At 45.6% G+C, this 119,131-nt stretch overlaps 9 protein-coding genes across 16 annotated transcripts; 7 read left to right on the forward strand and 2 right to left on the reverse strand.

Annotated features, from left to right (window-relative positions):
• Positions 1 to 6,159: 6,159 nt before the first annotated feature.
• Positions 6,160 to 12,005, forward strand: STING1 (stimulator of interferon response cGAMP interactor 1). 3 transcript variants are annotated; one of them, XM_043465341.1, is made up of 8 exons: positions 6,160 to 6,253; positions 6,569 to 6,725; positions 7,270 to 7,496; positions 7,572 to 7,755; positions 8,002 to 8,110; positions 9,338 to 9,576; positions 10,374 to 10,560; positions 11,145 to 12,005. In XM_043465341.1, the coding sequence occupies exons 3-8, from the start codon at positions 7,270 to 7,272 to the stop codon at positions 11,333 to 11,335; spliced, it is 1,137 nt and encodes a 378-aa protein (XP_043321276.1). In that variant the 5' UTR covers positions 6,160 to 6,253; positions 6,569 to 6,725; the 3' UTR covers positions 11,336 to 12,005. The 3 variants fall into 3 exon arrangements, with proteins under 3 accessions (XP_043321276.1, XP_043321275.1, XP_043321277.1); XM_043465340.1 differs by lacking the exon at positions 6,160 to 6,253 and having other exon boundaries at positions 6,268 to 6,725; XM_043465342.1 differs by lacking the exon at positions 6,160 to 6,253 and having other exon boundaries at positions 6,271 to 6,725; positions 7,306 to 7,496.
• A 3,222-nt stretch (positions 12,006 to 15,227) lies between these two features.
• On the reverse strand, positions 15,228 to 17,358 carry SMIM33 (small integral membrane protein 33). The gene is made up of 2 exons (XM_043465353.1): positions 17,096 to 17,358; positions 15,228 to 15,714 (listed from the first exon to the last, which is right to left on the reverse strand). The coding sequence occupies exons 1-2, from the start codon at positions 17,102 to 17,104 to the stop codon at positions 15,325 to 15,327; spliced, it is 399 nt and encodes a 132-aa protein (XP_043321288.1). The 5' UTR covers positions 17,105 to 17,358; the 3' UTR covers positions 15,228 to 15,324.
• A 1,384-nt stretch (positions 17,359 to 18,742) lies between these two features.
• On the forward strand, positions 18,743 to 26,756 carry ECSCR (endothelial cell surface expressed chemotaxis and apoptosis regulator). Of its 2 annotated transcripts, XM_043465351.1 has the most exons (10): positions 18,744 to 18,897; positions 22,464 to 22,514; positions 22,673 to 22,726; positions 23,163 to 23,288; positions 23,704 to 23,751; positions 24,393 to 24,506; positions 24,905 to 25,003; positions 25,221 to 25,257; positions 26,164 to 26,260; positions 26,417 to 26,756. In XM_043465351.1, the coding sequence occupies exons 1-10, from the start codon at positions 18,837 to 18,839 to the stop codon at positions 26,423 to 26,425; spliced, it is 696 nt and encodes a 231-aa protein (XP_043321286.1). In that variant the 5' UTR covers positions 18,744 to 18,836; the 3' UTR covers positions 26,426 to 26,756. The 2 variants fall into 2 exon arrangements, with proteins under 2 accessions (XP_043321287.1, XP_043321286.1); XM_043465352.1 differs by lacking the exon at positions 23,704 to 23,751 and having other exon boundaries at positions 18,743 to 18,897.
• Positions 26,757 to 34,893: 8,137 nt separating this feature from the next.
• Positions 34,894 to 62,848, forward strand: DNAJC18 (DnaJ heat shock protein family (Hsp40) member C18). The gene is made up of 8 exons (XM_043465354.1): positions 34,894 to 35,032; positions 36,677 to 36,863; positions 46,523 to 46,668; positions 49,539 to 49,724; positions 50,576 to 50,685; positions 51,693 to 51,802; positions 54,432 to 54,604; positions 59,527 to 62,848. The coding sequence occupies exons 1-8, from the start codon at positions 34,993 to 34,995 to the stop codon at positions 59,649 to 59,651; spliced, it is 1,077 nt and encodes a 358-aa protein (XP_043321289.1). The 5' UTR covers positions 34,894 to 34,992; the 3' UTR covers positions 59,652 to 62,848.
• Positions 62,849 to 67,277: 4,429 nt separating this feature from the next.
• Positions 67,278 to 72,434, forward strand: SPATA24 (spermatogenesis associated 24). 4 transcript variants are annotated; one of them, XM_043465359.1, is made up of 6 exons: positions 67,278 to 67,436; positions 68,475 to 68,540; positions 68,769 to 68,899; positions 68,985 to 69,055; positions 71,698 to 71,800; positions 71,893 to 72,434. In XM_043465359.1, exons 1-6 carry the CDS (start codon positions 67,320 to 67,322, stop codon positions 72,035 to 72,037), a joined length of 633 nt encoding a protein of 210 aa, XP_043321294.1. In that variant the 5' UTR covers positions 67,278 to 67,319; the 3' UTR covers positions 72,038 to 72,434. The 4 variants fall into 4 exon arrangements, with proteins under 4 accessions (XP_043321294.1, XP_043321292.1, XP_043321295.1 ...); XM_043465360.1 differs by having other exon boundaries at positions 67,279 to 67,436; positions 71,908 to 72,434; XM_043465357.1 differs by lacking the exon at positions 71,698 to 71,800.
• Positions 72,435 to 72,681: 247 nt separating this feature from the next.
• Positions 72,682 to 78,923, forward strand: PROB1 (proline rich basic protein 1). Its single transcript, XM_043465356.1, has one exon. The coding sequence runs from the start codon at positions 73,910 to 73,912 to the stop codon at positions 76,964 to 76,966; it is 3,057 nt and encodes a 1,018-aa protein (XP_043321291.1). The 5' UTR covers positions 72,682 to 73,909; the 3' UTR covers positions 76,967 to 78,923.
• A 142-nt stretch (positions 78,924 to 79,065) lies between these two features.
• Positions 79,066 to 81,601, forward strand: MZB1 (marginal zone B and B1 cell specific protein). The gene is made up of 4 exons (XM_043465361.1): positions 79,066 to 79,759; positions 80,572 to 80,696; positions 81,048 to 81,158; positions 81,257 to 81,601. Exons 1-4 carry the CDS (start codon positions 79,583 to 79,585, stop codon positions 81,411 to 81,413), a joined length of 570 nt encoding a protein of 189 aa, XP_043321296.1. The 5' UTR covers positions 79,066 to 79,582; the 3' UTR covers positions 81,414 to 81,601.
• Positions 81,602 to 82,768: 1,167 nt separating this feature from the next.
• SLC23A1 (solute carrier family 23 member 1) lies at positions 82,769 to 91,773 on the forward strand. 2 transcript variants are annotated; one of them, XM_043465362.1, is made up of 15 exons: positions 82,769 to 82,962; positions 84,026 to 84,087; positions 84,715 to 84,849; positions 85,329 to 85,486; positions 86,114 to 86,301; positions 86,436 to 86,503; positions 87,044 to 87,225; positions 87,357 to 87,477; positions 87,728 to 87,884; positions 88,203 to 88,350; positions 88,894 to 88,999; positions 89,254 to 89,383; positions 89,482 to 89,625; positions 90,016 to 90,111; positions 91,513 to 91,773. In XM_043465362.1, the coding sequence occupies exons 1-15, from the start codon at positions 82,881 to 82,883 to the stop codon at positions 91,752 to 91,754; spliced, it is 2,019 nt and encodes a 672-aa protein (XP_043321297.1). In that variant the 5' UTR covers positions 82,769 to 82,880; the 3' UTR covers positions 91,755 to 91,773. The 2 variants fall into 2 exon arrangements, with proteins under 2 accessions (XP_043321297.1, XP_043321298.1); XM_043465363.1 differs by having other exon boundaries at positions 82,771 to 82,962; positions 86,213 to 86,301.
• Positions 91,774 to 93,593: 1,820 nt separating this feature from the next.
• Positions 93,594 to 112,716, reverse strand: PAIP2 (poly(A) binding protein interacting protein 2). Its single transcript, XM_043465365.1, has 4 exons — positions 112,560 to 112,716; positions 97,901 to 98,064; positions 96,695 to 96,874; positions 93,594 to 94,526 (listed from the first exon to the last, which is right to left on the reverse strand). Exons 2-4 carry the CDS (start codon positions 98,036 to 98,038, stop codon positions 94,470 to 94,472), a joined length of 375 nt encoding a protein of 124 aa, XP_043321300.1. The 5' UTR covers positions 98,039 to 98,064; positions 112,560 to 112,716; the 3' UTR covers positions 93,594 to 94,469.
• Positions 112,717 to 119,131: the final 6,415 nt, after the last annotated feature.

Below are 119,131 nucleotides of genomic sequence, written 5' to 3' on the forward strand. Positions count from 1 at the left end.
AACAATCTTTCAGTGGTACAGTGGACAAAAATCCACTTGCCAATGCAGGAGACACAGGTTCATTCCCTGGCCCAGGAAGATTCTACATGCTGCAGAGCAACTAAGCCTATATGCCACAACTACTGAGGCTGAGGGCCCTAGAGCCTGTGCTCCACAGCAAGAGAAGCCACCACAACAAGAAGCCCATGCACTGCAACCAAGAGTAACCCTCGCTGTGAACAACTAAAGAAAGCCTGTGCACAGCAACAAAGACCCAGTGCAGCCAAATAAATAAACAAAATTATGAGATTGTTGGATGGCCTCACTGACTCGATGGACATGAGTTTGAGCAAGCTCCAGGAGTTGGTGATGAACAGGGAAGCCTGGCATGCTGCAGTCCATGGGGTTGCAAAGAGTTGGACACGACTGAGTGACTGAACTGAACTGACTGATAAAAAGGAATAAGAATAAATTTAAAAAATAAAATGATTAAAGAGGCAAATTTTGTGTTATACACATTTACCACAATTTTAAAAGTCCAAAGTAGAGTAAAATACTAAATAAGTGCAAAACTTCTACTGTATACAATATAAAATATTGCTAAAAGGAATTTTAAAAGACCTGAATAAACGGGAAGATATCTCATGTTCAAGGGCTTGATAATGTTAACATGATGATATTATCCAAACTGATCTATAGAATCAACACAATACCTGTCAAAATCCCAGATGACTTCCTTGCAGAAATTGACAAGTTGAACCCAAAATTTGTATGGGAAATTAAGCAACCCAAATAGCCAAAACAATCTTGAAAAGGAAGAGCAAAGTTGGAGAACTCACATTTTCTAATTTCAAAGCTTACTACAAGCTACAGTAACCAAGATGGTGTGGACTAGGATAACAATGGATACATAGATCAATGGAAAAGAATTGAGAATTCATAAATAGAATTCACATTTAGAGTCAGTTGATTTTTGACAACTGACCAAACAATTTGTGCCAATGGAGAAAGGCTAGTTTTTGACTAGCCTTTTCAATGGAGAAAGGCTAGTTTTTGACAAATGGTGCTGGGACAACTGGGTATCTATATGAAGAAGAACATGAATCTCTAACTCACATCACATATAAAAAGATTCAAAATGGACCAGAGGTATAAATGTAAAAGCCAAAATCATTAAACTCTTAGAAGAAAACATATATACAAACCACTGTGACCTTGATTAAGGCAATAGCTTCTTAGATATAGCATCAAAAGGACAAGCAACAAACTAAAAGCTAAATTAGGTTTTATAAAAATTAATAACATTCATGTTTCAAAGGATAACATGAGGAAAGTGAGAAAACAACTTAAAGAATAGGAGAAAAATTTTGCAAAGCATTTATCTGATAAAGGACTTGTATCTAGAATATACAAAAAAACCTCCTATGATTATCACAATAACAAATTATTAAATAATAGTAAAAAGACAAATACCCAACTAAAAATGGACAAAAAAATATGAGTAGGCTTTTCTCAAAAAAGATATGCAATAGCAATAAACACATAAAAAGATGTTCAACATCATTTACTATCAGGAAAATGCAAATCAAAACCACAATAAGATACCATGTCATATCAATGAAATGAGAATGGCTATAATCAAAAAGACAGATAAGTGAGTCATAGAGTATCTTGCTTTGATTTATGTCATAAAGTGGTCAGCCTATGTTTTCCTCTAAGAGTTTTATAGTTTCTGGACTTACATTTAGGTCTTCAATCCATTTTGAGTTTATCTTTGTGTATGGTGTTAGTAAGTGTTCTAATTTCATTTTGTTACATGTAGCTGTCCAGTTTTCCCAGAACCACTTATTGAAGAGACTTTCTTGGCCCCATTGTATATTCTTGCCTCCTTTGTCAAAAATAAGGTACCCATAGGTGCATGGTTTATTTCTTGGATTTCTATCTTGTTCCATTGGCCTATAGTTCTGTTTTTGTGCCAATACCATTCTGTCTTGATGACTGTAGCTTTGTAGTATAATCTGAAATCAGGAAGTTGATTCCTCCAGCTCCATTCTTCTTTCTCAAGACTGCTTTGGCTATTCAGGGTCTTTGGTGTTTCCATATGAATTGTGAAAATTTTTGTTCTAGTTCTGTGGAAAATGCCATTGGTAATTTGATAGGGATCACATTGAATCTGTAGATTGCATTTGGTAGTATGGTCATTTTCACAATATTGATTCTTCCTACCCAGGAACGTGGAATATCTCTCCATCCATTTATGTCATCTTTGATTTCTTTCATCAGTGTCTTATATTTCTGTACACAGTTCTTTTGTCTCCTTAAGTAGGTTTATTTCTAGATACTTTATTCTGTTTGTTGCAGTGGTGAATGGGATTGATTCCTTGATTTCTCTTTCTGATTTTTCATTGTTAGTATATAGGAATGCAAGTGATTTCTGTGTATTGATTTTGTATCCTGCAACTTTGGTAAATTCACTGATTAGCTCTAGTAATTTTCTGATAGTATCTTTAGGATTTTCTCTGTTTAGTATCATGTCATCTGCAAACAGTGAGAGCTCTACCACCTCACTCAGCCCTGCACATCAGAGGAAAAAAACAAACTCAGCACAAATATCACCCTATACAAAGCTTACACAAATCATTGGACCAAACTTTGGAGGGCAGAAACCAAAAGGAAGAAAGAATTCAACCTTGAAGCCTACAAGGTTTCTTTTCAGGTAATGAAAATGTTCTAAATTTAATTGTGGTGATGTGACTATATTATGAACTGTGCATTAAATAGGTAAGTTGTATGGTATGTGAATATCTCAATTAGGCTGTTACCCAAAACTAACAAAAAACAACTGCAGATTTCCCCACCCTCATGAATACCACCTTCCAGGAAGATGTAGGGCCTTACATAAATAAAAGGTTATTTATCCTCTGAAGATACAGTAGCTCAATCAGCTGTGCTTCCCCAACCCCAGTCAGGCATCATCCAGCCCCTTTTTCTATCACATTTACTAGGATATTGTCTTGTCCAAGAAATACCATGACACACTAGACAGCTGCATGATGGGGCAATAAAGTTACAACAAAGAGGTGGCTGGGGTCAGACTCAGAGCCACCCACAGGTGAGACGTCAAGTCTCTGTGTCTGCTTGAGCCCAGGATAGAGGCCAAGATGAGAGGGGCTGACAACTCGAAGAATGTGATTCTCAGTGGTTATGATGATGACGGTGATGGTGATGGTGATTGGAGTTAGCTATCACTGAGAACTTACAAATCAGGCCTACAGACACATTATTTCTTTTCATTCTCACGACAATTTTATGAGGAAAAGGAAAGTATTACTACCCCCACTTAGCTATGAGGAAGCTAAACTTCAAAGAAGTTAAATAACTGGGCCAAAGGGAGGGAAGTTAGATTCAAGTTGCAGACTGCCAAGCTGACAGGCTGCTGCCCTCTGGTTAGTTTCTGAGGGCCAACACTCTGTTCCACAGCCTGCTTGCTCCTGGGGCCTCTCCTTCACTTACTGGTAGTTGCTTCTTGCCTCCAGACACCCCGGAAGTGCTGGTCTGAGATGGTTTTCATTTCTATTTCCAACCCAGTTACAGCTTCCATGTGTCTTCTACAACTTGGACCTAACTTCCCTTTGTGGTCCTCAGCTTCCTCTTTGGATGCCAGATGGCTATCTAGAAGAGCTTTGAGGTCTTTGCCCATCAGCACAGGTGATGAGGATAATCCCATCCATGCAGCTGTTGAAAGTCCCCATGCCCTGAGGCCCTGGCCACAACCCACAAGGTTCCAAACAATTCTCCAGCAACCTTTCTTCCAGCACTGATGTTGTTATGGATTGAACTGTGTCCCCCAAAAGAGATACTGAAGTCCTAACTCCCTCTACCTGTGAATGTGACCTTATTTGGAGGCAATGTCTTTGTAGTTGCAATTGAGTTAAGATGAGGTGATTAGGGTGGGCCCTAATCCAATGGACAACACTGGTGTCCTTATAAGAAGAGGGAGTGCCATGTGAAGACAGGGACACACAGAGAGTCTGTCATCCTGTGATGATGGAGGCAGAGGCTCAAGTGCTACAGCTGCAAACCAAGGAACACCTGGGGCTGCCAGAAAGTGGAAGAGGCAAGGAAATGTCCTTCTCTAACACCAGCATACTCCAAACAACTAATACGTGTTCAATGTCAGGAAAAGAAACCTTAAAAACATGATGAGCTAAAAGGGAAAAGCATACCAAAAATCACCCATAGTCCTGCTACACGGAGTAATCATTGTTAGCATTTTTCCTGTCATGTAGCCTTCCAGACCTTTTCTCGTGCAACGTGTATTTCTAACAATGCAATTATACTATTTTGTACTCTGCTTTTTTTCCAGTAAGAAGCAATATGCTAAAGATATTTAAGAGTCAACATACAAAATTACATCTTCATATTTAGTGGCTACCTAACATTCTAAGATAAATCACAATTTAATCAGTCCCCTATTGTTGGACATTTAGTTTTTAGTTTTTCTCTGGTATAAACAACACTTGCACAAACATCTGAAAATGGGCATCTTTGTGCCTTTGTCTGATTATTTCTTTTTTTAAAAAAAATTATTAATTTTTGGCTGTGCTGGATCTTCATTGCCACTCAGGCTTTTCTCTAGTTGTGGCACACGGGCCCAATTGTTCCATGGCATGTGAGATCTTCTCGACCCAGGGATCGAACCCATGTCTCTTGCATTAGCAGGCAGATTCTTTTCCACTGAGCCACCAGGGAAGCCCTGATTATTTCTTAATGAAGGATTCCCAGAAGTGAATTGCTAGGTCTATGATTCTGTGTCTTTTAAGGCTTCTGATGCATGGTACCAATCTGGCCTATAAACAGAGAATCTTCCTCTAGGAGAAGGGGGCAGAGATGAAGAACAGGTTCAGCAGAAATGATGACCGTTGTGGAGCAGTGGAACTGACAGAAATGGTACCACCCAGGGGAGGTGGTGCTAACTGCTGGGCAGGATCAGTATCAGTATCAGTTCAGTTGCTCAGTCGTGTCTGACTCTTTGCGACCCCATGAACCGCAGCATGCCAGGCCTCCCTGTCCATCACCAACTCCTGGAGTTTACCCAAACTCATGTCCATTGAGTCGGTGATGCCATCTAACCATCTCATCCTCTATCGTCCCCTTCTCCTCCTGCCTTCAATATTTCCCAACATCTGGGAAGGCAGGGCAGGATAGTAAAGGCCAAAGGTTGCTTGGCACAGGGGGACTTTGGGACAACTGTGGATTTGCCCACTCTGGAAGGACTCTGCTCAGACGTTTTCTTTGACAACCTTGACTTTCTTTGGTTTTGAAGCACCGGAGCCTTTGTCCACCACAGAGGGCCCCCTGTGAGCTTTTGTGAGCTTTTGTAGGGGAGAGAAAGTGCAGGGAATTCTCTCCATTCTTGGAAAATTATTTTTAAAAATGAGAGTTTTCTGGGAGCCTCCTTGCTCCCAAGAGGCCAGTGGCATCTATGGACGTGGTGTGTCTTCTTGTGTCTGGTTGGGATGTGGGGAAGGGTCCAGGCAAGTACCCTCTGGCCTGGGCATATATGGACCGCTTCTGCTCTGTGGCTTCTGTCCCAATCCCACTCCTGAGCCTGCCACCTTCTCGAATCTGATCAGCTTACTGGTATGCCAGAAAATGGCTAGAAACACTCTCCACCCTCTGGCAAAGTGCAAGCATGAAATTTGATCCTGGTCCTTCCACCCCTTTCTGGGGAATCAAGGCACAGAACGAGCTGGGTTTTGAAGTCACCCACCTGATTCATGTCCCCACTCCCTCCTTTACTAGCAGGGGGACAGTGGCAAGTTAATTCACCTCACTGAAGCTCAGATTGTCCATGAGAATAGCATTATACCTTCCTGATAGGGTGGCTGAGTGGACTAAGTGAAACAATATATGTAACCCTTGGCATAATGTCTGGAGCACAGTAAGCACTTAATTATTATTATTATTATTATCATTATTACTATCATTATCCACGGACTGCCTTTTTGGCTGGAAGCACCAGGTTCTCTCTGGGAAGTCACAGGTGTTGCTATAATACTTCCTATGGAGAGCCGAAACCCCACACTTCAGGAGCCCTTTGGCTCTCACTCAGTTTTTTACTAGAAGGCTATTGTTACAGGAAATAACTCTTCATTTTCCCCGCCTCTAGTCTGATGTCAGAGTCTTCAGAAAAAGAGGATCTGCATCTGCAAGTCAGAATAAAACCACCAGGCAGGGCAGCATGGTGCAGTGTGTATGCTTGGCTGGGCGTGTGAGTCTCGCGAGGGTGTTGGTAGAGTGTGTTTGACTGGAGAGGGGGGTGCTTGAGGGACAGTTAGTGTTCAGGGTTGTGGCTGTGAGGAGTGTGAGAGGGTTTCTGAACACCCTTGGTTTGAGGGGTGGATGATGGAACGGGGGCCTTCTCAAGCTTTCTCCCCCACCCCAAGGCAGGCGTGGCTGACCAGGATGCCGTGGGAGGGAGGAAATAACCTCCTCTGCGAGCACAGTGAGGCTGTGGTCTGGTGAGATGCCAGCATTGGAGTGCTGTGGAGGAAGCTTCAGTTGTTTTTAACCTTTCATTTTTCAGGCTCTACCCTGAGAGGCCACCCTTGGTTGCTGGGAGCCCTGGTGCTGGGCCTTCTCTCCCTGTCGACTTCCAGAAACAACCTGCAGTCTGAGAGGTAGAAGATCAGAAGCCGGCCAGCCAGAGCTCTAAGACTGAGGACCCTGCAGAGGCAGCAGAGGTGGGTGCCTCCACCCTCTGAACTGTGGTTTACAGCTTTGCTGCCTAAGGTCCTCCCTGGGGTGGACTGTGGGGAAAGGGAAGCCTTGGTCCTCTGATGAGTGGTACCTCACAGAATACTTTCAGGTCTGGGTCTGGGGTAATAGCTGTCTTCTTTCTTCACCACATCTGTGGTCTCACTGGGGTTGGGTGAGGTGTGTATGTGTTGTTGTTCATTTACTAAGTCATGTCCGACTCTTTGCATCCCCATGGACTACGGCACACCGGGCTTCCTTGTCCTTCACTATCTGCCAGAGTTTGCTTCAACTCATATGTGCATGCATTTCTTTCTCCACCTACTCTGTTAGCAACAAATCTTTTTTGGGTTGGAGCTCTGGGATGCTGTATGCCCAACCTGTTCCCTAGAGGTGTCTCCAGGAGCATCTTCTGGGTATGGCTGGGCACCAGGGAACTGGAGAGCTGGGGGACGTGCCCACTCAGGGCCTCAGTCCTGGAACTGTAGGAGAGTGAGGGGAGCACAACCATGGATTTCTTGGTACCCACAGATGCCTCACTCCAGCCTGCATCCATCCATCCCACAGCCCAGGGGTCACAGGACCCAAAAGGCAGCCTTGGTCCTGCTAAGTGCCTGTCTGGTGGCCCTTTGGGGCCTGGGGGAGCCACCAGACCACACTCTCAAGTGGTTGGTGCTCCACCTGGCCTCCCAGGAGATGGGACTGCTAATCAAGGGGATCTGCAGTCTGGCCGAGGAGCTGCACCACGTCCACTCCAGGTGACTCCCTGAAGTACCTCCTGCCCCTCTCTGGCCGAGCTGGGCTGGGGTCTGGAACTTGTGTGTCACCTGCAGGTACCACGGCAGCTATTGGAGGGCTGTGCGGGCCTGCCTGTGCTCCTCCATGCGCTGCGGGGCCCTGCTGCTGCTGTCCTGCTATTTCTACTGCTCCCTCCCAAACATGGCTGGCCTGCCCTTCACTTGGATGCTTGCTCTCCTGGGCCTCTCACAGGCACTTAACATCCTCCTGGGCCTCCAGGTATCACACACAGGGAGGTGGAGGGTCTGGTCGGGTGGAGGTGTGGCTATTGTGACCTGCGCTGAGCTCAGTACTGGGAGTGGGATCAGTTTAGAAGCTGATCCTTGGACTAGAGCCTAAAATGGTCTGGGTTCAGCAATGGCAGAGAAGGGAGCCAGTTGGCAGGAGGTTGGGAAATTTTATTGGGGGAGGAGCGCTCTCGTTATCCTTCATAGAGGCCCTCTAGCCCCACCCTGCTGTCCACAGGGCCTGGCCCCAGCAGAGGTCTCTGCAATCTGTGAAAAAAGGAACTTCAACGTGGCTCATGGGCTGGCCTGGTCATATTATATTGGATACCTGCGGCTGATCCTGCCAGGTGGGCCGTCCTCTATGCCCCCATTTCTAGATCTGTAAGACACGCAACCTTGTTTCCAGAAGTCACTATACTTTTCAAAGCATTTTCTTTTTTTTTTCCCCAAGAGTTCTCAATTGCTATTTATTTTTCCAAAGCTTATTTATTTATTGCTGTTGGGAGTACAATTGCTTTACAGTGTTGTGTTAGTGTTTGCTGTATGATGAAGTGAATCAGCTATGTGTACACATATATCCCGTCCCTCTTGGACCTCCCTCCCACGCCACCCTCATTCTACCTGTCGAGGTCATCACAGAACACAGAGTTGAGCTTCCTTCAAAGCATTTTCAGTCTAACAAACCATATTATTCCAAAAGTGATCTTATAGGCTTGAAGGCTGTTACTATTATGCCTGGTTTGCAGGAAGAAATTTGGGGCTTAGATCCATTAAATGACTTGTCCCAAGTCACCCATGAATTTTTTCAATAAATATTTGCTACAAGCTGTATGCCCTTCATTTACAGTTTCTCTTTTAACTCACATCCCTTGGAGAAGGGAAAGGCCACCCACTCCAGTATTCTGGCCTAGAGAATTCCATGGACTCTATAGTCCATGGGGTCGCAAAGAATAGGATACGACTGAGCGACCTTCACTTTCACTTCTGTGAGGACAGGATAATCATCACCCCTGTTTTAGAGTTAAGAACATCACTATTCTGAGAGATAAAGTGACTTGTCCAAAGTCACACACCTTAGCTATAGGAGGAAGCAGAGTTCGAACACAGGCCTGTCCAGAGCCTGGACCCTTGACTACCCCACTGGAAACTTACAAATCGCATCTCATTCTTCTGACTTGCTGGCCAGGACTGTGGTTCTCCTCCATCTCATGGCTGCCTTTGCTAGACAGTAGGGCTTCGGCTAGAGGCCTGGCTCAGTGCACCTGGAGTTGCTGGGTATGGCAACTACCAGGGCTCTGCCTGCCTCTCAGAGCCCTGAAAGCTGTAGTGGGAAGGAATGAGGCTAACAGAAATCTGGACAAAGGTCAAATGAGGGGGAGAAAGGGGTGGTGGGAGTAGGTGAAGCATTATTGCCTAATGCTCTGCCTCTCCTGGCCCCCCAGGCAATGCCTGTGGGCTGGCCCCCCAGGGCTCTTGCACCCACACAGTGAGGGCAACAATGGCCTGCATCTCTGTCCTGAGTTGGTTGGGAGACAGAGTTGGTGGAAATGACTTCTTGGACCTCTCCACCCTAGGGTTCCGGGCCCGGATCCAAATTTACAATCAGTTCCACAACAACACGCTACAGGGCGCAGGAAGCCACCGGCTGCACATCCTCTTCCCGTTGGACTGTGGGGTGCCTGACGACCTGAGCGTGGCTGACCCCAACATTCGCTTCCTACACGAGCTGCCCCAGCAGAGTGCTGACCGTGCCGGCATCAAGGGCCGGGTTTACACCAACAGCATCTATGAGCTTCTGGAAAATGGGCAGCGGGTGCGTGTGCAGGAAAGCAGGTGGCACTGGGAAGGGGTCAGGCCTAGAGACTCAGAACTCCGAGCCCTGGCCAAGCCGTGATAAAAATTCACTGCCCTTCTCTGTGCCTCAGTTTCTCTGATCGGTCCCAGGGCTGGGCAAAATTAGGTTCTGAGTGATAATGATTAAGTAACATTTATTTATTTATGACTGTATTGTGAGGCTTGCGAGATATTAGTTCTCTGACCAAGGATTGAACCCTGGCATGGAGTCCTCACCATGGGCCACCATGAAATTCCTAGTAACATTTATTGAGCACTTATTGCAAGCCAGATGCTCTTCCAGGTGCTTTGTCTGACCACCTCATTGAATCCTCACCACCACTCTGTGGTGTAGGGACTGTTATGACCCCTGTTTTGTAGAAGAGGACACTGAGACTCAGAGAACCAGGGCAGAAGTGGACAATTTCACCCTGAGTGTACCATGCTCTGGAACATAAAGCTGCCCAGATGAAGGTCGAGAGACTGTCTGAAGGATTTCATGTAGGCTGTGGGGAATCCAAGCAGAGTTGAACCCAGAGTCCAGTCCCCGGACTTGAATTCCAGCTGGAGTAGTTGATAGCCTAGATGAAGGATCTGGGAAGGGTAAATTTAATGCAGTCCCTGGCCGTGATTTTAGGAGTGGGGTTCACAGGCAAAGGTCATCAACCCCATCAGGTGGCCACCTCCCAGACTCCACCCCTACAGATTGAGCAGTGGGGTCCAGAGTCTGCCTGCCTGGCCCCTGGCTGAGTCTGGTCTTCCTTTTACCTCCTCCAGGCAGGCGTCTGTGTCCTGGAATATGCCACCCCCTTGCAGACCCTGTTTGCCATGTCACAGGATGGCCGAGCTGGCTTTAGCCGGGAGGATCGGCTGGAACAGGCCAAACTCTTCTGCCGGACACTTGAAGACATCCTGGCAAATGCCCCTGAGTCTCAGAACAACTGCCGCCTCATTGTCTATGAGGGTAAGGGGGTGACAAGCTGAAGGACAGAAAGGGTTGGGGACCTCAAGGGCCTCCCAGGTGCTCGGCAGGAAATAGGACAGTCCTCAGCCTTCCTGAGTGGTCAGGGCATTCAAGACCTGCCTCTTTCTCCCCTGGAGAAGGTCCTATCTCCCCACCATGGGACACCCGATGGCTTTCTGAGGTCTTTGGCTATGGGTCCTGGGTGGAGCATGAAGGGGTGGCTCCAGCGGCCTCTTACCAGAGGCCTCTAGAGTACCAGAGAAAGCAGATAGCCCCCGGCCACCAGCCAAGACACCAGGACTGCAGCCTCAGCAGTGTCACTCCCTTACTCTGTGACCTTAGGCAGGTCTCTGTCCCTTTCATCTCTAATGTATCATCTCTAAAAGCAGGAGGGTAGAATCCTCTTGTCTCTAAAACCACTGCTAGCTCTAGGATTTCGTGAAACTCTAGTCCCAGTGGCTAGGGGTGGGGAGGAGGTGGGAGAGGGAGGGTTGGAGGAGCCCCCCAGCAAGTCCTCTGGGTGTGCTGGAGTGGGAATGTGTGAGGCCTTCACCACCCCCTACACATTGCCCTCCTCATTCCAGAACCTGCAGAGGGAAGCAGCTTCTCCTTGTCACAGGAAATTCTCCAGCACCTTCGGCAGGAGGAAAGGGAGGTTACCATGGGCAGCATGGAAACCTCAGTGATGCCCGGTTCCTCTGTCCTGTCCCAAGAGCCTGAGCTCCTCATCAGTGGCATGGAAAAGCCTCTCCCGCTCCGCTCGGATGTCTTCTGAGGCCCCAGTCACCTCTCCTGAGCCCCCAGCCAACCCTGAGACTCTGAGAGGATGTCTTTCTTCAGCAGCTGGAGGCCTAGCAGAACCATTTCCTCCCTCTCAGAGAAGGTCCTTGGACTTGACATTTCAAGATGAATCCTGTAACCTTGGGCAAGTTGTTTCACCTCTCTGAGCCTCAGTGTCCTCATCTATGAAATGGGATTATAATCATTGCCCTATCTACCTCACAGGGTAGTTATGAGTAGTATGGTTGTATGGTTTTTCTGCAAACTCTAAATGCCAGGTCAGGGGCTTCCCTGGTGGCCCAGTGGTTAAGAATCCGTCTGCCAATGTCGGGGATGTGAGTTCGATCCCTGGTGTGGAAAGATTCCACATGCCTCAGAGCAGCTAAGCCTGTACTCCACAACTACTGAGCCCGTGCTCCAGAGCCCATGAGCCACAACTATTGAGCACATGTGCCACAACTATTGAGGGCCATGCCTAGAGCCTGTGCTCTGCAATAAGAGAAGCCACCGCAATGAGAAGCCCATGCGCTGCAGCTAAGAATAGCCCCTGTTCACTGCAACCAGACAAAGCCCACATGCAGCAACAAAGACCCAGCACAACCAAAATAATAATAAATAAATGAAAAAAATCCTTAAAAAATAAATGTAAACTTATTATAAGGTAATATTTACTTATTATAAATAAGGTAAACTTAAGGGATCTTCCAGGTGTCCTCCATTGGATGCTCAGACCTACCCTCCACCTCTCCTCTGTCCTAGGATGGCATCAACAGGCACCCTTGCCCTCTGACTTCTGGTCACATTCAGGTGATGGGAAGCCACAGTGAGAGAAGGGAGAGGAGGGGGGTGAGGCTGGGATATTTATTCCCCCACGTCCCTCCCAGGAGTTTCAAGGTCACTGTGGGCTCTCTTCATCTCTAGACCTATAGTACCCTTTCAGTAACCATGTCTATCTCCAGGTTTCATTAACTTCCTCCTCCCCATCCCTCTTCAGGCCTGACCATGGTACTGGCATCTCACTGATGCTCACCTGGAATGCTCCCTTTCACTTGTAGTTTCCTTATACCTGCCCTTTCTAAATAGTCCCCTTTAATTTTTATTAAAAATTTTTAAATTACAGATTAAAAAAAAAATGTTTTGGCCGCATCACATGGCATGTGGGATTTTAGTTCACTAACCCAGGATTGAACCTGAGCACCATGCAGTGGAAGAACAGAGTCTTAACCACTGAACTAACAGGGAAGTCCTTAAGTAGTCCCCTCTTTAAACACTCTTCAGGTTATTTATTTGAGTATGCCATCTTTTTCTGGCCAGACTCTGATACAGGCAGTTGCCCTTTAGTATCAACAATGTCCGAATCTGCTTGCACACAGTTCCTCACACGCCTCCTCATACTAGTTCAGGGCCGTGGGGTAGTGGCCATCATTACAATGTAGGCTGAGGGCATAGAGCTGGGAAGCAACCCACTTCGCCTGCCCGTTCAATGCCCTGTCTCCAGTGGGTGGCTTGGGGGACAGAGAGGAGCCTGAGCCAGCACAGAGATGCCGTAAGGAGTAAACACAGCTGTGTCCTGGGCAAAGGGACTACTCAAAGAAGCAGGGGCCACTGAATAAATGTCCCCGGATGAGACTGCCCTGAACAAGGGGGAGGAGAGTTTGTGTGAGGTGATGGGATATACTCTGGAGACCTTGGACAACACAGCTGGCTGCTCACCTGCCACACTTCATGCCATCATTGTTAGAACTGATCCACTGCGGCAACCACTGTGGGGGCAAAGTTGCCCCCATCTGGGAGACCAGACAGCCTATTTCTGCCAGTTCCATCCATTCCACCCAAGACTTATTCCCTCTCTCCCATCTTTGTTTTTATCACAAATGCTCAGTATGAATTTCTGAGTATAGCATTACTATGGAGAAAAACTCCACACAGACACACATTTGTCAGAAGCAACCCACTGCCCCCAAGGATGACAGAGCCAAGGGAGTGAAGGGGAAACAGTCCCCTCCCCTCCCCCATTGTACTAGCCATTCTGCCCCTGAGGATCCCCCAACATCACATCAGTCACTCCAACACCTAAAAATCAGCCCAACAAGATCTTTACCTACCCATCCAGCCCCCAACATGGTTCTCAGACTGTGAAGCCTGCCAGTCCCAGGTTCAAGTCCTGACTCTACCACTTAGTACCTGGATTGTGCTGGAGTCTTGATATCCCCAAGTGTAAATGGAGATAACAATGGCTCCTCCTCCTCCTCAGGCTGTATGAGGAGTAAACATTATAATATCTGTAGGTCCACAGATGAGCCTGGAGCCCAGCACACAATGGGCCCACAAGAAGGAGCAACTATTAACATTATAGCTGCCTCTTACCAATTCCAGTGGAGGCCAGTCCTCTGCACACATTAGTCTCTATTCCTCTTCATCTGTTATTTCTCAGTCCTTGATTGTGCTGGGGTATCTCCGAGGGCAGTCCCCAAGGTTGACTTGTTGCACTCAGGTGTTCCCCAGAGTAAAGCACCCAGAAGTCCCTCCACAAATGTCTGTCTGCATGTTCTTGACTGCACAAGTCAGGTGAAGTTCAAGGGTGTCCAAGGAGCCACGGAGAGGCTCAGCTCTGCCTTCCCTGCCTCCTGCATCTTCCCAACCTCCATGTCCCTCCCTCTGTAGGAACCTCCACTCCTTCCTTTCCCCAGACAACCTCCTCAGAGCTCCTTTTCATTGCCAGCTGGAAGGTTCTGGATCTGGGAAATGTCCTGCGGTAAATTCTAGGCTGATTCCAACAGGCCAATGCACACAGAAAGTGGGAGGTAATGAAAGACCCCCAATATCCCCTACTCCATCCTGGGAAAGTAAGATAGAGTCTTGCCCCAAGATGGTGGAGGTGATTCAAAAACAATTTGGGAATCTATAAGTGGGCTTCCTAGGTGGCATCAGCAGTAAAGAATCTGCCTGCCAATGCAGGAGACGTAATAGGTGCAGGTTCGATCTCTGGGTCAGGAAGATATCCTAGAGGAGGGCTTGGCAACCCACTCTAGTATTCTTGCCTGGACAATCCCAGGGACAGAGGAGCCTGGAGGGCTATAGTCCATTGGGTTGCAAAGAGTTGAACATGACTGAAGCGACTTAGCACGCACACATGCAAGCAGTGCTTAGGGCTTTTAGGGCCTTTGGAAGTTGGCAAGGCCGGGGACCTGACAGCCAAAGGGATGTCGCTCAGTTAGTGAAGGGCAGTAGGCCTGCCTTCCTTTCCTGAGTCCCAGAGAAGGCAGACCCCTAGGTTCTTTGACTTGGCTCTCTCTGGTTGACCTCACAGGACCTGGGGGCCATGGGGACAGGGCCTCCACCAGGAACCTCTGACATCCTTATACAAGGGTGGAGTGGATGGTGGAATCTTCCCATCTGAACTCACTTTGACACCAAAAGGGGAGATAAGGAGTAGAGGAGGGAGTAGGAACTCAGAGGAGGAGGTTCAGGGGTCTGGTGCTTCCTGAAGAGGAGAGGGTAGGTTTGTTAGGGTGGCTTTGGGCACTGGGAACACTCCCAGCAGCGTGTTTCTGAGCAGGGCTCTCAAGTTTCTTCTATTATTTTGGTCCTCACAGGGCTTCTTCTACAAATACTCTGTTGAGAGGGCAGCTCCAGTGAGTCCAGGCGTGCCCTTCTGAAGCTCCGAGGTCCAGGCCCCAGTTTGCTTTTGCCCTACTTCTCTGTCCGGGCTTCCCAGGTGGCTCAGTGTGTAAAGAACCCCCCTGCAATCCAGGAGACACAGGCAGACTCGAGTTCATTCCCCAGGTTGGGAAGATCCCCTGGTGGAGGGCACGGCAACCCACTCCAGTATTCTTGCCTGGAGAATCCCATGGACAAACGAGCCTAGTGGGTGATAATCCATAGGGTTGCAAAGAGTCAGACACAACTGAAGCAACTTAGCATGCACTACTCTGTCCAGTTTCTTGTTCTGATACAGCTGAGGCCAACTTTCCAGTCTCCCTCCTATAGAAACGTGACTTCATCGATGCTGAACCTGGACCCATCTGGCACAGGGTAGGAGTGAGGGCCGGGAGGTTCCTGATGGGCGTCTTCGTGACTGTCCTGATGGTCCAGCATGCGCCAGCGGATGAGGTGGATGCCGCCCTCCGGCTTTGGGGATGGTGGCTCTGTGGCGAGAGTGGCATGGCCTTTGTGCAGCTTTGGCCCAAAGTGGACCACCACCACGATACAGACTGCCAGCAAGACAAAGACAGCAACGATGATGGTGAGCAGAGGCAGCCCGACCCCTGGACGAGATTCCCAGGCCCCGCCCAGCAACTCTGGAAGCTGCTTCTGGGGCTCCTGCCCTGCTGAGCCATTGACAGTTGGAGAAAGCCACGGATGGTGGTCAGCCTGGGAGGGAAGCGGTAGAGGGAGAGGGTGACATGGGCATGTACACACAGAGAAAGACCAAGATAGAGACAGACACCTAAAGGGAACTGAGAGAGAGACAAACAGACAGAGACAGAGAGACAGTAAAGACATGGAGAAATAGAAAGAGATGGCAGAGACATAAAAACATAGAGATAAACACATAGCAATAGACGGAATGAAAGAAAGAGACAAGGGGGATACAGAGAAAACGAGAAAGATACAAGCAGAGAGAGAGAGAGAGAAAGAAGTGAAGGTAAATACAGAGAGACAGAAACAGAGGGGACAAAACAGATCAGGACACAAAGTCATTCAGAAAGGGACAAAGAGAGGGGCTTTATTACAGCCTAGCATATAAAGTTTATCCTTCCTTCCCCCACCAAGTCCTCTCCCACTGATCTCTCTTCCCAGGTCTCCAGCAAAATTCCTAAATATGTCTAACGTCTTGGGTCAGGAGTCCTAGCACATTTTGGACTGCTCTCCCATGTCTTGGCCAAGGGTCAGTGAGCAACTGTTCCTTACAGTCCAAAAGGGAGTCATTGTGTCCAGCTTCTTAGGTTCCCACTGCTCCCCACCCACATGGTAGGAAGAGGGCTGGTACTCCAGGGGAGGGAGAGAGGAAGAAGAGGCATGAACCCCAGAGGCTTGGGGGAGGTAAGAGCTATACTTCATCCCACAATATTCACCTCTGTATCAGGTTGTAAGGGGCACTATAGAGTAGAGAATGCTCACCGGGGATTCCTGGTTCTGTCCAAGATGGACTAAGGAGACCCCCTGCCATCCTCTATCTCTTTCAAGGTCCCAGCATTCTTCTGCCTAAAGCTGGGGGTCATGATCCCTACCTCTATCTCTACCCTGCTAAGTATTGGGTGGTGATGGGGTTTACTATCAAGGTAGCAAATCTCCAAATCATAGGCCCCAGAGCTGGCAAGGTTATCAGGCTCAAGAAGCTCTCCCCCTGGTCTTCCCTTCCCCAGCTGGACCATGAGGAGCAGCCCTTGTGGTGGAGACCCTCCCTTAACTCTAAGCCTCAGCCTGGGCATCCCCATGGGTAGGCAACTGGGGTCCAGGGAGGGCTGGCCAGGACAAACCCACTCCCTTTAGTTCCTGAGTCACAGTGTCCACCCCACCCATCCCCAGCACCTGTCCTTTGGCATCTTTAAAGCTTAATACCTACTTCCCCTCCCCTGCTTGAAAGTTTTGCGCTCTCTAGGGCCCAGGCCACAGAGCTCCCAGGGTAGGGGGTGGGGAAGCAGTTCCGGATGTACAAGGGGAAAGGGAAGCATAGGCTGGTGCAAGACTTGGGGCCCTTGATTGGGGGAGTCTCACCAGCCTGGCAGAAGGGGGTGAGCTGAGAATCTACCTGATGCATTGTCCGGCTGTGCAAGGCTCTCTTGGGACTGGCGGCCAGCTGGGCAAAGGAGAGCCTGTTGCCTCAGCTGGGTCCCTACCCGGAGCTGCCACGTCTATGGGGCTTACAGGGTACACACCCTCTACGCACACACCCTCACCGCTCTCTCCCGCGCTTTCACTTCCTTGAACATCTGGACTACCCTGGGCCCAGCCCTCAACTCTAACAGTGCTTTGATCTTACTCCTAGGCACCTCCTTTCACGTCCCCTGCCACCTTCAGGAGCTCGAATCTGCCTGCTCATCCCTCCTCCACCTCCCTCCTCCACCGGATCCCAAACACTTGCCCTAACCCCGCCCCCGCCCCCCACCTTGCTGGCTTTACATCTCAACTGATTCCCTAAAGTCATTATCCTTTGATTTTTTTTTTTTAAAGCAATTTCTCAAGCACACTGAAAAGTGCAGACTATGATATACTAAGTCTCTCTGGTCCAGCCACCAGTTCTGTTCATCTCAATAGTCTGTCACATTTATTTCAAAGAATTTTAAGAACTAAAACATTACAAATAGAAGCTTCACTCCCTACCTTTCCCCTCCTTCTCACCCTAGGGATAATCATCTTATTGAATTTGATATTTATCGGTCCCATGCAAGGCATTCTCCTCTCTTTGTGCTTTTTCTTCATTGGTTTTTACAAGTATGAATTCTGTTATGTCTGTTTGCATTTGTCTATAACTTCGTTTGTGAATGTGTGTGCCTTAATGCTTCTGAGTTACAAAAAGTGCCGACTAATCTCGCCTCTCTCTGGAAACAGTTTATAAAGGATAACTTTTGGTTCCCAATTAACTCCATAGGACCAGCCATCCCTCACTGTTCCTCACTCATGTTCCTCACTGTGCAGCCACCACCCTTTATTCTAGTCTGGAGACCAGGAGACCGCCTAGGAACTCCTCTCACCCTGTGATCTGATCCCAGAAGGTAAGCCTCCTGATTCCTTGTTTCTCAGCCCAGCTGCTACACATGCTGATGTTTAGGGACCCCACTCAACCTCCAAGCTCACTTAAGCTGCTGGTCACCGGGTTTTTCACTTAACCTGCAGAGTGAGTGTGACTGGCTGGCTGGATGCTAAGGACGGGGTGCTGCTGGAGAACAGAGAACAACTGACCCAACCTGAGGGGAGGGCTGAGGGAGGGATGCTTAGAATGTGGTCCTCAGTTTTTCTCTGCAGAATAACAAGAATATTGTAATGCCTCCCTGAAAGATGTGAGGAGTCCCAGCTGGATCTGGAGCCCTGAGGAGGGAGTGGCGTGTAGAAGATTCAGGGTCCACAGAGGGTGGGCTGCCAGTGGGCCGAGCTTTAGGGCTCAGTAAGACAGAGTGATACTCCAAGAAAGCCTCCGGGTGGTGTGTGGAGGGACAGATGGACCCCTGCAGAGGGGAAGAAAGGGGGTGTGGGGCCAGGTCGCCATCACTGGCTTTTGTGCCCAGGTCCTGGTGGAGACCACGTGGCCCTAGCCAAGGCCATGAGGAGCCTGGGCGCAGGCGCTGCTGTTTCAGCCTTACATCCTCAGCTGGGCTGCCTGACGGAGCAGGGCCCCTGGAGCCAGTCCCAATCTGTTTCCTTCTATTCTTTGACAGGAAGCTCCTGGAGAGCCGGCCCCCACCCCCCACCCCGCCCTCGCAGTCCCTCTCTCTTCTCCACTATGGACAGAGCTTCCACTCAGAGGCTGCTTGCCTGTCGCAGACCCAGCTGACATGGGGAGCATCGGAGAAACACAGCTGCGCTGGGCCATCCTGAGCTTCCTCCTACTCCAAGGTAAGAGGCACCCACCACTGTCCTTCAGCAGTTCCTCTCCAGTGGCCGGCAGTTCTGGGTGCCTGTCCCTCCTTTGGGACACACACAGCACGCAGGCTCTCCATCCAGGGCTTCACTTTCCCAGAGGGAAATTCCAGCACCTTGTTATGAAGGGGATCACTTGGCTAGGGAGCTGGTCATTCCCAGGCAGCAGTAAAATAGAGATATTCTTAGACGCTTTTGGTGGGAAACTTTCCAGGGAGAACTGGGCCCCCCAGAGAGGCTGGCCCCCTGAAATGTGGGAAGTGACTGTCTTGGTATGAGGTTCAAGCTGGAAAGCTCCCTCCAGGCTGTCCTAGCACAAAATGGTCTGTACCTCGGGCTTCACAGGTGATCTTTTTTCTTCTTTCATATGAGAAATAACAACCTTGGATCTCCAATTGTTGACTTTACGGTCAAATCACAGCAATGAGGACTCAGGTTAGCTACAAAGAACTATTTGCCCAAGAAGCTGTACACATTTCATCTAGAGGGGCAGATGAAATCATCCTCAAAAGAAATGACTTGGGAACAACATATCTCAGGGCTCTGGTAGCTTATGACTTATGAGGTAGCTCATAAGGGGTCTTCTAATTAGGGAGCAGTTGCTCGGAATCATGAAAAATCCAGGAGATTCTGACTCACAGGGCAGAAACTTCCCTTTGGTCATGCCTTCCCCACCCCCACTCCACCTTCCACAAGCCCTCCGCTGAGGATTTAGGAGCTTGTGCTCAAAGCAGCAGAAGGAAGTTCCAGAGTATTTGGACAGGGAGGGGAGGGAGGATGGTTTTTCCTTGGTGGTGGGTGAGAGGGCCTGAGTATTCCAACTGTCTGTCTCCTGGAGAGGTCAGACATGTCTCTGAAAGCCCAAAGACTGAGTGCAAAACTCCGATCATCCCAATCCTATTCCCCTCCACCCCACCGACCCCCTCCCAGGTGGACAAAGTCACTCACTTGACCTGAGGCTTGGGGACTAGGTGGTTATAGAAACTGCAGAAATGGCACAGGAGGAAATTAAAAAGTGAAACTCATGAGGGACATTTTCACAAACCTAGGCTTCTCCCAGCTTCCCTACCTGCCATCCTGCCCCAGGCAGCCACCAGGGCTGGGAATGTCCTTAGTTTTTCTACCTGAACCATGAGCACCTTTGAGTATCCTGACCGCTCCTCCCAGGACCTCAGAGCGCTCACTGTTGTCTTCTTTGTTGGATTGGAGAATCTTTCGAGGATATTCAGGCTCACAGAGAGACTTGACTATGGAGACACAGATTCAGGGCAGACTTGAAACTTAGAGGATTTAAGAGAAGGGGCAAACGTTAAACTGTCCAGAATTTTTTGAGCATGAGCTGTCAGGCACTGAGTTAAGTGCTTTGTGTGCATTTTCTTATCCTCACAACCACTTGTGGGCTACTAAAATCACTTGCATTTTAAAGAAGAGAAAACTGAGGCCCAGGTCAGACAGTAAGTGACAGAATCAGAGCTTGAACCCAAGACCGTCAGTCTAAAAAATCCATGATTTTAGCTACTTAACTATGCTGCTGAGGAACATAGTATGATGGTGGTGAAGAGGGGAAGTAGAGAAGGGAATGAAACAGGTAGGGATAAGAGAGAGGACACAAGAAAATAAGAAATCCCTGTGGTCAGTGTTCTTCCAGTTCTGCATGCCCAGTGGTCTGAGGCACCTCAGCCTGTAGGAACACAAGCTCCCCAAGTCCCTCCTCTCCTCACTGAGGAATCCACTGTTGACACAGTGTTCCAGTTGGGGGGAGGGGAGACGGGAGACAAAGAGAGAGCAGGTTACTACCTGTTGGAGCTTGTGACTTTGAGACTCCTTCTAACTAGTTTTGATTCTAGAAAAGAGCAAGAAGGCAGTAAACTGTGCCTTCTGACTAAAAACCAAAGTTATAACCTTCTAGAACTAAGATGGTACCTTAGATATGCTTTATCAATAACTGATAGATTGATCTATCTGATAGATGTCTATCGATAACTGATAGACATGCCTCAGATTGAAAGTGTTCGCCCAGGGTCATCTCCAGCTGGGAAGAGTTCTCTCTAGGCTGGGGCACCTAGAAGCTTTAGCACCCCGCTTGACACCCCCACCCAAGGAGGGAATGGGTCTATGAGAGATGGTGACCCGGAAAAACACTGCCCAGGCTTTGGGCAAGCTTGGGCTTGGAGACAATTAATTCCTCTCCATCTGAGTGATAGCCTTACAGAGAAATGCAGTGGTTAAAGAAAATAAACAGACCAGCAGGCTGCCCCAGGCTGGGCGGGCCCCTGGCCCTTAGCCGCCTCTGCTCACCCGGGCCCTGGGGCTTCCAGGCCTGGTGCTTCCCTGTTGATGAGGGGCCGAGGGAGCATGAGGCCAGGCCAGTGGCTGCAGTCCCTGCCCAGCCAGTGGAGGACGGGAACCCAGCTGGGCGGCTCCACTTCCCCATGATGTTTTCCTTTCACATTGTTCATAGGTTTCAGGAATGATTTCATTGTGGAAAATGAGCAAACACAACCTGACCTCTCAGGTCCCACACACAAAGGGGACACATGTATGGGCACACCAGCACACACGACCTCTGCGTGGAGGCCCACAGGCATACACATGTACGTACACAACAGGGAACGAGGGCTTGTGACCGGGGCCTCCTGATAATTGCCTCCTCCCTGGGTTTGGCTAACAGTGACCATTTCCAAAGTAGTCTCTACCTGTTAGAGTACACTGGTTGCTCGTTCAAGAATTTCCCTGCCTCCAGTATGTACCTCAGAACTTGCTTCCTGTGTAGGCCCCCACCTCCAGCCGGAGGGACAGACAGACAGCCCAGACACCAAGCCCAGCCCCTAACTCCATCTTATTCACCACATCTTTTCATCCCCTTCCCTTGGGGCAAGGCCAGGAGGAAAGCATTCACAGAAAAGGAATGGCTCTGCAGCACTGTAGTGAGAGCTACAGTGAGAGACCGGAGCTCTGGGTCTCTGTCTAGACGTGGTCTGTCACTGGCCCTCTGTCCTCGGACGTATTGCTCATTTGAAACAACCTTCCCCTGTCCTCGTGTCAGGTTTCTATGTAACCCATGTGGGGTTGAAGAGACCGGAAAGGACTTTGGGACACTGAACCGTGAAGTGGTGGTGACAGGGCGACTGAGTCACAGAGGAAGCCAGCGCCACGGGCTGGAGTCACATCCTCTTGCCCTCTGCCAGGGTGTCTGCCTTCTAGCACAGGGGCCTGGAAGCCAAAAGGGCTGGGTTCTTCTCCATGGTGCACACTGGGCAGAAAGCTCGCCAAGCTAATCTATGTATTCTCCTTTCTCTTGCCGGCCGCAGCTTCCAGCTCACAGGACCTACTCCATCATTCAGGTCTGGGTGCTTAGGAAGGAAGAGCTCCAGGCCTGTTTTGCAGGAATCTCTCACGTGCCTTGCGAGTGGAGAGAGATGGATGATTGGGTGGTGGGTGGGGTAGGGAGAAAAGTCTAGAAAACACCAGCTTAGTGAAGAAGAGAGGGAGACAGAGCAGTCAGAGGCAGTGGACCCTCAGTCTCAGATGATCTGTTTCAGGAGCCTTCAGCAGTCAAAGTTCAACCACACAGCCAACTTCCCCTGAAACAAGTGAGTGTGGCTGCTGAATGGCCAAGCCCTGCCCCTTGCCCAGCCCTCTCCCCAGCCCTTTAGACCTGCTTGGAACCCAAGGGGTCTTGGGTGGGCTAGGGAGTGTGGGCATCACCAAACCTGCCCAGCCTCCAACTGCTCTCCGCCTATATTTGCAGGTTCTTCCACAGAGGCCAACAGCTTAAGCCCTCTGTCCGACACCTGGACCACAGGTACCCCACTGCTCAGGTTATAGATGCCATCCAGAGAGGGTCCAACAATGAGGCAGACACAGAGTCTGCTCTAAAGGACAATACAGAGTAGTAGGGGACCAGACAAGTAAATAGGACCTCACATTGACCGTTAGGAGGTGGGGAAGGGCCATGATGGGCATAAGCCAAAGGTGCTATGGGAACCCAGGCAACATCAACCACTTCAGATGTAGGGCCAGACATCCCAGACTGAGTGATCTCCGAAGCTGAGGCCCAAAAAGTAATCAGTCAGATGGAGGCTGTGGGGTGGAGGGCGGTAGGGCATACCGCAGGCAGAGGGCACTGCAAAGGCAAAGGCCCAGAGGACCTGAAGGCAGGTTTGGGACTAAAGAGCCTCCCTGGTCACATGCTGGCTGAGGCTCTAAGGAGGCCACACACGCTTCCTAACCTGCAGCAGCATCAGAGATGCCCTCACAGATCTCCACAGAAGCCGTGACTCTGAGTTCAAGCACCGTAGCTGGTCACTTGCCGTCCTCTCCGGGACTGACTTGGTCCCAGTCACAGAAACACACGTCAGGACTCAGTGAGTACCCGGGGCCAGGGGTGGAAAAACACTGGGTCATCTCTGACTGGGTTCCTTCTTCCTCGTTCAGGAGGCCCAGGGTCCTGCCCCAGAGTGAGGGTTCACACCAGGATCCACACCAGTGGTACCCTGCTTTGGGAGACAAATAGAGCGGCCTAGGGATGAGGGTGGAGAGAATGGAGCTAGGAATGGGTCACAGTGAAGGTAAAAGGAGCCTGGACTCAGCATTGACAAAGGCATAGATGGGATAATTGGGGGGGAGGGGGTAAGAAAATGCAAAATGATGGAAAGGAAGGCATAAAAGGTTGGGAAATGGCTACATGCTTCTCAGGGCAGGTTGAGCTTCACCCGGCAGTATGGGAGGAAACCAGGAGTGGGTGGGTACCTTCCATCTGGGCCCTGTTTTATGGTGCAGGCACTGATGTTCCGAGCAGTGGCAGGAGCAGCAACAGCATGAGCGTAGGTATGTCCTGTCTGTGCTCACAGAGCAGAGCGCCCTGACCCTTTCTCTTGTCCCAGCCCTCTGCTCTTCGACTTTTTTTATACTTCCCACCTTATTTGGTAGGGCGGGGGGTGAAGATAAGGAACTGAAATCGTGGAATTGCAATCAGGCCTGCAGTAAATGTGTTGAAGCTGGGCAGAGATGGGCAACCGTACTGCATTGTAAGAGCATCAGAAACTTGTGTCCATTAACTGGCAGCCTGACTTGTTAGGTCAGTGCCTGGGGACAAACATCCAGTGCCCTTCCTTCCTCCCAGTTCAACATTTGGCAAAACACAGATGGCTCCCCATGTTTTGTTTTAGGAGCCCAGTCTGGCTCCCTATCTCTGCAGCCCTCCTCTGGGCCCCATGGGCGTGGTGGGAAAAGCATAATGAGGGGAAGCATCCTGAACTTTCTGAAGTCCTAGGAACTAGGAACATGAGCAACCAGCAGTGCTCTTCCCGTGATCCCATGTCTCCCAGTTCTGAAGGGTGGGAGGGTGTCTTTTGTGGGAGTTCTCTCCTCAGTCCTCTGCCTGGGGGAAGTGGGAGGGGGCTGGCTTTCTCATGTAGGCTGAGTCACTCCCTCCACTGATACCCCCATCCCTCCCTACTCCTTTCTAGACACCTCTAGCAATGTTATTTCCACATCACCCAACATGAGTTTTAGGATGACAGCAGACTCCACTGTCCCACCCAGCCCTACGTCAGAGACGGTGCTCACTGTGGCTGCATTTGGTGAGAGGGAGAAGGTGGGGAGTGGTGGGGGGAGGCTCATGCCTGAACTGACTTGAACGCTGGGTCTGGGAACACAAATTCAAATCTAGCCCATTTATTTCAGGAGGGTTGGCTGATGAGGAAGATGCTGGTGGGGATGGAGCCTCCACTGGCCCTCCACTCAGCTCTTTTGGACTCTGCTAGACTCCGTGCTCTTAAGAGAGGATGGGGTGGGCTGTGGAGATCACTTTGGCCAGGTATACAGGCTGAGAGCGCATTCATTTGGGAGTGAAGGGGAATTCACTTTGCTCCCAGAATCTGTATAAACAGCACTCAGCTGGGAAGGGAATTTGGACTCCTGTTGGCCTCTTTTGTCCCTTCCTCTGTCTTTCCTTCACCCCATTCTTTTCCCTGTTCAGGTGTCATCAGCTTCATTGCCATCCTAGTGGTTGTGGTGATCGTCCTGGTCAGTGTGGTCAGTCTAAGGTTTAAGTGTCAGAAGAACAAGGAGTCTGAAGGTACATGCCGTGACTCTCAGGGCCCCCTTTGCCTCTCTTTGATGAGGGACCCACAACCAGACTCTAGGCCTGACACCCAGCTCAGAATTGAGGGAAGGAATAGCACACAGGGGAAATGGGAAATGGGGGGAGGTCCACTTAGGTGGGCTTTGAAGGGCCAATTGGGCTTCTGAGTTACAGCCTGTGGCCTCCAACCTGTGCCTTTGGGTTTTTACAGATCCTCAGAAACCTGGGAGTTCAGGGCTCTCCGAAAGGTAAGACTGTTAGAAGTACAAGGAAAGAATCATCTACTGACCTCTTACTCCTCCACTCCAAGAGGGAACCAATGCTTCCTGCCTTTTAAACACACACACACACATACACACACACACACACACACACACACACACACACAGAATCCTGACAGTCTCACTGAGGCCAGGGCTGGGGGTGGACAGGATAGGGGTGGAACTGAAAAGAAACAGTCAGATGAGAGGAGATGGACTTTACCCCCAAGGAATCCTTTACCCACAAGGCTAAGTCTTTATTAACCTCTTCATGAAAAGCGAAGGAACTCAGATTCTAATATACTCCTTAAACAGAGGGTACGTATTTAAGGAACCACTTTCTGAACACCTTGTATGTGCCAAGCACTATAATATCTCTAATCCTCAGAGTTCTTCAAGGCAGATTTTTCTGCATTTTAATATTAAAAAAATTAAGACTTAGGAGAAGTTGTGGCACTAGAGGTGAAGAACCTGCCTACCAATCAATGCAGGAGACATGAGAGACGTGGGTTTGATCCCTGAGTCGGGAAGATCCCCTGGAGGAGAAAATGGCAACCCACTCCAGCATTTTTGCCTGGAGAATCCCATGGACAGAGGAGCCTAGTGGGCTACACTCCACAGGGTCACAAAGAGTCAGATACGACTGAAGCAACTTAGCACGCAGGAGAGGTTTTAACTTGGTCCAGGTCACACAAGTAGTAGGTAATAAAACTAAGATTTAAACACAAGTCTTTTGGGCTTCAAAGCACATACTCGTTTGATGACAATCTACCACCAAAATAAAGGCTTCTCAAAACAAAGGTCTAAGTTTCAACACCCTGCCTCAACAATTCCTTGACCCCCAATGCCCTGCAGCTCCTTCCTTCTAAAACCCATGTTCCCTTCCTTCCCCAGCGGTTCCACAGCCAATGGAGAGAAAGAGAGCATCACTCTTATCTCGATGAAGAACATCAACATGAATAACAGCAAAGGATGCCCCTCAGCAGAGAAGGTGCATTTTTTTCCTGGTTCCTTCCTTCTCCTTCCTCCTCCTTTCAGGCGCTATTTCCTTAACCAGAAAGGAGATACTCTCGAAGGCCCAGACTCTTCTTTCTCTACCCCACCATGGCTAATAACTTCACCCATCCTCATTATATTTATTTTGCAGGTTCTTTAAAAGCAACCTTGGGTCCCAATGGATCTGATGATGATGCAACTGCCCTGTGACTGTAAGGAAGAAGGTGATGGCATCAGTAGAGGCAATGAACCAGATATAAATTATTGTTTCCCATTTACTCCCAGATTGAAAGGACACTAGCATCCCTCCAGATCTGAGAGGGAGCTGCCAGTATGAAAGACTCTTTCCCATGTGGACAGTCAGCCTAGAAACACAGCCTGCTCCTCCCTGCCATTTCAAAGTCAGAGGAAGGAGGAGTCTACAGAGCCAGAGCAAGGAAAATGACGAAGTGAACTGATCCTTTTTCCTTGGCATTAAAGTTATTTTCTGACCTGCAGTCTAATTTCTTTTAAGGTCTATGCTCCCATGAGTATTTCTTAGAGTGTTTTAGCAGTTCTGGGGCCTCCTTTTGGAGGTAAGGCACGTGTACAAGTTTCTACCCCTGTGGAGAGCTCTCTGAGAAGCTTGGGAGGTGGAGAGAACGTTTTATCAGATCTGCCTTGTTTCACTTGATTTATTAAGCAGTGATGAGGACTAACCACTCCAACAGAAGGGAGAGAAAAGGAGCTATAGTGACCAGCTGTCACCAGTTGGTCTGCAGAGTGAGAACACGAGAGGTACAATGCATTTTGATTCAGACACTCCGGTGACAAGAGCTGAATGATAAAAAGGCAAATGTCCTCTGCCTGCCCCAGGTAGACGTGATTTACTTTCATCCTACTGGTGGAAATAGCACTGGGAAGGATAGATCTATGACTTCATCAACCTAAATCTACCCCCTGTGCCCCACAGAGCTATGATTTCTGTGTCTGAGAAACAGAATGAAGGTTCACAAATACTGTAAAGTCGTTTAAAGAGAATGAGAAAAAGAATCATCTCTATTCTTAATAATCTCTACCATGACACTGGTTTGGAAGTGAATCTTGGTTGGGGAGAGTCAATGGAAGAGTCATCTGGGTATGTCTCCATGGAGCGCCATAAGCATCTGGTTGATGGCAGTTTAGAACACAAGAAAATACAAATTAGCCATTCTGAAGCAACCATATGCTATTTTCTTCTGGATTTAGACTCTGTGAAGTAACAGGAGAAAGAAAACTTAGAACAGAAAGTTTCACTCTGCTTGTCTCAATGAAACTATTAAAGTGGTCTGAAGAAACCTACTGGATTCTAAAATCCTCTAGGGCAGGGCCTGTAACCTGCTCATGTCTATAGCTTCTATGTGGTACATCATGCCCAGTACATCAGAGGTCATGAAAACTGGCTTGTGAGTGCAGAGAATCTAGTCAAAAGGCTGGGCTCTGCCACCGACTTGCAGCTTGATTTGGGTGAAACCATCCCCATCTCTGAAACTATTTTCTTACGTTTAAAGTGAAGTGGGTAGACTACTTGGCCTTCCTTATCTTTTTTGGTTCTTATATTCTACATTTGGTAAACTCAAGCTGTAACAGAAAATGAACACAATATTTTGAGCAGAGATCCTTCTGGGTGGGAGCCAGGGACAAGTATTGGGTGACTCTGGGACTTAGATTTTCCTATGTGTTAGTGTGCATCAGTGTGGAAGAATGATCCCGGCCTAGCCTTGTCTATCTCATAGGCTACTTGGTAGGTAAAATGGAATAGTAAATGTGGAGACACTTGGAACTGCAGCAGATAATGTGGAGTACCACTACCTAGGTCCCACTTCAGGATCAAGACCTTTGATCTTAAACTGCTGGGAGTGTTGGCTACTGAGGGCTCATAGCTGACTTATGACCAGTCGATGGGGGTGGAGGTAAGGGTGAAGACTTGCACTCCTTATATCAATTTCTCCCTCTGCTTAATCCTGCTTCCCTTATAACTCACAGCTTAATGTTAGGAACACTCACCAATAAACCTTCAGCATGCAAATCTCAGAGACTCTATTTCCTGGACTATCCAACATGTGACAGCAATTCTATGGCATTTAAAAAATAATTGATATATTTTATTTAAGCCACAATGCAAAAAACACATGACTTCCTAGCCAGTTCCAGTACAAAAATCCATTCACTGGGATAGAACTCTCCAGGTGACCTAACAATGTCTAGAAGTACTGGATTCTTTTTTATTTTTTTTTAGTACTGGATTCTTTTTGAATTATTATTGTTACTCTGACTGCTGGGGGGACTTAGTTCAGTTTCTTATCATGCTGGACTAATTAGGTTAAGGACGTGGTTTCATTCTAGGTAACTCAGTTGACATCTTCATTATAAGGCCACAAACTTCCCCTTGATTCTGGACAATATTATGCAAATATGAGCTGTTAGTCCTAAGGAATTTATATGTGGGAGAGATGGGGTGAACTGGTATCAACAAGAGACTGAAAGCCTTTACCCTGAAATTGACATTGAAATACCACATTAGCCAAGTTGACTTTCCTGTTGTCAAATAAATACCCTTTGGGAAGAGGTTAAGGATGAATTCACTTCATGCTGAATTCTGCTCTCTAGCAAGCTATATTAGAGAGGTTTCTGCTGGAGAATCCTACTATTTATGTAAATACAGAACCCTACCTCTGACAGGAAATCCAAGTATAGCCTTTCCGTGCAGCTTCTCTGAGCCCATATTTCTTCCTTGATGTCTAGACAACAGGATGGTGGTCATTTACTGGACGGCTTCCTCCCTATTCTAACATAGGACTCCAGGACTCCAAAGCAGGAACAGGTGGCAGGGGTGGGCTGGTTGCTGTGTGTCCTTCCCTTGCTTCTCGCTTCATCCAATGGGAGGTCAATTGACAAGTCATCTCAGAAGCACAGGCTCCATCAAACAGAGGGATGATTTATTCAGTATCTTTCTTCCAGGACTGGATGGGGCAGCACCCCAATCATATAGGGCACACAGCAAACCTCAGTGTCACCCACAAAAATTCACTACAGTTCAACAAATTTTTCTAAAAGTAGAGAAACTGATAGAAAATCTGAGGCTGATTCTAGGTGAAGTGGTTTAGCAGATGAAGAGTTACTGCAGGCCTCCCAGCCTAGGTCTTGAACACAATTTCCCAAAGCCAGGCTAGTACTACTCAATTCTATTGAATTTGCTAGGAAACATTGTGGCTCTGCTCAGAAGTTTCCCCCTTGATTTGTCAATGTCCTTTCTCATCTCTTTGAACTTCTTTCTGCACCTACCTCCCTTTCTTTGAGAACTGCCAAGTTCTTGTCCCTTATTTCCTTCCCAGGTGCTCTCACTCTTCCTGCTGATTACTTTTGCCAGCACCTCCATCCTGAGCCCTTTAAGCCCACAGTTTCCTCTTTTACCAAATAGAGATTGAATTTGACAGTGGGAATTATTTTTGTTGTGTGGTTGGCGTGCTTAAGCAAAAACTGGCACAGAAGTGTTCTAAATGTTGAGGATTTGGAGTTCTAAGTTAGTCCTGGTGATATAGTCACAGAAAAATTCACCCAGAAGTGTTAATTGAGGTGTAAATGAGTTGAAGGATATATTTGCATGGTAATATCTGAGAAAGTTGCAATGCTAAATCATTTTTTACTGATCTAGAAGTCACTGAGCCATCTAGAAGTGGAGGAAGTGAGGTTTCAGAGGACAATGGGAAAGGTCACTGAAGTACCAGACATTTCCAAGAGGCCTCAGCTTCCCAAATCTTGCCCAGCATTCTTGAACCTGGACCCTATTCCTAGTTCAGTTCAATTCAGCTCAGTCGCTCAGTTGTGTCCGACTCTTTGTGACCCCATTGACTGCAGCACACCAGGTCTCCCTATCCATCACCAACTCCCGGAGCTTACTCAAACTCATGTCCATCAAGTCTGTGATGCCATCCAACCATCTCATCTTCTGTCTTCCCCTTCTCCTTATGCCTTCAATCTTTCCCAGCATCTAGGTCTTTTCCAATGAGTCAGTTCTTCACATCAAGTGGCCAAAGTATTGGAGCTTCAGCTTCAGCATCAGCCTTTCCAATGAATATTCAGGACTGATTTCCTTTAGGATTGACTGGTTGGATCTCCTTGCAGTCCAAGGGACTCTCAAGAGTCTTCTCCAACACCACAGTTAAAAAGCATCAATTCAGCACTCAGCTTTCTTTATAGTCCAACTCTCACATCCATACATGACTACTGGAAAAACCATAGCTTTGACTAGACGAACCTTTGCTGGCAAAGTAATGTCTCTGCTTTTTAATACGCTGTCTAGGTTGGTCATAGCTTTTCTTCCAAGGAGCAAGTATCTTTTAATTTCATGGCTGCAGTCACCATCTGGAGTGATTTTGGAGCCTCCAAAAATAAAGTCTCTCACCGTTTCCATTGTTCCCCCATCTATTTGCCATGAAGTGATGGGACCAGATGCCATGATCTTAGTTTTCTGAATGTTGAGTTTTAAGCCAACTTTTTCGCTCTCCTCTTTCACTTTCATCAAGAGGCTCTTTGCTTCTTCTTTGCTTTCTGCCATAAGGGTGGTGTCATATTCCTCCCAGAAATCTTGATTCCAGCTTGTGTTTCATACAGCCCAGCATTTCACATGATGTACTCTACATATAAGTTAAATAAGCAGGCTGACAATATATAGCCTTGACATACTCCTTACCCGATCTGGAACCAGTCTGTTGTTCCATGTCCAGTTCTAACTGTTGCTTCCTGACCTGCATACAGATTTCTCAAGAGGCAGGTCAGGTGGTCTGGTATTCCCATCTCTTGAAGAATTTTCCACAGTTTGTTGTGATCCACACAGTCAAAGGCTTTGGCATAGTCAATAAAGCAGAAGTAGATGTTTTTCTGGAACTCTCTTGCTTTTTCAATGATCCAATGGATGTTGGCAACCTTTTTTTCTTTGCTTTTTATTTTTTTATTTATTTTTCATTTATTTTTATTAGTTGGAGGCTAATTACTTTACAATATTGTAGTGGTTTTTGCCATACACTGACATGAATCAGCCATGGATTTACATGTGTTCCCCATCCCGATCCTCCCTCCCGCCTCCCTCCCCATCCGATCCCTCTGGGTCTTCCCAGTGCGCCAGCCCTGAGCACTTGTGGATGTTGGCAATTTGATCTCTGGTTCCTCTACCTTTTCTAAAACCAGATTGAACATCTGGAAGTTCACGGTTCACATACTGTTGAAGCCTGGCTTGGAGAATTTTGAGCATTACTTTGCTAGTGTGTGAAATGAGTGCAATTGTGTGGTAGTTTGAGCATCCTTTGGCATTGCCATTCTTTGGGATTGGAATGAAAAATGACCTTTTCCAGTCCTGGGGCCACTGCTGAGTTTTCCAAATTTGCTGGCATATTAAGTGCAGCACTTTCACAGCATCATCTTTTAGGATTTTAAATAATTCAGCTGGAATTCCATCACCTCCACTAGCTTATAGTGATGCTTCCTAAGGCCCACTTGACTTCGCATTCCAGGATGTCTGGCTCTAGGTGAGTGATCACACCATCGTGATTATCTGGGTCCTGAAGATCTTTTTTGTACAGTTCTTTTGTGTATTCTTGCCGCCTCTTCTTAATATCTTTTGCTTCTATTAGGTCCATACCATTTCTGTCCTTTATTATGCCCATCTTTGCATGAAATGTTCCCTTGGTATCTCTAATTTTCTTGAAGAGATCTCTAGTCTTTTCCATTCTATTATTTTCCTTTATTTCTTTGCATTGATCACTGAGGAAGGCTTTCTTATTTCTCCTTGATATTCTTTGGAACTCTGCATTAAAATGAGTATATCTTTCCTTTTCCCCTTTGCTTTTAGTTTCTCTTCTTTTCTCAGCTATTTGTAAGACCTCCCTCCACAGACAACCATTTTGCCTTTCTGAATTTCTTCTTGGGGATGGTCTTGATCACTGCCTCTTGTACAGTGTCACAAACCTGCAACTATAGTTCTTCAGGCACTCTGTCTACCAGATCTAATCCCTTGAATCTATTTGTTACTCCCACTGTATAATCATAAGGGATTTAACTTAGGTCATACCTGAATGGTATAGTGGTTTTCCCTTCTTTCTTCAATTTAAGTCTGAATTTGGAAATAAGGAGTTCATGATCTGAGCCACAGTCAGCTCCCAGTCTTGTTTTTGCTGACTGTATAGAGCTTCTCCATCTTTGGCTGCAAAGAAAATAATCAATCTGATTTCAGTATTGACCATCTGGTGATGCCCATGTATAGAGTCTTCTCTTGTGTTGTTGGAAGAGGGTGTTTGCTATGACCAGTGCGTTCTCTTGGCAAAACTGTTAGTCTTTGACTGCTTCATTTTGTACTCCAAGGTCAAATTTTCCTGTTGCTCCAGGTAGCTCTTGACCTCCTACTTTTGTATTCCAGTCCCCTATAATGAAAAGGACATCTTTTTGGGGTGTTAGTTCTAGAAGGTCTTGTAGGTTTTCACAGAACTGTTCAACTTCAGCTTCTTCAGCATTACTGGTTGGGGCATAGACTTGGATTACTGTGATATTGACTGGTTTGCCTTGGAAACAGACAGAGATCATTGTGTCATTTTTGAGATTGCATCCAAGTACTGCATTTTGGACTCTTCTGTTGACTATGATGGCTACTCCATTTCTTCTAAGGGGTTCTTGCCCACAGTAGTAGATATAACTGTCATCTGAGTTAAATTCACCCAATCCATTCCATTTTAGTTCATTGATTCCTAAAATATTGATGTTCACTTTCTCCATCTCCTGTTTGACCACTTCCAATTTGCCTTGATTCATGGCCCTAACATTCCAGGTTCCTATGCAATATTGCTCTTTGGAGCATTGGACTTTACTTCCATCACCTGTCACATCCACAACTCGGTGTTGTTTTTGCTTTGGCTCTGTCTCTTCATTCTTTCTGGAGTTATTTCTCCACTGATCTCCAGTAGCATATTGGGCACCTACCAACCTGGGGAGTTCATCTTTCAGTGCCCTATATTTTTGCCTTTTCTTGCTGTTTATGGTGTTCTCAAGGCAAGAATACTGAAGTGGTTTGCCATTCCCTTCTCTAGTGGACCACGTTTTGTCAGAACTCTCCACCATGACCCATCTATCTTGGGTGGCCCTACATGGCATGGCTCAAAGTTTCATTGAGTTAGACAGGGCTGTGGTCGATGTGATCAGTTTGGTTAGTAGTCTGTGACCCTACTCCTAAGTAGCCCCATAATTCATAGCACCTCTTCTCAATCCAGTTTCTCCCATATAATGCTCTAGCATCCCCACTCTCAACCAGATACCTCTGACTTCATGGTACTCTGACATCTTTGACTCTAGTCTAGTGCCCCTGGACTTCAAGACATATTCCACCTTTCCCTGTCCATCTTCTAGAGTAGTCTGTCTAGCCTCCCTAAACAAAATAAACTTCTTTTAACCACCTAAAGGATGTCCCTGATCAGACCCCTTGTCTGAAGAGCACAAGTGGCTTCTTCAAGACCCAGCCTTCTGTGTACACACTGGTGCTCATGTATCCCAGGGCCATTACTGCAGGGAAGGGATGGAACTGCTTACAACCAAAGGCATTTACCCTTTCAGTTTGTGTCTAGGGCTGTACATCTCCCCACTCCACCCCAAATACCTAAGTAGCTGCTGTTTGATATCATAATTGACATAACTTATTTGGTCTTTGTGAGTAAGATCTCAGTGAATTCCAGGTGATTTTTTGTTTGGGGATGTACATGATGATGTTTCACTTCTGCAGACCTGATTTTTGGCCATCCCAACTCACCTGCAGGGATGAGTCAGTAAGGACACTTAAGAATCACTTTTATTCTTCGCTAGGCTCCATGCAAACCTGAGTGGGAAAATGCAGGGATAATTCTTCATTTCCTTTTCACTCATCTCCTAAAGCCTGGTCCTTCAGAAAAGGGGATGGGCTAGTAAACGAATAGGGTGGAGGAGAGAAGTCTCAGAGGGGCCCTGAAGACTTCAGGGATGGATGTCTGATGGAGACTTCAGACATCCTGGGATGGAGGAAGACTAAGGAAAAGCAAAGATAGGAATCTAAGGCCAGCTCCAAAACCTGCCTTTTTCTTCTTTCTCTACCCCTGACTTTTACTGGACACTCTAATGAAACTATGCCAGGGACGCTCCCTTCTAACCACATAAAACTCTCACTTTTTTATTTCCTTGATTCTTCCCAGGGTTGGGTTCAGCATCACCAGAACTTGTCCTGGACCAAACACACACTTTTACACAGAATAGGTGTCAGCGTATATTTCAAAAGGACATCCCTGAGGCTAAAAATAGTCACAATGTCACCCTCTAGCCCATAGTTCGTCTTTCCCAGTGGATCTCATCACGTCTCCCTGAACTTCCCAGCTGTTATGCGGCGTGGAAGCCACTATTCCCACACTACAGATGAGGAAAAGCTCTGCCCGCAGTTGTCTCAGTAGCAGCTATGAGCCGCTAGCCGGAAAGCAGTCAACTGGCAGCAACAGGCTTCCACAGGCCTTCTAAGGGTCGCGCCCCTTACACCACTGCAGCAGCGACCCCTGGCGCAATGCAGACCGGGGATTGTAGTCCAGTGAGCCGCAGTTCCTACGGATTGGACTACAATGACCATCGTGCCTCGCGCTTTTTTGCCCCCCTTCCCTTTTAGCCTCGGGCGCGGGGGAGGCTCGGCAGACCTGCTGACTGGGAACCGATATGGCAGCGACTTTGGGGAGCGGGGAGCGCTGGACGGAAGGTACCAGGTCCTGGCCGGAGGGTGGGACAGGGCAGGATCTCGGAGAAATCAAGGATGGGACTCCTGCTGGCACCAGAAAGGGCTGAGATCCTGGGCCTGAGATGAAGGACAGAGGCCTATGAGAAGATGCTGGGCCTGAGTGGGGTTCCTGGTGAGGTAGGAGACTGTCCAGGACAGGGGACCGGGATATGGAATCCCGGAGTGTTGGCTCTAGCTGAGGACCCGGCTCGGTACCCACAGTCACCTGTGACGACTTGTTGCCTCCGGCCCCCAGCCCCGCCCAGGGCCTGCAGCTATCAGGCCCCGCCCGCTCCAGGGTGGGCGGGGTAACGCGGTCTCCCGCAGCTTGCTTACCCGGCCCTTATCCTCACCTCCAAACTGGGCTGCTTGACCCTAGACCTGGGTTTCGTCTTGTCTGTGCATCCAGCACTGGGACGGATAGGCCAGCCCATTCCATCCTACAGTCAGGCAAAGAGGACTGAACCAAGGCCTATTATGTATTCTGCATTATGGATTTGACAGACATGGTCCCCTGAGCCCACAGAACTCTCAGTCTACTGGGGGAGTTTGACAGGTAAACAGTTACAAAAGAAGGCCAAAATGTCCTGGGCTGCACAGCAAGGTCGTAGGTTTTGGGGGGCACACTGTTAAGGCATTCAACACGACCTGGGTTTCAGAGGAGGCCTCATGAAGAAAGTGTTACATATGATGACATGAAGGATGCGCTGGAGCTAGCCAGACCTACTTAGAGAAAAGTTTTGCAGGCAGAAGGAACAGCATGTGCTAAGGCCCAGAGAAAACAAGGCATTGCTGATCTGAAGGGAGATCGTTGTGGTAGAACGAAGAGTACAGAGGAGCTTGTGGTGAGATTTGAAGCTAAAGTGACAGGCTGGGCCCATGAGAAGAGATCTGGACATGGAGCAATGGGTAGTCACTAAGATGTTAAGCAGGAGAAAAGGGTTCTTTGTCTTACCCAGATCCTCTAGACAGGACATGAGCATTCTGCCTTCTTTGACTATATTGCTATGGCCCTCTTCACACTCTGCAGGCATTATGATTAATTAAATCCTCTCCCTTTAAACAGTAACCTCTTTGTGGTCAGGAGTAGGTCTTACCGATACACCTCCTTGATCTATCTAGCCAAATGTCTTGTACGTATTAGTTCTATAACCGTTTAAACATTGAACTCATCTCTACTTTAAATCTTAGTGGTGGAAAACATTGCAACGAAAAATAATATGTTATGAACAATTCTCTTCTGACCATGAACCACAGAGAAATAGACTTCCCCGGTGCTGCCCTAAATCCAAGGTATTGGGCAGATGCCTCTGGAGTGCCTTTACTGGCCCTGAATCAAGATTATTTGCTGGCTGATGCCTATAGGGATGATGAACATTTTAATGCTTCATGTTTCTGACATTAAAAGTTTTTCATGATTGCTTCTATATTTTCTGTATTGTTTTCTCAAGGAAGATGTTTCTTCTGCTTTGTATGGATTTGGATCTGTAAAAGTCAGTATGACACCACTAACCTGGTCCTCAAACATTCACTGGCCTACAGGCAGCCTCCCAGATAGCTAAGGCCAGTAACAAAGTTGATTTGCAGGTCAGAGTGAACCCTCATGGAGGTGCTGTTGTTTTGCAGCTTACATTGATGCAATCAGAAGAAACAAATACCCAGAAGACAGACCTCCTGAAAGTCATGACCCCTGTGGTTGCTGTAACTGCATGAAGGGACAGAAGGAAAAGAAGTCTGAGAATGAATGGAATCAGACCCGACAGGGTGAGGGGAACTCCACTTATACAGAGGAGCAACTGCTTGGAGTACAAAGGTGAGCCTGTGGTGGGATTAAATGAGTGATTTGTGATTTTATGTAGAGTGCCTAGCACAGATGATCTGTTCTGTAAGTATTGACTGCTATTATTATTATTATCATTGAAGCACAATAACATCTTGGCCTCAGAGGCAAAGTTAGGTAGAAGTAGAATGTTAGGCTATAATCTGAAGTAACTGCCCTGCTTCTACTCTAAGAGAATCAGGGAAAACCATGTTGACATAACAGACACCTGTACAACATCCTACTCAACAACAGCAGGATGTACAATCTTCTCAAGTATACATGGAAGATTATCTAGAGTAGACCATATGTTAGGCTATAAAACAGCCTTAATAAATTAAAAAGATTAAAATAAAACACTGTATGTTCTTCGAAATTGACAACAGAAGGAAATTTGGGTAATTCACAAATATGTGAAAATTAAACAACATATTCCTAAATAACAAATAGGTCACAGAAGAAGTCACAAGGAAAACTAGAAAATACTTTGAGATGATTGAAAATGAAAACACAATGTACCAAAACATAGGATACAGCTAAAGCAATACTTAGAGGAAATTTATAGCTATAAATGTTTATTTTTCTAAAATCTCAAATCAATAATCTAAAAAAAGAAGAACAAACTAAATTCAAACAAACAGAAGGAAATAATACAGAGTGAAAATAAATAAAGGACAGCAAAACAATAGAGATCAACGAAACCAAAAGTGGTTGGTTATCAACAAAACTGACAAACTTTTAGCTAGACTGACCAAGCCATAAAAGGGAGAAGACTCAGATAACTAATATCAGAAGTGAAATAGGGGATATCACTACTAATCTTACATAATAAGATAATGATAAAAAAATAATGATTATGTAAGAGGATACTGTGAACAATTATATGCCAACAAATTAGAGAACTTAAATGGATAAATTCAATTTCCCACAAATAAAAGCCCAGGCACTGATGACTTAACTGGTGAATTCTACCAGATGTCTGAAGAAGAATTAACTAATCTTTCATTAACTATTATAGAAAATACCAAATAAGGGAACACTTTCCAAGTCATTCTATGAGACTAGTATTACCCTATAACTAAAAACAGATGAAAGCATCACAAGATGGGTACAGATTTATGCAACATATAAAATATGTAAAAAGGATTATATATCTTTACCAAGTGAGATTTATCCTAGGAGTACAAGGTTGTTTAACACATGAAAATAAAATAATGTAATATACCATATTAATAGAATGAAAGACAAAAGTCATATGATTATTTCAATAGGTGTAGAAAAAGCATTTGACAAAATCCAACACTCTCATGATAACAAAATTCAGTACAGTAGGAATAGAAAGGAACTTCCTCAACCAGATAAAGGTCATCTACAAAAAATCCACAGCTAACATCGTACTTAATGATGAATAATTTGATGCTCTCCAAGATCAGAAGCAGGACAGGAACAAGACAAGTACATTCACTCTAGATATTACTATTCAACATTGTGCTGGAGGTTCAAGCCAGGGCAATTAGGCAAGAAAAATAAGAAGCCAACCAGATTGGAAAAAAGAAGTAAAACTGTATTCACATATGTTATGATCTAGTATAGAAAATTTTAAGGAATATGCACACACAAACTATTAGAACTAATAAATGACTTCAGCAAAGATCAATACACAAAAATCATTAATTTTCTTTTTTTCACTTAATAAACATATATTTATAGATATACAATTTCAGAATTCTAATCAAGAAATATAGCTTCTCAGGGGATCTGTTAGGATCTATGTTCTTATTGCACATGGCTCAGCCCATCTAGGGACGTCTACTGAAACCAGAGGATTGGGGTGGTGGGGGCAAAGCACTGGGGTCAGCCCAAGCAGGTCGCTCTCATCCATATCCAATTCTGAGCATCTCTCTGGGCTAGGGTGGCCACTTCATCATAGGGCAGGACTTTATTTATAAAGCCATATTTGGCATGTCTTAACCAAGCTTCCTTTCCCAGCAAGAATCCTATTTGTTGGGGAACTTTTAAAAGAGAGCCAAGAGAAGATCCTGGAGGGTAGTGACGCCCTCCTGGCTGGCAGTTTGGGGTACTAAGACTTCGGGGGATGGCTGGCTCAATGACACATCCACCACCAGAGGAAAATTTGGGAAGAACAGTAATTCCAAAGGGTTCAGTATAAACTGTGGAAATGAATAAAACCTCGCTCCCTTCCCCTGGCAGTAACTGCTATTTTGAGAAAAACCCTCATTTGAAAGTGATGATCAGAAACTCTTGTGGTTCGTCCTTTGTCCAACATGCAAGAGAAGGCCAGGTGGCGTCATGACCATGGAGGGTAGAGAAAGAAGTGCCTACGGTCATGGACTTTCTTTAGGAGCCAGCGGCTGCCGCAGGGTCCTGAGAACCACCTGGTTGACTCTTTGAGGAAAAGCCTTCTGGAGTCTTTGATATATAACTTAGGAAAAACCAGTAGCAACAATGGGTCTATGCCCTGGGGCACCTATAAGGGAAAACTTGCATAGGGAAATCATTATTTTTCTATACACTAGCAATGAACAATCTGAAAATGAAAACAGTTTCATTTATAACAGCATCAAAAATAATAAAATGCTTAGGGATAAATTTAACAAATGTAAGATTGTACATTGAAAACTACAAACTTCATTAAAAGAAATTAAAGAAACTCTAAATAAATGGAAACTTTGCCTGTGTTTATGAATTGAAAGGCTTAGTATTGTTTCAGTTCAGTCACTCAGTCATGTTCAACTCTACGACCCCATGGACTGAAGCATACCAGGCTTCCCTGTCCATCACCAGCTGCTGCAGCTTGCTCAAACTCATGTCCATCGAGTCAGTGATGCCATCCAACCATCTCATCCTCTGTCTTCCCCTTTTCCTCCTGCCTTTGATCTTTCCCAGCATCAGGGTCTTCACATCAGGTGGCCAAAGTATTGGAGTTTCAGCTTGAGCATTAGTCCTTCCAATGAATATTCAGGACTGATTTCCCTTAGGATTGAGTGTTTTGATCTCCTTGCAGTCCAAAGGACTCTCAAGAGTCTTCTCCAACACCACAATTCAAAAGCATCAATTCTTTGGAGGCCAGCTTTCTTTATGGTCCAGCTCTCACATCCATACATGACTTATGGAAAAAACATAGCTTTGACTATATGGACCTTTGTTGGTAAAGTAATATCTCTGCTTTTTAATATGCTGCCTAGGTTGGTCATAGCTTTTCTTCCAAGGAGCAGGCGTCTTATAATTTCATGGCTGCAGTCACCAACTGCAGTGATTTTGGAGCCCAAAAAGATAAATCTCTCTCTGTTTCCATTGTTTCCCCATCTATTTGCCATGAAGTGATAGGACTGGATGCCATGATCTTAGTTTTCTGAATGTTGAGTTTTAAGCCACTTTTTCACTCTCCTCTCACTTTCGTCAAGAGGCTCTTTAGTTCTTCTTCACTTTCTTCCATAAGGATGTTGTTATCTGCTTATCTGAGGTTATTGATATTTTTCCCAGCAATCTTAATATTGATAATATTCCTCAGATTGATCCACAGATTCAACACAATCCCTATTAAATTCCCAATTACCTTTTTTTGCAGAAATTGACAATCTGATCCTGAAATTCATATGAAAACGCAAAGAACCTAGAGTAACCAAGTGTTAGTCACTCAGTCGTGTCCAACTCTTTGTGACCCCCATGCACTGTAACCCTCCAAGCTTCTCTGTCCATGGGATTATCCAGGCAAGAATACTGGAGTGGGTAGCCATTCCCTTCTCCAGGGGATCTTCCCAACCCAGGGATTGAACCTGTGTCTCCTGCATTGCAAGCAGATTCTTTACCATCTGAGCCACCAGGGAAGCCAAAACAGTCTTGGAAAAAAAGTGCAAAGTTGGAAGACTCATACTTCCCAATTTCAAAACCTACTGCAAAGATTCAGAATGAAGATAGTGTGCACTAGCATAGGATAGGCATTTAGATCAATGAAATAGAATTGATACTCCTGAGATAAACCCTTATATTTATGATTAATTGGTTTTTTACAAGAGTGCCAAGACAATTTAATGGGGGAAAGACTAGTCTTCTTGTTGGGACAACTGAATATCCACATGCAAAAAATGAACTTGGACTCCTTCCTCACACAAATTAAAAAATTAATTCTAAGACCCAAGACCTAAATATAAGAGCTAAAACTATAAAACTCGTAGAAGAAAACATAAATGTAAAGCTTTGTGACATTAGATTAGGGAGTGATTTTGTGTTGACAACCAAAGTACAAGTTAGAAAATATAGGCAAATTGGACTTCGTCAAAGTTAAAAATTTTGTACTTCAAAAGATACCATCAAGAAGGTGAAAAATCAACCCACAAAATAGGAGAAAATATCTTCAAATTATATATCTGACAAGGGACAGATGGAAAGAGAGAGAGAGGCAGAAGACTATTTGCCATGGAATCAGGAATTGGAAACTAGGGTGGAGAATCCATAGGATCCCCACAAGCAGCTATTGGGGAAGGGCCCCGACTGACATTCCAGACCCTGCATTAATAGTCCCGACTGGGTTACTAACTTATCATGAACTCTTCAGCAACGCTGTGAGCCTCTGCCTGCTCAGCTGAGTTGTGTGATAGAAAAAACTGGAGGTACTTTAAATGCCCATCAGTAGGGAATGTACATGCATGCGTGCTCAGTCGCTCAGTTGTGTCTGACTGTTTGCAACCCTGTGGATTGTTGCCCACCAGGCTCCTCAGTCCATGGGATTTTTCTAGGCAAGAACACTGGAGTAGGGTGCCATTTCCTCCTCAAGGGGATCTTCCTGACCCAGGGATCAGATCCAAGTCTCCTGCATTGACAGGTGGATTCTTTACCACTGAACCACCTGGGAACCCATACATCCATAACAGTGCAAGAATATGCACCCTTTAGAAGAATGTGGTAGATTTTTTTTTTAAAGTATAGTTGATTTACAATGTTGTGTTAGTTTCTAGTGTGCAGCAAAGTATTGTGTTATATAAAACTGAATATATATATGTTCTTTTTCAGATTCTTTTCTATTATAGATTATTATAAGATACTGAGTACAGTTCCTTATACTATATATATATAATATGACCTTATTGATTATTTTATATAAAGTAGTATTTATGTTTTAATCCCCAAGTCCTAATCTGTCCCCTTCCTTCCCACTCCCCCACCCCTGCTTTCCCCTCAGTTCAGTTCAGTCTCTGAATCGTGTCTGACTCTTGGCGACCTCATGGACTGCAGCACACCAGGCCTACCTGTCCATCACCAACTCCCAGAGTTTACCCAAACTCTGTGTCCATTGAGTCGGTGATGCCATCCAACCATCTCATCCTCTATCATCCCCTTCTTCTCCTGCCTTAAGTCTTTCCCAGCATCAGGGTCTTGAGTCAGTTATTTGCATCAGGTGGCCAAAGTATTAGAGTTTCAGCTTCAACATCAGTCCTTGCAATGAACACTCAAGACTGATCTCCTTTAGGGTGGACTGGTTGGATCTCCTTGTAGTCCAGGAGACTCTCAAAAGTCTCCTCCAACACCACAGTTCAAAAGCATCAATTCTTCAGTGCTCAGCTTTCTTTATAGTCCAACTCTCACATCCATACATGACCACTGGGAAAACCATAGCCTTGACTAGACGGGCCTTGATGATGCTGTGAAAGTGCTGCACTCAATATGCCAGCAAATTTGGAAAACTCAGCAGTGGTCCCAGGACTGGAAAAGGTCAGTTTTCATTCCAGTCCCAAGAAAGGCAATGCAAAAGAGTGCTCAAACTACCGCACAATTGCACTCATCTCACATGCTAGTAAAGTAATGCTCAAAATTCTCCAAGCCAGGCTTCAACAATACGTGAACCGTGAACTTCCAGATGTTCAAGATGGTTTTAGAAAAGGCAGAGGAACCAGGGATCAAATCCAACATCCGCTGGATCATCGAAAAAGCAAGAGAGTTCCAGAAAAACATCTACTTCTGCTGTATTGACTATGCCAAAGCCTTTGACTGTGTGGATCACAACAAACTGTGGAAAATTCTTCAAGAGATGGGAATACCAGACCACCTGACCTGCCTCTTGAGAAATCTGTATGCAGGTCAGGAAGCAACAGTTAGAACTGGACATGGAACAACAGACTGGTTCCAAATCGGGAAAGGGGTATGTCAAGGCTATATATTGTCAGCCTGCTTATTTAACTTATATGTAGAGTACAGCATGAGAAATGCTGGACTGGATGAAGCACAAACTGGAATCAAGATTGCCGGGAGAAATATCAATAACCTCAGATATGCAGATGACACCACCCTTATGGCAGAAAGTGAAGAAGAACTAAAGAGCCTCTTGATGAAAGTGAAAGAGGAAAAAAAAAAGAAAGTGAAAGAGGAGAGTGAAAAAGTTGGCTTAAAGCTCAACATTCAGAAAACAAAGATCATGGCATCCAGTCCCATCACTTCATGGCAAATAGATGTGGAAACAGTGGCAGACTTTATTTTGGGGGGCTCCAAAATCATTGCAGATGGTGACTGCAGCCATGAAATTAAAAGATGCTTACTCCTTGGAAGGAAAGTTATGGCCAACCTAGACAGCTTTCCCCTCTGGTAACCATAAATTTGTTTTCTCTGTCAGTGAGTCTGTATCTGTTTTGTAAATCAGCTCATTTGTGTCATCTTTTTACAGTCCACATACAAGTGATATCATATGATATTTGTCTTTGTCTGACTTACCTCACCTAGTATGATAATCTCTAGGTCCATCTTTGTTGCTACAAATGGCATTTCATTCTTTTTTATGGCTGAGTAACATTCCACTATATATATGTGTGTGTGTGTATATATATACACCACACCTTTTTTATCCATTCATCTGGATGTTGTAAAGAGTGCTGCTGTGAACACTGGAGTGCATGTATCTTTTCAAATTAGAGTTTTCATCTTTTCCGGATGTATGTCTAGGATCATATGGTCTATTTTTAGTTTTTTTAAGGAACCACCATACTGTTCTCCATAGTGGCTGCACCAATTTATTTTCCTCCCAAGAATGTATGAGGGTTTCCTTTTTTCCATACCGACTCAAGCATTTGTATTTTGTAGACTTTTTGATGATGGCCATTCTGACCAATGTGAGGTGATAGATACCTCATTGTAGTTTTGATTCGCATTTCTCTAGTAATTAGCAATGTTGAGATCTTTTTGTGTGCCTGTTGGCCATCTGTAGAATGTGGTAGATTTTTAACAATAGCCAATATTTACATCATGTCAGATGCTATCAAGCATTTTAATGAACACTTAATTTAATTATAACAGCTCAGTGAAATATAGGTATAATTATTAGCCCATTTCAAAAGATAACACAATTCACAAAGTTAAGTCCATAGCAAAGTCAGATGCCAACCAAGGCATTTTGACTCCAGAGTTCATGTTGTAGTCCATCCATTCTCCAAGGCATGGTTTGGGAATCCCAAGACCATTTTGGAGAGGGGTCTGCAAGTTTTAAACTACCTTTGTGAACTTCCCTGGTGATCCAGTGGTTAAGATTCTTTGCTTCCACTGCAGGGGGTGCAGGTTTGACCACTGATCAGGAAAGTTCCACATGATGCTTGGTGCAGCCCCCCCCCAAAAAAAACCCACAATATTTTCATAATAATACAAACACATATTTGCCTTTTTCACTTGAAAGGCTATATAACATCCAATTATATCTTTTTATAAGAGTATAAAAGACTTTTTATATCAAAAAGTTCAGAACTGCTGCTCTGGTGGTGTAAACTATTATCCCTGTACTTCTCATCTCTGTAAGTTACTGGTCAATCCCCAAGACAAATTGTTGTTTTAAAAAAAGATGTAGAAGGGTGATTATAATGTGCTTACATTTAGGTATTAATAAGAAAAAGAAAAAAGAAAGAAATGGGGCCGTTTCTATACATGTGCTGTCTCTATACATAGGAATCAGAGAAAACTTTTTTTTTTTTTGGCCGTGCTATGCATCTTGTAGGATCTCAGTTCCCTGGTCAGGGGTTGAACCTGGGTTACGGCAGTGAAAGCTCAGAATCCTAACTACTAGATTACCAAGGAAATCCCCACAGAAAACTTCTAACTGTGGTTATTCTTAGCATAGGAGATTGGGGGACAGAAAATGGGGAAGCAGGAAGTTGTTTCACTGTATATAGTTTAGTATTTTGGATATTTTTCTTCTACCATCAGTTCAGTTCAGTTGCTCAGTCATGTCCAACTTTTTGCAACCCCATGGACTTCAGCATGCCAGGCTTCCCTGTCCATCACCAACTCTCAGAGCTTGCTCAAACTCTTGTCCAAGCCGGTGATGCCATCCAACCATCTCATCCTCTGTCTTCCCCTTCTCCTTCTGCCTTCAATCTTTCCCAGCATCTGGGTCTTTTCCAATGAGTCTGTTCTTTGCATCAGGTGGCCAAATTATTGGAGTTTCAGCTTCAGTATCAGTCCTTCCAATGAATATTCAGGATTGATTTCCTTTAGGATTGACTGCTTTGATATCCTTGCAGTCAAAGGGACTCTCAAGAGTCTTCTCCAACACCACAGTTCAAAAGCATCAATTCTTCAGCACTCAGCTTTCTTTATAGTCCAACTCTCACATCCATATATGACTCCTGGAAAAACCGTAGCTTTGACTAGACAGACTTTTGTTGGCAAAGTGATGTCTCTGCTTTTTTTTTAATTTATTTTTTTATGAAGGATAATTGCTTTACAGAATTTTGTTGTTTCTGCTTTTTAATATGCTGTCTAGGTTGATCATAACTTTTCTTCCAAGGAGGAAACATCTTTTAATTTCATGGCTGCAGTCACCATCTGCAGTGATTTTGGAGCCCCCCAAAATAAAGTCTGCCACTGTTTCCATTGTTTCCCCATCTATTTGCCATGAAGTGATGGGACCGGATCCCATTATCTTAGTTTTCTGAATGTTGAGTTTTAAGCCAACTTTTTCACTCTCCTCTTTCACTTTCATCAAGAGGCTCTTTAGTTCTTCTTCGCTTTCTGCTATAAGGGTTATTGATATTTCTCCCGGCAAGCTTGATTCCAGCTTGTGGTTCATCCAGTCTGGAATTTTGCATGATACACTCTGCATATAAGTTAAATAAACGGGGTGACAATATACAACCTTGACATACTCCTTTCCCAATCTGGAACCAGTCTGTTGTTCCATGTCCAGTTCTAACTGCTGCTTCTTGACCTGCATACAGATTTCTCAGGAGGTAGGTAAGGTGCCTTTATAACTTTTTAAAACAAAGTATAAAAAGATAGCCATAAAAAAAGGGGTACATTAAAAAAAAATGGTTAGGGTATTTCTTCTGCCTTTGCTGTCCTGTGGTTCAACTTTGAGGACCTTAGATTGGGCCTTAATATAAGGATTAGTATAGTTATTCTACCCACTTACAGGGATATAGAAAGAATAAAATATTAGATGTAAAAATACTTTGAAAGGAATTAAGCTCTCTCTGGGAGGAGAACGTTGTTAGTGAATTGAATGATTCATTAATGTGTTCACCAGTTTTCTTTCTTTCTTTCTTTCTGGTTTGGGGCTCACATATTGGAAAGAGGATTGATTTACTATTTTGCAGTTAATTGTACAAAAGGGACTTTTGTAGACATACCAAAAAAATGTTTCTGATTTGTGTTTTTAGGATCAAGAAATGCAGAAATTACTATGAAATTCTGGGAGTTTCACGAGATGCTAGTGATGAAGAGCTTAAGAAAGCTTACCGAAAACTTGCCCTGAAATTTCATCCTGACAAGAACTGTGCTCCTGGAGCAACAGATGCTTTCAAAGGTCTGATCCTAAACTAATGCTTAATTATGCCCTCCTTGTGATGTTTGGTCACAGCAAGTTGTTTCCAGCCTCCCTTGTAATTGTTTTCTAAGGCCACAAGCAGGGTCTTGTTTTTCTCCGCCACACCTCTTAGATAGTGATTATTAGCATAGCTCTGTCCTTAATTTCTGACCTTAATTTCTTTTGGAAAAAACAAAATACTTGGTTTCTCTGTAATACCTTAGAGAACCTTTTATTCTTTGATTCAGCAAATATTTATTGAAGATCTATGTGCCAGGTGCCAGGGTAAGTAAAACTGATACGATTCCTCTTGTGGAACTTAAAGGTTGGTAGCCACTTGCAAGTAGGGCCTAGATAGCATTTCAAAACTTCTTTGACCATGAAACTCTGTTCATGAAACCTCCATTATAAACATGTGGTTAGTATAAAAAGGCTTTGTAAGACTTTGTAAAGAGCAAAAACATAGTTATAGATCAAAGGTTGTTCCATTGATTTCTGTGATACTTTCAGAAACATATTCTCAAAAAATATTTTGGATCCAATACATAAATAAAATTTTGCTTAAGAGCTTCACCCTGAGGAATGTCATTGATTCAGGAAAGGATTATCAGTGAATGCTAAAACCATTGGGTAATAGGTTGTTGTTGAATAGAATACTCACATAATGTCAAAGTATCACCCCACAGAATACTTACTGATTTTGTTGTTATTTAGTTGCTAAATCATGCCTGACTCTTTTGTGACCCCATGGACTATAGCCCACTGGGCTCCTCTGTCTGTGGGATTTCCCAGGCAAGAATACTGGAATGGGTTGCCATTTCCTTCTCCAAGGGATCTTCCCAACCCAGGGATCAAACCCCAGTCTGCTACATTGGCAGGTAGATTCTTTACCACTGAGCCACTTGGGAAGCCCAGATTGCACAGGGAAAATTTTCTAAGTAATGGAGATAGCTAGCTGTTACTACTTTAACCAAGTGATCTAATTTATCATCACCATTACTAGAACAATTTAACATTACATGTTGTAATACTAATACCAGAATGTTTGACCTGAATCTAATAAAGAGGAAACAATAAAAATATGGAACATTCTACAAAGAACACTGAACTACTCTTCAAAAAATTCATTAAAATAAAAGCAAAAAAGGTGGGGAGACTGTTCCAGATGAAAAGAAACTAAAGAGATGTGAAACCAAAGGCAGTACATTAACCCTGAATGGATTTACTGGGTGATAATGAATTGGTGTTCATTTTCTTAACTGTGATATGATATTTTGATCATGTAGGAGAGTATCTTTCTTCTTCAGAGGTGTATGCTGAAATATATAGGAGTGAAGTGTCATAATATCTTTGGCCTACTTCCAAGTGATTCAGCAAGAAAAATGAATACATATTATATATATGCATGTATGTGTAGAGCATTGAGAAAAGCAAAGTGGTAAAATGCTAATATTGATGAATAAGGGCAAAGGTGTTTATTGTACTATTTTTTTCAACTTTTCTGGAGATTTGAATTTTTCGAAAGGAAAAATAGGGACTTCTCTGGTGGTCCAGTGGCTAAGACTCAGTGCTTGCAATGCAGGGGACCCAGGTTCAATCCCTGGTCGGGGAACTGGATCCCACGTGCTGCAGCTAAAAGATTAAAGATCCCTAATGCCCCAACTAAGATGTGGCACAGCCAAATAAATAAATATTTGTAAAAAAGAAAAAGTAAAAAAAAAAAAAAATGATAGATCTGAGACATTTTTTTAAAGTCAGTATTTACCTTAGAGAACAAGCTACCTTTGTTGAGTGCCTTTGTGAATCTCATTCTCCCCACAGTTTCTATAAGGAAACAGATAAACCACATTCTCCTCATACCTTCATGTAGGGTACGTCACAGACTAATGCCATTTCTCTAAGAAATCTGCCAGATTTCAAGAGATGTGAATGTTTAAACAACTCTGTTTAGGTTTTTCTGTTTGTTTTTTTCTGCTTAACTGTTTTATTGCTATAAATAATTAATTCAGTTCCCTGACTAGAAGAATCACAAGGAAATGCTCTTTCTGACTATGTTTCTGATAGTGTTGACTGAATTAAAGGTAGGCAGGTGGGAATGACTTAAAAGATTTTTTTTAAGATTTCTTTGATTGGTGATTCTTTGATTGGTGGTACTGACTGAATGTTTAAATGAAATTGGACAAAGTTTGCACATTTGTGCACAGGGAGGAGAAGTGATGGTATGCTTATGTAGTCTATTCAGACTTTGATCCCTCACTGAGGCACTGGACATACTTTTTTTTTTTTTAAAAGCCACGATGATTGGCTTGTGGGATCTTAGTTCCCCGACCAGGGAATGAACCTGGACCCTTGGCAGTGGAAGCACAGGTTCTAACCACTGTACGACCAGAGAATTCCCTGGAGATACATTTCCTAATTTCTAAAGACTATGTTTAAAAGTTAAGCTGAGATAAGACTGATGACTGAGGACTTTGCTTTTAACCAAGTAGGAGGATTTTTATTTATTATTTTATTCAGGAGACTTGTTTATGTGACTTCATGTTAGAATACCATTGCTTATGTATAAACTGTTTCTGACCATAAACGATTGCTCTCAAATGAAATAACACATTTTTTATAAGGGAGAATAGTACTTCTAAGTTTATCTTGACTCCAGTGTTGTTTCAGGCTTATCAAACTAGATCTTGGGAAGATTTCAAGGGCAAGCACTTCGGTGAACTTTCCAGGCCCAAGCACCTCTCCTTGGGTCACTGTGAAGTTGTCCAGCACCAACTCTTCACTGTTACTCTGGGCTCTTCACTGCTACTACTGTGATTACCCTCAGCTGCAACAAAGCCTGTGTACTCTGGTGCTTTTTGTTTTTGTTGCAGCAATAGGAAATGCCTTTGCAGTCCTGAGCAATCCTGACAAAAGACTCCGCTATGATGAATATGGAGATGAACAGGTGACTTTCACTGCCCCTCGAGCCAGACCTTATAATTATTACAGGGACTTTGAAACCGACATCACTCCAGAAGAGCTATTCAATGTCTTCTTTGGAGGACATTTTCCTACAGGTTAGTATCCCAAATTTTTTCATTTAAAAAGTCTTAGGGACGTCCCTGGTCCAGTGGTTCAGTGGTCCAGTGGTTAAGACTGCACTTTTACTGCAGGGGGCTCAGGTTTGATCCCTGGTCGGAGAGCTAAGATCCCATATGCCACGTGGCGTGGCCAAAAACAGTCATATATATTTTCAGGATCTGAATAGACAGGCCATGGTATGGTGGAAACAACAAGACTTTGGAATCAGATAAGCTGAGGTTGAAGTCGTCTCCAGCCACCAACTATGCATGATTTTTACTTAGTCCATCTGATCTAGTTTCCTTACCAAAAAATGGTGCTGATAATACCAACCTCACAGGGCTGCTGTAGGGATTGGATATTTTTTAAGTGTTTTATAAATTAGAAACAAAATTCCTATAATTATTGTAAACTAGCACTTATATAAAGGTAAAGGTTAGAAAAATACCCCCAGAGAGTTGGAAGTTGGGTTAATTAAATGCCTTGGAAGTAAATTGAATTTTGTGGAATTGCTATTAAAGATGCTAGTGATATAATCTGATATTGGGCAAGAAGGCAGATAAGAGCATGTCAGACAGGATTCATGGTCCAAGTGCTGTTTCTTTCTCTGCCTCTCGGGTTTCTCTCACTCACTAGTTACAAAGGACTGTTTAAATAAGGGTGAGAGAGCTAAGCATGTCCCATTTTCAGCTGGTTCACTTGATATACCTACTGTCTTATTTTTCTACTGGGTAAAATGGGACAATACCCTACCCTCAAAGAGCCTAGTTGGAAGCACAGACTTTGGAAAAGGCAAGGAAGAGGTGTGTGCCATATTGTGTGCTAAGTATTTTTCTTTCTTTTCCAGGAAATATTCATATGTTTTCAAATGTGACAGATGACACCCACTATTACCGCCGGCGGCACCGACATGAGAGAATGCAGACACGGAAAGAAGAGGAAGAGGATAAGCCTCAGGTACCTGGGGAGGACAGGACAACAGCTGCCCATAAACGCTCATACTGAAACTGACCTTTATGGAGTAAGATCAGGTTTTTGAAGTTCAGCTTGAGATATGTGCTAAAGCGTGCTTTAGGAAAGTGGAAGCATGGTAAGAAGAGCTGGATAACTGGCCCAAATAGGCCAGAATGGTACCCCCTCCCCCACCCATTCTTTGGTGACTGTCCCAGGAAATATGTTCCCCTATGGGGCTGTCTTGAAAAAGATTTTCTTGACTGCAGAGAATTAGGGACCCCCTTTATAATATTCAGTACTAAAGGGGGTTTAAATTAAGGGATCGAGGGAGTCTCATGAAGCTCAAGGGCAGGAAGCACGCTGGGCCTTGTGACAGATGGGAACCAGGAACTGGGGTGCTGTCAGGCATCACGCAGCTGTGCTCTCCGTGACTCTTGGGGCCAGACTGTCTCCAGTTTTCCTGACTCTCTGCATCTGCTTTGTTCTCTCTAAGCAGCCTGGCTTTTCTACTTCCCCTTGCAAGTGTCCAGTCTACAGTGCCTCTGAGTATGTGTCCTTTCAAGTGACTGCCTAGCAGTGAATGGTGATGAATCTCAAGCCCAGATTCTTAGGAGGGAGAATGTGATCATCCCTGCTATGGTTAGATGTCTGCCAGATGTCCCCCAGTCTGCTCAGCTGAGGCTAAGGCAACAGAGCTGCATGATAACATGACCTCGTGAGGGTCACAGGCTGGGCAGACTAGCACACAGGTGTCTGCTGCATTGGTCTTGGAAAAGGAGGCTGCAGGATTACTGAGTGTCAGTCCAGGTTGTGGGTGGGCCCCCTTCAGCCTTTTCAGCAGACAGAATGGAGCTGTTTGGTACTTCTCAGTAGAAAATACAACCTTCTCAGAAAAACTTTGGGCAATGTGCAATGTACTGGTAATGCATATTTTCTTTGGGAAAACTCCTATTTTCAGTAAGCTTTATATTTATGAACAGCACTTACACCAAATATTTTTTCTTTTTCAGACTACATATTCTGCATTTATTCAGTTACTTCCAGTTCTGGTGATTGTGATCATATCTGTGATTACTCAGCTGCTAGCTGCTAATCCCCCATATAGTCTATTCTATAAATCGTAAGTCAGATACTTACAAATCTTTCTTAACAACAAGCTGGTACATTACCAACATTTCATGTCACCTTTTGTTGTAGAAAACACTGGTTTTGTGTTTAAAGGGACAGCTGGATAGTATTAATGTAGACTCAAAATTACTTCAGGCAGTTTCCCATGCACTTAGGACCTGGATTGTTTTGTTCTACAGCGACATCATCTGGTCAACTGCGGAACAGCAACAGCTGGTTTCTGAGGGATTAACAGACTAACTCCAGGTTCAGATTAAATCTTTAACATTCCATGTTAGAAGTTAGAGTTCCATGTTAGAGTTAGAAAGGACCTTAATGAGCTTGTGAAAGTATCGCTGCACCCCTGTGAATCTGAGAACATAGTAACTAAGATCTAGTGATTATGTCCAATTTAAGAAACTGCAAGAATAGGACTTTTATTCATAAGACTGTACAGTCAAACCACACTATCTCATTCCTTTGCTTTTGCTAAAAATATAGAAATCATTATGAAGTTTGTATTGCATGAAAAATATGAGCTCTGATAGGAATTTTTAAATTTCTTCAAGTAAGTATTTCAGTTAAATCAGTTCTCAAAGTTTGATCCCTAAACCAAGCATCCCTAGACCAAGCATCCCTAGACCAAGCATCCCTAGATCAAGCATTAAATGGCAACATGTTATAAGTGCAAACTCTTAGACCTTACTCTGTATCTATTGAATCAGAAACTCTAGAGGTGAGAACCAGCAATATGAGTTTTAACAAGCCTTCCAAATAATTCTGGTCCATACTAAATTTGAGAATCACTGGTTTGTTTTTTTTTTTTAAATTAATAATGGGAAATGAGCCTTTATTCACGATTACAGTTTAGTAGACAAACACCTTTCAAATGTGGACTCTGTCGCGGAACAGTACCTAAGAGGAAGAGCTCATGTTGGTGATCACTATAGCCTTAAGGCTATCATTCTAGATCGGTATCTTCATTTTACAGAGAGGCAAGCTGAGACTCAGAGAGAGGTTATTGCTATCAGGTCACGCTGGCCTGAGTCCCTCTAATTTCCTGACTTCCCATATTTCTCCATATGTTACGGCTACCTCCTTTCTCGTCAGGCCAGTGAGGCAGGCAGGACCCTGCCCCCAGCTTTCCAGAGAGAGGCAAGAGCAATCATGGCCTGAGCTCTTAGACATCCAGCAAGATCCAAGAGTGAAGAGATCAAAGGAAAAGCTAGGAAAAGGTCAAATATAACTCCTTTAAGATAGACTTTGTTCAGTGTGAACAAAGTCAGTATGGATTTGCACATTACCATCACATTGTTTTAACTGGAATTTGAGCTCCCTTCTATACTTTCTTATGGTTAGACTTTAGTTAACCCACGACCTGTTAAAGTTTCTGAACACCAGAGACTTGGATATCACTAAGAGTTAGCCTGGAGGTATAATTGAAATCTTTTGTCTCAGTTTTTTTGCAGTTCTCATCTAACAGCTATGTGTGAAATACTTTTTATCATGTCCTAAAAATTGGAACTAAGTTAGTATAAGCTGTCTAGTTATTTGTGAATAGTTTACAATAGCAATCATTTCATTCAACCTACATTTACCAGTAGCCACTCTGTGCCAGCTGCCATGCCAGGTCCTGCAGAATATATAAATTGCTTTTTAAGCATTCAGCATTCTACTTTTAACAGAGAAAACAATCTAAGAGAGGTGAATCCAGGTAGCTGCACCTTCATGTTCATAGCAACAATGTTTATGGTAGCCAAGACATGGAAAAAGCCTACACACACACACACACACACACACACACACACACGCGCGCGCGCACATATATACACACAGAGGAATATTATTCAGCCCTAAAAAATGAAAATTCTAGCATTTCTGACTACATTGAGGGACTCTGAAGGCATTATGCTAAACAAAGTAAGTCAGAGAAAGACAAATACTGTATGATCTCGCTTATATGTGGAATCTAAAAAAAAAGCTCAGAAAAGGAGATCAAATTTCTGGTTACCAAAGATGGAGGAGAGAGGGAGCAGGAATTGAAGGAAGATGGTCAAAGGTGCAAACTAATAGTTGTAAGGATAAATATTAGTAAATATGATGTATGTCACATACAATACAGTGTTATAGTGGTTAACACTGCTGTATGACAGGAAATGATAGAAAAGTTAGAGACTAGTAAGAGTTCTCATCACAAGGAAAAATTTTTTCCTTTATTGTCTTTTTTTTTAATCTTCTTTATTTTCTTTTTATTGTATCTATATGAGAAGACAGATGTTAGCGGATTACCTATTAGACATGTTAGACATTGTGGTAATCATTTCACAATATATGTAAACCCATCATGATGTATGTCTTAAATTTAAAAAGAGAGAAAGAGGGAGAAAGAAGACAGGGAGATGACTCATTTAAGAGAATAAAGTAAATATGCTGAGACTGAATCCACTTGAAACATGCTCATAGAGTAGCGACAGTGATGACATTGCACTTACTGCTTCGTTTGGGAAATAATAAATGTTGATGTGTTAGAAATAGTATCTGCATCTGTGAAAAGGTAAGTGTGATGATGATGTCAGCAAGGCCAGTGTTAAGAGTGATACTTCCAAATATAACAAGCAAACCTGAGCCTCTCTTTGTTTTAGGACCTTGGGCCATACCATTTCTAGAGAAACCCAGAACCTACAGGTGCCTTACTTCGTGGATAAAAACTTTGACAAGGCCTACAGAGGTGCATCTCTGCGTGACCTGGAGAAAACGATAGAGAAGGATTACATTGATTACATCCAGACCAGTTGTTGGAAGGAGAAACAACAAAGTAAGATGCTCTAAAAGCGGCTTTAGCTGGTGCCACCCTGAGGTATCCCCAGCGTACTGATCTCTCCTCTCTTTCTGAGCTACTCATGTTTATCTGAACAAGGACAGGACAGAGGCCCATTCAGGATATTAGAAATATTATAATAAAAAGGGAAGTTTATTGACAGGATACATGTGGCCAGGGCTTGAAATCTTTAGGGACTTAGGCAGTACTAGTTGCCTGTCTGTCTGTCTCTGAGTTGCTACATCTGTCTGCCTATCTGCCTTCTGTCCTTTCTTTTACCAACTGCTTTCCTATGTTTTTTTCAAGCTCTCCTCCTTCACAGCCTTGATTTGCCCTAGTTTATTTTGGTTGCCACCCTCCTATTTGTTCTCCCAACTCACCCAACCCCACCATTCATTGGCCTCTTTCAACTTCACAAGCTTCCTCTTTAAGTAGCTTGCTGCTTTGGTCCATTGTTTCCTAATTCCACATTTCTCAGAGGGAAACCTGATCCAGCCTAAGCAAAGTTTGATAGGTTGTTGTTATTGAGTCTGGTGCCCCTTCTCTTCCCCTCCAATCAGCTGTGGCCACACAGAACAAAAGTGACTCTCTCATTGGAGCAGGCCTTCCACACTGTTTCCCTGTCTGGAGACAGCAAGGGTGATGGTGTTGGCTTACGATTTGGCTTATGACTCCAGTGAGCATTCATGGAGAGTACTGTAACAAGGCAGCCCTGCCTCAGCCAACAGGCTCCTTTTCGTCCCACTTGAATTCCCCCTGCCCACACACACACACACACACACATGTAATTGTATCTTATAAAACTTGGCTTTGGCTAATTTTTAAAAAGCAAATTAATTCATTTTAAAAAACCTATCACTGGGTATTATTAAACATCTAACAGTGTCTGATAAATTTAGATCCTCAGTCACAGTGCTACTAAGCACTTGCTGACCCATGTGCACCCCAACCCCACCCCAAGTTAATCTTTCCTTCCTCTGTGTGTTTAAAGCCCTTCACTCATCCTACTGAGACAGTACCACCCTCACAGTGTTAGTGTTCTCTAGGTACATGACAGTCTCCCTGCTGGACTCTGGGCTCTCTGAGGTCAAGAACCATGTCTTACTAATTTTGTGTCCCAAGCCCTTGGCACAGTCTTTGCTTCAGATGCTCAACAAACGTCTTTTGAAGAGAGGATTCTCAGGACTGGAAAAAGTGAAACTGCTGAGAACTAGGGATCACTGAGCAGGGCTAGTGTCCTAACCCTGGCCTTGAGGAACCTAGTATCCACTGTCTACTCCTGTAGAGTGGAGCCCACCTGACCTCTCAGTGCCTTAGGAGCATGGTGGGCATTGACTTGAATGTAAGGGGGAATTCAGCAGGAGGAGGCCATTGCTTTTTTTATTGAAAAAACAAAAAACTAGAGGTCTGGAAGTAACCCTATCTCACTGTTAAACTAGGTTTTTCTAGTTTCAAAAACCAGGAAATAATTTTAGAGCAAGATAGAGGCCTTAGACTTAAAGGCATTATAATTGATCACCTGATCCAAATCAGGTGAGGGTCAGTGTATGTCCTAAGAGTCTCCATTGTTTTAGGCCCTGAGAGGGTTTTGAATTTGTTGCTTTATGCAAGAAATTGATGAAAATATATATTTCTTAAACCCTCCCCCCCACACACACCCACACACCAGCTAGAACTATGCAAAGAGCTCATGGTTAAGATTTCCTGGTGGCTCAGACGGTAAAGACTCTGCCTGCAGTTCAGGAGACCCGGTTTCGATTCCTGGGTCAGGAAGATCCCCTGGAGAAGGAAATGGCAACCCACTCCAGTAGTCTTGCCAGGAGAATCCCATGGACAGAAGAGCCTGGCAGGCTACATTCCATGGGGTCACAAAGAATTTGACACAACTCAGCGACTAACACTTTCATGGAAAGGATTACACCTAAGGTGGCTTCTAGCCTTGTGTCCCCATCCTCGCGAGGCCTGCTTCCAGGGCTTTGGCACCCTCCAGGTATAATCAAGTGGGTGAGCATGACACGTGTACCCACAAGTTCCAAACTGGGGGTTATCAGCACACACCCCTTAAAAATCTATTTCTGGCATTTAAGGATGGTGGCTGTCCGGAGCCTCCACACAACCCAAGTGCCATTTGAGAACAGGCAGCATCTGCCCTCCGGATCCAGCAGCAAGTGCAGCCAACATGGTTAAATTTAGCACATGGATGGAGGTTGTAAAAATAAACCTGCTTGAGAACAAAGTTCAGTCTTGGCAAAATACCGAATGGAAACTGCTTTTAGCAAAGTTTAGCCATTGTCTTTTAAAATCTTTTGTTAATTTCTTTGCTCTGCTCTTCCTTAGAATGCTTCATCAGAGTGAATTTCTATGAGTACTCCTTTACTGTAAACACTGATCGCCCTGTCTACTCCTTCACAGCTGCATCTAGATAATAAAGCCAATGCCAGGGGAGGTGGCCATGGCCCTGGGCTGGGACAGACCAAAATAAAAGGCAGGACTGCCTCCTGACTTAGCTGAGCGGGACTGGGACCCCAGCCCTGCCTGGCAGAGGAGAACTTTCCATGCTCTGGAGCAGGATAGCAGAGAGGGCAGAAGCTTAGACTTTGAAATGGGGATAAAATGAACTTCCTCCCAAAGAGGTTGTATGGATTATAGAAGATGACATGAGTATAACACTTAGCATAGTGTCTAGCATATAGTAAGTGCTTGGATCCTAACAAAATCCAGACCTTGCTTGGCCTTGCTTAACTGGATGTAGCTCTGTCTCGCAGGGCTGGATCCCTGAGGGTGGTTGGGATCTGTCAGGACTCCCATCTGGGCTTTTGGGCAGAGTATTTTGGGAGAGGAGGCTCTGGGACTTGGTTCTCTTGGCAATTTGCCCAAGTTAGTTTACTCTGAAGGCTTCAATGCTCTGTTCTATTACACTGGCATTCAGGGCAGGGAAAACATTATGCAGAGAAGAAAAACATGTTCCCTTGATTCTGCCTCTGCCAAAGATTTTGTTTTTCCTTAGAAGGTACTGAATATTAACAGAACTTGTCAAAAGTAACATATTCATTGAGTTGAGCTTTTGTTCATTGAAGTACAAAAGGATTCAGTGGCTATCTGGAGAGAAGTTTTCCAGCCATGATCATGGGGTGTGGGCCATGGTTCCTTGAAACACTGTCCTTGTGCAGGGTCATTCCTCTGGAGCAGGGTTCTCAACCTTTGGAGCATGTTTTGAGAAAGCATTCATATATGTGCACGTATGTTCTCTTTCATCAGCTTATTACAGTGGTTGTCAGTGTAGAAAATAGAATCACTAGCTGTTAATGTTTTCTGGAATGAGATTTCAGGCAATGAGACATTTGGATAAGGTCAGTAACAAAAAAACCTAAGGAAATCATTTCAAGGAAAAGCTGAGCCACAGAATCTGCTCTACATACTGGTGCAGCTGTGACTCCAGAGGACCACAGAGCCCTCTTGAACAGGTTTCCCACATGCCGAAGCAGCCAGACAAATGGAGTCAGTGCCCAGCTCTGGGTGGAACAAGGCAGCAAGGGCTCTCATTTAGGTGCAGCCAATGATCCTCCATGAAGCCGCATCACCCCGAGGATGCCCATGCCAAGGCAAGCTCTGGCTGGCACGCAATGCAGGCCCCATACCACGGGGTGAAAGCACATTGTTCTGGAGCCTAGGAGACTCACTGCTTGCCAAGCAACTGCTGGGCCAGGGCCCGGGCTCTGAGCCCCTATTGTCGAGGGTGGGTTTTTATGCATCCCCACCCCTCGCCCTAAAGTTCTGCACTTAATCTGCACTTTGTGTCTTACTTGGTGTAAACGGAATCACTGTGAGCAGAAATGCCAATATTTTGTGTTGATAGAGACTTATTCAGAAACCAATGCGCATTGTTCCCCCTGGCTAAGTATTAAGTCCTGTTTCCAGTCAGTTTGCTGATTAATCAGACAGGTGCCTCTCTTTCACCAAGAAAAACAAAATCTGTCAGCAAGATGATTAAGAATGAATAGGCATATTTAAGAATGATTAAAATAGCATTTTTCACAAGTATGGGCCTTTAAACACTGAGTAGCTGTCTGCTGTTGAAGCTACACAGGCCCTCCAAGCATGCCTTCCTGTTAATACACAACACGCCTCTGGAGGTTCTCTTCAGGCATTCCTTCCTCAGAGTGTCTCTGAAACTATACAAAAGAATAAAAAAGAGAGGTAGCCAAACCACTGCTGTGTCCGGGAGGACAGCAGAGATTATATTCTGGTTAAAAATAGAATGACCTTCTCCACTATGAGGAGAAAATAAAATACATTTTGTCAAGGAGATAGAGGTCACCGGATCCAGAGGATTTCACTTTCAAAAGAGCCCAGCTGCTTGCCCTTTGAGTTAGGGGCCCCCCATGTGGTGAGGGCATGAAGGACGCAGCCGGCAGCCTGGGTACCTAGAGCAGGCAGGCCCCCAGAGGAGGGCTCTGTGTCCGTCAGTGCGTGAGTTATGCGCCAGCGACTCGGGAAGGGTGAAGCAGCTGCCTTTGTTTCAGATGACAGGAACAGGCGATCGGACTCCATTCTCTCCCAACTGCCATCTGAATACCATTCGTAGGAAAGCCTTGAAACAGAGTCTCCTCTTACTGCACACGTGCAGGTTTCCTAAGTCTGGTGCCAAATGTTCTATTGATAAGAACTAAGTCCAGTGCTTTTGTAATGGAGCACAGATACTGTCGGACTCCAGGATCACAGGTGTCCCTTAATCCTCAGCACCTGGTGTGGTATAGCTTCCTGATACATGTTTCTCGAGTAAATGAGTTTTTTTTCTTAAACTTAATTGAAAGAAAAAGCATTAAATAAAGTAACAGGAGCTCTGCTTCCAGAAGTATTGAAGTGAAACAAAGGAGCTCAACTCTCTTGATGAATTGGTTACCTCTTTTATCTTTCAGAGTCGGAGTTGACCAATTTGGCAGGATTATACAGAGATGAACGACTGAAACAGAAAGCAGAATCGCTGAAACTTGAAAACTGTGAAAAACTTTCCAAACTTATTGGCCTACGCAGAGGTGGCTGAGAGGCTGATAGTTGTACGCAGGCTCGGGGTTTTGCTACATGTTACTGTTTATGTTCCTAATTCCATTTTATAATACAAAATTAGGAAATGATGAACATTTCACAATTTGCTAACTTTGTTTGGTGGGCAGAGTTGGAGGCGCTTCAGCATGGAGCCAGACTTGTCATCACAGAATCCTTCCTGGGGGTTGGCTTCAGGAACAAGGGGCAAGTCATCTAAATTCATGGCCAAGCATTAGATCCAACCCCCTGCGCCGTACCTACCTGCCTCTAGGAATGTAGTTCAGGGCATCCCAGAGCAGATTCATATTTTCTTCTTTCTTCAGTGAAGTCTTAATACCCAGTCATTCTTAGATTTAGCCAAAGCAGCTTAATATTGGTTGTTTACAATGTGCAACGAGAATTATACCTCTCCTTTTGTTAAAGTCATCTCCCCACCAGATGCAGTTGTTTTGACAACTCAGCTTTCCATTTTCAAAGGGGACCGCAGAGAAACGCAAACTGTTGTCCACAGTTTTCCATTTGCCTAATCTATATTCAGTTCCTGGCGTTAGCAAACTACCTGATTTCAGTTTCTTTTACTTTCTTAACCCTCTCTCTTACAGAGGGCCCAGAAATTACGAGTTATTGAGTAAACAGTTCAATGGACACACAGAAACAGGGGCCAGGGGTAAAGGTAAAATGCAAGCCTGAGTCTCAGCTGTTCAGTACAGTTTCCCTAGTCCATCATAGAACCCAGAGAATGTTGTCATTTTTCCTTGCAGCATCACACTTGAGCTGAGTCCCTATACCCCATAGAGGTACAGTGGTCAGACCTAAGAGGAGACATTCCCATCTAGCCAGGCTGCTCAGATCTAGAGATAGAGAGGAAAGACCCTTAGTCTGTGGCTTTGGGGCCTGGCGGGATCTGGTGTTGGCCCAGCAATCACTTTGTCTAACCCAGTGACCTGTGGTTGTGATAGGAGATGCTTTTTTCACGTAGTCAGTGTCTGTTAAGTGCCTGGTATGGATGAGAACATCGGCCCAGAGAGGCTACATGGTTGACCTGGGTCACACAACTGGTTATGGCAGAGCTAGATGGTAGGCTGATTATCAAGTACAAAGTGAGTGCACATCCTCCTTGCTCAGGTGATTCTAGCCATATTGGTAAAAGCAGAAGCTTTCCCAAGGATGCCCCTCCCGCACCACCTCCCAGCCTGGGGCCTGGTATCCTTTCTATGGCAGTCCTGCATCCACTCAGCACACCTCACTACACCACTTATCATACCAAACAAAAAGAGGCAACTCTTCCCACTGGTGACAAGGAAGAGGGAAGCCGTCTCATGGACTGTGTGGTTCTGGGACGTCCTGTGGAGGTGAGCTATAGGATTGAGCTGCGCAGATTCTATCATGAATCTGAACCTAGAAGGATCAGTAGGTGACTGTAGTCGACACTCCATGTTTTTTTCAGGATGGAAGAAAAGTTCCTGTTGCAAGGAAAGTCTACATTAAAACTCATTTCCAAAGTAGAGTTTCTCCTTTCAGTGGCAGAGCCATGATTTAAGCAGATGTATTTAGTATGGGTCCACCTCGGGGCATCCCACAGGGTCAGGAGATGAGTGCAGAGGTTAAGAGTGGGACTTTGGTGGCTGGTAGGAGACACCTGCTCAGTTCCAGGGAGGGAGAGCAGCTCCAGAGATGGCCAAATTTTTGTCACCCGACTAGGTCTGCCTTCCTGGGTTTGGGGGGACTTCCTTGTTCCCCTTGGAGTGACTGAAAGGATTTACATGGTAAAATGTGCCTGTGAGCCAGATGGGCTGTAGAAAGTTGTTTTCCTATACATACAAAAATCAAAGCTCTACTCTCCCCAACTCCAACCTCTGCTAGAAAATGGGCCATAATTAAACTGACTTGACAGGTTAAAAGTCCCTGTTCTAGGTGCCCATGAATAGTATAGTCACACATTTTATGGATTTCATGGCGGAGATGAGTTATCTGTGATGATACTCAATAGAGGCAATACTAACTCACTTCATTAGATGTCAAGTCTGTTGTCTGTTTTTATAGCACTGATAGTACCGTTTTATTTATTATCTAATAGACGACAACACTCACATCTGGTTTTCCTCAAGGGGATGGTATGTGCTTTGGATTGAAGGATAGTTTAATCTATTTGGTAATGTCCAGAATATTGTTAAACTGTAATTTTCTGGGTTGCATTTTTAGATGGGTTGTTTGCATGGTGGTAAAATAAGCGTTTTCCTCTTGCCTACATCATTTGGAAGGTTTTATCATATATAAACTTTCTAGTTATGGCTTATTCTTGCTGTCAGAACTTGGCATGCAGCTCTCGACTATTTTTGTGAGCATGAATGCAGACTGGAGACGGGGCTAAGAAGTAGGGCTTGAGGCTCAAGCAGAAACTGAAGCTCTCAAAAGAATGGAAGTGCCTTCTGCAGTGCATGATCAAAAGTGAGGAGGGTAGGATAAAAACCCTTCTCATTACAAAGGGCACCACAATTTGAAGGCATCTGTGTCCCCAGATTAGCAACCCTGGGGTTCATCTGCTAAAACTACAAGGCTTCTGAACTTCCTTGATCGGCTCCAGGGCTCACAGTTTGGGAGAAGTGACCAGTAAGAAAACACCATTGCTATTCTTTCTGTTGGAAACTTAGAAATTATGCTACTCCAAACCCCACGTGGAATCCAGCAACCTGGCCAAGCTATGTGTTACTCTCATTTACATCCTCACACTCAGGACTGGCTTTGTGAGGAGACACTGTTGGGATTCCAGAGCTTTCTGTTATGAATGGCCACACATGCGAGTTCATTGTCTGCATGCATTGTTTCTCACAGGAGCTAGCACTTAATTAGTATTTATTTTTTATTCATTTAAGGCGTAAGCTTGGTGTCCTAATATATTTTTGGAAAGGACCAACTTACTATACATCTTATTTTTTGAGCCTGCATTGTTGATACCTCGTGCAGTGACCACCAAGAAACTATATACCTATGTGTTAGATATTGATTACATCATTTGCATCACATTGAGTATTTGTAATTAAAGATATGAATGTTCTGTGACCAAAACCAGGTTTGACACAGATGGAATCAGCTTATGGTGGAGTGAGAATCCTGAAAAATCTGGTCACCTGATTCACAGCATCTGGACTGAGTGTATTTTAACAGAGAAAGAAATTAAATGATTTTATATTAAAAGAATGGCTTTATATTTTTCCTTTGTTCTTTTACCTTTGCCCTTGACACTCTTAGGTCCTGCATATTGCCTGACTCCTTGGAGCCACTTAGGACTATACTAGACCAGAGCTCTTTACTTCTGCTCCAGTGTTCCCTCATACATCAATGGAATTATTGGTGTTTAGAACAATGGATAGCATTGGTGACACCACCAATTCAATATTTGTTTTCCATCGGATATCAGCAGCTGCAGCTTATTACAACCAACAGACACATCAAATTTACTTAGCATCTGAACATCAGGTGTCATCCCAGTTCCTTGCTGGTTTTGTTCCTCATGGTCCTGTTAGGTTAGTCTTGACTTAGAAATACAAGACATTGTTAATATAATAGTAATACCTTTCATGTGAAGAAAGATTAAGATAATACTCAATTCAGCAAAGATGGAGAACTTACTATGTGCCAGGTGGGCTGAGCTTTTGGGATGGAGATCAGGAAACAGTGAAAGCTGGCACCACGGCTCCTGGAGCTCTCATCCAACAGGGAGGCCGATTAGACAATGCTCCCCAGTGGAATGAATGTCAAAGGGGGGACCAAAGGACTCTATAACAATGAGACTTAATCCAGGATGAAGGATCAATGAAAACTGAGGGAAAAGAGACTTGAAATGTAATCATCCTTCTTACAGTGATTAAAAATGGGGATGGAAGCAACACTGTTGAAATGCTCCCATTTCCATGAATAGCACCACCATCCATCCAAGAAAAAAGTCAGAAACCCCGAAGACTGTGTGGTAGACTTAAATTTGGTATCCTCCAATGGATCACACCTAATATTCATGACCTTGTGTAGTCCCCCTTCTGACCTGGGCTGGCCTTGATCTTTAACCAATAGAATGTGGCGAAACCAGCAACTTCCATTTTAAGTCCTACCACCCTGAGACCACTAAGCTAACTGCATGGAGAAGCCATCTAGAGGAGAACCAAACAACTGAGCTGGCGGCAAGAACTGAACCCAGACACATATCATCTGAGCCAAACTAGTTATGCTGCTGATGATCACAGCAGAAATGAGCTGCATACCAAGCCCAGTTCAAACTGCAGAATCTTGAGCAAGTAATACACTGGCTACTGTTTTAAGCCATTACATTTTGTGGTAGTCTGCAGCAGTAGAAAACCAAACACCTCGGCTCCCTTTCCCCACATCCCTTCCATTGTTAAGTCCTATCAGTTTTACCTCCAGGACATCCCAGATCCATCTACTCTGCCCCTCTGGTGCCATCTGACTCCCAAACTACCATCCACTTTGACAGAAACCACTGCAGTAGTTGCCTGAGTATAAGTAGTCTCTGTGCATCTATCTACTCAGGGTTCCCTCCAATCTGTTCACCTTGCTGCAACCAGAGACATATTTTCAAAAGCATAAATTACAGCATAACACCCTCTTGCTTAAAATATTTGAATAGTTTTCTTTTGCCCTCATAATAAGAATCAGTAAAGTCTTCAGCATGGCCTAATGCTTAACAAGGCTTTACCAAGTTTCTGGCCTCTATCCTTGCATGTCCTGTATATTGTTTTCTTTTCTGCCATACTAACCTTTTAGTTACTACACTCTGCCAACCTTTTTCCCCGAGGGACTTCATATATACTTTTCCCTCTTTCTGGTACTCTTTCCCACTTCCCTGCCCCTGCCCACCTTCATTAAGTGCTTCCTGGTTACCTTAATAGGTTTCATTCAGTTCAAACATCTTTTCCTTACAGCCTTCCCTGACACCCAGGCTGGGCTTAATCTCCTTTTAAATTACTCTCATTCCTCTTTTTCTTGCTTGAATAATGACTTAAATTGGGATTTATTTGGGTGTTTATTTATTATCTGTCTCCCCCATTAGACTAAGTTCCAGTCTGGTTTTATCTGAATTGAACCTTGGAAGGAAATGACATAACACCTGTCAGGACTTCCTCTGGAAGTGCAGCTCAAATTCTCTGAAACTACTCCCATCGAAAGGTAGGATGTGTCCCCTCTGCTTGAATCTGGATTCTCTGGTTCTTTGAACCAATAGGGTTGGGCAGAAATGACACTAACCCAGTTTTTAGGCCCAGAACTTAAGAAACTGGCATCTCTCATTTTGTCATTTTGAGGGTTTATTGGCCGCAGACTCAGCTTGCAGGATCTTTGTTCCCTGACCAGGGATCAAACCCAGGTCACCAGCAGTGGAAGCGCAGGGTCCTAATTAACCACTGGACCACCAGAATATTTCGTCACTTTGGATGCTTTTAAACCCAGTCACATACTATAAGAAAGCCCAAGCAGCCCGTGGAGAGGCACCAAGAACCCTGGTCCTCACAGAGCAGAAATAAGGTTTCACCATTGAACATTGTCCAAGCTGAAGATTTCTGAGCCAAATGACTCTTTTTAAGCTGTTAATTTTCGGTGGTTTGTTAACAGAGCAATAGATAACCAGAACATCAACCGGGATGACAGCCCTGTGAAAAAAGGCAGTCCTTCCTGGAGCAGGATCACAAAGCTATCTGTGATGTCATGTTATCCTGAGCCTTGCTGAGCCCCAGCTGGCGAGGAACCTGTAGTGTCTGTTGACACAGAGTGGGAGTCTTTGGCAGTCCCCAACCAGAGTGACCATCCCAGATCAAGTCCGTGCTAGTATGCCGTGGGCCTGGATCCAGGGTTCTCTCTTGCTCACAACTTCCCACCCCTAGGAACTGGCTGCAGGAGCCTATTTCACTCCAGAGTTTTGCCCTGAACATGGAAAGCAGCTGGTGGAAGTGATCTTTGAGTGGCAAGGGACATCAAGCAGCACCTCGTGAAAGACCCTAGAGAGGAGAGACTCAGGGATCACTGCCCCAGAGCAATGTACAGCTTTGTCCAGGGTGATTCAGAGGAACATTCACATTTGAAACACAAAGTTCCAAGAGGGCCTTGTCCTTAGGTACATAAATCACAGAGCACCCTATAGGCCCATGATAATCCAATACCATAGCCACTAGCCACATATGGCTATTTAAATGTCAATTTTAACTAATTAGAATTTTTATTAAATATTTAAAAAGCACTCTTCAGTCACATGAGCCATATTTCGAGTGCTGCCAAGCGACGTGAGGCTAGTGGCTGCTGGCACTGGACAGTGCAGAACACTTCCATCACAGAAAGGTCCATCTCTGACCTTAGAGATTGATCCACAGAGGTGGCCTTACTCTCAAGGACATCGGAACAGACACAATAAAAAAGGACAAAAAGGATAAAACAAGGACTACCACTGGGAGATCCACAGGAATGACCATGTCTTGTCAGGTCACAACATCCAGCCAAAAAGAGATACCCAGGCAGCTGAGGAGAGCACCCTAAGTGACTTACCTGATATTTCAACTTTCCTTTGTGGTCATTGACAACATATTTTCCCAAATTCCTTCTTAATATAGTTATTTCCCACTTGGGAATTTCAAATTCCATAACTTCAGAATCCATTATGTTCACAAAATACTGCATAGCATCATGGTTAAGAACATGGACTCTGAAATCAAACTGCCCCTGTCAAAACCCTGTTTCAAAGCTCAATATCTTGGGTGACCTTGATTTACTGGGTTATTCATTCTCATAGAAACTACATTTTCTCATCTGTAAAATGGGGATATTAGGATCAAGTTCACAAGGTTATTATGAAGGTAACATGAAATAATACTAATAAAGCATAACAGTATCATGAAATAGTGAATACTTGATAAATATTAGTTCCGGTTTACCCCAAGCATAATCTTATTTGGGTTTCAAAACAAGCCCTCAACGGGGATTGGTGGGGATGTGTAATCACCTTATTCTTCCTTGCCTCCATTTTACAAGTTTCCTTCATGGCTAACTTCAGTTCTAATATCTTCAGACTCTTCAGGTTGCCCAAAGCCTGGTCCCAGAATATGAGGACTCTTATCTTAGATGAAGTCACTTTCCGTTTCTATTTTTGAGCTTCCCTTCATTGGGAAGCTCAGGCCCCCTAAGTACTGTGTTCCTAAGAGCTTCGAAGAGGGATCATATTAGTCTCATACTATGCGGGAAATTCAGAGTTTAGAGTGGGATAAAGACACATGCAGGGGTTGTCCATGATTCTTGCTTCAAAGTCTTGTATGTAGTTTAATGGGTCCTGGGGGAAGGCTGTGGGCCGGTGTGAGTGTTGCCTGCTCCTCAGCCCTTAGGGTAAGTTTAAACCGGGCCCTGCCCGCTCCTCAGGACTGCGTAAGAAAGACACCATATAACAAACGTGCAAATTCCCTATAAACCTAAATTACGAACGGTGCGGCAGGTTCTCTGCCCCAGCCGGCTCCTGTAAGAGAGCGACTCTTTTAAGAGGCGGGCCCCATCCCTGCAAACAAAGGAAGTCCCCGCCCCTGGTTGCCAGGGTGCTTTGTGGCGTCGCATTCTCATTGGTGGCCGTCAGCGGTGAGGCAGCCCGCGGCAGCCATTTCCAACGAGCTGGCGGGGGCGAAAGATGGCGACGCCCGTCGGGTGGTCGCAGGGCGGGTCAGGGTCGGTGTGTCTCGCCTTTGATCAACTGCGGGACGTGATTGAGTCTCAGGAGGAACTGATCCACCAGCTGAGGAACGTGGTACGCAGCCAGAGAGCTGGGGGAGGACTGACTGGACGCCTACGTGGTGGGGGCGGGGCCAGGCCCCAATGCCAGGGGCGTGCCGAGGCCACATTGCCAATGGCGTCATCCGGAGGAGGCGGGGCCCCGAAATGTTGTGGCTGGTTGAGGGGTTAGAGCCAAAAAGGGACTGTGTCTCAGGAACATTTACCCGGAAATTTTAGAGAAAACCAGGTTGTTTTCTACTCTCTTGGCCTGGTTGTCCAGGGCCTGGTAGATATGGCAGCCTATTCACTGAGCTTCAGTTTCCCCATTTCTAATTGGAGATGACTTCACTGTGTACAGAGTAACTATAACATCATCCCTATTGTGGAATCCCCTCCCCATGCTGAGTGCTGTAAGCTCTTCTCATGTTGACTTAAGGGCTTTCAGCCCCTTTATGCCCTTTGCTTTTGCCTTGTCAATCAAATGCGAAGCTGGGACTGGAGCCACAAATTTCCTGAACATGTATGGTAAAATCATGGCCAAGTGGGATATATGATTTTTCTGTTTGTTTTTTATCTTGATAAAAAGATGAGAACATAGATAAAACTGACTTAACATCTATTTCTCACTCCAATGTTTGAATGCAGCTCTGAACACTGAATTACCTAAAGGTACCCAGGCTTTTCTGTTGACAGCTGGCCTTACATATGTGTTCTCATTATGTGGAACACTTCTCTTTTCCATCCTTTTTTTTCTGGCCCACCCATATTTAGCAGTCAGATATCAAGCTGACATCCCTTCCCTTGAAGCAGTTCTGACCCTTCCTCAGGCTGAGGCAAAGGCCTCATAGCACACATCATGGTGGCCACGGTGTCTTCTCCATGAGACTTGTTCCTTGTATGCAGGACCTAGAGTTGAGCATCACTGAATCTTGTGGAATGAACTCTCCCTTCCTTGGGCCCCAGTGTCATCGTACATGCCCTAGGCATCCATTATCTATACCAGGCCCTCAGTGCCTAGAGAAACCCCTCCCACCACAACTCCAGGCCCTCCCTGAGCCAGGCTCTGTTGCAGATGATTCTCCAGGATGAAAATTTTGTCAGTAAAGAAGAGTTCCAGGCAGTGGAGAAAAAGCTGGTGGTAAGTAATGGCCTCTGTCAGCTTCTCATCTTCCCCCATTTCCCAGGATCCCAATGGTTGGGCAGTCCTTGAGCACTGGTCTCTGAGCGCCTCCAGCCCCCATAGCGAGGACAGAATCTTTCTGTACCATGTCTTTTACGTGCCCATCTGAGAAAGGGGACTGATTAAGGGGGCCTAGGAGACTCAGCGTGGCTTGTGGTGATAAGGTCACTGCTGCTGCCCCTGCAGGAAGAGAAAACAGCCCATGCCAAGACCAAGGTTCTCCTGGCCAAGGAAGAGGAGAAGTTGCAGTTTGCCCTCGGAGAGGTAGAGGTGCTGTCTAAACAGCTGGAGAAAGAGAAGCTGGCCTTTGAGAAGGCGTGAGTGGAACTTGGTAGTGGGGGAAGAGTTGGGGGTCCCATCTGCCCATCAGCCTTCCCACCTTTCCTTATCTTCTCCACTCAGGCTCTCCAGTGTCAAGAGCAGAGCCCTGCAGGAGTCCAGCAAGAAGGACCAGCTCATCACCAAGTGCAATGGTAGGCGGGAGGCCCGCACTCCCTCCCACGCTTGCTTACATGGGCTCTTCCCTAACAGCCCAGTGCCTGTGTCCAGGGCAGGGTTTCACCCCAACTTCTGTCCCCGGCTGAGGATACAGGCCAGCCCAAGCGGGCCACACCTTCGCAAAGGCCTTCAGGGACCAGGCAGGCCACGGAAATGAGGGAAGTGGTTGGTGTACAATATTCTTCATGGCCATAAAGGAACGGGCTCGCTCCCATTTTTCTTGAAACATACGACCTTCTTAGTCCACCTTTTTGTTTTCCCACTTTTGGTGACTAATAGAAAGAGTGTATTTTACTCATAACTCTGTTTTCAGGGAAAGAACAGTCCTGTATGGAAGCTGACCCTTAGTCTGAGTGTTGGGGACCCAACAGGGAGAAATGGGGACTGTGATGATGTGGAGAGCCATACTCCTTCCCAAGGGCCTAGCACCTCTGCTGTGGGAATAGGGGCCCAGTACAGTCAGATCTTTAAAAAAAAAAATGGAAAGCACATTCTAATGGAAGCTTTTCTGACTTTTTCATGTTCGCACTAAATTTAAAAATTCAAAAATGTTTAAAGTATTGTATGGGCCAAGGAAAATATGTCTGTGGGCCATTAGTTTTCACCTCTGCTCTATGCAGATGCCTGTGGCCACTTGTTGGCTCAGTTGGTACTCTGAGTTTTGGGGCACTTTTGGTCAGCTATTCAGTGTTCTGACACCTTAGAACCCCTTTTCATTTTCCCAGAATGCCAGACTCCCCTTACCTACTTTAAGAAGTAGATATGAATTCCATATGCAACATTTCCTTCATTCACTGCAGTGTTCAAGTAGATCAGAGTTCACACCCAAAAGAGGTTCAGGGTCTCTCCTGATGGGCCCCCACCTGGAGTCTTGGGCACCCCCTACCCACCAGTGCAGCCTTCTCTTTCCCCTGGTGAGTACTCTCACTGGAAAGATGCCAGCAGGCTGCCATCTTGATCTGGCCAGGTGGACTAACAAGCCTCATGGTTGTCTAAGGCAACCTCATGGCCTCATGGCCCCTCCTGTGGCCCAACAGGCAGGCAATGCCTCCATACCCAAAGATGCTGCTCCCTTAGTCCTTCCCTTTTCCCTGGGCTTCCCCCCACTTCCCTAAAAGGAACCTAGGCTTCTCTCCTAGTGGTGAGGCCCTTCCTCTAGGACATTTCCTAGAGATCAGCCATGGCCTCAGGGCTCTGCGTCTGCTTGTGGAAGGTGTGTGTGAGTCATAGGGGAGGAGCCTGGCTTCCTCCCGGCTGAATGTTCTGAATTCCTCCAGGAGGGCACAAGCCCTCACCTGAGCAGATCTGGTGACCTGAGCCACCCCCTGGCCTGACTTCTAATTCTCCATGCCTCCCTTTATGTGGTTCCAGGTTGGTTTTACACTTACATAGTTCCTTATTCTTCTGAAAGTCTTTTCTAACCACTCTCTCATTGGGTGCCATTTATTCTAAATAGCTCTCATTTATTTTAAGATTCGAACAAATTTCTGATGCTTTTTTCCCATAAGAACTTCATAAGCAATCAGATTGGATTCACTGGCTGACCTGGGGAAGGAGGTTCGATAGCACTGGTCCTGTGACCCAGTGAACCCAGGTTTTCCTTCTTTTCCTTCACCCATGTCTCTGTTCAACATATCCCGTAATTTTTGACCAGATTTTCTCTTCTGAAACCTTAACTGCTTCAGCATTTTTGCATTTTCAGAGCTTACGTTCTAGTTAATCTTTGTCTAGCCTTTGAAAGCTATAGGATTTTCTTCTTTGAGGATCAGAATTTTCAGGGCTCCCTGAGGGACATTATGTAAATGAAGCAACCCCAGATCCCTACAGCCTCATTGGATTTTAAGCCAAGACACAAAACTCATCCTTGCATCTAATGAGCACTTAATCTGGGGGTAAGCTTTGCCACCACTATCTCTCTGGGGTCCTGTCTTCTCGCCTGAAGCCCTAACACAGGGCTGGGCATCCTGCTCTAGCCCTCAGTGGGTGGGTGGTTTGCAATGACTGAACTAGGTGATGTTTCTAAGACTTAAACTCCCAGGGGACATCTTGTTTATCCATTCCACAAATAAATGTATTGTGCATCTATTTAATACTATGTGCCAGGTACTATTTTAGGCCTCAGGGTTAAAGCCGTGAATAAAACAAAAATCCTTTTCTTTGTGGACCTTATATCCTAGTAGAGGAGAAGACATGAGCAAAACATGAGGTCTGTGAGATTTAAGTGGTAAAAGGGAAATAAAGCAGGAAAACAGGATAGGAAATATTGGGAAGTGAAGGGCTGTAGTTTTAGACTAGGAAGGGTCTCACCAAGGAGGTGATATCTGTAAAGAGCTGCAGGAGTTGAGGGCAGGGCTGACCATCTCTCTCCAAGGGCCGTTGCATGCCCACAGGGGAGCCACCTGGTCCAGAATAGAGTTGTGAAGTCACTGACACACACCCCCACCCTATCAGGACTCTAAAATAAACTCATCCTTACAAAGACATTAGCAACTACTCTTGGACAACCCCTGGGTGGTGGGGAGCCAAGTTCTGAAAAGACCCACAAGGGAATGCCTTATCTCAGGAAGGAGCCCATGGGATGGGAACCCCTCCTCCTCCCTGCCTCTCTCCCCCACAGAAATTGAGTCTCACATTATAAAGCAAGAAGATATACTTAATGGCAAAGAGAATGAGATTAAGGAGTTGCAGCAAGTTATCAGCCAGCAGAAAGAGATCTTCAGGTGAGGGGTCTGGGCCAGGCTGGGGGTTGTTGATAGAAGTGGGGAGCCAGACCTCTGCTCCCTACCCTGGGCTGTTCCCAGCCCACGCCCAGCCGGCTCCGTTGCAGGAATCACATGTCTGACTTCCGGATCCAGAAGCAGCAAGAGAACTACATGGCCCAAGTGCTGGACCAGAAGCATAAGAAAGCCTCGGGGACGCGTCAGGCCCGGAGCCGCCAGCGTCCCAGGGAAAAATAAAATGGTTGCCGCCTTCCTGTTATCTGGCTGTAATGCCCAACCTCTGCCTTCTCTGCTTTGGAGGTCCCCATCCTGCCCTTCCTGTCCCTATGGGTACTCCCCTCAGGCCTCACAGTGGCCTGGACACCAGGGAAGAGGCAGGGTAAAAGGCAAGACACCCCTTCCTTCCTCCCTGCCTGCCTTTTGGACCACCACCTGCCAGGCCATTCCTGTGCTCAGAAGTCTGAGGATGCACCTTGACAAGTCTCCAGACCCTGCTACTCCCCTGGCTTCCTCCCTTGGGTGATAGTGGGGACTATGGGGGTACGGGGTTGTAGCCTAGAGAAGGACTACTTGGTTGTCTAGTAGGCACTATCCCTTCTTACTCTTGGTATTAAAAGTCTTTCCTATATAAACAGCCCTGGTTACCCCAGCACCCTTGTGAATTTAACTCCAGACTTGAAGGGCTAAGTGTGTGTGTGCTGTTTTATGTGTCTGAGAAGCCCCAACTGGAGAGTTCAAAGATGGTGAGTTCCAGGACCACAGTGAATTTGGGAAATCGGTTTCCATCACATAACAAGAATGTTTACCTGTGATTCACCTTTGCATCTTCTTACACATCTCCCGAACAGAAGCTTATATGCACAAATGGAGGAAGGGGAAAAGACTACTATGGTGGTGATGTGTTTTTGGGTTTTTTTTTCCCCTGCTATGTCTGTTTTTAAGGTGGGATAACAGTCTGTGGAGGGGTTATGACTTGCTCGAGTTGCATATACAGAGCTGAGTGTGATGGCCAGGCATGGCCCTCTCAGAAGCCGTCACTAATGTGCCCTAGGTGACCAAGGGGACACACCCAGGCAGGAAACGCACTTAGGGGAGGCGGAGTCAGTGGTCAGGTCTGGCCTTGCCTGGGTCAGCGTGAGGCTGAGTGCGTAGGGCCAGCTGGGGCCTGAGTCATAGCAGGACCTTGAAGCCAGAAGTTTAAGGGCAAGTGGTGCCCATTGTCATCGTCCCAGGATAGTAACAGGTGGTAGCTGCTTCCTCATCAGCAGTTGTCCCCAGGACAGGTCCTGAAGTGATGGGGCCTGGAATGAGGGCATTGTGAGTGCCTGGGGGAACACAGAGCTATTCTTACCACAGGCCTTTAGAGAAGGGACCACAGCTACCCTAAATGTTCCTAAAAGATGCCATATTAGCATCTGGGCCTTGTTCTGACAACCTGAAAAGCTAGCACTGTCCCCTCCAGCCTAGGTTTCCACAAAAGCAGTGGGTCTAGCCAGGGACATGTTTTCTGAGGCCCCAGTACAACTTTTGGAGTTTGGGGAGCCTCCATGTGATGCTCCTCTATCAAAGATACGGGGCAGGTTGTGGTGATGGTCACAGAAGATGATGCATGCTCCCTTATGAGCTCTGGCTGGGACAGGCGCTGTGAGGGCCAGAGAGGAGGGGTGCCCTGCAGTGATGGGAAGACGTGGGGAGTTGACAGATGAAATTGCCAGACCCGGGTTGTCTGGTCTGGCTCACACACTGACCCACACAGGATACTTGACGTCAAGCAGGTCCCTGCTCAGCCTCAGTTCCCTCACCTGGGGTGGACGAGTGGAGTTGGGCCTGGCTCCTGGGTCCAAGTTGGATGTTTGCCCTCCGCTCACCTTCCAAACCAAAGCCTGGAATGTCACCCTAGGCTCTCCGGTTCACGTCCGAGAAGGGATCTAGGAGGATAGGGCCCAGGGCCCTCTGGCTGCCTATGCCCGCTGTCTTAGGAGCGGACGCGGCCGCTTTAAGGCGCGGTGACCCCCATGGCACCCGCGGGCGGGGCGGGGACAATGCGGGCGTCCGCGACACCAGCGGAGGCGAATGCGAGGGAGGTAGTGCGCCGCGTCCGGCCCCAGCATGCTGACCGCGCTCGTCCAGCCAGCCCTGCCTGGGTTCCCAGGGCGGCTGCCTGCGGCCCCCGCTCGGCGCCAGGACTCGTCCGGTTCGTCAGGCTCCTACCACACTGCTCCGGGTTCTCCAGAGCCCCCGGACGTTGGACCGGACGCAGAGGGCCGGGCGAATTGGCCCAGGGTGGCCCCTGCGCTGGGGGCGGGCGTGCAGCCTCGCCTGTCCGTCAGCGCCCAGAATAGCCGCCAGCAGCTACTGCCCGGCTCGGGTTTCCCGCGAGGCCCGGCCTCCGGCCCGCGACTACCCCAGCCCCAGCTGCGCATGCTGCCGTCGGGGGAGATGGAAGTCATCTTCGGCACTGGGCCCCTATTCAGCCGCTCCGACGCAGAGGATAGAGAAGTGCAACAGCTCACGACGCGGGCCTTCCGCAGCCTCTCTCCGGCTGGGTCCGCGTCTCCCATCTCTGCCGAACCGCAGCCCCAGGGCCCCGACGGTGGCTCCCGCTGGGCCACTTACCTGGAGCTGCGGCCCCGCGCGGCGAGTCCTGCCACCCCATCGCATTTCGAGTGTGTGGAGGTGGCGCTGGAGGAGCGTACCGCGCCTGCCAGGCCCCGGACGGTGCCCAAACGTCAGATCGAGCTGCGCCCTCGGCCCCGGAGTCCCCCGCGGGAGGCCAATGCGCCGCGCCCTCGACTGCTCCTGCGCACCGGCTCCCTGGATGAGTCTCTGAGCCGCCTGCAGACTGCCGCGGACATCGTGCAGACGGCGCTAGCCAGAAAACTGAGCCCGGCGCCCCCTGCCCCAAGCAACGCCACCTTTGGACCCACGGTGCCGCCGGAGCCTGCGACCCCGGAAACGCCCCGCAGTACTCGGGTGGCCCTGGAGGAAGCCAAGTCTCTGCCGCCTCGGGTGAACTATAGTTCAGCCCCAGCCAGGGCCCCAAGACCGTGGCCAAGCCTCCGGGAGCGCGCAATTCGGCGCGACAAGCCCGCGCCCGGGACCGAGCCGCTGGGTCCAGTTAGTTCCAGCATCTTCCTGAAGTCAGGGGAGAAGACCGAGGAGGTGCACCAAAAAGAACCGAAGGCTCGTTTCCCGCGAGATACTCCGGATCAAACCGTCCTGAGGGCACAGGGTCCGCCTTTCCAGTCTAGGCCCCCCTGGGAAGTTTCGAGTAAGGCTGTGAGACGGAGGAGCCCATCCCCGCCGTGGCAAGCCCCAAATGGGACCGTGCGGGGTCCTCACTGCACCTCCCCCCAGAACCTGTGCCCCTGGAATGGAACTATTCGGAAGGTGAGTAGCCCATCGCTCCCCGAGGCATCCTCCACATGGGACAATCAGGATGCTGCTGTCACGGAAACTGTCAGCAAAAAGAGCCCTTCCCCTCCGACCCTTTCCCAGTGGAATCGGGGTGTTGCCAGGGCAAGAAGCCCATCCCCCGAAGCTCCCTCCTCGTGGGAGGTGTCGCATCCGGCAGTTGGGGATGCAGTTGAGGGAAGTAGGAGCCCGTCCCCGCCGACCTTGCCCTCGTGGGAGACTCCAGATCGTCCTGTTGGAACGTGGAGCCCATCGCCCCAGGAGACGTGGAACTCCACAGTGCAGAGCTCATCGGTAGTGGCTACGCGGGTAGCTATGAATGGCGCGGCCCAAGAGGAACTGGTGCCGCCCACGCCGTCTGCACCAGGGACTCCAAAGCTAACAGAGGTTCAAAGTACGTCCACGCGGGAGATGCCGGATCTTGCCTTCCGAGGCAACCAGCTGTCGCCAGAGGTGGCTGCAACCCAGCTGCCTCTCAGCCGCACCCTGGATGCCGATGCGCGCCCTGAAGCGGTGGGCTCTGGAGAAGCGGCCTCGGGGCGCCCGCGCGTGGCCATTCCGCGGCCCCGCGACGTACGCAAGATGGTGAAGACCACGTACGCGCCGAGCTTTCCGGCAAGCACCCCAGACTCAGGGCTCCCCGCCCCTCCTGCAGAACCCCGCGGGGAGGAAGGCAGCGCATCCAAGACACAAGAGCTTCAGGCGCTGGGGCCCCCCGCCCCGTCTCACTACACTTCCATTTTTCTCAAGGACTTTCTGCCGGTCGTGTCACACCCCTACGAAGCCCCAGAGCCAACCCCAGACACAGTCCCCCGGGACGTTACGCAGTCCAACGGGGTCCTGCGGCGGAGGGCAGAGAACAACACGGCGAAACCCTTCGCGCGCACTGAGATCCGCTTGCCTGGTGCCCTGGCCTTAGGCCGCCGGCCTGAGAGAACCCGGGGAGTCGCGGTGCATGGTCCTGGAGGAAAGAACCGGGATGCAGAGGCCCAGCGCTTGGTCCCGGACGACAAGGGTCGGACCAGCCCTCTAGGCGGCGCTCGCACCTCACCCCAGCAGTCGCCCATAGGGCCGGCAGAGACCCAACCTCCCGGACCGCCCCGCCCCAGCTCCCCGCAGGCGCACCCTAGCTCGAGCTCTGGAATAGAATCCAAACTGGAGACGCCCCCTAAGGCCCCTGAGCCCGCGGTAGCGGTCCAGTCGCCCCTCCCGCGGGAGCCCCAGGCGTCGGCTCGTAGAACGGCCCGGGCCCAGCCCCGCGCTGCCTCGGCACCTCCGCTGGACCGGTCCACGGACGGTTCCTCCCAGGGGGCGCGTAGGCCGCCGGGAGCCGCAAACCCGGGGAAGGTCCTGGTGGACCCCGAGAGCGGCCGCTACTACTTTGTGGAGGCGCCGAGGCAGCCTCGGCTGCGGCTGCTCTTCGACCCCGAGAGCGGGCAGTACGTGGAGGTGCTGCTGCCACCCTCGCCCTCGGTGCCACCCCGCCGCGTCTACACCCCGCTGGCCCTGGGCCCCGGCCTCTACCCGCCAGCCTATGGGCCTCTTCCTGGCCTCTCACTGCCACCATCCCCCGGCCCGCCGGCCTTCAGCGGCCCGCAGCTACCCTGGGCTTCCGAGGCGGGGCCCCTGGACGGGATGTACTACCTGCCAGTGAGCGGGACACCCAGCCCCGCACCTCCTCTTCTTCTCTGTGCTCCACCCTCCAGCTTGGGTCCCTCGCAGCCCAACAAGGGCTCCTTGTTCCCGGTGTGAGGCCCGAAGGGCCTGATCGGCTTGATGTTGGGGCCTATTGATGGTCTTAAAGGTTCTGGCATCCAGTCCTTTACCCTCTTCTCCTTCAATCATCTCTTCCTTTTACCCATCTCATGCCGTTTTTTTTTTTTTTCCCCCCCAGACCGGAAGTTACCCTCAGATTATCTGAGACACGTTGGGGTGGGGGTGGGGGGCTAATGGAGCTGGAGCTCAGGAAGTGGCTGCCTGTTTCCTCCCCCAGGAAAATCCTATACCCTTTCCCCAAGTCCCAGAGTGTGGTGTGTTGGGGTGTGTGTGTGTGTGTGTGTTGTGGGCTGAAAAAAATGCACAACATGAGATTTGTGAGTTAAGTGTTACTTGGGGCAAAATGAAAACTATAAGCCTGGGAGACAACCTCTCACATAGCTTGTCTATGTGGGGGTAGGTCAGTATATATGTGATTTTGGTGAAGGAGGATAGTGCAATCAAGCACTCATTTTGGAAGAAGATTGCTGCTAGTCACAAGGAGCAGATGTCTATTTTATTGCTTTTCTAGATATGAGAAGATGCAAAAAATTGGGCTCATAAAAACTTCTCCTGAAAATAAATATCTAAAGGCCTATTCTGCCAGTTTCTGCCAGAGCACAGAGGGCCTCATTCCTGATCTCTGCCCTGAACTTTCAGGGTGGGTTGAAGGTCAGCGATTGCAGTGGCTAGTGATTTCATCCTTGTAGAGGCAGGTGACAAGTGACAGTTTTTAGTTGGCAGTGTGAAAAATCCCATGACATGGCCCCAGGAACCGACCTGAGGGGATGATGGGGTTTCTCAGGGAGAGCAGGAAATGGGAGCTGCAAGCAAGGGGCTGCTCCTAGAGGTAGGGAGATGTCTGTCTCTCCCTGAAGGTGGACCCAGCTGAGGTGGAGCAGGCTAGTGAGCAATGGTGGGATGAAGGAGGACACTGGTACCAAGTCCATTATTCTTTGGAAGGGGATCTGAGTCTTGGCCTGGGAGGCTGTGGGGAAAAGTGGCTGGAGCAGGCCCTAGGCGAGGATCATCTGAGAAAGGGAGCTGCGGGGACAGGAGGTGGAGGTAGGTCAAGGAAGTAGTATGTGAGGGGCTGTGGAGGGTCAGCCTGGGACTTGGGGGGAGTGGGGACTGGGGAGAAGGTGGGAGGTGACTGTAGTCTGCAGCTGGGAGTACTGCCCCTCATTCTCCCCTCAACTCCAGCCTCTGACTTGGCTTGTCTAAGCCCTCAGAACTGAACTGGCTCATTCTGAGGTTATAAGTGGGGGTTCTGGCTGTTCCCACCGAAGGGGGAGGAACAGATTAGTGGGTCATTGGGAAAGACTTAAATGCAGAGAGGATGGTTGAGCTGAGGTCCCAGAGGAGACTCTTGACCTTTCTGGATGGGGTGGAGGGTGGGTTAGGGCTGGTGAAAGAAGGGATGCCCCTGTGTGGAGCTCTCAGCTGGTTCCACTTGCCTGGTAACAGATGTGGCAACCATGCCTAGAGAGGGGCTGGCTCTGCAGGCTGGTCACAGCATAGGAAGAGACAGGCCTAACAGAGGGTGTTCCAATTGCCTTAAGATTCCAGGAGAGCAGAGGGGGACGCACAGAGTAGGAGGTGCTCTTCGTGGGGGGCCTGTGTAGAGTACTGAGTGAAGTGACTGGACTTCACTCAGTGCTGGACTGATACATGGTGTGATGTGTTTGCAGAAGAACAGTTACCATTAGAAGCAGTGTTAGGGATGGAGATCAATGCCTTTCTTAAATTCCAGGCCTCTGGTGGACCTGGATCTCTTGGAGTCACTGCCCCCCTCGCCTTGAATTGGAAACAGAGAACTATGAGTCAGAATAACCTGGACATCTTTCTGTGGCCAGAGATGCTGATGCCAAGGAGGGCCCTGGGCCACTCCTGGGCCCCTCACTTCATCGTGATGTGCAATAAACCCAATGGCCCCAATGGCTGGAACAACTGGCGTGAAGTGTCTGATTTCCTGCTGCGGCCCCTTAACATCCCCTACAATGCCGTCCATGCCTGGGTGTGGCTTGGGGGAGAGTATCACATGTGTCTTTCATACACTGTGGCATCCCTCCTTCAGCAAACCTGCCTCTCAAGGAGGGAGCCCTAGGCTGGCAATCACACCTGTGACCTCATTTCTTCTGGCAGCTGAGTGGTCAGTGGGCCTTGGGGAGCAACTAGGCTTGGGTTCCAGTCTCAGCATAGCCCTTCTAGCTGTGTGGCCTTGAATTTGTCACTCTTCTCTAAACCTTTGTGTTCTTGGGGGTAGATTTAAGACAACAGTAACCAGTCATCTCCTCCCCCAAGGAGCTTAGCACAGTGCCTGCCATGTAGCCTGTCCCAGGTCATGAGAGGTATCAGCTCCCATGTGTCTTTGCCCAGGCCCAGCCCCTCTCCTTGCCTCATTGGCTGGGGCCAGGGTCCCACGAGAGAAGGTGCACACGTGGAGTCTCCAGGGCCCTGGGGGAAGGGAGAAAATGAGAGGGGTGAAGTGTCAGTTCCCCATTGGTCTGGGCCAGGTGTTCTGAAGCAGCCCCCACTACACACACACACAGATGCACCCACACACCTGCACCCCAACCACAGCCCTTGCTTACTGAGTCAGCTCCACCGGCCATGAGGCTGTCACTGCTGCTACTGCTGCCGCTGCTTGGGGCCTGGGCCATCCCAGGGGGCCTTGGAGACAAGGCCTCACTCACTGCCACTGCCCCTGAGCTAGACGATGAAGAGAAGTTCTCAACTCACATGCCAACTCACCTGCGATGTGATGCCTGCAGGGCGGTGGCCTTCCAGGTGAGTCCCCTCTCCCCCAGCAGTTCTGCCCCTACGCAGGCCCCTTCTCAAGCCAGACCCTTCTGTCTGCCTCAGGTTCCACCACTGGCCTTTGATCCCCAAGCCCACCCCCAGGCATCAAGCTAGACTCAGCCTTCCATGATATTGCCATTTTCACCTCACCAGAACCTCTGTGCCTCAGTTTACCTGTCTGCCCAGCAAAGAGCAGACAGACCATCTCTGGGACATGAGGGAGTCCCTAGCTAGTCCTCTCAGTCTTCTCCCTTTCCAGGACGATCCTGAAGTCTGGACTCCTTCCCAAAGCATGCCTGGGGAGCATGCGGGTTTGTGCACGTGTGCATGTTTGTCTAGTCCGTGAGCCCATGAGCATGTGCGGGTGTCTTGAGTTCACATACAAACCTGTCAAGTGTGTCTGAGCACTTGTATGTGTGTGTGTGTGAGAGTGTGTAAGTGCTATGAGTACATGTGTCACTGATGACTGAGTGGTTTTATTTTCTTTCCTTGTTCTTGTGGTTTTACATTGCATGTGGTGATGGTGGGCAGGTGTGCCCTGCAGGAGGGTCCCCAGTGCCCAGGCCAGCTCAGCTTTGCCCACCCACCCACCTCATCCCAAGGCTGTCCTGCCTCAGCTGGTGCGTTCCCAGCTGTCTGGACCTGGGGGAGGGCCACGAAGTCAGCCTCACAGGTGCTTCCTGCTCAAAAGATTCCGTTGCCTCGTTCTTCCTCTGAGACTCAAGCTGCTGCTCTCCCCCACCCCTCCTTCCGCACTGAGTAGTTCTGAAGCCCTGGTTCTGAACCCCTCCTTGTTCCAGATGTGGCAACATCTGACAAAAGCTGAGGCCAAGCTTCTCCCACTGGACTCTGGGGGCCGTCATGAGCTGAGCGAGTCAGTATACACAGACGTCCTGGACCAGAGCTGCTCGCAGACCTGGCAGGGGTGAGTTGGAAAATCTGGCCCCTGCCTCACTTCTCCAGGGGCAGGCTGATGAGTGGGGGTCCCCATCCTCCCATTCATACCATACACACTCCACAAGGTCTCCGGCCCAAGGGTAGGGGCTGGTTGGGACAGACGCTGAACTCTGGAACTGGGAGCAAGCAGAAGAGTGGGTGACCAGGGGATAAGGGTATTGTGTGACTTTGGGCCAGGGGCTTCCCCTTTCTGGTCTTCAGTTTTTCAGCAGAGAGGACCAGAATCTGGGCACTAAACTTGGTAGATGTCCCATGTGCCCCGCTTCGGGTAGATAAAGGCTCCACTGATGCTGTCTCTCTCTCCTCCCTCTGCCTCCAGCTATGGAGTTGGAGAAGTGGACCAGGTGAAACGTCTCATGGGCCCGGGACTTAGCACAGGGGCACAGCCGAGTGTCATGGTGGTGATCATGGATGGACTGTGGCCCACCAGGTGATGACTGGAGGGCTGGAGTGGGATGGAGCCCTTGCAGCCTTGATCTGCCCATTGTAGGCAGGGCAGAGTCTAAGGCTCCTGCTGGGCTCCTCTAGGCTCTCCAAGACCTGCTTTCACTACCTGGGGGAGTTTGGAGAAGACCAGATCTATGAAGCCCACCAACAAGGTCGAGGGACCCTAGAGGCTCTGCTGTGTGGAGGCCCCCGGGGGGCCTGTTCGGAGAAGGCTCCAGACGCAAGAACAGAGCTCTAGTCCAACTCCTCCTTCCCGGTCAGCCCCTGAAGAGAGCTGGCCTCCTTCTTGATCTGCCTCCCTCCTTTCTGCAGGCGGCCTGGAGGGCGGGTGCAGGGAGGCCTCGCTCCCTCCCTCCTCCAGCTTCAGGGGCCTGGAATGTGGCCAGGGCCTTTCCCTCTGGACTCAAATAAAACCAGTGACCTCGATTCCTTCTCTCTGCAAAAGATTCTTGGGGGGCTGGGAGGATAAACATTGGTGTTTCTGCTTGAGAAGGCCAGGGACAAGCCCCACAGTTTCCCAGAGGTAAGTGAGATCTGTCATGGTTGAAAATGTGAGTGAGCTGTCAAAGGCACATGAAATCAGTTATCAGCACGTTTGGAACTCCAGATCCCTCACTAGAGAAAACGAAAGCCAAGGAAAACTCCATAAGCACGTCACCTGCGGACACACCCACCACAGGCACTGCACTCTCTGTGCCCCTCCCAGAACACTAGTCTCCCTGGGTCTACGCCCAGCGGCTGCTCACTTTCTGGACTCTGCTTTTGACTCAGCTGGCATGCCTGGGCCCTGGGACAGGGCAGGGCTGGGCAGGGTTCCCAGAACAGGCTGTATTTTGGATCTTGGCTCTACATCCTGCTCTCCCCAGAAATTCTTCTCACCTGTGGCCCTTTATTTAGCAGCAGAGAAAAGAGCTCCACCTGGGTTGCACCTGAGTCTGGATATCTGGGGTCAGTGGTGCTCAAGCTTGCAGTTTCCTTTGTATCTCTGGGAGGTGGACAGAACAGACACTATAATACTCTGTTGACACCTTGGCTCAGACAACAAAAAAGACTCAGGCAGAGTCCTAGGCGAAGTGGCAGGGCTGGGAGGGAATTCACATTTAGGGGGTGGGGGAAGGATAGTGCTGGAGGAATGGGGGTGTCCCGGGCAGGCCCTGACCACTGTGGCTTCCCTGAGCTGCCCTGCAGCCCAGCGCTCTGTGTTCCATCACCTGTTCTCCACCTGTCTGAGGCCCCTCCCCTGGCCCTCAGGAGAGAACCCTGAAACCCAAGGAGAGCCAGGGTCCAAGGCATTGGCTGAGGCGTCAGAAGTAGCAGGTGTAGAGCTGGGAGCCGTGATATGGACCTGCGTGGTCCTGTGTTTGTGGAGTGACAGACTTTGCATCAGACTCTGGGTGTGTTTGTGCAACTGTGTATCTGAGATCACGTGCAACTTGCCGGCCTTGTCTCCGTGTGTGTGGTATGTGGTTTGGGTTGACTTGAATGACCAAAGGACAGTGTGTGGAAAGGGTGGGGCTGTCTCTCCAGCCCCCTAGGGAGTACCGAGGAAAAGAGGGTGGGGAGGAAAGTGCTGAGGAGTACAGGCTTTGAACTGGTCAGACAACTTTGGGAACCTGGGAGCAGTAGCCAAGAAGGGAGAGGAGAGGACAGGCAAGCAGAGCAACGGGCTGGAGGCTGGACAGGCCTTTGGATTCAGGACTGTGACATGAAGCTGCTACCCAGCTGGACAGCGGTGCTGCCTGGGAGCCCTCGGGGCAGGGCCTGGCCGTGGGCACAGCGACTCAGAAGTAGGTGGACCCTAAGGGGGCTGGGAAGGCACAGAAGGGAGCTGAACCTGGGACCTGGGACTCAGACCCCACCAGCCGAGAGTCTCAACCCCTAGGCTTTCCCCAACCCCTAGGAGGGGAAGATGGTCCAGCCCAGGGCTGCTTCAGGGGCTGTGTGGCCGTCACACAGGGCCTGATGCTTAGAAAAGCCCCCCAACTTGGTTTAATGCTCTGCTGTTGCTGTTTATAACACTTTTGGAACAGGGGGTCCCAGGTTTTCATTTTGCACTGGGTCCCACAGAGCACACAGCTGGTCCTGGCTGGGAGGGAAGGAAAGGAATCCTTGTCCCTGACACAGAGGACAGGCAAGACCGGACTAGCTCCAGCAGCTCCTTGGGCCCATCTGATTTTGCCTCAGGGACCCTGAGCAGTAGTGGTGGGGAGGGCAGCCCTTTATGACATTTAATGTAGAAATAAACACGGTGGGTTTAGGCATTCAGGCAAACCTAATTTTTAGAATGGTTTTCTAAAACCTTGCGACCCATGTGGCCTTGGTCAGATCACATCTCCTAAATCTGTTTCATCAGCTGTAAAACAGGTTAATAGCACCCAGAGCCTGGGGTTAGACTTGACAATACAAGGATGTTGCTTGGCACACAGTTGTTCCTCAATAACAAGATGGGTTATGATGATGATAATGATTAACTTTTTATTAATAAGTAGGGAAAAGCCTGATTCAGAGTGTGACATCATACGTGCCCAGGTTCACTCCTTCTCCTCACCTCACCCAGAGCCTGGTACACTTCCAAGGTTGTCCACTCCTCACCCTGGCCCTCTTTTGGAAAACTCATGGCCCGTGCCCAGGCTCAGGTTGTGGGCAAGCAAGGGAGTGCTCTGGAGGTACATGTGGCAGAGGCTTGGGCAGCCTTTTCCACTACAGCCAGAGTTAATACGTTACCTCAGGCTGGGCCCTCCTTTCGCAATCAGCGCTAGAGATCTGGTTACAGATTTACTTCAAACAATGTCTGATATGTGGAGTAAAGTCCTCCTTGGCCTTCGTAAAGCCATCCCTCCTTCTCCTCAGGAACAGCTCACACCTGTGCCCCAAAGATGAGGGCCCGGGAGGACGCTGAGGGCCAGACACAGGTGCTGGGGGATGAGTGGGGGTGGGGGTGTGGGGAGGGTGGGGGTGGGGGTGGGGCCCTGTGCAAGCCTGCTCCCTGGGAGGGCAGAGAGAAAAGTTCTGATGGACTGGATCAAGAGTAACTGTCCCAGGTGGAATGTGGCAACTGGGGGAGGGGGTGGGGGTGGCAGTGGGGGTGAAGGAGATTTCTGCTTTGGGACTGGCTGACTCCAGCTTGGAACCAGCAGGGGCCCAGCCTACCACCCCACTAGCGGACACTCCAAGGACCGGGGCACTGGTGGGACCAGAGTGGGTCCAAGAGGGTCTGTCACGGTCTTCAGCCCTCTTGGCCTCTTCCTGGGGTACCTCTAGGCTTCTGACTCACGGGCCCATTCCGTTGGCTAGAAGGCCCAGGTTCTGGGGGCTCCAGGAGCTAGCATAGTGGACTTGTTCCTGCACAAGGCAATGTGAGGTGGGAGCCAGGTGTAGCCAGGCCAAGGGAGAGCTGGGTAGGTGAAGCTTGAGGGAGGGCAAGGGCCCCCATCTGTGGAGCTGTCAGGCCACTCGGGGCACCTGATTGATTCTGAAGCAGAATGGACTTTTCTGGGTGTCACCACTCCCTGCTGAGTTCTTCTCTATGCTGCCCCCAGCATGAGTCCCTGGGCTCAGCAGGGACCTCCACGAGGCACCCCCCAGTGTCCCTGTCCACAGAACCCAAGTTTGACATGTTGTACAAGATCGAAGATGTGCCACCCTGGTACCTGTGCGTCCTGCTGGGCTTCCAGGTGGGCGTCTTCCCAGGGTCTGCCCCCTGCACACCCCCCGCCCCGACCACCCTGCACCCGCCCCAGGATCCCAGCCCCCTCCCTGGCCAACGAGGTCTCGTCCTGGGTAACAGGAAGAGAAACCTAAGGTCAGAAGCAGTGACTTGTCACCAAGCCAAGTCGATGGGGAAGAGACTTGATAGGGCCCGAAAGGGGTGGCGCATCACCCGCCGGGGGAGCGGGAGTGACAGGGAGGAGGGCCCACTCCACAGAAGCTGTGGGAGTAACTTGGGGCAGATTAACGACTCCCAGAGAGGTGAGCAGTCGCTCTGTGGGAATCCCTTATGCAAGTATCAGTCCCAAGGGGGCTCCCTGGTAGGGGTGGCCTGGGCTCAGGCCCACTGAGGCAGGCCTGAGGGCTCTGAGATCCCCCCTGCTTCCTGGTGGGCTCCCTGCGTCCTGTCTCACACGCTCTCGCCCCCACTCTCCCCCACCCCTAGCACTACCTGACCTGCTTCAGTGGCACCATTGCTGTGCCCTTCCTGCTGGCTGAGGCGCTGTGTGTGGGCCGTGACCAGTACGTGGTCAGCCAGCTCATTGGCACCATCTTCACCTGTGTGGGCATCACCACCCTCATCCAGACCACACTGGGCATTCGGTGAGCTGCCCCATGTGCTACCTGCACCTCTGACCCCGTTCCTGTAGACACACGCAGTGACCCACACAGCAGGAGCAGTCTCAGAGGACTCTCGTGGGACACAAAGAGCTGCTATTTGTGTCCACCTGCTGCTTTGGTTTCCAGGCCAGACTTAGAGCCAGGCGGTTGGGGGTCCCACCCTGAACCCCTGGGGGTTCCTCAAGGAAGAGGAATGTGCCTAGCTGGGCTCTCCTCTGTTAAGCCTTACTCTGGGTAATCGGGACCACTTGCTCTCCTGCTTCCAGGGCCTTTGTGGGCCCCTTCAATGGCCTGTCCTCCTGGGGGCTCTCTGCCCCTTCTGCATAGTCCTAGGCCTGGGTGGCCTAAGGATGGTTGTTTGTGGGAAGGAAGGTTGTGAGCAGAGCTTGCACGCAGGAGCCGAGCTATCCACTCCTGTGCCCATGGCCCATCACAGTGCAGGAACTGGTGCTGAGAAGGAAAGGGAGCAGGTTATGGGCTAGGGGCTCCGTTTGTTTTCTTTCTTAGGTGCCCAAAATGTCCCAGAGTCCGGCCTGAGGCCTCAGTGACTTCCCTCTGTTCTGCCCCGGCCCCTGTTCCTCTGTGTCTCTGTCCCTGGGATTCTCCCAGCACCGCTCTCTGCCGACCCCCCGCTCCCCATCTCCCTTATCTCGTTCCTGCCTCCCCCACTCCCATCCTGTCCCTGTGGCTCTGTGCCTCTGCTTTCAGGCTGCCGCTGTTCCAGGCCAGTGCTTTTGCATTTCTGGTTCCAGCAAAAGCCATCCTGGCCCTAGAGAGATGGAAATGCCCTCCAGAAGGTGGGTGCATTTCTGGGGTCTGCACTGGGAAGGGGAGTCCCCGGAGCCTGGAGGTCGGGGCTGTCCCGTGTCCATTCAGGGCAGCATCTTTACTTTCTCTCTGTCCATGTATGTGTTCCTATCTCTGCCCACAGAGGAGATCTATGGTAACTGGAGTCTGCCCCTGAATACCTCACATATTTGGCACCCACGGATACGAGAGGTGGGTTTGCATGTGGGGTAGAAAAGACCTGGACTTGAGGGTATGGGCTAGATGGAAGGGAAGGTCACTGCTGAATTGGGGGATGTGAGAATGTGGTCCAGGAATTTTTTCTTTATAATTTTATTAAATTAATTAATTTATTTTTGGCTGTGTTGGGTCTCGGATGCTGCATGGGCTTTTCTCTAGTTGCGGCGAGAGGGAGCTAGTCTTCGTTGCAGTGCATGGGCTTCTCGGTGGGGTGGCTTCTCTCGCTGCAGAGAACAGGCTCTAGGGCAGGCAGGCTTCAGTAGCTGCATCGCGTGGGCTCAGCAGTTGTGGTACCCGGGCTCTGGAGCACAGGCTCAGTAGTTGTGGTCACGGGCTTAGTTGATCCGAGGCATGTGGGATCTTCTTGGGCCAGGGATTGAACCTGTGTCTCCTGCATTGGGAGGCAGAGTCTTTACTACTGAGCCACCAGGGAAGCCCTTTGGAACTTTTTTTTTTTTAACATAGATGTCATGGCCTCTACATAGTGACTTACAGCTGATCTTGCTTTTCCAGGTCCAGGGTGCAATCATGGTGTCCAGTATGGTGGAGGTGGCGATTGGGCTGATGGGGCTGCCTGGGGCCCTGCTCAGCTACATCGGGCCTCTTACAGTCACCCCCACTGTCTCCCTCATTGGTCTCTCTGTCTTCCAAGCTGCTGGTGACCGAGCTGGCTCCCACTGGGGTATCTCAGCTTGGTGAGTGGGAACCAGGCCTGATCCTTGCCCAGCCCCAGTCCCTCACTTCCCTCGTGTCCTGCCCCCTTAGCCTTGGCTCTTGCTCCCAGCACAGCCTACCAGCCATCTTCTCTTTGTGTTTCTGCCCCCAGCTCCATTCTCCTGATCATCCTTTTCTCCCAGTACCTGCGAAACCTCACCTTCCTGCTGCCTGTCTACCGCTGGGGAAAGGGCCTCACTATCTTCCGTGTCCAGATCTTCAAGATGTTTCCCGTGAGTAGCTGATGGGCAGCTTGGACTGGGACTAAGGCAGGGGCTGGACCTATGTCCAGGGCCAAGGTTGGGGGTAAGGGCCAGGGCAGTAGGGGAGCTAGAGGCAAAGATGAGGCCCCAACCAGGAATGGGGGCTGGGGTCTGAGCTAGGGCTGGGACACAGGCTGGGAATGGGGCTAAGGTTAGCTGGTTAGCCTGGACTGAGCTCTCCTGGGCCCTCTGTGCACCCCTCACCCCACCCTCACTTCAGATCGTGCTAGCCATCATGACCGTGTGGCTGCTCTGCTATGTACTGACCCTGACGGATGTGCTGCCCTCAGACCCCACAGCCTATGGCTTCCAGGCACGAACAGATGCCCGAGGGGACATCATGGCTATTGCTCCCTGGATCCGCATCCCTTATCCCTGTGAGCAACCCATCTGGGCCCCTCTGCCTCCAACTGAGACCATCAATGTGGCCCCTGGTGACCCCAGTCCATCTGATGACATAAGTATCAACTGCACATTTAAAGTGTTCCAGGCAGAGTGCCGGTGTATTCCAACACAGCCTCACTCCAGCTTTATGACTAGGTGATCCCAAATAAGCTCCTGCAACTGTACAACTCCCATCCCAGCCTGAGATCCTTTTACCCCTCCCGCTGCTCTACCCAAGTACTGCCTGTTCCACTGCCTAACCCACCTAGGAACACTCACTTCATCCATCCTCCTTCTCCCTGTTGCTTCAGGTCAGTGGGGGCTTCCCACTGTGACTGCAGCAGCTGTCCTGGGAATGTTTAGTGCCACGTTAGCAGGCATCATTGAGTCCATTGGGGATTACTATGCTTGTGCCCGCCTGGCTGGTGCACCACCCCCTCCAGTACACGCTATCAACAGGTATGCCCACCTGCCCTCCTTAATGTCTAATCCCCTCAGGGGTCACTTGGAAGCAAACATTGGGACAGAATTGAACCCCAGAGGAGGGGGACAAGGAGTTGGGCAAGTCACTAACTCACCAGGATTGGTCCTCCTTACTTACGAAGTGAGGATGCTCCCATCACTTACTGTTTCGAATAGCTGAGGAGATAACAAAGCTCAGAGAAACTAGTCACTGACAACCTTCCATGTGTCTAGCCCTTGGTGTGCGTTCTCTTGCAATCCATTAATGGCTCTGTAAGACAGGTACTCCTATTGTCCTCATCTTACAAAGGAGGAAATTGATGCCCAGAATCACCCAAGGATTAAGCACCAGGACAGTGGGACTAGCATTCAGACCTGGGATCCTGGCTTCCAGACCCCCTCTGGCCTGGAGTAGGGGACTACTATGGACTGTTGTAGCTCACACAGTCCTAGAGACGTGAGAGGTCTAGCCAGGGCAATGGGAGGACGCAAGCCAGGATAGAGCACGGATCAATGCCCCCACTTGCTCTTTCCTTACAGGGGTATCTTCACCGAAGGCATCTGCTGCATTATCGCGGGGCTGTTGGGCACGGGCAACGGGTCCACCTCATCCAGTCCCAACATTGGCGTCCTGGGGATTACCAAGGTGCCCGGCTTAGCCAGAGCGGCCCAAAGCCCCGCCTCCAGTCCACATACCGCAGGCCCTGCCCCAAGCCCGTCCTACCTTGGCCTAGCCCCACTCTGCCTTTGAGAGGCCCCTCCCGATCCTGCCCTGACCCGTCTGTGCCCTGCTCTTGTAACAGGCCCCGCCCACCTACCACACCCCTCCCCTCCTGCGCAACTAACTCTCCCCCCAGCCTCGTCCTCTGGGTCTAGCCCCAACCCCTGGCTCACTGGCAGGTGGGCAGCCGGCGCGTGGTGCAGTATGGTGCGGGCATCATGCTAGTTCTAGGCACCATTGGCAAGTTCACAGCTCTCTTCGCCTCGCTCCCTGACCCCATTCTAGGGGGGATGTTCTGCACCCTTTTCGGTGAGTGTTGCGTGTGCTTTTGAGGACGCAGCGTGGTCGCATTGAGTGGAGCCCACTCAGAGGGTTAGGAGCCTCTAGCGCTTCTCTTTCGCCCTCAGGCATGATCACCGCTGTGGGGCTGTCTAACCTGCAGTTTGTGGACATGAACTCCTCCCGCAATCTCTTCGTGCTTGGGTTTTCCATGTTCTTCGGTCTCACGCTGCCTAATTACCTGGACTCCAACCCGCACGTCATTAATACAGGTATTCCCGAGAGTCTACCCATCCCAGGGTGGGGGAGGTATGGTGGGCTTGACTCTGAGCACAGCTTCTTCCCTCAAAGGCTCCACACAGCCAGAGAAACAAATCCTCCCCAACTCTGGATGTTAGTCAGCAGCCAAGTGGCTAATTAATAACTGTCCTTTACTAAGACATTTTCTGTGTCTTAGCTTTACATGTGCTCTTTTAGTTTTCACAACTCCATGAGAGGATACTATCTTCATGTCACAGGTGAGAGGGGTTAAATGATTTGTTGCAGGACAAGCAGCAACCAGCAAACTAGGATTTGAATCCAAGGGTGGGAAAGGCAGAGGGTATAATCCTGAATGTCCGGATGAGGCCATCACATTCACTGGCCTTTGGCCTGTTCCACAGGCGTTCCTGAAGTGGACCAGATTCTGACTGTGCTGCTGACCACGGAGATGTTCGTGGGTGGGTGCCTCGCTTTCATACTGGACAACACAGTGCCAGGTATGGGTCAGCCTTGGGATGAGAACAGAGAACCATGGTGGACTAATGGACAGTCCACCAGATGTCTCCGGAGCCGTGGCCAGGTCAGATGCAACGCAGGCTCTACAGGGAGAGGCAGGAACAGATGGGCTGGAGGGGGAGACCACTGGCCTCATAGAGGCCAAGTTTCCTCTTGGTCTTGAAGAGGATGTGGCTAGGAGAGTCATTCCTGGGCCCCATGAATTGTTTCCTTTCCATTTCTTGGTTGCCACTGGATTGAGGAGTGCCTTTGTTTTCTTAGGACAGGTGGGAATGTAGCATTAGTATGTTGGCAAAACCCACTCCAGATATGCCAGTGATCTGTCATGCAGATGTAATTTTTCAGACCTTGGTGAAAACTGGGTTGAAAGCAATTTAGAGCAGTAAGGTGAATGAGCCTGGGCTCGAGTCATCCAGAGCACTTCCTGGATGATTCTGGATGGGCCAAGGAGGCTGGAATGTGGACAAGAGTTGAAGGCAACACAGGGAGGGGTGTGGAAGGCAGGTGGGGAGCATGCACTGGTGGTCGTGTCTGGCAGTGGTGAGGAGTGCGGTTGAGATGCCTGTCTGGTGCCACAGCTCCAGCTCCTCCTCCAGGTGGTCTCTCCCGAGTATCCCAGCCCTTCTTCAGATTTTGGGATACATCTGGTTTCTCTACTCATGGGGTTTTTCAACCTGGCCTGCCAGTGTATGGAAATCTCCACTTACTTCTACTTGTCTCCAAACTCATCTCTCTTGTGAAAACCTCAGAGAATTCACAAATCCCTCCCATACCTACTTCCCCCAATTTGTGAAAAACCTCTTGTGTATCCCTAGCACCAACAAAGATTTTACTTAGCTTGACTTTCTGAGGTTTGTATTACAGTTTATTTTCCAAATATGGAATCATAATACCAAATATTAAGACTGATTACAAAAAAAAAAAAAGACTGATTACTGTATTTCAAAATATACCTTCCTACCTCCACAGCAGTCTGGGCACTACTTGGTCCCCACTGGCCCAGCAAACACCAGCCCTATACTCAAGATGAAGGCTGACAATTAGTTAACTTAACCTTCTTCATCATAAAATTTTGTATAATAGTGCATATACAACTCCCACCAATGTTTCAAAGAAATTAGACAATGAACTTAAAGCACTTAAGCATGGAGCATTATGGCACACTGTAGATATGCAAGAAATGTTGATTATGTATAACCAGTATATTTTAGGGATCTCTAGAGCTCTAGCCAAGTTAGGAGCTGAGATCATACATTCAACTTTGCTGGACCAGAGAACTGAGAATCATGATAACTCTGGAATTCTTCCCTCATGACTAGGTTATGGGGAAGGGAGGTAAGCAGAGGATTGCTGGCTCTGGTGACCCCTTTGTCCACTTGCAGGAAGCCCAGAAGAACGAGGTCTGATACAGTGGAAAGCTGGGGCCCATGCTGATAGTGAGATGTCTTCCAGCCTGAAAAGCTATGACTTTCCCATTGGGATGAGCATGGTAAAAAGAATTTCCTTTCTGAAATACATTCCTATCTGCCCAGTCTTCAAAGGATTTCCTTCAAGGTCAAAAAACCAGCTTCCAGATGCAGAAGATATCCCAGAAAACAAAGAGACCGTGTACACCAAGGTCTGAAAAATTACTCCCAGGAAAGGTAGGACTGTGTTAGTCTATGGCTTTTGTTGGAGGGTTGGAAAATCACAACATTCTTATGCTTTAACCAAAGAGACAACTACTCAAGTTTTGTCTCAACTTTGAGACAACTACTCAAGGTTCCATTTTTGTGACCTATTTGACCATTTTTTTCTTTCTTTCTTTTTTTTTTTTCTTTGACCATTTTCAATGGAAAGGCAAACTGGGTAAAAAGTCACTGTATGTATGTGGAACTCCTTAGCCATTTTGTAGTGACAGCGGAACTTCCCAAAAAGTGTGGGCCATTAACCCTGTAGGAGGTTAAAAGTATGCTGAAATACTGATCCTTTGGCCTTTGGATTTTATAGTGACAGTGGAACTTCCCAACAAGTGTGGGCCATTAACTGTGTAGGAGGTTAAAAGTATGCTGAAATATTGATCCCTTCGGCCTTTGAGTATCTGAACTGATACTGGGTCAACTAGAGCCCATGATCCATAACCTGTAGCTATAGGCAACCTCATTCATGCACTCCAGTATGATAAATTATACTTCATGACATGGAAAAGGTTGAGAAATGACACAAGTATAAGAATATTAAAAATTCTCTCACATAAGCTGCCCTGTTTCAATAGTTCTAATAAAACCTCTACAAAACAGAATGATTTCAGTTACCCTAAAACTATGCCATACAGGCCCAAATGGGGTGATGTCGTCTCAAGGTCTTAAAAAAGGTAGTTTTAACGTGCACATTGCCACAGATGGACAAGTTCCAACAAGGTGAGAGCTTAGCTTAGATGACTCCATGATAGAAAGTTCTAGTTAAGTGATTTATTACTTTGTACCAGGGGATGGTCTCAAGTGCTTGATGTGTTATTATTAACTACATACACTCCTGAGATAGATACTGTTATTACTACCATTTTAACAAGGTGGAAACTAAGGCACAGAAAGGTTAAGGGACCTACCCACAATCACTAGACTCAAATTCAGGAAGTCTGGTTAGTCTTTGCTTTTAATCATTAGGTTACTTAAGTTTATAACCTCTAATTATATTGCATGATGATCATCTGGCAGTATGTGGAAATGAACTCATCTGCCCACCCATCTAGGCTTAGAGAAATGGTCTCTAACACTTACATACTTGGCAGCTTGCTGTGCCACTTGTGGTACTGAGCTAGTAGAGAACAGAGGGGGCTGGTGGTATTGTGGCTCCAAAAATAGCAAGAGCCGAACAGGATCAGCTACTTCAGAGTCTTAAGGTACTGACATCAAAGGACCATAGGGAAAATGTGAACCAGGACTGACTAGATGGCCTTCTTAATCTTGAGCCCTCCAAATTTAAGAATAGGGCTGCAAGGCAGAATTATATATGGAACCAGGAAATTGCTAGTTGACAGACAGCCTATCCCAAATAAAGATTATAAATTAGTTTGTGAGAGTGAAAAAGGGGAAGATCCAGGTGAATCCAAACAGCAAACCAGACCAATCAGAGCAGCAATGGTTTGTGAAGGGCAGAAGCCAGTGGAGCTTATACTAGAGTAAGGTTACCAATATACTGGCCAGTCAGAAAGTTTCTTAACGTAGATATGTATGATTGCCTTGACACTGCAGCCTGAGGCGACCAAGGTGGGCTACGAAGGGGGCTATGGGATTTATTTTACTGCTATATTTTGGACAGATACTTATATAACAACAGACTTGACACTATGGAATCTAATAAAGCTTGCTCTCTCAGCAAATTTTGCCAACAAGGTTGTCCTGAGGGACTGGGCCCACACTAAAGTGAGTATCACCACTTAAGAGCCCGTATTTCAACACCAATAAACACAAACATCAGTAGCTCAGTTCTACTATTATTTATTTTTTTAAATATTTTTGAAAAAATATAATTTTTTTACAATATTTTCAACTTAAACACTATTCACACTGAACACGTATGGCAGCTTAACCTACCCAAATAAGAAGTTTAAGAAGCCAAAACTGTTCTAGCTTTGTTAAAAGAAAAGTTGTGCTGCAGACTATTGTAGTGATGGTTAACAAAGCAAGGAAAAGCACCACTCAAATTATATAACAATTTCTTTGTTCAATTGAATTATGGGTTGGTCAAATGTTAGATTTTACACAGGTAATAGCTATGATGCAATGACTCCTTAGAAAAGGATGGAATTCTCAAATCACATACTTTCTTAGATGTAACACTAGGATAATTCAGTATTTTCTTACATGATAACACACTGTAAAAGCCAGGAGACTTAGGTTCACTACCTTGTAACCTCAGTAACTAAAGACATACTTAAATGTCTATACTGAATTATTCCAATTAACCAGCAAGCCTTCTTCAGAAAAAGGAGATTCTTTTTGATGGGAACGCAAATTTAAGACTGAACTGAGAAACTCACTTAACAAGTAGAATTTAATTTAGATTTAGAGATCATTTAATTTGGTGCTTTATCACAACTTGACTGGTGCTTCTTTCCTTGCTGTTTTCATTTCAAGCCATGGGGCCAATTCTATTCTCAGTAAATGTTTGACAGCTTTTTACTTAATAACAGTCTCAGCACTTTTATTAAGCATGCAAGACTAACAAAACTTTGGCAATGCATAAGTGTAACACAGTGACAAGAGAGAGCTTTTACAATTAAGTCTTCTAATACTGCCTTCACAGTGTGGAAATTGTGCTACATCCACCAAAAGAGGGCCCCGTCTACTCAAATATTTTAGTACTTCACCCCAGGAACAAACTCCTTTGCATTTGGATTCAGATTGCTCTTGACCTGGAAAATAAGTACATAAAAAAGCAAATTCATTAAGAGATAGCTTCAGATACTCAGAAGCATTCAACCCAGATCCACATGCAAAACATCTTCCAAAAATAAAAGACAAAGTCAAGAATTCAGATGGAAGGTAAAACTGAATTAAAAAACATCTATAGCAGTCAAAGAAGGAACCAGATGTAAGCTATGTATATTATATCAAATTTTATCAATTTCCTAAAAAGAAAGTAGGAATTGAAATTAAATTTGCTTAAGTGTAACCAGAAACTCACTAACTGCACATCCACCAAAGGAATGTCTCAGAAAACAGGATTCTATTCCTTTAACTATGATAGTTGACTTTCTTTAAACAGTTTCATACTATGTAAACATTAAACAAGTGTTGAAATGATGATTATAGTGATTGGGGAATTGTTTATGGATTAATTTTACTTTATGATACTCCTTGAAAATATGGAGTTGTCTTTTTACAATTGCTGTATTCTAATTCCCACAGGAAGCATGGTATATAACAGGAAAAGAAAACTACATGGGGAGTCAGAAGATCTAAGTTGGAACCCCAGCTCTTCTAACTAACTTCTTACGTAGGCCTGGATAAGTCACTCTCTGGGACTGTTTTTTTATCAGTTAGGGGAGGAATGGGCTAAAGCCTCTCAGAGCCTTAGAGGCTTATACCACCATCATTCTGTATTTATAAATCTTTACTTTCCTAAGTAGATATGTTAGCATACAGGGAATAGCTGGAAATTTTCCTCTACCACATCTCTGAATGCAAATTGATCAAGACAAAAAGAAACCAGGATGGATTCCAGAGCCTGAAATGTAGGCATGCTGGCAGGATTTTAGATTGAATATGAGCCCTCAACATTACTTACTTCAAGACCAAAGCATATTAAACAACATATTGGAGCAATAATTTAAGTTTCATAATTTAAACAATCATTCTCATCTCTCAAGGGAAATCAGTCTAAACTTTGGGCAGATACAAAATAACAAGGAGTTAATCTCAAATAGACCGGGTCAAACAAACCAGTTTCTAGACAGTGGAATGATACTGGGTCCAGGTAAAGTTATATATTATGCCCAGCAAAGAGCTTTTTTCCTCAGAGGAATCAGGATTATTTGTGGTGTGACTAATCCAGCCATAAGCAAGCATACCCCAACAGACTGTTCAGATCACATATCTGCCCAATTGGGTTACTGTCCTTTACTGCAACAAAAGCTATACCACAATGTACATTTCAGTGTTCTCTATACAGCCCTTTAGGAAAACGGTTTCAAAATGTCTGAAAGGGCAGGCTGGCGGTATCTTCTGGGAGTGCTTTAAAAATTAGCATGTCTAGATGGTTGATTCTATGGATGGGATGTTCCTGAGAAAATTTCTGTTTTTAATGCTTCATAGGTCATTATGATGTACAACCAGGTTAGGAAATCACTGCACAGTGAATAAGACAATTATAAAATGACTTCAGAGTCTAGGGGTATATTCCAGAGAACCGTCTTGCAGAAGCAACTAGAGATTGTCCATATGGAGAGAAAGTTTAACATCCTGACTAAATTATCTTAATTTTAGCAAAAGGATCATCAGGTTTTACTTTAGTACTGATGCTTAGTCATCACAGTTCCTGAAAACACTTTTTACTACAAATAATCAGCAATGAGACATTGGGAACAACTAAAAATATAAATAGGTTTGTGTTCCTTTTCTGCCAAGAGTTTGTAAGTCTTTGTTAAATCACAATTCCAAACGGGGTTAGGGTAACTCAATGAAAATCCTGGGTTAGGAAAAAAATCTCCAAAATTTTACCTTTCAGAAAAAATTTGTAATTTCACCATATATTTAAGACAGAGCAAAACCTCTCCATCAAGCTAATTTTGCATAGGCAAATCACATGAACATACTTGTCCCTTTTGAATGACTACTTTTAGACATTTACTAAAAGTAGTGTCAGGAAGTCTATTAGTAGCCTCAGACTAGCTCCAGAGTGCTGCCAAAAGTCACTCCATATCATAAGTGAGGCCAGGAGGCCTCTGCTTCCATAGTAAGAAGCAGTAGAATTTCTTAAGGGAAAGAGACGTAGAACTCTTCTTAAACAGATAAATGCTGGCTTTTCCACTTATGAGAAAGATGAGCTAGGTTTTAAAAAGGTGAAAAAATAACTCTTTACCACAAGATCTTCCAGGGAAGAGCCATCACTGATAACAAGGTCATTAAACTGGTCTTGGATTTGGTCCATAGTTTGTGGGAGATCTCGAGCTGGAATAAACCACTCATGTTCCTCTTCTTCTTCCAGCATTTCTTGGAAACAGCGTTCAATAAATTCTTCTTCCCATAACTCCTCTTCTATCTGGATTTATAATAAAGGGTAATTTATAGCATACTTGCTAAGATGACATCATTAGGAAAGGCTTAAAGTATCTTGAACTGAACCATTAAAAATCACAATGTCATACCTTCCTCATTTGCTTCTATGCTAAGATTAAAAAAAAAAAAAATCTTTCCCATAAGACCTGGAAAGATCTACTTAGATTTTTGCTATGTCTTTACTTGTCATAGCAGAATATTCTTTCTTTCCACTAAAGGTAGCAGGGAAGAAGTAACAAAGAAGTGTTATTATGCAGGACTGGGTATCAGAATTACCTATGTTACTTCCCAAACTATACAAACCCTAAACCCAACCACAAATGACTGGAAAAATAATCTTTAGAGGGCCAGCAACTTAACTGTCATTGAAATAGAAGACTACACTGCTTAACCTTTTTTAACACTCTTGAATATATATAACTAGATATGGTCAAATCAAGCTGGCTACTGATGACCAAAGCCAGGATAAGGGAGAAACAAGACAAAAGATGAAAACAGGTACAAGAAACATGGGAATAAAGACATCTATCAATGTATGAGAGTTCCCTACAACGTATGAGAATTCTCTAAAGAGAACAGTGGGGGCTGGTCAGAACGAGAACCTTAGGTGAAAACCAGTACTTTGGTACTTGTGCCTGTCTAGTCTGGAGTCTCTTGACTTTCACCGCAATAGGACAATCTGACTGGTGTAAGGTAGTGGTTTCCAAACCTTACTGCTCACTGGAACCACCCGAGACCTTAAAAAAAAAAGTTTACCAGGTCCCACCCTAAACTCTTTTGAATCAGAATTTCTGGGGTCAGACACCAAAAAAAGCTCCCAAGGTTATTTCAATTGAGCAGTTAAACCTGGTAGTAATCAACATCCAAATAAAACAGGAGTGGTGGCACATAAATCCATGTATTTCATATATAAGGAACCAGGTGAAAAACACATTTCAGGGACAAGTACAATTATATTGATGGTTGTCATGGGCTACAATAAAAAAGAATGTTTATACACAAAACTAACCTGTCTGTTGAATTCCTCTTCATTTTCCATCCACATGTACTCTGCAAATGGATTGTCATCTTCATGAGAATGACCGTTAATTATCACATCTTCATTGATGATGCTTGGGCTAGTACTGCTGCGACTTGGATCTTTCATGGTTGGCGTTAGATGTAGTTTTTAATCTTAAAACAACAATACAGTTAATTTAGTCAGTCATTCTTTCAGTTCTTAGTGAGCATCTATTATTACCAGCCATCATGGTTAGGTATGAGATGCATATGATACATTAATAAACATGGTAAACCAAGCATTTGGAAAGCTTCATTTTTCTCCTAAATGATTTTAATGTCTAAGGAATAACTGAGAATAGCCTAGATTCTAATAACAGTAAACAAAGGCAAACAATTATTTAAATGGAATCCCCAAACCATCCAATTTTTAAAAAATATTCTGTGTTCCATAAAACAAGCATGGCTTGGAAAATCAATATTAAAAAACCCAGGGACTGGAAGTGAAAACAAACTTTTAATAACTTCTAGTTCCTTAGTTGCAAGGTATAGCTGTGGCTCTCTCCACTTCATAGCCCATTCTCTATTTGCTTTATCTTTGGGTCTACGTTGAGTTCCTCCATGTCTGGACTTCCCCACAGTGAGTTTCAGGCATCTAATCTCATACAGTAATCTTATACTCAATCATATACTCTACTCAAAAGGGGATAACATGATCTAACCTAATTGATATATTTCAAGTTAAAAGTTTGAAGCATTAAAGTTCCAGATTCTACAATAGTCTGTCTGTGTGTGTACGCCCAGTCAACAAGTTGTGTCCAACTCTTTGTGACCCCATGGTCTGTAGCCCACCAGGCTCCTCTGTCCATGGAATTTCCCAGCAAAGTATACTGGAAAGGGTTGCTATTTCCTACTCCAAGGGATCTTCCCGACCCAGAGATTGAACCCATGTCTCTTGCATCTCCAACAGTGGCAGGCAGATTCTTTGCCACTGTGCAACCTGGGACACCCCTATAATAACAGTCTGCCAATTCATTAACTCTGAAATTGCTAAAAAATGTGTTTACGTAAAGCAAGAGAGACTTGTACATAAATCCAAACATTAGTGTGATTTATGCCAAAGGAAGGCAACAACGTACCTAACATGAAGATAAGAGTTTAAAAAATGTCTTACTCCAAAGTTGTCATAATCAAACTAAACACCAAACCCAAAATATACTAGAAGTAGTTTTCCTTCTTTGGGTAAGGTTCAGGGACAGACTCGCTCTATGTATGTTGCCTGGCCCTTTAAACTCATTTTATGAACTTATCCTTAACAGGACATAAGTATTAAAAAACTTACAGCTTTTCATATAATATGAATGTAAAGTCTCTAAGCAGTGGGGGTGGGTGGGCCCAATTCTGATGCACATATGCATTTCCCCCAATACTGAATACTAATGACAATAGTATTGTGGTGCTAACATTTTTAGTTGTTAGGAAGTCCTGAATTAAGAACTACTGAGAGGGCTTCCCCAGTGGCTCAGCGGTTAAGAATCTGCCTGCCAGTGCAGGAGACACGGGTTCGATCCCTGATCTGGGAAGATTCCACATGTCGTAGAGCAGTTAAGCCTGTGCGCCATAACTACCGAGCCTGTGCTCTAGAGCACGTGCTCTGTAACAAGAGAAACCACTGCAATGAGAAGCTGGCACACTGCAACTAGGGAGTAGCCCCCGCTTGCCGCAACCAGAGAAGAGCCTGCTCAGCAACCAAGACCCAGCACAGAAAAAAAAAAAGAATTACTGAGAATTCTGCCTTACTTAGTGTTGTATGTGTATGAAAAAAAGGCAGAGACAGACTGAGATTTATGTGCTAGGGTGTGGGGTAGAGGGCTTCCCAGGTGGCTCAGTGGTAACCACTCCACCAGCCAATGCTGTAGCTGTGGGTTTGAATTCTGAGTTGAGAGGATCCCCTGGAAGAGGAAATGGCAACCCACTCCAGTATTCTTGCCAGAATAATTCCATGGACAGAGGAGCCTGGCGGGCTACAGTCCATGAGGTCACAGAGTCGGAACACTACTGAACACACGCACAGTGTGGGGTAGAAAGAAAACACGATCTGGGTTAGGAAACTGAAGCACTATGAAAACAGACACAACAGAAAACAGATGATAGATATCCTTGATATTTTTATTTATCATTAATCTTGGATTAAATAAACCCTCATATTTTGATAACAAGTTCTGACTAAACAGCAATCAGTTCCTCTAAAGTAAATTACTCATTCTTATATATCAGGCTACCAAACATTTATATGCTCATCTTTAAACAAATTACATTTTAGAGTCGACTCAAATATTATGAAAAGAAGGTCAATTCTGCTTTGCAACTTGATGGAACTTCGTTTACTCTGCACATGAACCGATCATTAAACTATGTTCAAATACATCTCAATTTACAACAGCTTTTCATTATTTTCCCAACACGTATCCTATCCCAACTCATACCCATTAAATCCTACCTTTCAGAAGACCACAGTATTAATAAGTGACTTATATTTTTAGTTAAAAATAGCAAATAAAAATCATGTTTAGCAGGGTACAGGACATTCAATATTCAAGTAGAACTGAACAGTTAAGTAGCAATTATGTGTGAGACCTGTACTAGAAATACCACTAACTTGTTTTTGAATATGCTTCAAGTGACTATAGTAGTATATAAATACAAACTTTTTAAAGAAAAAGTGTTTTCCATACATTTCATGAGCATAAGCTTATGTTAACAATGAAAATCTGCACCAGCAAATTCTACAGTCTGGGAATCTCAAGGGAACCCCTCCCTCCTTGTTTGATGCCAACCAGTAACAAAATATAAATAGTGCTTAGCAAAAAGGGCCCAAGCCCTGCATTTGACATGTCTCTAGGTCAGCTTTTTGCCCATTATCACCTCACCAAACAACCCGTGGCTTTGGCACAGATCCCACTGCAAGTATATGAAGGACAGTAAATAAAATTTAATTGTCAAGCAATATTTGGGAAACAAATCATAACCGGAACCAGTAAAATCAACTGGAGCCCGGGCACTAATCTTACATCTTAAGATAGCTGAGGAAGGAACAATTGCTGACCAGATTTCTGCTACAGCCAGTCAAGTGAAAAGCCAGAGGGGTGAGGATCATTTACTTTCAGAACATTGACAGGTCTACAATTACTGAGTGTAAGGTGTTTTAATACAAGGTATTGTTATCAGATTTAAAATTTTCTTCTATGACCTGTTCTTGATTCTTCTTAGACCACACAGTTTATATTATGTCCTATGTATGTTGTGGGGCTTCCCTGGTGGCTCTGAAGGTAAAGAATCCACCTGCAATGGAGGAGTCCTGGGCTCAATCCCTGATTGGGAAGATCCCCTGGAGAAGGGAATGGCTACCCACTCCAATACTCTTGCCTGGAGAATTCCAAGGACAGAGGAGCTTGGTGGCCTACAGTCCATGGGGTTGCAAAGAATCGGACATGACTGAATGATTAACACACACATGTGTTTTGCTATTAATTGAGTATATAGTTCAAATACTGTAAAATTTATTATTTTAAATTGGCATCTGTCAAAAACAGTTAAAGGCAAATATAGTAGCCAGTGCCAGCAAAGAGTAACAGTTGGGGCAAAAGGGAAAGGAAGATCGGCTGGTGAAGGAGATGCTTTGGGAATAAAGGCTTTGAAAAGCTCCTACATATTCTGGGAAACCTAAGAGGCCACAGGCATGCCCAGTGCTGGCAGCACACTCAGAAAAGACCTGACAAGACTATTCAAGCTTCAGGCTCTGCACATAAAAAGGTTAAGAAGAGCTGTAAAGTGCTCAAGTGTTAAAGGTGTGCCTCAGCATACAGCAGCAGATTTGAGTGGGGAAAGAATCAATAAACTTGGTAAATCAATAAGGATTATTTAGTCTGAAAAACATAAAAAATAATGAAGATTTAAAAATGAACAGACCTCAAGAGATCAGTAGGATACCGTTACATGTACCAATATATGCATAATGCATATGGGAGACCCAGAAGATGAGAGAGAGTGAAGAATAATGGCCCCTAACTCCTCCAACTTGATGAAACCTATCCAAGAAGCTCAAGGAATTCCCAAGTAGAATAAACTCAAAGCAATCCACATGGACACACTGTAATCAAGTTACTCAAAGTCAAAAACCAAAAAGAGCATCTTCAAAACAACAAGATTAATATATGATTTCACATCAGAAACTAGAGGCCAGAAAACAGGACAACACATATGAAGGGATAAAAGAGGCGGGGGGCGGCGGGGGGGGGGGGGCGAATGGAAACTAAAACATTCCCAGATAAGTAAAAAAATGAGAGTTCATTCATTACCACTATACCTGTCTTATAGGAAGAGCTAAACTGAGTCCTTCACATTGAAATAAAAAGAATACCAGCATTAACTTGAATTCACTGGAAGAAATAAAGTGGTAACTATACAATAAATAAAAAGTCACTAATAGATTTCTTGCTTTATAACTCCTCTTTTTCTCTACATGAAACTAAAGTAGCATTAGTTCACACTAGTTACAAACTAAGGCATTATTTGTAATGTCCAGGGCAACCACTAGGAAAAACCACCAAAAAAATCACTCCAGTATTCTTGCCTGGAAAAGTCCATGGACAGAGGAGCCTGGCAGGCTGCAGTCCATGGGGTTACATGACTGAGCATGGGTGCATGAGGGTGGAGGGAGATGGGTTGGTAGCAATAAACCGGTAGAACTTAAAAAAAAAAAAGAAAAATATAGTGTAAGGTGTACTGCTGAGATGTATCATCATCTTATTCAGAGGCAGTCCAAAAGCAGCATCTTCAAGTCAATGAGCTCAAATCTATATATATTAGTCTCTTGTGGCTGATAAAAAGCTTCTCTCTAGAACAAAACCAACAGAAACTTAAACAGGAACTCCTGAAAACAAAACAGAAGCACCTAATTTGCTCGAGTGATGTTTGAGGGCACAATGTATATAATGACTTGACAAATACAGTTAAAAAAAATCTTTAGCCTTAATCTCATAAAAGGATTTCTAAAACACAGTAATAATAATTCAGAACAAGCAATATTAAATTACTAATACTAAAAATCTAGTAGTTGTAAGAATACATCTAATACATCTAATAAGATTTTCTTAAACAAAAATCACAAAATGGTAAAACAACAACGTAGCAGTGTTTTCAATAATCATTTGAAAAATTCTGGATAATGGGTCTTTGCACATAGTTAGGAAATTTTGTTGGAAAAGGAAGCATTAAAGTGAAAAAACTGTTTATGTACAAAGTAGACCCTACTTAAACAGGTCTTTTTTTTTTTTTTTTAAACAGGTCTTAAGTAAGTTTTTTCCTTTCCATCTTCAATCTTACCCAGAGGTAATAAATTTTAACAGCTTAGTGTATGCCCTTTCATATTTCTTTGCTTATAGAGACACACAAAGAATTTATATATTTTAATAGAATCATGCTAAACTAATATATTACATGAAAGATCCTTACTAGTCAATATGCACAAGTATACTTTATTTTTTAATGGATACAGTAGCAATTATTCAACCATTTCTTCTCTGATGCACATTTACATTTCAAGTCTTTTCATTACAAATAATCCTGCTTTGATCACCCTTGTACACATATCCTTTTCTAGTTGTGTTTTCTGTACGATACATTCTGGTAAGTGAGAATAACTGGGTCAAAAGCCATGTGCATTTGTAGCTTTAAAAGACAGATTATATGTCAAAAATATGGTAATGTACATTGCTGGGTGCTCCCATTTCTCTGCATCCTCAACAGCTCTCTATATAATCAATATAGCATTTTACTTTTGCAAACAGGTGAGCATAAAAGAATCTCACTGTTTTCCTCTACAGCTGCCAGGATGTGTTCATCTCATTTAGGAAATCTTTTCCTATCTTGAGGTTTTATTTCCTTTATTTTCTCTCAGTATTTTTATAGTTTCTTTTTTATATTGAAACTTTAAAAAAAAAAACCAAACCAAACAAAAACCCAACTATTTCCATTATTTTTTTTCATTATTTTTAAAATATATTTTTACATATTTATTTGGCTTACTGGGCCTTAGTCGTGGCACATGGGATCTTTAGTTGCAGCATGGGGAACCTATTTCCCTGACCAGGGATTGAACCCAGGCCCCATGCACTGTGAGCATGGAGTCTTAGACACTGGACCACCAGGAAGTCCTCTAAATCTTTAATTCATGCGAGCATTACTTTGAGTATGATGTAAAAGATCTATATTCATCATTATTTAAATGAAAGTTTGTTCCTCAGGTTTACCATGATCAAATTCCTACTATACTGTTTCCTTGTTCTATGATGGTATATTCTATACTGTTTTATCCCCAACTTTTATTTTGAAGAATTTTAAACTTACAAAAAAGTCATAATAATAGTATCATAAACACTTGTACCTTTCATCTAGATTCGTCAACTATTAGCTTTTTGCCACAGTTGTTTTCTCTATACAATTTTTTTTGGCTTAACCATCTGCTATGTTGCAAACCTTTCATCTTCAAATATTTCAGCACAGTATCATACTGTTTTGAATACAGTAGCTTTTCAGTAAGTCTGAATACCTAGTATCGTACTGTTTTTGAATATAGTAGCCTTTCAGTAAGTTTGAATACCTAGTAGCACAAATCCCTTAGCAACTTTCTTGGGGGAGAGGGGAATCTTGCACTTTCATCTTCGTATCAATTTTAGAATTGTCCATAACAGTCTGATGGGAATTTTACTAAAAATTTGCAGTTTAATCAGCATCATGTTTTTATGTTAAGCCCTCTGGCCAGGAAGATGGCATATCCATTTACTTGGAACTGTTTTAATTCCTTAAAGCATAAATGAATCAGAACTTTTTACCAATAGTGGTAGACTAGATTATTTATAGTCTTCCCACTAAAAGTGTTGGATAACATATTCCTAAAGAAACACTCAAAAGTGTTGAAAGGTAAGTAAAGTGGGAATTCAAAGAACAAAGTGGAATTTTTAAACACTGAGGCTGCCTCTGCACTGAGGGCTTCTGCCCATTAGGCTTCCGTGAGTTGACCTTGGATGCTTCATGGGCCAAAAGGCATATGGGAAAGGTGGAACAGGAGATCCTCCCACTCTAAGCTGGGACCCTAAAGGGCTATACACTCAGGTTAAGGGTGAACCAAAAACGACTCCCTCCCCACCAAGCAAATCAAAAGGAAAAGGTGGAAGGGAACACAGACACTGTGACTATGGCTGGACCTCTTATGGATAGGAGGAATAAATTCTCATCACCTGGGAGGTCCAGAACATCCCAAGTCATGAACTGAGTATAAAGTGGCCCTTAACAGGTAGTGTCCCTAGTGCCAGAGCTTGGCAAAAGCAAATGTAAAATTCCTTGGGAGGAAGGCATCTTCATTCTAGGCCTTAAGAACCTCAAAAAATAAATCTTTAAGGCCAATGAAGAGTTCAAAATGAAAGATAACCAAATACAAAAGGCAAAGACAAAGATACAATAAGCAAGAAGCAGTGCAGTTTACAGAGTGTTGCCACTCATATGGCAAATGATCATTACATATCAAGCTTGAAAATATCTTCAGAAACAGCCAAATATAAAAAGTGCACACAGTAGATTTGGAAAACAGCCAAATGATGATATATAAAAATCACAACATAAACAAAAATATAATGGGTTTGGCAACAGACTAGATCTATACAACAGAACTGAAGATAAAAGAAGTATCCAGAAAACAGCAAAAAGATAAAAAAATACAAGAGGGTTCAAACAATATAGATGGCAGAGTGACAAGTATCAAGTTCCAAAAGAAAATAACTGCAAACCCAGACTGTGAGAACACTACATAAAATATAGTTTTCAAAAAAATGAACTAGGAATTTTTCCATCCTTATATTCAGGAATTGTTTGAATAACAAGAATTATGGGATCCCCAAAGACAAATGAATCTAAAATTATAAGGGCTTGGTAGTTTTAAAACTAGTACATCATTAACAACCTTTAATTTTCTCTTGTTTTGATAGGTCTATTCAGGTTTTCTACATGTATGGATGTGAGAGTTGGACCTAAAGAAGGCTGAACGCTGAAGAATTGACTATTTCAATCTGTGGTATTGCAGGAGACTCTTTCGAGTTCCTTGGTTCAAGCCATTCAATCCTAAACGGAATCAACCCTGAATATTCATTGGAAGGACCGAAGCTGAAGTTTCAATACTTTGGCCATCTGATGACAAGAGCTGACTCATTGGAAAAGACCCTCATGCTGGGAAAGGCTGAAAGCAAAAGGAGAAGGGGGTAACAGAGGATGAAATGGTGAGACCGTATCACTGACTCAATGGACATGGATTTCAACAAACTCCAGGAGAGGATGAAGGACAGGGAAGCCTGGAGTGCTGCAGTCCATGGGGTCACAAAGAGCCAGACATGACTTAGCAACTTAACAACAACAAACCTCTATGGTTAACTACAGTAATTTTTATTTCACTAAAATCTCATTTCTCCAGAATTTCAATTTTGTTACAACAAAAACTAATTTCTCCTATTTCATAGCTAATTTGCCTATGTCCCCTTTTCCTTGATAAGGCTAACATGGGATTTATTGTAAGGAAAAAAATTCCAGCTTTACAATTTGCAGAACACAGTGAGTGTGATAAACTCTTCATACAAGTAAAAGAGGGGTGTGTGTGTGTGTTCACAATTTGCAAATGTATAGAATCTCTGGAAAGGTAGAAAAGAAACAGAAGCAAATCATATCTGATAAGGGAACTTTATTTAGAATAAAGACCTATTACAACTCAAAAGACCAACCAACCAATTTGAAAATGGGCAAAACATCTGGAAAGTTCTCCAAAGGCCAAAAAACACATGAAAAGATGCTCAGCATCCTTAACCATCTGGAAAATGCAAATCAAAACCATGAGATAATACTTTATATTAGTGAAAATATGGAAAAATTGGAACCCTCATTTGCTGCCAGTGGGAAAGTTAAAATGGAAAACAGTCTGGTAGCTCCCCAAAAGATTAAACATGGAATCCCCTTATAACCCAGCAATTCCACTCCTGGGTATATTCCCAAGAGAAATGAAAATAAGTATCTACATAAAAACTTACACAGGCACAATGTTCATAGCAGCAGTATTCTTAATAGTAAAAAAATAGATAGAACCCAAAGGTCCACCAGCTGATAGATGGATGAATACTGAAAACATCATGCTAAATCAAAGAAGTCAGTCACAAAGGAACACATATTGTATGACAGATCATGGGCATAAGATTTATTTTTGGGGTAATGAAAACGTCCTAAAATTGACTGTGGTGATGGAAGTACAACTCTGGTAATATACTAAAGACTACTATATACTTTAAATGGGGGAGTTGCATGGTATGTGAACTATAGCTCAGTAAGAGCTGCTAAAAACAAAACTGAGAATATGGTTGCCTACATGAAACGGAGGGCTTCCCCGGTGGCTCAGTGGTAAAGAACCAGCCTGCAATGGAGGAGACCCAGGTTCGATCCCTGGGTTGGGAACCTGGAGGAGGGTATGACAACCCACTCTAGCATTATGCTGGGGAAAGTTCATGGACAGGCTACAGTCCAGGGGGCTGCAGTCAGACACACGACCAGACTGTCGCAGTCAGACACTCAGACTGAGCACGCATGCACAGGGAAGAGAGCAAGATGGCTACGGAAACATTTTGTATTGTTTTTTGGGAATGGAAAAATTAAAAATTCAAATTTTTAAAAATTCAATTTTAATAAAGCTCCTGCTTTTGGTTTTATTGGTCTTTTCTACTTATCTCATTAATCTTAGTTTTCTCACATTATCTCCCTTTCCTTTCAACATAACTTAAATTTGTTGCTCTTCACTTTTACAAGTTGACATTTTCATCCTTTTACAAATAAAAATTTTGTATCTATGAATTTTGTATCTAGATATATTGTATCTAGAAGTTTTAACACAACAGTTATCAAGTTTAGGTAATTACAAATTATTTAATTTATATGCAGAAGAATGTTCTTAATTTCCAAGTGATTAAGGTTCTTTTGGTTACCTTTTGATGCCTGATTTCTAGTTTTATTTTACTCTGTTATAATAAAATGCAGCCTGAAAACCTTCACTTTGGGGAATTTATTACAGTTCTGTTTGCAGACAACTGTTTTTGCTGCAAAATGTTCTTTGGGTCTAAAGAGAAAAATGTGATTTGTATTTGTTATCTTTTTAAAATTTCTTTTTAAAAAAAAATCGGAAGTATGGTTGCTTTACAATGCCAGTATCTGCTGTACAGCAAACTGACTCTGTTACACATACAGACACATGGCTATACATTAGGACTATATACAGGACTATACATAAGCTATACACAGGACTCTGCTGTTGTGATTTCTATTTCTAACATAAAAAATTATGTATATATATATTAGGCTAATTCTGTTAAATCCTGAAAGTGATGTATTCAAGTCCTCTACTATACCAAGTAGATTACTTAACCCAGTCTGAGACTCTTGTCTCACAGGGAATTAACATTTTTGGTAACTGATGTTTGGTAGTCTTCCATCATAATTTCATATTTACCTTTATTATAGATTTTTTATACTATTTCTGTAGTGTTTATTTTCCTACTTAAAGCAGATTAAAAAAATATTTATTTTCTGTAACTTAAAAACTACTGCAGAATCTCAGTTGGGTTTTTTACCCCAGTTTGACATATAATTGACATACAGCACTGTGTAAGTATAAAGGTGTACAGCACAATGACTTGACTTATATCTACTGTGAAATTAAATAGTTTGAATAGTTTCCTATCAAGTAAAAATATACTCTATACACCTTCAACAAATTCAAGACATTTTGAACGCTTTACTTTCCTTTCTCAATATACCCAACCCCATCTCTGCTCCAGACAAGGCAAGACCTTTAGAATTTTACTGACCCATTTTCTTGTCCCACCCCACATCCTGAGCTTTGTAAAAATAATCTAGCACTGTTAGAGCTACACTATTAGATTTTCTCTTAGAGTATATAGATAATTATCTTGCCCTAACTTGTTTTGGCTTAATATTTCTCCAAAAGATTACCCAAGGATATATAAATTTCTAGGCTACTACGTAACTTAAACTGTCTTTTACAATGAATTTTCTTTCTTTTGTAAACATGCTGTTTAGCTAAGAGCCTTATATTCAGATATTTCTCCAGGGACTTCCCTGGTGGCCCAAGGGTTTAGAATCTGCCTGCCAATGCAAGGGACACAGGTTAGGTCCCTGGTCTGGGAAGATCCCACACCCTCTGGGGCAACTAAGATGGTTCATCACAGCTACGGAACCTGGGTTCTAGAGCCCGTGATCCACAACTACGAAAGCCTGTATGTGCTCTGCAACAAGAAAAGCCATGACAATGAGAAGCCCATGCACCGAAACTAGAGAAAGCCCACATGCAGCAACAAAGACCCAGTGCGTTCAAAATAAATAAAAATTTTTTTAATCAAAAAAAAAAAAAAAAAAAAATTTCACCAGATTTTGGTTAAGAGCAGTTTTTTCCTGCTATCTGGCACTTTAAAACTGGAATAAAAAATAAAAACATTAACTCTTAAAAAAATTCTCATTAAAATTCAAACAGAATTTTCTTTCTGCTTCTTTCATTAAACTGACTCCACAAGGAATTTCCTGGTGGGTGGTCCAATGGTTACAACTCTGGGCTTCCACTGCTAGGAATCAGGGATCAATCCTTGGTGGGGGAACTAAGATCCTACAAGCCGAGTGGTGCTGCCAGAACCCCCACAAAAAAACAAAAAGAAACTGACTCCACAGACTTATCACCTTTTCTTATTCCACTGGACTCTGAACTACTGTAGGCTCTTTAAACTTATTTATTGTTTTACACACATATATTGTATACGTATGTATTTTAGTGAAAAAAGATATAGAAATTCTGCATCAGCTTCTATATTTAATTCAGAAGTCTGTGAGCAGCACTGAATTTTTTTAATGTTTGGCAGTACAAAATAATGATTAAAAGCATGGGCTCTGGAACGAGGCTGCCTTTCTAGAAATGTAATGTTTCAGGTTTCCTATCTATAAAATGGATAATAACGAGAGGAAGAGGTTGCTAGGCAAACAACCTAGCAGATAACAGTATTACTAAACATGTAGAACAATTAAGATTGCTACCGCAAAGTATAAGATAAAAACAACAGGTCCAACCACTTGTAGGAGTGAAACAATGTCACAGAAAAATCGCAAAGACTATAACCGTGACGTCAACTGCAGTAATGTAACTAGGTTATCAGGTAAGAACAAGGATGGTACAACACGGCTGAAAAAGGCTCGAAGTGCATCAGAAATACCACCCTTATTTATAAAAACTGATACAAAAAGCAGCAGAGTCAGTTCAAATAAATCCACACTATCCAACTTGGTAGCCACCAGCGACTTGTTGCTATTTAAATTTAAATCAATTTTAAGGCAAAAGTAGAGGTTGGCAGAGGATGAGATGGTTGGATGGCATCACCGATTCAATGGACATGAACCTGGGCGAACTCCAGGAGATGGTGAAGGCCAGGGGTGCTGCAGTCCATGGGGTCAAAGAGTCAGACATAACTTGGTGACTGAACAACAATTTTAATTCCATACAATCAAAATTTTAGTTCTTCGGCTGCACTTGCTACATTGCAGGTGCTCAACAGACATGTGCTCAGTAGCTATCTTACTGGACAGCACCATTATAAACAATGAGGAAATTAAGAAAAAAGACTGAGTTACTGATAGTGAATCTCAGACTGTATCATACGTGAAACCTTAATGTATCTGTGCAACAAGGTGATCCAGATCACCAAGACAACTTGGGCAACTTTCATTTTGGATTGGGTTCAAATCCCAGATATGCCATTAACCACCTAGAGGACTCTGAATATGTTACTAAATAACAGGCAGCATGCTACAGAGGTTAAGAGCACATAATCTCTGCTTGGACTTGAATTCCAGCTCTTATTAGTTGTGTAACACTGGGCAAGTTACTTCACATCGCTCTTTCATTTATAATCTTCATTTTACAGTAGTACTTGCTGCCTAAAGACACTAAAGACTAAATACTTGTAAAAGTACTTTGAACAATGCCTTGCATTACTAAGGGCTATAGATGTGCCTAATAAAATCATCTCTCAAGTGTCTACTGATTTCAAAATGGGCAGGATAAAACTTACTCTCCCTGCTTATTTCACAAGTTAAAATAAAAATGAAAATCACCTTCCATGCCATAAAGAAACAGAAAAGCAGGCTACACTTTTGGGAGAGTCACTTTTTTTTTTTTTGGTCAAAGACACCTACTTGTGAGAAAAAATTAAGTTCTGTTCAAGTTCACAATTAACAAGTGGTATAAACAGCGTAATTTGCTCAAAATATCCTCTCACAGACCGGAACAGAAACACAAAACAGCAAACACTAGGAATCTCATTAAAACCCTTAGAGAACTTTATTTGCATACATAACCTGCAGCCCATGAAATTTCAAAGGCTATTTAAAGAAAACTCAAATCAACACCTGACCAACTGCTCAACGCAAACTGTGAAAAATCATACCACCAGGTTAATTAGACAAGATTAGCCAGCATACGCAAAATGGGAATTTGTCTTCTGCTGAAATGTCAAAAGCTGTCAGCTGTTAGACCTTCATCCACGGCACACTGGATGCCAAATTCTTTCTAGAGTTTGTGGTTTCTGTGAGATGACGGCGTTGCAAAATCAGGGAAAAGGCAACAAAAGGAAGCAGAGAAGGCCCCTTTTTGCAGTTACAGAAAATACCAATGCTGGCTGCTTCAACATGTTTTGAAACAAACAACTTTACCACAAGCTATATATTTTTGATGGTGCGAGAAAATAAGCATAGTACAAGGAAACTAAAAAGTAAAAGAACCAAAATTGAAAAACGTGAATTGGCTGAGCCCTTAAAAGTTCAACTGGCTCAAAACAGTCCTGGAGTAGGAGTTGACAGTACTCCAAAGGACCTCCTAATCTGAGCACGGAATACAATGTAACTAAAAATAAGGGGTAGGGGATGTCGAAGAAACCGGAGAAATCAGAAAGGTACAGGCTCGCAGACGGTTACAAAACGCTCTACTAGTATGCAAGGCAATCCGCCAGTCCCTCCGCCCCTTTCTCTTCCCCCACCCAAGCTTCTGGAGAAGCGCGCAAGCGCAGCAAGAAGGGGCAGCGCGTGGCGACGCGCAGGCGTAAAGTGGGGAGAAACAATGAGCTTTGTTGCCGAGGCGGCAGCGGGGGGCAGGAGAAAAGGGTACCGGAGGCGGGGGTGAAGGGACTGCGGTGGGGGTGGGGGTGGGGGTTCGCGAGAAAGTGCTATCCCGGCAACCATCGCGCGCCACTGAGGACCCGGATAGAGAGCTGCGAGATCCAAATCATAAATAATAATGACAATGAGGAAAAAAAGTGACGGCCATTTCTCAAAGAATAAAGAGACTAAGTCGGTCCAAGATCATCTCTCAGACTCAACTGGAAGAGGCAAGGAACAACGGGGCCCATACGGGCTTGGTGGCCAACGACCCAGGGGACCCTCTAGGCCCCTCAGCCGTCGCCGAGGTGCTGTCCCTCGACCGCCGGGGCCGCCGCACCCTTCTCGCCGCTCCGCCCGAGGGAACCCCTCACCCAGTGCACGGCAGCGGGGACGGCAGCCAACGAATCCGGTCGGCCTCCGCGGATCTCCACAAGCAGCGCCGCTCCCCCGCTCGACGCGCGCTTCGCCCGCAGCCTCCCTTCTCCAGTCCAAACAAACACCCGAGCCCGGAAGTGACTTCACTTCCGCCGCTGCCGCCGGCCCCGCCTCTCGTCCTGTCTGCGCTGCCCCCCGAGGCCACCAGAGAGCGCGCGCGAGAGAAAGGGCGACCCCCAAAGTTCTTGTCGCCTAAGCGGCACACGTGTGCATGCGCACAGGCCTTTCCTCCGTACCCTTGTGACCGCGGGGAACGCTGGGAGTGCTGTCACGTTTTCTTAGGAAAACCGGAGTGGAGATGGGCCGGTGTCCCCACACGCGCCCATTCTTCAAGAATGATGGGGTGCAGTGAGTGGGGGAGCTAGGAAGGAGACCCAGATAAGACACAGACGTGGACTATTACACACCTCAACAGTTACCTCAAACACACTGACATCAAATAGGAACATCTAGATAACGAGAGTGCAGTCACACAGCCAGACACACACACACACACACCAAACGTGATATACAGCGTCACACTATGAGTGACACGTACCAAATCATATCCAGAGATCCTGACACAGAAAACATAACAGAAATAATAAACTAAGACAAATTCACAGAGGCATATTACACAAGCACCTGCACTCATACACGTCCAGGTACACCCTTTTCGAACCCAGATCTCACCACCACTATCCAGACATGGCATGAAAACGTGAAAGTACCTTTGGCCAATCAGGCTTTTTCAACCACAATGGTGAACTCAATGTGAGCTGGGAATTGAGATCTATAACCCCCTTTCGAAGTTACAAAGGAAATAGTCTGTTCAGAGGTAAGACAGAAGGGTAAGAGTTAAGGGTCCAATAATTTTCCTCCTCCATGATCTCGGATGTGCTGCCCGCCATACATTAATCCATGCTTCCTTGCTTCCTCATTGGCAAGTCCTATGTATGTTTTTAGTGATACTAATCAAGGTACAGTGTATAGTATGTGTAAAAAAAATCTCCAAATATACATTTGAAAGGGGACACACGAAAACTTCTTCCCCCTGGGAAAGTAAAATGAGGGACTGACATTTATCTTTTTACTCTCTTGTGAACCTTGAATCTTAAAAAATCAAGCTTTTCTATCTGCTAAAACTGAAGACAAAAATTAAAAAAAAAAAAAGCTCCCTCCATGGAAGTCCTGAATCCGAGAGCGCTTCTCTCTGCCTAGGGCCATTTCATTCATTAAAAATCTTTGAGTCAGCCCAAACAAAGCTCCAAAGAAATAAAATGTGGTGGTTACCCCTCAGTCAACCACGTTGGCCACATTTGCAAATCTGTATCCTAAACCGACTAAAGTCTCTGTGTGGATCACAACAAACTCTGGAAAATTCTTAAGAGAGGGGAGTACCAGACCACCTTACCTGTCTCCTGAGAAACCTGAGTGCTGGTCAAGAAGCAACATTTATTAATGAGCCAGACAGGGAAAGACCAACTGGTTCGAAAGGAAAGGAGAACAGGGCTGTATATTGTCAACCTGCTTATTTAACTTATATGCAGAGTACATCATGCCAAATGCTGGGCTGGATGAATCACAAGCTGGAATCAACACTGCTGCGAGAAATCATAAAAAACAAAACCAAAAAGATTGCTGGGAGAAACATCAATAACCTCAGATATGCAGGTAATACCACTCTAATGGCAGAAAGTGAAGAGGAACTAAAGAGCCTCTTGATGAAGGAGAGTGAAAAAACTGGCTTGAAACTCAACATTAAAAAAAAGCTAAGATCAGGGACTTCCTTGTGGTCCAGTGGCTGGGGACTTCATACTCCCAAAGGAGAGGGCCCAAGTTTGATCCCTAGTCAAGCAACTAGATTCCACATGCCCCAACTAAGACACCTTGCAGTCACAATAAATTAAAAACAAAAAACAAACTAAGATCATGGCATCCAGGTCCCATCACTTCATGCCAGACAGAAGGGGGAAAAGTGGAAGCAGTGACATATTTTCTTGGGCTCAAAAATCATTGTGGAAGGTGACTGTAGCCATGAAATTTAAAAAGATGCTTGCAAAAAATAATTTTAAAAAAGATGCTTGCTCTTTGGAAGGGAAGCTATTACAAACCGAGACAGCATATTAAAAAGCAGAGACATCACTTTGCTGACAAAGGTCCATACAGTCAAACTATGATTTTTCCAGTAGTCATGTATGGACATGAGAATTGGACCATAAAGGCTAAGTGCCGAAGAATTGATGCTTTAAAACTGTGGTGCTGGAGAAGACTCTTGAGAGTCCCTTGGACTGCAAGATCAAAGCAGTCAATTCAGAGGAAAATCAACCCTGAATTTTAATTGGAAGGACTGAGGCTGAAGCTCCAATACTTTGGCCATCTGATGAGAAGAGCAGACTCATGGGAAAATAACCCAACGCTGGGAATGAAAGAAGGCAAAAGAAGGGGGCTGCAGCAGGTGAAATGGGTAGATAGCATCATTGTTCATGAATTTGAGCAAACTTCAGAGATAGTGGAGGGCAGCAGAGCCTGGTGTGCTGCAGACCATGGAGTAGCAGAGTTGGACATGACTTACTGACTGAACAATCCTAAACCAGGGAAAAAGGGCTTGACATTCTTGCCTGCTGAACAAACAGCTCTGGGGAGGAAGATGGTGTTTTACTGGTTTATGGAGTATGATTAATTCAAGGAACCTGGAAGGTAATTTATCAACTCGAGGCTAGAAGAGGCATGGACAGAGTATAAAACCAAAATATTAATCTGTATTATTATTTATAATCTGTAGATGCTGTCTGGATGGTGGTGATGATGGTCTGATTGGAAAACAGTGTCACAGAAAGAAAGGCTATTGTTTGCCAGTGATAAGTCATTGCAATGGAATCATCAGAGGTCCAGAGTTTTAAAATACTACAGAAATTCATGTACTGCTCAGTTCAGTCGTGTCCAACTCTTTGCGACCCCATTAACCGCAGCACACCAGGCCTCCCTGTCCATCACCAACTCCTGGAGTCCACCCAAACCCATGTCCATTGTGTTGGTGATGCCACCCAAACATCTCATCCTGTCATCCCCTTCTCCTGCACTGTCTTCCCCAGCATCAGGGTCTTTTCCAATGAGTCAGCTCTTAGCATCAGGTGGACAAAGTACTGGAGTTTCAGGTTCAACATCAGTCCTTCCAATGAACACCCAGGACTGATCTCCTTGCAGCCCAAGGGACTCTCTTCTCCAACACCACAGGCACCAATAATTCTAACTTGAGATGGAAGGTGAAGTAGGATGCAGGAATCAGGAGAGGATGGTTATGAAAGCACAGGATGGTTATGAACAGGCTCTCACTCTTGTTTTCATCAAATGTAAAAATGTGTGAATCTTCTGTCTCAAACACTCCATGTATAGATGAAATTGGAAAGATGTAAAGATAAGGATACTCATAGCTGTTAAGTCAAAATGGAAAAGCCTATCAATAGGGAATTGGTTAAATGAATTATGGTTAACAGAATAAGATGTTATTTTTAAATGGCTAGGATAGTGTATTTTGTGTATGAAAACAAAAACTGACCTGACTTATAAAGGTCAAATTTGTAGAAAGTTAAGTATAAACAGGCAAAGGTTTTTTAAAAAAAAGGGTGATCAGCCCAGGTGGGATGCATGAGACAAGTGCTCAGGCCTGGTGCACTGGGAAGACCCAGAGGAATCGGGTGGAGAGGGAGGTGGGAGGGGGGATCGGGATGGGGAATACGTGTAACTCTATGGCTGATTCATATCAATGTATGACAAAACCCACTGAAATGTTGTGAAGTAATTAGCCTCCAACTAATAAAAAAAAAAAATTAAAAAAGGGTGATATGCACCTACAGATGTGCAGAATATAAGGGCAGAGGAAATTCCTCTTTTGCAGTTTCAAGCCCTTCCTTGCTGGTTTTGCACAGCTTAGCTACTTACCATGAAATGGATCAGAGACACAACTTGTGCTTGTGAGCAGAATTAGCCACAATTATTGAGTTAGGTTTTCACTAGTTTTTATCATCTACTATATTAACAACCATTTAAACTCCAACTCCTTTCCACAAGTTTTTTATCCCAGAGCAGATTAAGTGCACACACACAGCATAAATTGGTGTCTTCCCGAAACAAGTGGAGGGGGAGGTATACATATAAAGACGACTTGGCAGTTGCCAAGGAAGTAGCTGATGAAAATGATTTAACAACCCTGGCAGAACAGAGCAAATAGGAATTGGTCCTACTTTTGACAGTCAGGTGCAATGAGTGAAACTGGAGTATTCTGTCCTTGTCAAATGTAGGACACTCCTGTTGCTCTTGGTATATTCCATTTGGATCAGGTAATCAAACCTGTATACAAACGGTGCAATATATAAAGCACAATAAGATGGTTCAAAGATCATTAAACCTGTATTTAATGGCTACAATTTTTACTCTAAGTTTCTTACTGGTGTGAACACCATTTGTTTTTTCTCTACTAATACATAAGACTGCCCCACCCTTCCTCTGAATTTTCATGTTCCCTATTGCACATTTGGCTTTACAGAATTCTTAAAATGTATGGAAATTAGAAGGCCAGGGTTAAAGGCTTTAATAAATGTCAATACAGCCTTTTAAAAATTAATCACAGATTATCTAACAGTTCTCATGTGTAATTTTCTTCAACCTATTATCTCCTGATATCCTCATATTTTTTCCTAATAGCTAGTACCTTAATTGAGCTCTAGCTTCTATCAACTACAGTTAGTAATTCAGCAAGTTATATCTGGAGTGAACAGTATCTACTTCCAATTTTCCATTCACTTAAAACTTCAGTAAATTAGCTGCTTATTTTATTAATGTCCCAAGCTAAAGGGTTCATCACAGAATGCAGTATTGAAGGCTCTGAAATGGGTGTCTCCCACTTATAAATTTAAAAAATGCTTCATGAGGGATCCCAAATATTCTTTTTCAACATTTCCCTTACCTTTAGTACAGCAGCAAAACCTTCAAGCAATAGTATCTAAATCAGGCATCTGACCACAAGTGCCTAGCAATACACTTCAGCTAAAGGTAAATCAATCATTCTCTAAAGGGTGGACTCTATCCTTGACATCACCATCACCTGGGTAATTTTTGGAAAAATGCAAATTATTAAAATCAACCCTACACTCAGTAAATCAGAAATTCTAGGAACAGGGCCCAGTAATGTTTAAAATGAAGTTTCCAGGTAATTCTGATACATGCTAACATCTGAGAATTAGTCTTAATTCACAGAAGCATTTTGTTTGTATACCATGTCTCACACCTGACATGCAAAGGCTGTGCATCAGATTGGAGAAGCACTTTAACTCCAGCTTAACAAACAGCTTACCTCAGGGTCCTGGTTGGAGAAAACCTCAAATGTATTACCACCCAACAGTTGATCTTTAGGCTATCCTAGGCCATATTCCATGGAAGCCAATACAGAAGAGTACAGAGCTGCTCACTCCTAGCCTTAGCATGTATTATCCTAACCAAACTGTGTATACCAATTTTGTCTGATTTAAAAATATAATATGCAGCATTCCTCTACAGATTTCCACCACACACAAGCCTCCTCCATCACAATTTTTACTCATGTCATCTTCCAGTTCAAAGCCACTAAAAGTACACTGTGAACAGTCAGGCAAAAAAAAGTGTATTCTTCCACTTTTATAACCTAACGCTGCCATACTACTTAATAGTGTGTATGTCCTTTTCACCCTAAACTGAGAGTCCCTCAGTCATGTCCAACTCAGTCCATGTTGTGACCCCACGGACTATACATCCATGGAATTCTCCAGGCCAGAACACCGCAGTGGGTAGAGCTGTTCCCTTCTCCAGGGGATCTTCCCAACCCAGGGACTGAATCCCAGTCTCCCACATTGCAGGCAGATTCTTTATCAGCTGAGCCACCAGAGAAGCCCAAGAATACTGGAGTGGGTAGCCTATCCCCTCTCCAATGGATCTTCCTGACCCAGGAATCAAATCACACTGCAGGTGTATTCTTTAACCAGCTGAGCTACCACGGAAGCCCTTTTACCCTAAGAAAAAGGGGTAAAAGAATTCAAAGGCTGGATATAAGCTTTAAAAGTTCCTTATAATCTATACCATATAAAAATCTCTAGAAGTACTTATTTGGTACTCAATAGCCAGAAATTCACATTCCTCATTTACAATTCTAAACAAAATTATTGGGTTGATAAGATCTTATGGAAAAACCTGAACGAACTTTTTGGACAACCAAGTGTTTTTAGGATACACATTACTACAGCTAGCCAACTTAAGCCTTACCAGAGTCATTCTCATAGGCCATATTTATTAGCAATGATAAAATAAAATTGTAAAACAAACATCAAGTTTCCTTCACTCAGGATTAACGTCTATTTTAAACTAAAAACTAAAATGGCGGTGGGAAAATTTTCTACTTTATAGTTGGTTAAGTGAAAAACATTCCTGTTAAATAAAGGTTTGTCATAATCTGGGATATAGCTGTTACAGGTTTATTCATCATTAGCAATTTATGAGA

Source organism: Cervus canadensis, chromosome 4 (assembly GCF_019320065.1).
Source record: "Cervus canadensis isolate Bull #8, Minnesota chromosome 4, ASM1932006v1, whole genome shotgun sequence".
NCBI lineage: Eukaryota > Metazoa > Chordata > Mammalia > Artiodactyla > Cervidae > Cervus > Cervus canadensis.

What these genes read in the sequence shown, in the direction of transcription:
- PAIP2 (XM_043465365.1), bottom strand. Translation starts at nt 98,038, where the DNA reads ATGAAAGATCCAAGTCGCAGCAGTACTAGCCCAAGCATCATCAATGAA. An exon ending in AAGAGGAATTCAACAGACAG is followed by an intron (nt 96,875 to 97,900) that starts GTTAGTTTTGTG and finishes TTATAAATCCAG; the next exon opens with ATAGAAGAGGAGTTATGGGA. An exon ending in CTTCCCTGGAAGATCTTGTG is followed by an intron (nt 94,527 to 96,694) that starts GTAAAGAGTTAT and finishes CTTATTTTCCAG; the next exon opens with GTCAAGAGCAATCTGAATCC.
- SLC23A1 (XM_043465362.1), top strand. Translation starts at nt 82,881, where the DNA reads ATGAAGCTGCTACCCAGCTGGACAGCGGTGCTGCCTGGGAGCCCTCGG. An exon ending in GGCACCCACGGATACGAGAG is followed by an intron (nt 86,504 to 87,043) that starts GTGGGTTTGCAT and finishes TTGCTTTTCCAG; the next exon opens with GTCCAGGGTGCAATCATGGT. An exon ending in CCAGTACACGCTATCAACAG is followed by an intron (nt 88,351 to 88,893) that starts GTATGCCCACCT and finishes CTTTCCTTACAG; the next exon opens with GGGTATCTTCACCGAAGGCA.
- SPATA24 (XM_043465357.1), top strand. Translation starts at nt 67,320, where the DNA reads ATGGCGACGCCCGTCGGGTGGTCGCAGGGCGGGTCAGGGTCGGTGTGT. An exon ending in CAGTGGAGAAAAAGCTGGTG is followed by an intron (nt 68,541 to 68,768) that starts GTAAGTAATGGC and finishes CTGCCCCTGCAG; the next exon opens with GAAGAGAAAACAGCCCATGC. An exon ending in GCTCATCACCAAGTGCAATG is followed by an intron (nt 69,056 to 71,892) that starts GTAGGCGGGAGG and finishes GCCCACGCCCAG; the next exon opens with CCGGCTCCGTTGCAGGAATC.
- MZB1 (XM_043465361.1), top strand. Translation starts at nt 79,583, where the DNA reads ATGAGGCTGTCACTGCTGCTACTGCTGCCGCTGCTTGGGGCCTGGGCC. An exon ending in GCAGGGCGGTGGCCTTCCAG is followed by an intron (nt 79,760 to 80,571) that starts GTGAGTCCCCTC and finishes TCCTTGTTCCAG; the next exon opens with ATGTGGCAACATCTGACAAA. An exon ending in TGCTCGCAGACCTGGCAGGG is followed by an intron (nt 80,697 to 81,047) that starts GTGAGTTGGAAA and finishes CTCTGCCTCCAG; the next exon opens with CTATGGAGTTGGAGAAGTGG.
- ECSCR (XM_043465351.1), top strand. Translation starts at nt 18,837, where the DNA reads ATGGGGAGCATCGGAGAAACACAGCTGCGCTGGGCCATCCTGAGCTTC. An exon ending in GAGCTTCCTCCTACTCCAAG is followed by an intron (nt 18,898 to 22,463) that starts GTAAGAGGCACC and finishes GATCTGTTTCAG; the next exon opens with GAGCCTTCAGCAGTCAAAGT. An exon ending in GCCAACTTCCCCTGAAACAA is followed by an intron (nt 22,515 to 22,672) that starts GTGAGTGTGGCT and finishes CTATATTTGCAG; the next exon opens with GTTCTTCCACAGAGGCCAAC.
- DNAJC18 (XM_043465354.1), top strand. Translation starts at nt 34,993, where the DNA reads ATGGCAGCGACTTTGGGGAGCGGGGAGCGCTGGACGGAAG. An exon ending in AGCAACAGATGCTTTCAAAG is followed by an intron (nt 46,669 to 49,538) that starts GTCTGATCCTAA and finishes TTTTTGTTGCAG; the next exon opens with CAATAGGAAATGCCTTTGCA. An exon ending in TGGAGGACATTTTCCTACAG is followed by an intron (nt 49,725 to 50,575) that starts GTTAGTATCCCA and finishes TTTCTTTTCCAG; the next exon opens with GAAATATTCATATGTTTTCA.
- PROB1 (XM_043465356.1), top strand. Translation starts at nt 73,910, where the DNA reads ATGCTGACCGCGCTCGTCCAGCCAGCCCTGCCTGGGTTCCCAGGGCGG.
- STING1 (XM_043465341.1), top strand. Translation starts at nt 7,270, where the DNA reads ATGCCTCACTCCAGCCTGCATCCATCCATCCCACAGCCCAGGGGTCAC. An exon ending in CTGCACCACGTCCACTCCAG is followed by an intron (nt 7,497 to 7,571) that starts GTGACTCCCTGA and finishes TGTCACCTGCAG; the next exon opens with GTACCACGGCAGCTATTGGA. An exon ending in TTCTGGAAAATGGGCAGCGG is followed by an intron (nt 9,577 to 10,373) that starts GTGCGTGTGCAG and finishes TACCTCCTCCAG; the next exon opens with GCAGGCGTCTGTGTCCTGGA.